This window comes from Oreochromis niloticus, linkage group LG3 (assembly GCF_001858045.2).
Source record: "Oreochromis niloticus isolate F11D_XX linkage group LG3, O_niloticus_UMD_NMBU, whole genome shotgun sequence".
Classification (NCBI taxonomy): domain Eukaryota; kingdom Metazoa; phylum Chordata; class Actinopteri; order Cichliformes; family Cichlidae; genus Oreochromis; species Oreochromis niloticus.
In genome coordinates this window covers 29122652-29265761 of record NC_031967.2, presented here as the reverse complement: position 1 = coordinate 29265761, position 143110 = coordinate 29122652, and the positions used below count along the sequence as shown (strand labels likewise).

The 143110-nt window shown below is 38.7% G+C and overlaps 11 protein-coding genes and 2 long non-coding RNA genes across 25 annotated transcripts in view; 11 read left to right on the top strand and 2 right to left on the bottom strand.

Annotated features, from left to right (window-relative positions):
* The window catches only part of supt16h (SPT16 homolog, facilitates chromatin remodeling subunit), a 15688-nt gene extending 12013 nt beyond the window's left edge, over window positions 1-3675 (top strand). For all 3 annotated transcript variants that reach the window (XM_025900594.1, XM_003459400.5, XM_025900591.1), the window contains 7 exons: window positions 176-414; window positions 509-584; window positions 708-877; window positions 981-1110; window positions 1275-1401; window positions 1547-1621; window positions 2352-3675. In XM_025900594.1, coding sequence (XP_025756379.1) covers window positions 176-414; window positions 509-584; window positions 708-877; window positions 981-1110; window positions 1275-1401; window positions 1547-1621; window positions 2352-2449 — 915 coding nt within the window. In that variant the 3' untranslated portion in view covers window positions 2450-3675. The remainder of the gene's footprint in view (window positions 1-175; window positions 415-508; window positions 585-707; window positions 878-980; window positions 1111-1274; window positions 1402-1546; window positions 1622-2351) is intronic.
* A 3015-nt stretch (window positions 3676-6690) lies between these two features.
* LOC112842936 (Fc receptor-like protein 5) lies at window positions 6691-8388 on the top strand. 2 transcript variants are annotated; one of them, XM_025900561.1, is made up of 4 exons: window positions 6691-6865; window positions 7122-7157; window positions 7354-7620; window positions 8006-8388. In XM_025900561.1, exons 1-4 carry the CDS (start codon window positions 6829-6831, stop codon window positions 8290-8292), a joined length of 627 nt encoding a protein of 208 aa, XP_025756346.1. In that variant the 5' UTR covers window positions 6691-6828; the 3' UTR covers window positions 8293-8388. The 2 variants fall into 2 exon arrangements, with proteins under 2 accessions (XP_025756346.1, XP_025756345.1); XM_025900560.1 differs by having other exon boundaries at window positions 6699-6865; window positions 8003-8388.
* LOC106096460 (low affinity immunoglobulin gamma Fc region receptor II-b) lies at window positions 8388-13608 on the top strand (the record flags this gene model as incomplete). The annotated part of the gene is made up of 10 exons (XM_025900583.1): window positions 8388-8670; window positions 8865-9143; window positions 9545-9655; window positions 9797-9812; window positions 9915-10003; window positions 10886-10945; window positions 11648-11707; window positions 13114-13140; window positions 13237-13296; window positions 13527-13608. Coding segments are annotated over 10 exons (1011 nt in total), but the record flags the coding sequence as incomplete, so codon positions are not given.
* A 10713-nt stretch (window positions 13609-24321) lies between these two features.
* Window positions 24322-29221, top strand: LOC102080208 (macrophage mannose receptor 1). Its single transcript, XM_013267069.2, has 6 exons — window positions 24322-24367; window positions 27004-27348; window positions 27707-28033; window positions 28254-28345; window positions 28834-28927; window positions 29062-29221. The coding sequence occupies exons 2-6, from the start codon at window positions 27102-27104 to the stop codon at window positions 29067-29069; spliced, it is 768 nt and encodes a 255-aa protein (XP_013122523.1). The 5' UTR covers window positions 24322-24367; window positions 27004-27101; the 3' UTR covers window positions 29070-29221.
* A 1777-nt stretch (window positions 29222-30998) lies between these two features.
* Window positions 30999-31761, top strand: LOC102079206 (uncharacterized). Its single transcript, XR_268140.4, has 3 exons — window positions 30999-31131; window positions 31388-31423; window positions 31636-31761. It is a non-coding gene; the product is annotated as an uncharacterized LOC102079206 (long non-coding RNA).
* Window positions 31762-31850: 89 nt separating this feature from the next.
* Window positions 31851-40828, top strand: LOC112845412 (uncharacterized). Its single transcript, XM_025904824.1, has 8 exons — window positions 31851-31902; window positions 32371-32634; window positions 32757-33035; window positions 34286-34585; window positions 39209-39345; window positions 39455-39558; window positions 40106-40256; window positions 40646-40828. Exons 1-8 carry the CDS (start codon window positions 31851-31853, stop codon window positions 40826-40828), a joined length of 1470 nt encoding a protein of 489 aa, XP_025760609.1.
* A 3978-nt stretch (window positions 40829-44806) lies between these two features.
* On the bottom strand, window positions 44807-46774 carry LOC112841699 (snaclec agglucetin subunit beta-1-like). Its single transcript, XM_025900563.1, has 4 exons — window positions 46383-46774; window positions 46071-46162; window positions 45504-45597; window positions 44807-45372 (listed from the first exon to the last, which is right to left on the bottom strand). The coding sequence occupies exons 1-4, from the start codon at window positions 46747-46749 to the stop codon at window positions 45365-45367; spliced, it is 561 nt and encodes a 186-aa protein (XP_025756348.1). The 5' UTR covers window positions 46750-46774; the 3' UTR covers window positions 44807-45364.
* Window positions 46775-58626: 11852 nt separating this feature from the next.
* Window positions 58627-85136, bottom strand: LOC109199747 (macrophage mannose receptor 1-like). Its single transcript, XM_019355063.2, has 8 exons — window positions 85075-85136; window positions 84805-84856; window positions 83924-83992; window positions 82861-83199; window positions 71213-71539; window positions 70983-71074; window positions 59132-59234; window positions 58627-59006 (listed from the first exon to the last, which is right to left on the bottom strand). Exons 2-7 carry the CDS (start codon window positions 84830-84832, stop codon window positions 59154-59156), a joined length of 936 nt encoding a protein of 311 aa, XP_019210608.2. The 5' UTR covers window positions 84833-84856; window positions 85075-85136; the 3' UTR covers window positions 58627-59006; window positions 59132-59153.
* On the top strand, window positions 71270-91620 carry LOC106097219 (uncharacterized). Of its 6 annotated transcripts, none has more exons than XM_025900531.1 (3): window positions 71270-71397; window positions 88740-88833; window positions 90219-91620. In XM_025900531.1, the coding sequence occupies exon 3, from the start codon at window positions 90249-90251 to the stop codon at window positions 91239-91241; it is 993 nt and encodes a 330-aa protein (XP_025756316.1). In that variant the 5' UTR covers window positions 71270-71397; window positions 88740-88833; window positions 90219-90248; the 3' UTR covers window positions 91242-91620. The 6 variants fall into 6 exon arrangements, with proteins under 6 accessions (XP_025756316.1, XP_025756317.1, XP_025756321.1 ...); XM_025900532.1 differs by having other exon boundaries at window positions 71383-71500; XM_025900536.1 differs by lacking the exon at window positions 71270-71397 and adding an exon at window positions 84390-85244.
* Window positions 91621-95474: 3854 nt separating this feature from the next.
* Window positions 95475-100215, top strand: LOC106097218 (uncharacterized). The gene is made up of 2 exons (XR_001223516.3): window positions 95475-98254; window positions 98998-100215. It is a non-coding gene; the product is annotated as an uncharacterized LOC106097218 (long non-coding RNA).
* Window positions 100216-104751: 4536 nt separating this feature from the next.
* On the top strand, window positions 104752-111729 carry LOC109199752 (uncharacterized). Of its 3 annotated transcripts, XM_025900511.1 has the most exons (3): window positions 104752-104794; window positions 105919-106186; window positions 110114-111729. In XM_025900511.1, the coding sequence occupies exon 3, from the start codon at window positions 110144-110146 to the stop codon at window positions 111320-111322; it is 1179 nt and encodes a 392-aa protein (XP_025756296.1). In that variant the 5' UTR covers window positions 104752-104794; window positions 105919-106186; window positions 110114-110143; the 3' UTR covers window positions 111323-111729. The 3 variants fall into 3 exon arrangements, with proteins under 3 accessions (XP_025756296.1, XP_019210616.1, XP_019210617.1); XM_019355071.1 differs by lacking the exons at window positions 104752-104794; window positions 105919-106186 and adding an exon at window positions 109019-109046 and having other exon boundaries at window positions 110111-111729; XM_019355072.1 differs by lacking the exons at window positions 104752-104794; window positions 105919-106186 and adding an exon at window positions 109020-109046.
* A 2382-nt stretch (window positions 111730-114111) lies between these two features.
* LOC109199751 (uncharacterized) lies at window positions 114112-117690 on the top strand. Its single transcript, XM_025904822.1, has 3 exons — window positions 114112-114133; window positions 114446-115473; window positions 117684-117690. The coding sequence occupies exons 2-3, from the start codon at window positions 114476-114478 to the stop codon at window positions 117688-117690; spliced, it is 1005 nt and encodes a 334-aa protein (XP_025760607.1). The 5' UTR covers window positions 114112-114133; window positions 114446-114475.
* Window positions 117691-120060: 2370 nt separating this feature from the next.
* Window positions 120061-122352, top strand: LOC106097220 (uncharacterized). 3 transcript variants are annotated; one of them, XM_025900541.1, is made up of 4 exons: window positions 120061-120184; window positions 120465-120546; window positions 120732-120795; window positions 120944-122352. In XM_025900541.1, the coding sequence occupies exon 4, from the start codon at window positions 120974-120976 to the stop codon at window positions 121958-121960; it is 987 nt and encodes a 328-aa protein (XP_025756326.1). In that variant the 5' UTR covers window positions 120061-120184; window positions 120465-120546; window positions 120732-120795; window positions 120944-120973; the 3' UTR covers window positions 121961-122352. The 3 variants fall into 3 exon arrangements, with proteins under 3 accessions (XP_025756326.1, XP_025756322.1, XP_025756323.1); XM_025900537.1 differs by having other exon boundaries at window positions 120941-122352; XM_025900538.1 differs by lacking the exon at window positions 120061-120184 and having other exon boundaries at window positions 120461-120546; window positions 120941-122352.
* Window positions 122353-143110: the final 20758 nt, after the last annotated feature.

The window sequence follows — 143110 nt, the reverse complement described above, 5'->3', positions numbered from 1 at the left end:
CCCCTTTATAACCTTGAGCGCTCTGCTAGGTGGAGCTTGATGTTAACTCTAATTAAGCGTCTCACTGATCTATAATACTTCAGCATATTCACTCATCGGCTGTCTCTCATTATGTCCAAGCGATTCCCTTTAAATAGTCTGAAAATGGTCTAAAAACCGTTGCGTTTCTCTCCAGAACGCCATCATGTTTGGTAAGAGACGCCACACGGACGTCCAGTTCTACACAGAGGTGGGCGAGATCACCACAGACTTGGGCAAACACCAACACATGCACGACCGAGACGACCTGTACGCCGAGCAGATGGAGCGGGAGATGAGGCACAAGCTCAAGTCGGCCTTCAAGAACTTCATCGAGAAGGTGGAGACGTTGACTAAAGAGGAGCTGGAGTTCGAGGTGCCCTTCAGAGACCTGGGGTGAGTAAACGAAGCCGCCGGGAACCGATGCGAACGTTATAGGACAAAGTGGACACCCCTGTGAGCTCGTGGCCTGTGCCTCTTTTGTTTACAGGTTCCAGGGCGCCCCCTACAGGAGTACCTGCCTGCTACAACCCACGTCCAGTTCTCTTGTCAATGTTACTGAATGGGTGAGTGAGCAGCTGGCACTGAGCTGCAGACGGTTCAAAGGTTTAATTCGTGTCTGTGAAGAAGAAAGCTAAAATGTGTGCCGGCGGTTCAGTCTGTTAAAAATCTTTTTCCTCCGTCTGCAGCCGCCTTTTGTGGTCACTCTAGACGAGGTGGAGCTGGTTCACTTTGAGCGTGTGCAGTTCCACCTGAAGAACTTTGATGTGGTCATCGTTTATAAGGACTACAACAAGAAGGTCACCATGATCAACGCTGTGCCCGTGAACTCCCTCGACCCCATCAAAGAGTGGCTCAAGTAAGGCTGTCGATTTAATCAGTGACTTATTCTTTTAGATGCATTAAAAATGACCTCAGATGGATTATTAATACACCTTTTTTTTTCTCTTCTCCTTTTTTAGCTCTTGTGACATCAAGTACACAGAAGGCGTCCAGTCTCTGAACTGGACCAAGATCATGAAGACCATCGTTGACGACCCAGAGGGGTTCTTCGAGCAGGGAGGCTGGTCTTTCTTGGATCCAGAGAGCGAGGTGAGTTCATGGTTTCATAACCTGAGCAGACATTTACAGTTTTAAAGTGTTCCATGTTTCCAGTTTTTCCTCTCAAGAACTCCACGTCGTAACACAGTGCTGACAGTAAAATTGCGGTTAGTTTTGTGATTGCATGCCTGTCCTTGTGCCGTATTTTGCCTCAGGGAAGCGGTGCCGAGGAAGATTCAGAGTCAGAAATGGAGGATGAGACATTCAACCCGTCTGCAGATGAAGAAGAAGAGGAAGAGGAAGACAGTGATGAGGATTACAGCTCAGAGACGGAGGACTCTGGTATGATTTCCATGGGCCAGTTTGAACCTCTGATGAATGAAATGAACAATAAAAGTTTGAGAAAATGATTCATACCCGAACAGCTCTTTGCCTTGAACTCACACTTGTACACACTGAACCAGATTTGTTTGGGTGTGTGTTGCAGATTACAGCGCGTCACTGGGCAGTGAGGAGGAAAGCGGGAAAGACTGGGATGAGCTGGAGGAAGAAGCCAGAAAAGGTTTGTATTTGTAGACTCTGGTTTTTCAAAACTTGCACTTGAAGAGTGTTCAGGACTCACTGTCAGTCCACAAAATTAAAAATAAGTCTGGCATCAGCCACTAGAGGGCACCAAATGCGCACAAACCCCACAGTACTCATCTAAAAGCAAAGTTTTCACATCTGCAGCACCTAACTGTTATGTGACTAAATACAAACGGTCTCTTCAGGAATCACACATTTAAATATGGCTGTTAACTCACGAGTTGGCCTTTGGCTACTTAAATATTTGTGTTAATCGCATGGCAGCAACTCGATGCAATCAGGCATGAAGACTACCTGCCGAAATTCAGACTGAGCATCAGAATGGGGAAGAAAAGTGATTTAAGTGTTTGTTGTTTCCCACGTAAATGTCTCTGGAGTTGACAGAAAATTATATAAAAACAGAAAATATCCATTGAGCGGCAGTTCTCTGAGAGAAACTGCCTTGTTGATCACAGATTGCTTTAAGGCTGCAGACGTTATGTAGACCAGCGTCTCTGAATGCACATGTTGGGATGTGGTGGAGGAATCTGCAGCTGTGTGATGCTGTCATGTCATTATGAACCAAAATCTCTGAGGAAAACTAAAGAAATGAATACACTTGGTTGAGTGTATTTCTGCACTACACGTCCCTGTAGAAGAACAAGTATCAGCCACGAGGGTTGATCACAGAACAGAGCTGTTTCATGGTTGTTGTTTCTCCCCTGCAGCTGACAGAGAGAGCCACTATGAGGACGAGGACACCTCCAACAGGAAGAGGAAGGTGCGGCCATCAGCCCCGCCGAGCAAGAAGAAGCGACGGCACTAAACGTCCCAAACATCCATTCATACTGCCAAACCTGACCCTCCCTCCCACCACGGCCGGCTCCCCACACTTCACACAGACCCACACCTGCGCTCAGACACACACAGTGTACATAGACGTAGACACCGCCCCCTTTGTTTATTTTTTATTTTTTAGTTGTTGTTGGTATCAGTTCTACCTCTTCTTAAAGTCAATAAAGAGTTCTTTTACTGATGGCATGAAGTTGGCTTTAATGTTAGTTGTAAGGTCTTGGGGTTGTTACAGCTTCACCTTGATCATAAACTACGCCACCGTCGAACTAAAACATAACATAAAATTCAATGAAATAGTAAGACGAGTGAAATGAGCACTTTACAGATACTTTTAAGAAACAACTTTCTCTGAATTAAATTGGCTTCTCTTGGTTCAACTTGCCATGCTCACACATCAACATGGGCGTGCAACTCCCTCAGGTGCACCAGTGGAACCAACATGCAGTACAATAGTTCCTACATGAGAATTTTCACAATAAATGACCTGATTGCATATAAAATATGCATAGTGCAAAACAAAATACATGAACTGAAAGTAAGGCAGTAAAAGTTGAAGTGTCATGTTGAAGAACCAGCAGGACAGCCAGACTTCGTTCATTACCTTCGTTTTCCCACCTTCGTTCATCCATCCATCAGGGTTTATTGTCTGTGTGTGTGCGTGTGTCTGCGTGTGCGCGTGAGTGTGGTTAAATGGGCTTTTATTGCAAGCATTGTTTATTTTCTGTTAAAGAAAGCTGAGTTTCTTAACTAATGGATAATAAATAAAAGGACTTGACATCTCCTCTGCCAAGTGTTTTATATAAACTGAGAAATCTGATTGTTTTTTTCCCTCGGTCGTCTTCCCCACAGTGTCCACTTTGTTTTTGCTTTGTTTTTTTTTCCTTCTTATTTCTGTCAATGTTTGTTAAATTGTGGTAATAAGATGGGGAAAATGTCCTTTATTTTTTAGGGATGGGAGGGGGCAGATGCAAGTTTTCTAATTATTTTACCTTTTTTTTTTTTTTTTCTTTTTAAAGTGGGATTTATAAACTTATTCGGACACAGACACACACATCACCCTCGCACTTATCCTCCTCTCTGTCCCCTCCCCTTTTTTCTTTTTCTTTTTTTTGGGGTCAATCTGAGTAGATATGATGTTGTACTGTTAATTCTGAAAATCTTGTTTTTGTTTTTGTAATAAAATTAAAAGGAACTGTAGTTTGTTTTCACTCGTCTCTCTTTCACACGCTTTCAGTTTTGCAGATTAGTCGTCGTGTGCTTACTGCCGGTGTCGTAGACCACCGCCTCTTTTCAGTCGTGGGCAAAGACCTGTGCTCTTGAGCATTAGTTCTCCAGGGTTTTGGAAGGAGATGGGCTGCTTTTATAAACTCATTTTCCCTCCAGTCATTGTACCCGACCATTTTCAGAGAAATATGTTTCTTAAGCCACTTAAGAAAACGCTGACTTGTGAGTCATTCAAACACAAAAACTAGCCTAACTCAAAGGGTGAACCAGTGTTGGCTACATGAGAGACGACCATTTTTTAATAATTGTATCTTTCGGCATTTTGTTACTAGCAGCCTGTTGCAAATATATGATTTCTTCCCATTTCATGTGTTGTTTTATGTGAAAAATACCAAAGAACAGTTTGATAGACATAAAATAGTTGTTTTTTTTTTTTTACACCAACAAGGCGTAATGCATGAGGCACAGTGTGTTTTTAATAAAATAAGTATTGGAAGTGGTTCTCCCGCTACTGGTTACGAATGTGGAAGTTGAATCTTTGTATAGTGCCTTAAAAAAGTATTTATATTCCTTGAGCTTTTACACATTTTGTCACAGCCACAAACGTAAATGTTTGTTATTGAGATTTTCTGTGATAGACCAACACAAAGTAGCACATGATTGTGAAGAGGTACGGAAATGATACCTGGGTTTTCTAAATTTTAAGCAAATCAAAATCTGAAAAGTCTGCATTTGTATTCAGCCGCCTGTACTCTGATACATCTAAATAAAACCCAGTGCAATCAGCTGCCTTCAGAAGTCACCTAATTAGATAATAGAGTTCACCTGTGTGTAATTTAGTCTCATTATAAATACACCTGCTCTGTGAAGGCCTGAGTGGTTTGTTAGAGAACATTAGTGAACAAACAGTATGATGAAGACCGAGGAAATCACCAGACAGGCCAGAGATAAAGTTGTAGATAAATTTAAAGCAGCGTTAGGTTATAAAAAAAAAAAAAAAAAATCCCGAAGCTTTGAACATCTCAAGGAGCAGTGTTCAAAAGTGTGCGACAACTGCAAACCTACCAGGACTTGGCCGTCCACCTAAACTGACAGACCGAGCAAGGAGAGCACTGGTCAGAGAAGCTTCCATGAGGCCCATAGTCACTCTGGAGGAGGTACAGAAATCCACAGCTCAGGTCCACAGGACAACTGCAAGTCATGCAGTCCACAAATCTGTCATTGTTGACAGAAAAACAGAAAAAGTCCTGTTTGCAGTTTTCCTGGAGCCATGTAGGGCACACAGCAAACATGTGGAAGAAGGTGCTCTGGTCAGACAAGACCAACGTTGAGCATTTTGGCCTTAATGCAAAGCACTATGTGTGATGGTGGTTGTGGCATCATGCTGTGGGGATGCTTTTCTTCAGCAGGGAGAGGGACTCTGGTCAGAGCTGATGGGGAAAATGGATGGAGCTAAATACAAGGCAATCCTGGAAGAAAACCTGTAGGAGGCTGTGAAGGAGATCCACCTAACAGCAAGACGATGATCCTAAAATTACAGCAAGTGCTACAAAGGAACAGTTTAGATCAAAGGATATTCGTGTTAAAGTCCAGACCTAAATCAAGGCCCTGTGTGTGTGTGTGTGTGTGTGTGTGTGTGTGTGTGTGTGTGTGTGTGTGTGTGTATAGATTCATAAAAGAATAAAGTATCAACTGATACTGATAAACAGATATCATACTCAGTGATGGTAAATGTTCACATCTGGTGTGGGAAATCTTTCCTCTTCCCCTGGTTTGGTCTTAAACTCACCTACAGGAAGTGAGCAAGCTTGATCAGGGCAGATCCTGCTCCCTCTCTCAGCTCATCTCTGCTACTTTAAAAGTAGCTGTAATTGCTCTATTCATGAAGGTGTAAGCTGTTCTTTAGCACTCAGCAACCACACAGTGGGCTGGTTCTTGAGGCACAAGGGAAATGTTTTGTGTGTTTTGTTATTATTATTTTTTAAGTCAAACCAAACTACAATGTTCAATCTTTAGCTGACAATCATTTAGTTTCAAATAAAACTAAAGAAATACTTGTGTCAAAGAGATCCCTGTCTTTACCTAAAAGTGGAATAAAAAGACTTGATGTCCAGCCTTTCTATGAGTAAAGTTATACAGTGTTGAAACAGCGTTCTGAAGAAATGAATAGCAAACGAAAGTCAAGGTTGATGCACACAAGCCTTTGATAAAATCATCAAAATACAGATTCATTTACATCTGCATGTTGGGGTATTTTCTAATAGAGGAAAAAAGTGATTGTTGATGCTGCTTCTCCCTATATTTGATATTAATCCAGGAAAACATAAAATACCATCAAACTCACCAGTCATCAGCTGCAATTACAGCATTTGTTAAAAAGGAAGGTAAAAACTGTAGGTTTTTCCATGTTGTGTATGATCATGGGCAATTAAATTATTATATTATTTTAATAATTTAAATGATTGATTTTCTGATCAGAAAAAGATCAGGTCAGTATCATTTAAAATGCATTTAAATTGCTACTGAATCTGGCTGTAAATCACTAACGGTTTGGGTGAAAAGTAAAAATAAAACTAAGAAAATTGACAATGTTACAGGCAAAAGGTTATGCCTGATGGATGATGCATTAAGTGCTACAGGTTGAATGCTGTGAGGAAGCCAGGGACCGCCCCTCTCTCTGCAGTGTGTGCGGAGTAACATGTTTCAGCAGTAGGGCCGTAAACCTTTAAACTATCAAATAAGGGACACTGTCGTGCCAGAAGCCCAGTGCACAACCAGCTCGGTATAGTGTAATTATACACTGAATGTGACATTGCATGTAATGCTCAATATACAGGACATTTAAGGTAGAGTAAGGGATGAACCATTTTGCTTATTAATGCGGGATGTCCGGATAAAACTGGACAGTTGGCAACCCCACTCTGCAGCAACATGAGAGAATAAACATGTGACAGTATGTTGTGGTCAGATCTTGTTGGTATGTCTGTGTAAAAGGAAGGAAGCAGAAGTTAAAAAAAGGTGTTTGTGGTCTTTACAGTTTGTTGGTATCTGCTGTGCTGCTGCTTCACTCGCTGTCTTTACAGAAAGTTGTAGAAGTTTTCAGACGTGTCACTGCTGGATGTGAGGATGGGAGCCACTTTGCTCTGTGAGCCGGGCCTATTCTGTGAGTACATCACTGACTTCTATTGTTTGATTCATACTGATCCATAAACACATTTGATAAGAAGAACAGAGCATCAGTCATTTGTACCATTTCAGGTCATGTGATCAGAGGACTCTCATGTCTGTTACCAACATGGTTGTTTGTAGACTGGATTAGATTTTAGTGCACTGACTCAGATCAGAGTGGAGCTGGTTTAGTTTATCTAACAAAGGATTGTTTAGTTTGATAATGTCTGAAGTTTCTGTCTTTATTGTAGTGCTCTGTACGCTCCTCTGCAGTGGACACGCTCAAGGTGACTGAACAGTTTTCACTTTATTTTATTTATTTCTTTTTATTCATTTAGTAAAGATTCATCTCAACCTACTGCATCAGTTTTAAGCACTTTCTGGTTTTGTTCAATGCATTTATAATTTTATGAAGATGATGTTGTTTCTTGACTAAATAAAAGTGTTTCATATTGTTAACTTTGTGATTGTGTTGGATTCTAGATGCTGTGCTAACTATTGAACCCAAATGGTCCAGTTTTTTCATTGGAGAGTTCATTGTCTTCAAATGTGACATGAATGAAGGAAAAGACACTGACTGGCTTTACAAATTCAATAAGGATGGTCGAGACTTTATCCTCTACAGCGAGTATAAAGAACACGGATCAAACATTACATCTACAGGTGACAGTGGTGAATATCAGTGCGTTGGTGAGATGAAGATCTCACATGATACAAAGAACAGTAATACTGTCTCTGTAACTGTATTAGGTAAGTCCTCAGTGACTGACAACATACATTTATGATCCTATACATGTAAATTTAATTAATGTTGTCATGGAAATGTTTTTTTTCTGATGTTATGAAACAACCATCTTAACCCATCATTGTGTTTCCTTCAGCATTGAGCTATATTAGTTTACATTTAGTGTGACTTCTTCAGGCCAGAGAATAAACGAACAGTTATACTGTGTTTATTTAGAGATCTACAGCCTGAATTACTGCAGCTGTGTCACTATGCTGAGGAAAACAAACAGTAAAAAATATGATGAAGAAGAATTTTGTAGATTTTCCTGCAAGTAGGAGGTTTAATAACATTAACACATACTTTTTAAAAATGTTTGTATCTGTTTTGCCTTCTTTTTCATAACAGCAGATAAACCCAGGGCCACACTGACAGCAGGAACAACAATCATACCAGTAGGGGGCAGTGTGACACTGACCTGCTCTGTGCAGAGCTCTGATGGATGGAAATATGAGTGGTTCAGACGAACCCAAAGAACCTCTGAAGGTAAAATCAGAGATCAAGAAAACAGAGATATCAGAGTATTTCAAGGAGGAATCTACAGCTGCAGAGGAACAAGAGGAAACCCAGTTTACTACACTGATATAAGTGATGATGTCATCATTAAGAAAACTCGTAAGTTCAGTAATTTAGTTTGAAATATACATTCACTCATGATTATCAAACATACAATGTTAAGTTTTCTGTGTTGATTTCATGTTTCTATTTGTATCTCAACTGTTAATATGTGTAAACAGTTTCCAATAAAGTTGTTGTAAAACAACAACCCAACTGGCCTCAGATATTCAGAGGTGAGACGATCACTCTGACATGTGAGGTGCAGGAAGGAGGTGAAACCACTGAGTGGGATTATGGATCGAGCGGACCCAGGACACCCACACAGTGGACACACAATAAAGATTGGACGTTCAGAGTTTCTGAGTCCAGCAGTGGAGACTACATGTGTAAGAGTCGACGCAGAGATGACTCATATTCTTCAACAGAGTGGAGTGAAGCCTTCACATTGTCAGTATCAAGTAAGTCATGTTTGTTGTGTGATCTCCATTTGACAAATGTCATAATGGTCAGCACAGGATGAATTCAATGGTCTACAAAGCATGTTCCATTGTTAGTCAGACACAGAGCTGCAGCTGATAGTAGCCTCATTGTAGACAGTTTGTCACCACTTTAATATATTTATTTTCTTTCCATCTTTCTTTAAACTCAACAGCAGATCAACCAAAGGCCCAAATAACTTGTGATGTGAGAGACATTCCAGTAGGGGGCAGTGTGACCCTGAGCTGCTCAGTGAACTCATCATCATCTGGATGGAAATACTACTGGTACAGAGACGAGAACTCCTCTGAACCTCTGACCACACAAGATGCAGTTTTCCCTTCAGATGGACAAATCAGAGTCTCACAGGAAGGACTCTATAGGTGCAGAGGAGGAAGAGGAAACCCAGTTTATTACACAGAGTACAGCGAGGCAGTCAGCATTGATAAGAATTGTGAGATTTTTTTCTTTCTTTCTTGTATTTTTAATCAGTGAGTTTTCTAGAAATCTGAGACAGATGGAGATCCTGTGTTAAGAAGAGAAAATCTTCTTTCTCAACTGTTTTTCAATAAAAATGACAAACTCATAAAAATTATATGAGAGAGGAAGTGAAATTCAGATAAAAGTTTAAATTTGTCAGTAATGATGAAAAACATCACATGTGTAAAACACGTCTAGTCTTTTTAGTTGTTATTAGGAATATTGGAATTGTAAATAATACATTTTGATGTCAGACAAATGTCCACGTAAATTATGGTGGTGAACATATTTACTCATATATACATTTATCTATACATTTAATACATATAAACATAATTATAGCGTAATATTTTATTATTGTATTATTTATTACAGCAGTGCCCGGGACATTTCTGTCTCCTCTGATCGTTGGACTCATTTGTGGAGTTTCACTGATTTTTCTTCTTCTTCTTCTTCTGCTCGTGTGTCGTTTCAAACAGTCAAAGGGTGAGATCATTTCTGTGTGATATTAGATTGAATATGATCTAATTGTTCAGAATCACAGATGTATCCTGAACACTGCATGTACTATTATAACACTACAACAGTTTGAACATTTTAAAAACATGTAATTATCTTTTTTTTCAGATTCATTCTTTATCAGGTTGGTTCAAATCTCTCCTCTCTCACTTCAACATACTAGAATTGCATCCTGTGTTTCTTATTAAATCTAATGTTTTACTTCATTTTTTAAATGTTCCACCAGGACTCAGAGCACAAATCAGAGCTCTGCTATGAACCACATGATCAATCAGGATGAATCTCAACACAGCCAAAACACTTCTCCTCTCCAAGGTCAGCCCTTGTGTTTGGTTTCATTTTATTCGTTGTTACCTCCACCATGAAGGTGATGTTTTTGGTGGTGTTGGGTGTCTTTCTGTCTGTAAAAACGAAAGCTGGAAACGTTTTGAATGAATTGTGATAAAACTTTGTAGGGGTGTGGAGCAGGGTCATGTTAGCAATCCATTAAAATCTGTCTTACGTCCACCGAGGTCTTCAAGGTGGAAAATTAACAAAAAGCCTCAAAACTCAGAATATATGATTCTTACAAGTGTGTTCTGTAATGTCGACACACAGAAAGTACTTTATGAAGATTTAAAATATATTGTCTTATGATAGCCTGGAGGTTAGCCAGCATCATTTTCCTTCTGTTTCATTTGATATAAAAAAAACTTTATTATTGCCACAGTGACAGATACAAGAAATCAGAATAATAAATACAAGATAATGAACAACATAGTGTGTGTATGATTGGGGTCATTTTATTCTGATAGTGTAAATAATTAGAGATCACAGGTTAAGAGGTCGGGTAAGGACAGCATGAAAGATGATGTAATGAGTTTATTTAATTGAGGAATGACTTCCATATATTGATGTGAGCAGCAGCAGCTTTTTAGTTTTTCCACTGATGTTTGTTCAGTTAATGCGTTTTTCCATAAAATGGTGCTGATCTGGTTCTTTGACTTCCAGTTTTTGAAAATAGTGCTCTTGCTGATAATTAGCGCTGTTTAAAGTATTTTTTCCAAAGGTTTGGTTATTGCTTTGTGACATAAATCTCCAAGTAGGCAGAGTGAAGAGGATAGTGGGATACAGCAATCTAAAAGATAAGAAAGATATAAAAACAATTAAATCATCTCCAGGCTTTTTTATCCTGATCATCTGTCCATCCTCTTTTAGATGACAGTGTGTTGTATGCACAGGTCTCCCACAGTAGATCTAAAGCCAAGAGAGACAAAGGTAAGTACTGGAATAAAACCAGTAACTTATTTATTTTGCTTTTTCATTTATAAAGTCTTACACACCAAGTAATCATCTTTGACTGAATCATGACTTCATCATTTTAAGAGGGTAGTGATGATATGAGCCAGTAGGAATATCCCTCATTGGAGTGTAGAGTTGTTGGCCCTGCTGACCAGGGATGAAGAAGGTTTGAGTTGGGAGTTCGTCTTGTAATCGGAAGGTTGCCGGTTCGAGCCCCGGCTTGGACAGTCTCGGTCGTTGTGTCCTTGGGCAAGACACTTCACCCGTTGCCTACTGGTGGTGGTCAGAGGGCCCGGTGGCGCCAGTGTCCGGCAGCCTCGCCTCTGTCAGTGCGCCCCAGGGTGGCTGTGGCTACAACGTAGCTTGCCATTACCAGTGTGTGAATGTGTGTGTGAATGGGTGGATGACTGGATGTGTAAAGTGCTTTGGGGTCCTTAGGGACTAGTAAAGCGCTATATAAATACAGGCCATTTACCATTTGAACTGATCTGTCACTGAAATGAGAGCTAACAGCAGCTTAGGAGGAAACAGGTTTTTAAACATGACAGCAACAAGTTGTCATAAAATCTCTTCTTTGATTGAGTGAAAACCTCCGTTAGTCAGTTCATGTGAGTTGTTGACTGACAGAAAGATATCATCTTATTTTATCCTGATCATCATCTGTCCATCCTGTTTTAGATGACAGTGTGTTGTATGCACAGGTCTCCCACAGTAGATCTAAAGCCAAGAGAGACAAAGGTAAGTAAATTTAAAAAAAAAAGTTATTTATTTTTGCTGTGTCGTTGACATTTTTTTCGAAACGGAGGTCTCAAAGATACCGAGGGTCACAAATACTTAAAAAAAAAAGTTGGTAAAAGTTGTAAAAGTTGAAGTACTGATTCTACTGTTTTACTCAAGTAAAAGTGAAAAAGTAGAGGCTCTAAAATGTACTCAGAGTAAGAAAGTAATTGTCCTCTTTGGAGGACAATTCTGCCATCTATGTTTGTGCAATGCTAACTGAACCTTGTGCTATATTAATGTAATAATAAAATGTTAATGGAAGTAAAAAAAACTTTCTTTTACTTTGAAAGATTTTTTTTTTCTTTTTTGACTGCTCAGAAAAATGAGTACAGTAAGTTAAAGTGTATTCAGCAGGTTGGGGGAGGAGAGACCTGTTTGTCCTGCACTAACCTGCAGAGTATTTCCATACAACCTATGAATAACACAAAGTTAGTAAATACCTCAGTTTGTTTTGCACAATATGAAAAAGCACAACAATCCAAAATCTGATTTTAAGAAATGAGCACATTACACCTTTTAATTTCCAGTTTGTCAAACACCACTGAGCAGTCTTTACCTTTAAATATAACCTCTCTTCTTCCTCTCCTGTCCTGTCTTTCTTTTGGGTGAAGTTAGCTCTCTTTTCCTTTCTCTCCCTGTTAAATACATCAGCTGGACCAGCTGGATATGACCTGCCACTTTAATGAAAATGTTACTCCCTTTATTCTCGCTCCTCTTCTGTAGCGTTAGCTTGATGCTGAAGTACTCCAACCACAACTTATGAACATCTGCACCAAAAGACTGTTCTGGATTGTTCCGGCCACTTTAACCTCGGTGTATAGCGCAATAGATTAGACAGAAGTGATCTTTTTGCCTCTTTCATCTCTTTTGTATGTGATCAGCACAGGTGGTGAATACATCAGCAGAGCTATCTTTTACGTATGATTGTTCCCTTTATTTAAGCTGAACTCGGTCTGATATTTTAAAAGCACTCAGTGCTGGGAAATAAAAACTTACATGAAGAGCATGAAACCTATAGTAATGAGTCTAAGTTGAAAATGTAAAGAGTAGAAAATACTTATATTTGTCTAAAAATGTAGGGAGCAAAAGTAAAAAGCTGTATGGAGTAAAGTACAGATACCAACTTAAATGCAGTAACAAAGTATTTTTATTTCATGACCTCCCACCTCTGACACCAAACAATGAAAATCTTTAACATTATCATGACATCATTGTTGTTAAAGGGTAGTGATACGTAAAAATATCCCATGTAGGAGTACAGAGTCACTGACCCTGCTGATCAGAGGTGGAGGAGTTTTGAGCTGATGTGACACTGAGATGAGAGCGAACAGCAGCAGTTTGTCATAAAATCTCTTCTTTTACAGAGAAAGAATCTCCTTCAGTGAATTCAAGTGAGTCAGGCACTGACCGACAGAAAGATGTAAATATAAAGAAAATTAAAGCCCTTCACTTTATTTTATGCTGATCATCTGTCCATCCTCTTTCAGATGACAGTGTGTTGTATGCACAGGTCTACTACAATAGATCTAAACACAAGAGAGATGAAGGTAAGTAAAGTAAAAAAGTAAAAAAATTATTTATTTTGTTTTGTGTTTGCACTGTTTAATAAGTCAGGTTATGATTTTGAACTAAGAGGTACAAAAATGTACAGAAATAACAGAGCTTACAGTGATAAACCACAGTATGTAAGTTATTTAAGTCAAATACGTTTTACAGGAAGTAAATTTAATCCTAAATCACCTTTAACCACCAAATAATCCTTTATTGATTCTTTCAGATCAAGAAGAAGATCTGTGTCTGTAAACCAACTGAATGGAGGACAAAACTGAGTTTATTTCATCTGAATTTAACAAAGCATTGAAAACAAAACTTATAATAACCCTATTCCCCTTTTTTATGATAAAAATGTAAAAGGATTGAAGTAGTTTCATTTTCATTAATGGATTAATTATCATTTATTTCTAAAATCCTGTTTTACTTTTCACTCTTTTAAAATAACTGTTTTATGAATTAATAAACATATTTTTGCTTGTTTTACTTCCTGTAAGCATCCAGCTGTTTTAATTGTGTTATCTGATGATCTGCACCATATAAACCATTTGTTTATATAAATTTGAAAATCATTACATTACATTAAAATCCACTGGGATGCTAATGATAGTCTGGCCTCTCTTAGCTTTCTCTAAAGTTTGTTAAATGAGTGCGTTTAAAGGAAAAAAAAAAAGGTGGTTGACAGCAGGCATTTACTGCATTTTAAATTTATGAAACCCTTACATTAAGTAAAACTACTGTTAAGATATCTACATAATACAAGTAATAAATTTATTTATTTATTTATTTAGGACAGTGCATGCTAATGAACATAAATGTAAAAACAAATTACATGAATGTAAACATGCCAGATTATAGCCAAAGGCTAATTTCCATCTGTTGTCCACATAAAAAATAGACATAAAAATTCATCATTCATTCATAATAAAAACTTCATCACCAAACTTACACATACACACCATTCTGTTCCCAAATAAAACATTAAAACTATACAACTCATACATGATCACACACTTGATTTGTCCATAACCAGTTTTTAAGCTTTGCCTTAAACAAATTGAAAGTCGAGCATTCTCTAATGGGTTGAGGAAGACTGTTCCACAGATGGCCACCCTGGACAGAGAGGACATTCTGCCCAAATGCTGTCCGTCTGTGAGGTATAAACAAGTCTCCTCGAGTTGTAGCTCGAGTGGTCCTGTCTGAGCTTTCTTTATGCCTAATGAACTGCTTTAGTGGTGGTGGAGCAAGGGAGTGTAAGACTTTATATATTAAACACACTCTTTTAAGTTTCATTAAGTTATTAAAGTTCAGTAATTTATGTTTTTTTAACACATGACAGTGATGGTGGGAAGTCGGTTTTTTGTCAAGTAGTTTTAAACTTCTTTTATAAATGTTTTCAATAGTTTTAAGTGTTGTTGGACAAGCAAGTGACCAGGATGTCAAAATGGTGTTATTATTTATTTATTTATGCATCATCAGGATTGGGGGTGGCTGGGGTCATATGAAAATGCTTAGAAAATGTATAAAATGGGTATCAGCTTTTAATAATCTCCCAATTGCACTGTCTAAAAATTCGTAGTCTCTGAGGACTGTTTGCATAGTTGCTCATTCCCACTAAACACTGGACATCGGATAGACGTGCAGATCGTGTCTATATTGGGTCAGTTGGTCCATGACAAATTGTGGACATCTGTACAACATCCAAACAAGTTCCACAATTTGAACATCCAACCATGATGGTCAACATTTGAACTTTGGACTGCGTAATTTTTTTTGAACATCTATGAAAGGTGCAGGACATTTACATGATGAATAAATGTAATATTTCTTTTAATTTACAAATCTTTATATTGATGCTTTTAATATGGTACATATGAATACAGATTATGTATTTATTCATTGCATGTGGGTAAGTTTTGGGGGGTTATTTTACATTTTCCTTAATCAACTTTTTGTTTGTAACCAGGTTAAATGTAAATGTGTAAAATGTGGTGAAAATGTTGAAATCCATGTTAAAATGTAAAATAATAATGGTTAAAGTAAATTTCTTAAGAGAGAATTTGAATTATATACGGTTCATTTTTCAAGTATCCTGTGTTCTTGTGAAAAGCTTTGTAAAAGGAAGTGAGTGTGTTTGTGATCGGTATCCTGATCTGAGAGAAGCTGCGTTGGAAAGTACGAGAAGTTTGTGCAAGCATGTATGAACTGGACTGTCTGCTCGACAGTCTTTGACTACTTTCACACTGCAGGCGAAAGCGCATCAAATCTGACTTTTTTGACCCTATGCGACCCATACCCGATCATGGTATAACAGCACAAATCAGATATTTTCAAATCCGACCTGGGTCACTTTCGTATGTGGTACAGAATCCAATACATATTTGATGTTTTAGAAAGCGACTGCTGTTTGAACGGTCATGTCGCATTAAATCCGTCCTTTACGTCACTGACACAAGACAGACGCCAATTATCAGCGCTGTAGAAGACAAACGGGAAGAAAGGTGGAAAAAACTGGAGACGGAGTGAGTTAATGGACAGAAACTGAGGTTTTGGACTTGACTAGCATATGGGGAGACAATTCTATTCAAGCTAAACGACTCCGTGTCCATATATAACTCTGTACGGAGGTAGCAGCCACTGTTACTTCCGTAAACAGAGCGCGTTGTGTGTGACGCCTTCTTAGAGCACGTTTACTGTTACATTTTATTAGTAGTGTGAACAACCAGACAAAAAAAAAATGGAATTGATCAAAAAATCGGAATTGAGCATTAAGACCTGCAGTGTGAGCGTAGCCTTTGTCAATCCACACATTTTGCAAACTGCCTGTGAGAAAATGGAGACACTTCTGCTCGAAATCCACCGAGCAGTTGCTCAGTTTTGTTTTAGCCTCAAGAGCCCATGCCATCTTGGAGATGTCCGCTAATCACTCTGCATTCCTTCACAAATAACTGTTTCTGTACAGAAAACATGCCCTCCAACTGTGGTGGATTTTTGTGTGATATGTATAACTATGTAACTATATACACTATATATCTATGTGCACTGAACATATATATTTTAACTTTCATATAGAGTCTTAAGCACAAGACATTTTTGCTTCATCGAGGTTTATTAAGTTGGTACTGTAACAGGGCAGTTAATGCTGTTGAGAGTTCGCCTGAATAACTCACTCTCCAGCTCTGGTAACTAACCTCCTCCAATACACACTCAACGTCTTTCATGCAGCACAACCAAAACAGTAACATTGTAACAGAGATCCTGAACACATCACAATAAAATATCATACGATATAAACACACACACACACACGCACACAATAAATGTTACATGGTAGCAGAGATACTGAAAACAACATAATGAGATCACTGTCATGTACACACACACACTATAAACCTACACTGGAGTGTTTATTTTTATGTAATGCATTTAACTCATATATTTGATGTAGTTAGGCCAAGTATTATTCACATTAATATCATAAGATTATCATAAAAACTATGCTATTTGCTGTACTAATGTGTGACCTTTGACCATGTTGTGACCTATTGTCAGAGGGTAAAGCAAAGGGTTAACCTAGGGGTGTCACTTTGGACCGGGCCCTCAGCCAGCGCCAGGTGTGAACTCTGGCCGGTATTTGACCCTGCACCTGCTGTTCCTGGGTGCGTAGGAAAGTTACCCAGCAGCAGGGGGCGGGGATACTGGTCCCTATATTAGGGGACCAGAGGACAGCCCCAGGGCTCTTTTCCTCCTGCTGCTGCTACCTGTCCGTCTCTGTGTTGCTCTACTGTCTGTGCTTAAGGCTGTACACCCCGGGGTTTTGCTTTGCTTGCTTTCTGCTTTGTAATTTTCTTGCTAAATGTCTGTATGTATTTTTCCTGCTGTTCATATGATTCAGTGTATTAAACTCTGTTCCAAGAATTCTACTCTTTTACAGAGCATCTTTTTGAGTGTCTTGGTTTTAATTGGATTTGGATCTCCACATCGTTGGTGGAAGAAGGTTATCAGAATGGCTTCAAAATTTGCGACCACACAACTTCTAAAAACATGGGATTACAGAGCCTATACATGTAAAAGCATTGAAAAACAAAATCTAAAATGGCCTTTACATGAAGGCCCTACCAAACACAACACTAAACATTCAGCAGATGTCGGGAAAAAGATGTCGCTGTAAATGGTGTATATCACACCACAATTTATTTGCTGATTTATATTTATATTAATCTAATTCTGCTACATAGGATTAGTTCGTACTTACATAGATGCATTTGTTTAGTCCAGTGGTTCTCAAACTTTTCACAATGAGTATAACCTCATAAAATATATGGCTCTTGAAGTACCACCCTTATGGCCGACATTAAAGTACAGCAGTATAGGCCAATTTAACACCACATACAGTTTACATGAGACAATTTTATTTTTTATATGAATGTTATTTATTTTAACTGTCATAAAAAGGATGTGACGAGTGATAATAATAACAACTGTACTGCATTAAAACATCCACAGCAAGTGGGATATCCAATCTTTGAGTGATGACGTATGAACTAGGGCTGGGTATCGTCACTGATTTCTAGAATCGATTCGTTTCCGATTCACAAGGTCCCGAATCGATTCGATCCACGATTCGATTCAATTCGATTCGATTCAATTAAATTCGATTTGAATCTGGGAAATTTTGACAGTCAGAAATATTATAATTCAGATCAGTACATTGACATATTTTTGTATCAATATAAAGGAAGCTGACACACGCAAGACTTTATCAAAGGTGTGAGCGTCACAGCAGCTGCCTTTGTGTCAAAGTAGCTGAAGATAAAACACAGAAAAACATGAAGGTGGTTTTCCTGGCCTGGGATTTTATAAAAATATTCTGCAGTACATCAAAAACGAAAGAAAACCATTAATCAACATATGAACATTACCTCTGAAGTTACAGAGGTTTTATTAGAGACATGCGTTTTGCATTTTGCATAATTTTAAAAAGTTTAAATTTGTTCAGTATTGAACGGCAGAAATTAGGTTTTCTTTTCAGTATGTAAAACGAAAAAAAAAACCCAGCGGCTGACAGCGCTGTAAACAATGATAGACTTGTGCGTAACAAGCAAGCGAATAATGCAGAAAACAGATTTTTAGACGGGAAACTGTTCTTGAAGTACAGAGAGAGAGAGAGAGAGAGAGAGAGAGAGCTGTGCATGAAGTGTGATTTTATCATGGTGGAAGCAAAACAGTAAAAGTCAGAGTGACGATGTTTATGTGAAGCGTAGTTTGGATCTTCTTTTGCTGCTGGTTCAGTCAATATTGTTTGGAGAGAGATAAAACTAACAGCTTTAGAATCATCGCAAAAAGGGCGTGAACACAAAGCGCGGACCCGCCGACAGATAGCTGTCGGCTTTCAGCCCCGACCGTGTCCGTGCAGTTGTTGTGCCAAAAAGTGATTGTCTGCCAGAAAGTGATTGCTGTCCGCGGGAGCGCGCGCAGCCGCTTAAAGCTGCAGCGCCCGTCGGGTGAGAAAGGCGACATCTCACTGATTCTGATCCACGGGGCCGCGCTGTGTGTTTACGTCCTTGTGCAGAATCCTTGTACCTGCTCTCATTTACTGTCTTAGCTGTTTGGTGGTTGTTGAAATTTTGTGAGGTTTCACCTGAGATTCTGGCGTTTCGGGCAAAATAAATTTATATTAAAAAATCGATTCAGGATTTTAATGAATCGATTTCACGTTATCCAAGCCAGAATCGATTTTAATCGATGAATCGATTATTAAAACCCACCCCTAGTATGAACCCTACTTCCGGGTCCAAATTAGTCTGCATTTATTAAGGCTGTTGTGTTTTTAACATGTTTTAATGCTTTGTATTTTGCTCTATTTAATCTGAACAAGCCCCTAAAAAGCCAGTCATCACTGTCAGCCTCTCTTGGTTTTCATCATCACTATTTATTTTAAAGCTCAGTTTTTAAAACCTTACGATTTAACTACAGCCCAGCCTATGCAGCAGTATATTAATGGCTAACCTTATACTGCATTTGTTCTCCTGACTGAAGTTTGGTCTGTTAACAGCATCCTGCCATGCGGTTACATTTGCTCCCAACCATCGGGAACCCTCATTGAGTGGAAAAAAAGTTAGTGTTCGTCCTCCAGCTTCACTGTGTTTATATTATGCTAACCATAGCTGTGTAGCTAGCCACCACGCAGCACATCACTATATACCAGCTAGCCAAACTTCAGTAACCCTACAAACACCACTGCTGTTTAGTTTTCTGTCTTCATTTATTTCTGAAGTGATAGCAGAGCTGTAGGTTTTAATTTTTTCTGTGGCAGTTAAGCTGCCGGGTTTTTGGCTTCACGACCCTCCTTCATGGTTCATGCATGTCGAAACTCAGTTTGCTCTTCATGGTTTTTCGGCTGATGACACGAAATACCATCATGTGGTGGCGTCGCTGGATCCACTGTCCACCCCCTGTGTGGTGACTCTCCTCCGGGATCCCCCCACCCAAGGGAAATACACCACTCTCAAGGCGCGGCTGCTGCGCTACTCCCTCTCTGATGCAGAGCGGCTGAGAAACTCGTCTCTCTCTCGGGCCTAAGTGATGGTACCACACTTGAGTTCATGGAGAGCATGCTGTTGTTGCTAGTAACGGATGACGGCGGATTCCTCTTCACTCACGTACTCCGACGACAGTTGCCGGTGCGAGCTGGCCTCGCCAACTCCCCGCTGCTGGCTGCGAAGGATTACCACTCACTTGCAGAAGAAGCGGATCACATTCTCCAGCGTCGTGCCACATTTGCAGGTTTAAGGTCCAGGGAAATGAGCCTGCCAGCGCTCCGTAGCGGCCGCTACCGCTGACGATAAGGAAAGGCTGCTCTTCATAGAGGACTCATGCTCTGGGACATGTTTTCTGGTTGACTCCAGCTCCCAGAAGAGCCTGGGGAGGTCTCGAGGTGGGTGTATCTTGTTGCTGTGTCATCTTAAATTGCCCATGTGATTTGGACACGCCAGCACGTCTGTCGACCCCAGAGGGTTGTCTATGAAGGTTCTCAGTCATCCAGGTCATTGTAGTCTAAGCAGCTTAGAAAGAAAAGCGTCCGGACTTCTATAACTTTCCTTAAATGGTAAATGGTAAATGGTCATTTAAGGCTATGGATGTTTCACCTCTCATCCGAGAGGCTTCTTCAGTTCTAAGACCAACTGGTGGAGATTCCCAGATTTTAAGCCCTATGGGAGTGAGTGCTCCCAAGAGAGTCATGGACCCCCTATTAATCATCTATCTAATAACACGAGCCAAGATGTGAAAATGGTTGTGGGTCACAATCACTCAAGGTTTCTAGTGAACCCACTGTGAAACCTAGCCCCACCCTATCATGTTATTCACTAAGGTCAAATGACCCAGGAAGTGAGTGGGCATCAAGGCGTCTGGGGAGGGAACTCAAAACTGGATTATAGATGGCAGACAGTTGGTGTCGTAAGCCCCGCCCTCTGTTCAAAGATGGTCGCTCACAGTGGACATAAATGGCTTCTTTTACTCCTCTTTCAAACCATCTGTCTTCTCTGTCCAAAATGTGAGCATTGGCATCCTCAAAAGAGTGACCTTTGTCCTTTAGATGCAGATGGACAGCCGAGTCTTGTCCCGTGGAGGTGGCTCTTCTATGTTGTGCAATGCGTTTATGAAGTGGCTGTTTGGTCTCTCCAATGTAGAGGTCTGAGCATTCCTCACTAGACTATACAGCATACACTACATTGTTAAATTTGTGTTTAGAAATTCTGTCTTTGGTATATAGTGTCTTTTGTCTGAGTGTGTGGCTGTGTCTGAAGTACACTGGGATATCGTGCTTGGAGAAGACTCTCCGGAGTCTTTCTGACAAATCTCCTACAAAGGGGATGACAATATTGCTGTGCTTGTCTTTCTGACAGTTGGTGTCTGATCTTCTCTTTTTACCCAGTAACCTGAAGGGTCCATCAAAGTGACCAATCACACTGGGACCCTGGCCTTCTTTGGGCTCCGCCTCCAAACTGTCAAAAGACTTCTACCCCTGCGGATTGTTCAATTTACACACAAGGAATTTAATTGCACCCTTAAAAAGAAAGGATGTGTTAAAATTATGTTTTTTTTCTCATGCAGGACTTATGATATAAAGATCAGTCCATACTTGTGGGTTCTGAGGGTTATGTAGTGAAGTATAGATAGGAAAAAGGGCAGAAGAAAGTTGGCACCCTTGTCTTGTTCCCCTGTGAAGTGCAGTGCTTGAAGATGTTAACCCAATGATTGTGACTACAGTCTGTGGTGAGTTTTAGTGTTTTGATCCAAATTTTGTAATGCAGAAGTAATTTACAGCTGACACCATCAAAAACGTTTGCTGCATCCAGTGTAATAGGATTTTGAATTAAATTTTGGATGTAACAGGAAGCCACTGAAGGGAAGCCAAAACAGGAGAAATATGCTCTCTCTTTCTAGTCCCTGTCAGGACTCTTGCTGCAGCATTTTGCATTAACTGAAGGCTTTTCAGGGAGTTTTTAGGACTTCCTGATAATAACGAATTACAGTCGTCCAGCCTGGAAGTAAAAATGCATGAACTGGTTTTTCATCATCACTCTGAGACTGGATATTTCTAATTTTAGAGATGTTGCGCTAATGGAAAGAAAGCAGTCTTACATATTTGTTTAATATGTGCATTGAAGGACATATCCTGGTCAAAAATGACTCCAAGGTTCCTCACAGTGTTACTGGAGGCCAAGGTAAAGCTATCCAGAGTAAGAATCTGGTTAGATACCATATTTCTAGATTTTAAGGGCTGAGTACAATAACCTCAGTTTTATCTGAATTTAGAAGCAGGAAATTAGAGGTCATCCAGGTCTTTATATATTTGAGACATTCCTGCAGTTTAACTAATTTGTGTGTGTTATCTGACTCATCTTGGATAAGCATGTAACACCAACGTGCAGGCTTTAATGCTATAATGTCATGTTAACTGTTTCTGAATCACTTAATGATTTTGCACGAGTGTAATTTTAATGTATAATTGCAGACAGCAAAATATTAAAATGTAATCTTACTTCATTTTCTTAATGTCAGAAGCTCCGGTTAGACTAGCCTAATGACAGTCACTGGCTCTTTAAATCTCTTTTGGCACACCTATAAACAAATAAGTTTCAGTGTCTGCATAATTTCTTTGCATAGTGTGTAAATCAAAAGACCTTCAGATTTACCGGAGGTTTCAGAAGCAAAGCAAATCACTGAACCACATGAGGTACTTGTATATGTCTGAGTATAAATTATTTATAAATCAACCGTTAACTTTCTTTGCTTGTTGGTACTTGTTGCTGTACTGGTTGCAAAATATCCAAATGGTGTATGTGGTGTTGTATGCTGTAGTTGAGAAAACTGAGTATTAAGTTGCTGTTTTGCTTTTGTTTTCTAGACTACTTCTTCTGAACCATGGGTCATAAAACTCTAATTTGTGCAGGTAAATCCAAACAGTAAAAACAATTTTTTTTGTGAATTAATGATGAAAATAAAAAAAGAGTTAACTATGAAATAAATCAAAGCAAACTTTTTAAAAATTTTGCTGCAAATTTAGTCTTATAAACTCATTAAAGAGGGAAAAAAACCCCATAAGATTTCATAAATGAAATTAATTTTTTTGTTTTTTTGGTTATTTAACTGAGAAGAAAAAAATGTTTTCGTGGTAAAGGAGCTGAAAAACTGCATCGAATACCACTAGTGAAAATATTATGACTGAAAGCTTTTTTAAACTAACAATGATATGGGTCTATAAACATGTTGTAAAACCTAGAAACATCTTTTCAGGGTTGGAACAGGTCATTTCTTGCCTGCGTGACAGCTGGTCACAGAGATTTTTATATTCAGTGACTCATTTGTATGGCTTTACATGCAAGTCCACAGTATCATAGAAACTCAATAACAATGGTAAAGTTTAGCTTGGTGATACAATGTAATACGCTACCAAACTTTTGAAACAAACAGTGAGCTTGGTCTATAAACACTGAAATTTTGCAAACTTAGATGCATGTTTTCAGAGTTTTAAGAAGCAATTTCTGTCACGAGTGACAGCCAGTCAGAGAGATCTTTTCATCCAGTGACTCATTTGCATCATTTTACATACAATGCCCACAGTGTCATTGAAACTCCACAAGATTAATAGAGTTTAACTGTGTTATGACCGAGTACAGTGCAATCTAAGGAGTTTGGAAAGAGTCTGGACTTCTTTAAGTTTCTTGACGATGTTTCATCTCTCATCTGAGAAGCTTCTTCCATTCTGAGAAGAATTGGTGGAGTGTCCCAGATTTTAAGCCCTATTGGAAGTGGACCCACTATTGATCATCAGCCAAATCACACGAGCCAAGATGTGAAAACGGTATTTAGAGAACTCTAAACACCGCCCCCCCCCATTAAAAAGACATGCCAAGAGACAAAATGTGATATGATTCTCTGCATTTATAACAAATCTAACACCAAGGTTTTTGCAAGCCTAAATAAAAAAACAGTATAAAACAATTTATAGGAAATGTTAAACTTGCTCAGTTAATTGGTGGCATCGACATCAAAGGGCAGTTACTGTGTTTAATCGTTATAGAAAGGTAATTGATTTAGCCACGCTGCACAAATGGGGAAAAAAGAAGAAGAAGAAAAAAAGGATGGTAAATTATTATATCAAAGTTAGGATTTTTGTAACTTTCCATTTTACAATAAGTTAGATATGAACAATTCTTTTTATTATTCATGTTTACTACCTACTGGATCATTGAATAATGAATTACTGAGGAATTTAGTTAGGTGATTCAAAAACTATATGTCAAGATATGTGTACAATTTTAAATTAATTTATTATCATACATGTGTAAAACAATAGTTACTCTTTTTACTCTTTCTGTAACTTCATAGAAAATAACAAAAAAGATGATATATTTTCAGTATGGATATATCATCAATTGAATATGGCAATATTCAGTAGATGAGTGCTAGTCATTCTTCTTTGGGTTGCAGGAATTTTCATAATGCATTTGATGACCACCACCAGAACTGCACTGCTTTCAGCAGGGTCCAATATAACAGGTAAACAAGCATGCACTGCAGTAGCTCAGTCAGTGTTTTGTTTAGTTTTTTCCATCCATCCATCCATCCATCCATCCATCCATCCATCCATCCATTTTCTTCTGTTTATCCGGGGCCGGGTTGTGGGGGCAGCAGCCCAAGCAGAGAAGCCCAGACCTCCCTCTCCCCAACCACCTCCTCCAGCTTTTCCGGGGGAACACCCAGGCGTTCCCAGGCAAGCCGAGAGATATAATCTCTCCAGCGTATCCTGGGTCTGCCCCGGGGCCGCCTCCCTGTGGGACATGCCCGGAACACCTCACTACTCACAGCTCATGACCATAGGTGAGGGTAGGGAGGTAAATCGACCGGTAAATTGAGAGCTTCATCTTTACACTCAGCCCTCTCTTCACCACAACTGACCGGTACAGTGTCCGGATCACTGAGGCCACAGCACCAATACCTCTGTCGATCTCCCACTCCCTTCTCCCGTCACTTGTGAACAAGACCCAGAGGTACTTAAACTCCTCCACTTGGGACAGGAACTCGTCCCTGACCCGGAGTGGGCACTGGCGGAGCACCCACCAGGAACAAGTCTGGCCTGTTGCTGGCGATGCGGACAAAGCTCTTGCAATGGTTGTGTAAGGACTGAATGGCCCGTAGCAATAGGCCAGACACCCATTACTCCCGGAGCACCCGCCACAGCATCCTCCGAGGGACACGGTCGAATGTCTTCTCCAAGTCCACAAAACACATTTAGACTGGTTGGGCAAACTCCCATGCACCCTCAAGTATCCTTGAGAGGATGAAGAGCTGATCCAGTGTTCCACGACCAGAACAAAAACTGCATTGTTCCTCCTGTATTCGACTAACTAACTCCGCGAATCGCTATCTTATTTCGGTGGAGAGGTTTGTGTTTTCCAGGGATCCCAGGGGACATGTTGTCTGGGGGTTTTTGCCCCCCCGGTAGGGTCCCCTATGGTAAATTGGTCCTGGGTGAGGGACCAGACAAAGAGCGATTCAGAAGTCCCCTATAACAAGACCATTGATGGAACAGTTCACAATGCCTGGGATAGGGTTACTGGGGCCCCACCCCAGAGACAGGCCCGTGGAGGGTGCCCGAGGGTGAGCTTCTGGTGGCCAGGCCTTAGTCCATGGGGCCTGGCCGGGCCCATCACCCGCAGGAGGCACTGTAGGGGTCGGGTGCATTTTGAGCCGGGCGGTGGCCAGGAGTGGAGGTCCTGGCGGACCGATCCCCGGCTACCAACACTGGCAATTAGGACATGGAATGTCACCTCTCTGGTGCGGAAGGAGCCTGAGTTAGTGCGTGAGTTTGAGAGGTACCGGCTAGATATAGTTGGGCTCACCTCAACGCATGGCTTGGGCTCTGGTACCAGCAAATGGTGGACACCAGAGGTGAGAGGAGCCACCAAGCTGAAGAAAGAGTCCTATCAGGCTTGGTTAGCCTGTGGGACTCCGGAGGTAGCTGATAGGTACCGACAGGCCAAGTGGAATGTGGCGCGGGCAGTGGCTGAAGCAAAAACTGGGGTGTGGGAGGAGTTTGGAGAGGCCATGGAAAAAGACTTTTGGACTGCCTCAAAGAGATTCTGGCAAACAGTCAGGCAACTCAGGAGGGGAAAGCGGTGCTCTACCTGCACTGTGTATATTGCAGGTGGAGCGCTGCTTACTTCGACTGAGAAAATTTTCGGGCGCTGGAAGGAATACTTTGAGGACCTCCTTAATCCCACTGACACATCTTCCGTGGAGAAAGCAGAGTCTGGGGATGAAGGGGATGCCCCGCCAATCTCTGGGGGCGAGGTCACTGAAGTAGTTAAGCAACTCCTTGGTTGCAGAGCCCCTGCGGTGGATGAGTTCCGCCCCAAGTTCCTTAATGCTCTGGATGTTGTAGGGCTGTCTTGGTTGACACTCTACAATGTTGCATGGAAATCAGGGGCAGTACCCCAGGATTGGCAGACCGGGTTGGTGGTTCCCATCTTTAAAGGGAACCCCAGCTATTAAGACATGTTTGCGCTAAAATATGTACTGTGCTTTCAATAACACATATGTGGTATTAAAATACGCCAAATGTTTTGCTTTTAAGCACATTTTACATAAAACCGATTTACCAGTAGGCCGCCATTGTGATTTACTTCTCAATGCACTCTGGGTAGTGATGTCATACGGTTGCACAGTTAGCAGCGCACTGGAAATAGTCAACCAGCACTTAGTTTAGATGAAGATGACGATTGGATTTCGAGCCATAGCTGAACTGAATTCTTGGCCAGCATTTATTGCAGATCTGTTTCTGACTGAATATTCCTGAGACCTACTGGATTGACGTGTTTATCAGATTTACCAACCAATGAATATTTTAAAGTTGCAGACTTTTTTCATCTCTTAAAACCAGCTTGTTTCTTAAATTCCTTATTTCATGTTTCTTGATTTCACGAGACAGATAATTGGAACAAACTCACTGAAAAAATATATTTTAGAATAAAACAGTTATGAGATGGGAAACAAAATATATTTTTGGTTGGTAGGTTTAACTTGAGTAATCAGATGTGTATTTATGCATAAGAAAGTTGATACTCTCTGGTGATGCAGTTTGTTGGTTTTTCATTGAAGAAAGAAAGGCTAATCTGCTGTTGTTTTTTTTTTAGTGCTTCAGCAGTATCACTTCATCAATAAATCCCTGACCTGGTATGAGGCTCAGAGCTTCTGCAGATTAAAGTACACCGACTTGGCCACCATAAATAACATGGATGATGAAAACCAGCTGATCAACACACTGGACAGTAACGTGACATCGTCATGGATTGGACTCTACAATGGACAGACCAACAGGTGGCTGTGGTCTGATGGCAGCGGCATAGCGAGCTTCACCCAGTGGAGCTCTGGTGAACCAAGCAACTCTGGAGGGGTTGAGGCATGTGGATTGATGTATGATAACGGCCTCTGGAATGATGCTCAGTGTGGATTAGCCATGGCTTATGTGTGTTATGAAAGTGAGTAAATGACACAGTGATTTTTAAAGCAAATGTAAACTGATGCAATTACATACAGCAAGATAAATATAATTTTTATATTTCTCATATCTAAAACAAAGAAAGAAAAATCATTAGCTGGGTAGCACACAAAATGATAGGCCAGGTGTGATTCTTTTAAATGTGTGCACATATATGAATCAATACACAATTACAATGGTTTAAGGCATTTTTTAAATATTAGTTTTTTGTCACTAGCCACACTATGGCCCTCCTAATTGTAAATCTGGCTCTAAATATCTTAACCTGATTTCTACTTTTCTTGGAAGAAAAAAGATGTCTAACTTCCTTTTATTCCTCTCTCCTTGTATGTTTTTAGTTCAGCAGGATGGCAGCAAGAAGTATGTGGTTTACACACAGGGACAAACCTGGCAGAACAGTCAAGATCTATGCAGGCAGAAGCACACTGACCTGGCATGTGTGCAGACAGTACAGGCAAATTTAGCGATTGCTGCAGTTACAAACGTAGTGTGGTTCGGTCTGTTTAAAGATTCCTGGTACTGGTCAGATGGAACAAAGACCTCCTTCAGGTACTGGAAAAGAGGCGGAACTTATAGTGGAAACTGCGTTTCAGTGGAAGGAACACAGCAGGGACGCTGGATACCAGCTGACTGTAACAAGAAAGCAACATTCATCTGTCAAGGAGGTAAGTTCCTGAAATACAAAAGTAATAAATCAGTTCTTGGAAAAAATGTGATGTCAAAACTTGGATAGAAAACATAATAATATTCATAATAAGTATCGCAATCAACACAACGTTCAGATGAACCAAAACAACTTTCTTCTTCCTTTCCTAGATGTAAGAGCATGCATCAAGACAGTCTAAATAATGGCTGAGATTATATTTCTGTGTTTGTATTCTGCAGGGCTCAAGCTAAAGAAGACGGTCATAAAGATGAAGGTGCAGTCTGATGTGGATCTCACTGACTCTACTACTTCCAGTCTAATCCTACAGAAGGTACAAACATAGCTTCAAGGGTCCACCAGGGGAAACTGGTTATACTGCAAGAGTTCATAAAATTACAGTAAACAGAACATCAACCAAAAACTACCTACAGAAAAAAAATAATACCAGTATGCAAAAAGTCTTGAGTAGAGTCAAAAATATAATAAGAGTAATATTTTCAATGAAGCACATCAGAAGCACTCTGTTATTTATGACCTCATGAACTCATCCCTGAGATCTTGCTGTCTAGCAAGACTGTCAATTCTATTTTTATACATTAATACATTATGTTCTGTGTGCATTTGTTTTTGAAAGTGATAGAAATTAAATATAAATATTTAAATTCAACGCTTAAGTATCTCCTCAAAGTCCAACTGATGATTTAAAAATGGTTTAGTTATTATAGTTATCTGAATGTTACACAGACAGGTATAAAGCTGTGTGCTACATCTGGAGAGTATGTCAAACAATTCTTTTCATTGATCGTGTTTTTCTTTTAGTTGGAGACAATCCTGAGTGAACAAGGGCTGACTGATGTCCAACTTAAATATGAACGTGTATTTCAACCTCAGCTGAAGACCACTGAGAACACGGGTACGAGAGGCTCCCTACAGGGAGCATATATCATGCTAACCTTAATATGAAACATACCAATCATTTTGTACTAAGTAATTTAGTAAAAGAACAAACAAGCAATCAGTGAAAAGGTTTTTTTCCTCTCTTTACAGGATGCTGAGTGCAGAAGTGCCAATGTCGTTTTACTGCAACATTAGTGGTTATAGTGGTTTGTAGAGCTGATGGATGGAAACAGATTATTTAAAGATTGTTGCTTTCCCCAGTAAATTTATTGACCCTATACTTGTGTAGTTCATAACAGCTGATGTATATTCTAACCTACGTTATTAAATAAATTAAACTTTTACTTACTTTAAGAGTGTAATTAAAACACTAGAGCTTGTCCTCATTTCCCCCCTGAGGTTTTTGCTCATAATATTGTAACTATGGGTGGGAAGAAGAACCTATGCAATATAACATTAAATATTGTAATAATATGAACTCAAAATCTAAGTGCTAATAAAAGATGCAAATCACTTTCAAGCTTTGAAAACTGTGCATTACAGTGCTTTGGACATGGCATCTAAGTGCTTTATTTTGAAAAGACTTTCAATTTTAAAAAAAATTGTGTGAAGAAAATTTTTTCTGCTTCTTTCAGTCAGTAGAAAAAAACAAACATATTTATAGCTGCAACCAGACTGCTCCATTACTTTGGTAGTGACTCTTATGTTTTCATTTGGCCACCATATTGTTATATGATAGCCATCTCTCCTAATCCATGTTTATGGAGGCATGTGTTCTGTCTACAATAAAATAACTTTCTGAATGTTGAACCTTCTTATCCAGTGTTTTTCTGTTGTATTTATTCCCCCATGCCTCACAGCACAGGTCTGAGAGAGATCATTTTTAAAACTAACAGTCTGAGACCTCCCAGACAGGTAGAATCTCAGCCATGACAAAACCTTTCCCATAACTCTGGTAAGATGTTCTAGTCTATCCCCCAAAAATACAGTCATCCGCAGTGACTTCATGTGTCTGGCCCGTCGGTGTGTGGGAGCTGAGTCTTCAGTCCTGCTGAGAATACATGCAGGAAGAGGTGGAACTTTATTTTTATGGGTACACCATCGGCCAATCACATGCAAAGACTGAGATCACACCATTATGTGAAAGAAGGAAGAAGGGCAGACGTTCTGAAGACGGTGGTACAGGCCAGGTATGCAGAGAGACGGGGAGCCGCATTTAAATGCAAGCGTGTCAGAAAAAGTAACACGTGAACACATGCAATGAGCAGCATCTGACTGCATTTCACTGATATTGGAGACTGCAAAGCTGAATGCAGGATTTATAAAATTAGGAGATGGATAATGTGATACGCATTTTTATTTTTTCCATTGTGGAGGATAAAAGGTTTCAAACTTTTCCAGGCCTTAAACCTCATGCGTTCTCCCTATTAGCAGTAAATGCATAAAAACAAGGCTTTTATGAAAACACTGAATAAAAAATTTCTTCTTGAAAAAGACTAAATGTACAGTTCAATATTGAATATTACATAAAATAAACTATATACAAAGTGTCTTTAAATGGCAGAGATGCAGAAATGTGTGCATGTAGCACAGAGTCATTGCTCGTGTCTGAGTGCATAAATGAGTCACTGGCCTGAACGTGGTATGAAGCCATTTATAATTCTTACCCAATTTGATCTGCTGCTCACCACAAACAAGCACAAGTAGAAATTTTGGACTTTTATTTATATTTTCATAAGTTTTACACTTTTTCCTACTGATAAAAACCTCCCGTATGATCATTCATACTACACAAAGTAATTATGAAATAAACAATTAACTTGTAGAACCAAAATGTTCCTGGTATTTGAGGCAAGAGGGAGTATGTTATGTTATGTGAAGGTGCAGCCAGAGCTCTGTTCTTGTCGTGTAAAATAAAATAAAGGACTTCACATTTAACTTTAACTTGTGATCTCCTCATAAAAAATCTGCCTAACATGTCTTTGCAGCAGCAGGAGACAATAAACATGTGACAGTATGTTGTGGTCAGATCTTGTTGGTATGTCTGTGTAAAAGGAAGCAGAAGTTAAAAAAAGGTGTTTGTGGTCTTTACAGTTTGTTGGTATCTGCTGTGCTGCTGCTTCACTCTCTCTCTTTACAGAAAGTTGTAGAAGTTTTCAGACGTGTCACTGCTGGATGTGAGGATGGGAGCCACTTTGCTCTGTGAGCTGGGCCTATTCTGTGAGTACATCACTGACTTCTATTGTTTGATTCATACTGATCCATAAACACGTTTGATAAGAAGAACAGAGCATCAGTCATTTGTACCATTTCAGGTCATGTGATCAGAGGACTCTCATGTTTGTTACCAACATGGTTGTTTGTAGACTGGATTAGATTTTAGTGCACTGACTCAGATCAGAGTGGAGCTGGTTTAGTTTATCTAACAAAGGATTGTTTAGTTTGTTAATGTCTGAAGTTTCTGTCTTTATTGTAGTGCTCTGTACGCTCCTCTGCACTGGACACGCTCAAGGTGACTGAACAGTTTTCACTTTATTTTATTTATTTCTTTTTATTCATTTAGTAAAGATTCATCTCAACCTACTGCATCAGTTTTAAGCACTTTCTGGTTTTGCTCATTTTTGCAACACATTTATAATTTTTATGAACATGTTGTTGCTTCTTGACTAAATAAAATGTTTCAGTGTTTCATATTGTTAACTTTGTGGTTGTGTTGGATTCTAGATGCTGTGCTAACTATTGAACCCAACTGGTCCATTTTTTTCATTGGAGAGTTCATTGTCTTCAAATGTGACATGAATGAAGGAAAAGACACTGACTGGAAATATATAATCAAGAAGGATGGTCAAGACTTTATCAACTACAGTGATTCCAAAAACCGCAGATTAAAATGTACAATTACAGGTCACAGTGGTGAATATCAGTGCTCTGGTCACAGGATGAGCAACAGTTATACAAAGAACAGTAATACTGTCTTTATAACTGTATTAGGTAAGTCCGCAGTGACCGACAGCATAAATTTATGATCCTGTACATTTAAATGTTGTCACATGAGAGGTAATGATCGGACCTGAACTCTTCCAAATAAAGACAGTGAGTTTATTTACAGTGATAAATAGTGACAAAATAATGTGCAAATCCCGGTGTTGTGCCAAAAAGTGATTGTTTTTCAAGTATCTTTATAACTCTGTGTTATTGTGCTTACATTATAACCAATCCGGTCCTTTATGTCCACTTTGTCAGGCAGGACAATGGAAAAACAGTTATATTCTGTTTATTTAGAGATCTATAGCCTGCCTCTGTCACCATGTTGAGAAAGAGAGCCGAAAAACAAACAGCAGAAAATACTATGAAGAAGAATTTTGAAGATTTTCCTGCAAGTAGCAGGTTTTATGACATTAACACATGCTTTTTAAAAAAATGTATCGATCTGTTTTTCTTTAATTTTCATTACTGCAGATAAACCCAGGGCCACACTGACAGCAGGAACAACAATCATACCAGTAGGGGGCAGTGTGACACTGACCTGCTCTGTGCAGAGCTCTGATGGATGGAAATATGAGTGGTTCAGACGAACCCAAACAACCTCTGAAGTTCAAATCAAAGATCAAGAAAACAGAGATATCAGAGTATCTCAAGGAGGAATCTACAGCTGCAGAGGAACAAGAGGAAACCCAGTTTACTACACTGATATAAGTGATGATGTCACCATTGAAATAACCTGTGAGTTGAGGAATTTAGTGTGAAATATACATTCACTCATGATTATCAAACATACAATGTGAAGTTTTCTGTGTTGATTTCATGTTTCTATTTGTATCTCAACTGTTAATATGTGTAAACAGTTTCCAATAAAGTTGTTGTAAAACAACAACCCAACTGGCCTCAGATATTCAGAGGTGAGACGATCACTCTGACATGTGAGGTGCAGGAAGGAGGTGAAACCACTGAGTGGGAGTATGAATGGAGAGGACCCAGGACACACACACAGTGGACACACAACAATGATTGGACATTCAGAGTTTCTGAGTTCAGCAGAGGAGACTACATGTGTAAGAGTCGACGCAGAGATGACTCATATTCTTCAACAGAGTGGAGTGAAGCCTTCACATTGTCAGTATCAAGTAAGTCATGTTTGTTTTGTGAGCTCAGGATGAATTCAATGGTCTACAAAGCACGTTACATTGTTACATGTTACATGTTACATTGTTACATTGTGACAAAGAGCTGCAGCTGATAGTAGCCTCATTGTTGGCAGTTTGTCACCACTTTGTCTCCTGAACTTTCAGCTGGTATAGGGACAGCAATGCTGACCTGCTGCTCCATAACCTGAGTACAATAATGATATAAAAAATGATAAAAAATGTTTTTTGTAAGTAAGGAGGCAGATTTGGTTTGTGTGTGCATGTGTGTGTATACATGTTTAGACATCTTTGTAAGGACAAAAAATTGGCATGCTATATTTGTGGGGACCAAGAGTCCATAGTGGGGACAAAATGCTCGTCCCTGCAAGTTTGAAGGCATTTTTAAGACTCAAAATGTGGTTTTAGTGTCAGGGTTACAATTAGGTTATGGTTAGGTTTAGGCTAAGGTTCAGGATTAGGCCTTCATTTTTCAATTAGATGTCCTCACTAAGATATGAAAACGAGTGTGTGTGTGTTCCTGTCTAGCTATCATTGTGAGGACCGAAATCTGCATTCTACTATACTTGTGAGGACCAACAGTCATTTGTGAGGACACACACCGGTCCTGAGGCTGAAAATGTGGTTTTAGTGTCAGGGTTACAATTAGATTATGGTTAGGTTTAGGTTTAGGCTAAGGGTCAAGGTTAGGCATTCACTTTTAATGGTTATGGTTAGGGTAAGGGGATAGGGAAAACATGTCAATGAAGGTCCTCACTAAGATAGCTGAACGAGGGTATGTGTTTGTGTGTCTTGTGTAAATGTTGATACTAAGGTAAAAAAAGTGTAATGTGATTTGCAGGAAGTTACAGCGAGATGAGCGGGATTTTTTTTTCCTCTTACAGGAAAGGATGCAAGTGTTGATTTCTTCTCATGATGCAGGATGAAGTTGTCTAGCCAAAGTAAACTGTCGCAGTCTGTAAATGAAAAGAAGCATCAAAATGAAACTATGTAAAATGCATTACAGCCCTGTATTAGAGGAATGAGTGTGTGAGAGGGAATGACATCAGTGTTAACACAGTTTGGGCCATTGCACTATGTTGCATATACTCACACTGTTACAATTTGGTAATTGGAGGAGGAAGACCAGAAGAAAAATGCAAAATGAAGGCACATAACATCAGGGTAGTGTAATCCTGGCCTGTGTGTGGTGTAATATCTATTTTCTTTCTGTCTTTGTTTAAACTCAACAGCAGATCACCCAAAGGCCCAAATAATTATTGATGTGAGAGACATTCCAGTAGGGGGCAGTGTAACCCTTAGCTGCTCAGTGAACTCATCATCATCTGGATGGAAATACTACTGGTACAGAGATGAGAACTCCTCTGAACCTCTGACCACACAAGATGCAGTTCAGATGCAGTTGCAGATGCAGCTCCCTTCAGATGGACAAATCAGTGTCTCACAGGAAGGACTCTACAGGTGCAGAGGAGGAAGAGGAAACCCAGTTTATTACACAGAGGACAGTGATCCACTCATCATTGATAAAAATGGTAAGCTTTTCATCACTGAGTGTCATAGAAAGACAAAATGTAGAAACGTTTTATATTTTCAGTTTTATGCCTGGATCAGTGATTCACAGTTTTTGAGATTATTGCAACACATTTGGCCTCAAATATACAGACTAGTCAAGATAATAATCAGATATGAGATCCTGGAGAAGACACTGAGCAGGAGTGTGAAGGGAGAACTAGCAAACGTCCAAAGAAAAATGAATTCATAAAGTTAAAAATGTTTTTTAACTCCATGACAGTGACTACAGGTGTAGAGACAGAATGAAAAGTTCTCTACAGTCTTCAACAAACTGGAGTGACATACTTCAGTTTGATATCACACAGGCCAATCTTTATGTTACATTCAGAATCTAGTTCTAGTCCGACTTCTTATCCACTGCATTATATTACTGTAAAATACCATTGTCCTTGTGAACAGAAGCATTTTTAAAGCTGTTATTTTAGTGTTTATAAACACAGTGTAAGTACAGTGTCAGCTTATTTTTGTTCTTTGCAAAACTGACACTAATTTTCTGAGGTTAAGTTTCTAGCTGGTAGCAGTTAATGTTTCTTTTTTACAACAGATGTGCTCAATCCTGAAAGCTCTTCATTTGTTGTTCTGATGATCTTTAGACTGATGCTCATTATCATGTTCTTCCTGTTCTTGTTGTATTGCTGCACAAATTCAAAAGGTGAGAGTTGTTTTTCTTCTGATATTAAATATTTTACTCTTTAAATACAGTACTGTGCACAGGTCATGAGCCATCCCTCATTTCTTAATATTTTATAATAATAATAATAATAATAATAATAATAATAATAATGGATTGCATTTATATAGCGCTTTTCGGGACCCTCAAAGCGCTTTACAATTCCACTATTCATTCACTCTCACATTCACACACTGGTGGAGACAAGCTACAGTTGTAGCCACAGCTGCCCTGGGGCAGACTGACAGAAGTGAGGCTGCCACATCGCGCCATCAGCCCCTCTGGCCATCACCAGTAGGCGGTAGGTGATTTTGCTAAGAAAATTTGAAAAAGTTGCAGTGATCTACTGAAACATGTAAACATAAATGGAAATCTAGCAAATAAAATAAAAACAATGTGGATAAATAACAACTTAGAAGTCAGATGTTTTCCAAATGTTATTTCATGGTGGATCAAACTCTGATGGTACTTTTCTCTGTTCATAATTCATCAATTTTAACAGGATCTCTAACAATGTCAAATTTGTATTCATCGTGTCATCAGAGCCATTCCCACTGATTTTTAGCCTAGTTCTTTTGACATTTTGTGTACCTCAGCCTTTTCTTTGTTTGTCTTCCTTAATTAATTCTTCGCAGCCACCCTTCCACTGAGACCATTTCTGATGAGGCTTCATTGAACAGTAAAAGATTCAGCTGAAGGTTCAGATGCATCATCAGGTGCTGTGTCAGGTCTTTGTTGCATATAAAGAGATGAGGGGTGGCTCAAGACTTTTGCACCACACAGATGTAGTATGTGGCCCAAAAAGTGGAAACAGCAATGTATAACACATAACCATGTAAAAGCAAATGGCTTTTTAAAAGTTTGTAATAAAGGTTTTGCGGATGACCAGAGGGTCAGCCAGGATGAAAACCAGCAGCCAGTGTACTCCTCTTTTCTTCACGGTCAGTCTTTCATCAAGTTTAAAATATTCTGATGCTTTTTGTAACACAACTGTACTGATTACATCTGCTGCAGCTTTGACACTGATGAATTAAACAAAGTCAAGTCAATAACATTTATTTTAAATGTGTTTAAGTTAGTATCACAGACATCAGGTGACTGACTTTCTCTGACCTGCAGGTGATCATTGTGTCTATGAGTCAGAGTTTGTGATACACTTTTATTAATTTAAAGTAGTTGTAGAAGCTTTGTGGTTATCATTAAAATCAATGTTAACATTATTTTTTCAGGTTGACCAGAAGTTAATTATCCCTTCTGGGATTCAGCTCAAAGTCATTAACAAAAAAACGTGAGTACACAAAATAAGTGATAATAAACATGAAAATAATAATTATGATCACTAATAATGACAGAGGGTGTTTATTTTTAAATAGATTCATTTGATCATCTCAACAGCACAACGTGGTGACCCAGAGGAGAGCTCTGACTACAGTAATGTAAATCCAAATTCAGCTAGTTTATCTTCTTTTTATTAAATTAACTTAACAAAATCAGGAGACTTTGAGTGAAAAGGAGAATATTTTTCATTCAAAGCAATGATCCTGATAGCCTGAGCTTATATCACTCATTGTGTTTTGTTAGATCTCTTTTTTTGTATTTTTTATGTGCTGTAAATCTGTTTCAGACTCAGAGATCATTGTACAGATGTTCAGTGTTGCTCATGAATCCAGTGAAAGATGGCATTCATTCATTTGTGCTCATTTTTAAAGCAAAGAACTGAATGTAGCTTTGCTCTTCCACTCTAGTAAGTGGGTGTGATGTAGGTGCAGCGGGTACTTCTTGAGTTGAGCGAGTGATTCTTTCAGTTAAAATTGGCTGAGCTATGAGATGTAACAGTAGTCGGAGCCTCTCCTCATGACTGAAGAGTCACTTTAATTCTTAACCATCAGACCTTTGTCACTTCCCATCCCCATATTTCCCTTCTAACTGACAGCAGTTAGGAGGTGAGTGATTGTTAGGAGGAGGATCTACTATCTCTGAGAGGCTATTAAAAGAAATTAACACGGACTTTGTAAAGTTCGTATTAACTAAAGCTGTGTGGACTAAAATCTGCTTTTTAAAAATAAATTTTCTTACTAAAAGATTTTATTGATTAAATATTTAAAATTAGTTTGTCTAAAAGAAAATAAATACGTTAAACATATCGTGTAGTGTTCCATGTCAGATATCACCTTGTAAAATTCATATGTGTCTGCAGTACTTTGAATCTGTTGAGGAAATATTTAATTGAATACCAGTAGGATAAGTAATGAACCTTTTTTTAAGACTTTTATTGTAATCATAATCATAACAATCACATTATACTGTTTTAGCAAGTACTGAGTTATGACATCATAGCTGAACATCTAAAATATATTAAATATTTTGTTTAATATATAACATATTTAAATAACAATATCAGTAGATATGTTACTGTTATTAATAATTAAATCATCATCATTTGCTGCACAGGGTTATTTTTACACTTTCTGAAATGTTTATTAATTATATTTTCATGCATGGCTTGTGTCAGTGTTTGTTTTCATTCCAAATGTTTGTGATTTGCTTCCTTACTTTGTACAAAGTAGTTTCTTAGAAACTTAGACTACTATTCATGCTCTGTTTAATCAGTTATTTTTTCCTTTCATTGTTTAAACTTTTGTATTAAATTTTAATTGTGTAACACTTCATTCAGCATGATGATGTTGGAAAGATGTGTTCTATTTGATAATGTGGCTTTATATTCAGTTTTTGTGTTGTATGAGGGCAACAATGAATCATTTTACTGTATTCATCTGAAGGTCAAAATAATACTCACTTCTATTGTTACTTCTATTGTTTGTACTAACAACCAGAGATGGGCAGTAACACGTAACTGTAATCTGATTACTTTTTTCAAGTAAGGAGTAAAGTATTGCAAATATTACTATTACAAATAATACTATTGCAAATAAAGTAATTAGATTACTGTTACTTTCCTGTAAACATGCTGCGTTATATCGTTACTAAACTGTGATTTTGTTTGTGAGAGTGTCTCATGACAATGATGTAAGCACGTGTGACCTCTGTGGTAACAGACGTGCAGATCAACAATGGATAGAGTGCGTGGAAGTACTGACCTTACTTTGAGTTTGATTCCTTAAAAAGTGAAAACAACATTAGTGTCCGCTGTTCAGTCTGCGTGGGAACTTCAAATCTGAGCAAGCACCCAGCACACTGCCATGGGAATGTGAAATTCACAGAGAAACCCCCGGATCCCACGCTGACATGACCGCTGAGGCACCGGCAATGCTCCACCTGCATCACTCCTGCTAAACAGATTTAAGAGCAACAGGACTTAGTGCCACTGAATCTTTGATTTTATTTATTTTTTTGCTGTGTTTTACGTGCATCTATTTGAAGGAGTGAGTATAAACACAAAAAATTATTTTATATGCAGAAAATAGGTTTAAATGTTAAAGAAATTTCTTCAAATCAAAGTACAGTTGCATATAATTACATTTTTGTTTGATGCAATGTGCATAAAATTAAAAGATTAAAACTAATAAAACAAGTTTTAAAAAGAGACTTTTCCATTTGATTGAGTTTTATATGATGGATTATGCAGAAAAAATAGAATTGGGCTGAAAGGTCTATTGCTTCATTTCGTATTCAGGTTGTGCATCATGTTTTTAAAAAGAAATAAAGTAATAAAGTAACTAATTACATTTGAAAATAATCAGTAAAGTAATGGGATTACTATTTGGAGAAGTACTTGAGTCCTATTCCCTGTGTGTCGGCCTGCTGGCTGTGACAGATTCAGCAATACAGCGGCTCCGCTCGCTCTCCATTCCCGCAAAACTATAACCTCTGAACTTTGATTAGAGGAAGATCTAATACCAGCAAAGCTTTGCGGTGAAGCTCCTCTCTTAATCGCTTTGAGATGTGTCTCCAGCCCCGCAGAGCTTCCTGGAAATTCGACCCATCACGGCGCCTAACTCCGAGGACACACCGCCGTTCCCACGCTCCGGTGAGATCTCCCGAAGACACCTTCCCATTGAGGATTTCAGACTGGACTGTAGCCCGTCTGCAGCAAGTTTTAAAAGAGATAGGCATTTGCTTTCACCGACAACAAGGCAGAGTTCTTTCAATTTTTTTTGTTTTATTTTGTTAACCGACAACTCGCAGTCTCACCCACCAGCCAGCAACTGCCGCATCCAGCCACGACATCCCGCGCTCCCTCCTCAGCAGCTCATCCACCTCAGTTTCTCTCTACAATACTTCAGCTAACATCCCTACAACCGGGTATCCAACAACACATCCCTCCAACCCAAAGTTTTTTCTTCCTCCTGCTGGGAAGCTTCAAACAGCACATGGCCAAGCTTTTTAGCCCAGGTGCTTTCTTTTCAAACTAACACTGTTCAGTTTTTGCTGGCCTCAGTAATTCCTCCTCCCAATCCACCAGCTCCAAAACCTTCTCCAGTATCCACTCACCTTTGCCAACAAATCATTGCTGGTAAATATATAGATCTAGCAGAGCTCATTCTTCCTCCACTCAAACAGCCCGGGTTTCATGCTCCGACCACTTTTTCCCCTCAGGGTTTCAATGCTACGTTTAAAACGATTGGTAATTTCGTCTTTTACACTTCCCCAGCAGTCATAGTCTGACCAGAGTCATGCTTGCTTACTCAAGTTGTCTGCTGCTAATTGCAGTATATTACCTTTGTGAAAAATTTTAATAGTCTGGTTCAAAAGTTTTGCGCTGTGAAAGGAACACTCAAAATACAGGTACACATCCTGTGAATAAGTGTCCAGCCTGCAGTATTTCTTTCTTTCTTTTCTTTATTGGAAGGCCCGAGGAGCCCGTCCAGTCTCAAGCCACGTCGGCTGGAGGGCCCGAGGAGCCCAGCCAGCCTGAAGTTTCATCAGCTGGGGGTTTGGGAGAACCCAGCCACCTTCAAGTGTCGTCAGCTGGAGGGCCAGAGTCGCCCGTCCACCTTCAAGTGTCGTCAGCTGGAGGGCCAGAGTCGCCCGTCCAGCCTCAAGCCACGTCTGCTGGAGGGCCCCGTCCAGCCTCAAGCCACGTCTGCTGGAGGGCCTGAGGAGCCCGTCCAGCCTCATGCCACGTCTGCTGGGGGTCCTGGAGGACCCAGCCAGCACATCCTCATGTCAGCTGACGGTCCGGGGAAGTCTGTTCAGCCGTCACCTGCTGAACTATCCCCCGCGACTTCTGCATCATCTCCTGCAGCATCATCTCCTGCAGCATCCATATCACCGCCCGCAGCCGTCCCGCTGCCGTCAGGTTCCGCAGCCGTCCCGCTGCCGTCAGGTCCGGCCTCCGTGTCTTCATCCATGCCTGGTCCGGCTTCTGCTCCGCCTTTGTCTGGCCCAGCCTCCGTGTCTTCGTCCACGCCTGGCCCAGCTTCAGCTTCGCCTTTGCCTGGTCCTGCCACGTCTGGTCCTGCCTCGTCCACGTCTGGGCCTGCCTCGTCTGGTCCTGCGGTTGCCACACCGCCATGGCACCCAGCTTGTCTTGTTCCGCCTCGTCTCTGCCGGCCGCTTTCCAGGCCTCTAAGTTGGCATCATGGCCGTCGAGGACGGCCTCCGGACAGAGTTCGTCACCACCGCTGGCATCGCGGCCGACCTCCGGACCTGCGCAGTGGCCGCCACTGCCTTCCAAGTGGTCGGCCTCCTGATTGGTTTTGCCGGCGCTGCCGCTGCTGCCGTGTGCACGGTCGGCCTCCAGAAGTGTTTGCCCGTCGCCGCTGCTGCCGTGTGCACGGTCGGCCCCCTGAACTGTTTGCCCGTTGCACGGCCGGCCCCCTGAACTGTTTTGGCTCTCGTGTTGTCGACCTCCAGGTCGACCTCCTGACCTGTTCATGGACTCTTGTTGAGCTCTAGATTGGTTTTGGTTTTGATCTGTTTTCCTGTGTTCTTGAACTGTTTTCATGTTTTTGGACTCTTGTGCTCCTTGTTTTTTGTTTCGGACCCTCCGTCCTTGACCCCCTCCGCCCGCCCTGGTCTGGTGCTCTGTTTTTGTTGTTTGTTTGGGGCTGTCGGGAGCCCGCCCTTGGGGGGGGGTACTGTCACGGTTCTGGGTCAGTTTGGACCCAGTATTTTGAGTTTATTATATTTTGGTTTACTTTTGTATTATGGATTGTTCTTTATGTTTCTCTGGCACTTTGTGTTTCAGTTATCTTGGTGTTTTGGATTGTTTTCTCATTTTGTGGTGATGGTGATGATTATTGTTATTGGAGTTCCATGTTTCTGTTTATTGGTATTTAGGATTTGTGTTCTCATGTTTTGTGTGGGTTTAGTTCCATGTGTCATTTTCTGTCTCTCTGTGTCAGGTTTGCGTCTTGGTGTAGTGTTCTCGTTTCCTGTTTTATTGTGAAGGTCCGCGTCTCATGTGAGTGTGCTCAGTTTTACCCCTGTCTCGTCTTGTTGATTATTCCCAGCTGTGTTCCCCACCTGTGTGTAATCTCCCTGTGTTTCTGTGTGTATTTAAGTCGCGTCTTCTGTGTTTGTAGTTGCTGGTCCGTCTGCGTATCCACCCTGCTTCATCTGTGTGTCTCCCTGTTGTCTGTCGTCTGCTATCTCCGCTCATCCTCCTTCATGTTCAGGTCCTGGTTTGTGTCAGTAGTTTAGTTGTTCTCAGTTTAGATAAGTTTCGGTCCCGTTTGCTGTTTTGTCCATTTCATTTTGTGTTTAATAAACCACCCTCTCACCTTCATTCTTGCCTGCGATTGGATCCTCCTTTATTATTTTCCACACGGCTCATCTCACTCGCCGTGACAAATAGTATGATTTTTAAAATATGTATCATGTAGATGTCTTAAGAGTAATAACGTATGGATTTCATAATTTTAAAATGCAGTCTAGTCTGAAAGAAGAGTAAAAGAGGCCATCTACATCTACTGTGAACCATCAGCTACAATTACATTCTAGTATTACAAGTAGTAATACAACTTAAACATATTGGTGGACTAACTTTTAGAGAAACATAAAAAATATTAATACTATTAACTTCTTTAAAATCCTAAACAAATTCAAACTTGCATACCCAGTTATTTAAAAAAAATCATTACGGATATCTGCTGTAGAATAGCTCCACCCTGGGATAAGAAAAATAGTTCAGTTAAAATTTAGTTCATTTGGATGTTTGGGAAGAGGAGGGAAGTTTTGGGATCCAATAAAAAACCAAAGTCAGTTTGCAATGTAAATACTGTCTTCAAGTGGAAAACAGGGGGAGTGATTCATATCTTACTTTCAGGCTTTTGATGTGTTCCTCTGTCTTATAGTTGACAAAAGCTATTTTTTGTAGTGGCACAAATAATTTGTGTGGCATCTTATTTGATGCAGAACAACCGATTGCTTGACCATTATGACCATATAATAGTTTTAAATGATCATGTTAAAATGCCTGGCAGCATTTTTAGGTAAGTACAGTGGCTTGCAAAAGTTTTCGCCCCCCTTGAACTTTTCCACATTTTGTCACATTACAGCCACAAACATGAATCAGTTTTATTGGAATTCCACGTGAAAGACCAATACAAAGTGGTGTACACGTGAGAAGTGGAACGAAAATCATACATGATTCCAAACATTTTTTACAAATAACTGAAAAGTGGGGTGTGCGTAATTATTCAGCCCCCTGAGTCAATACTTTGTAGAACCACCTTTTGCTGCAATTACAGCTGCCAGTCTTTTAGGGTATGTCTCTACCAGCTTTGCACATCTAGAGACTGAAATCCTTGCCCAGTCTTCTTTGCAAAACAGCTCCAGCTCAGTCAGATTAGATGGACAGCGTTTGTGAACAGCAGTTTTCAGATCTTGCCACAGATTCTCGATTGGATTTAGATCTGGACTTTGACTGGGCCATTCTAACACACGGATATGTTTTGTTTTAAACCATTCCATTGTTGCCCTGGCTTTATGTTTAGGGTGGTTGTCCTGCTGGAAGGTGAACCTCCGCCCCAGTCTCAAGTCTTTTGCAGACTCCAAGAGGTTTTCTTCCAAGATTGCCCTGTATTTGGCTCCATCCATCTTCCCATCAACTCTGACCAGCTTCCCTGTTCCTGCTGAAGAGAAGCACCCCCAGAGCATGATGCTGCCACCACCATATTTGACAGTGGGGATGGTGTGTTCAGAGTGATGTGCAGTGTTAGTTTTCCGCCACACATAGCGTTTTGCATTTTGGCCAAAAAGTTCCATTTTGGTCTCATCTGACCAGAGCACCTTCTTCCACATGTTTGCTGTGTCCCCCACATGGCTTGTGGCAAACTGCAAACGGGACTTCTTATGGTTTTCTGTTAACAATGGCTTTCTTCTTGCGACTCTTCTATAAAGACCAACTTTGTGCAGTGCACGACTAATAGTTGTCCTATGGACAGATTCCCCCACCTGAGCTGTAGATCTCTGCAGCTCGTCCAGAGTCACCATGGGCCTCTTGGCTGCATTTCTGATCAGCGCTCTCCTTGTTCGGCCTGTGAGTTTAGGTGGACGGCCTTGTCTTGGTAGGTTTACAGTTGTGCCATACTCCTTCCATTTCTGAATGATCTCTTGAACAGTGCTCCGTGGGATGTTCAAGGCTTGGGAAATCTTTTTGTAGCCTAAGCCTGCTTTAAATTTCTCAATAACTTTATCTCTGACCTGTCTGGTGTGTTCTTTGGACTTCATGGTGTTGTTGCTCCCAATATTCTCTGAGACAACCTGTGAGGCCGTCACAGGGCAGTTGTGGAGCTGTTTTGCAAAGAAGAATGGGCAAGGATTTCAGTCTCTAGATGTGCAAAGCTGGTAGAGACATACCCTAAAAGACTGGCAGTTGTAATTGCAGCAAAAGGTGGTTCTACAAAGTATTGACTCAGGGGGCTGAATAATTACGCACACCCCACTTTTCAGTTATTTATTTGTAATAAATGTTTGGAATCATGTATGATTTTCGTTCCACTTCTCACGTGTACACCACTTTGTGTTGGTCTTTCACCTGGAATTCCAATAAAATTGATTCATGTTTGTGGCTGTAATGTGACAAAATGTGGAAAAGTTCAAGGGGGCCGAATACTTTTGCAAGCCACTGTATGTAAGGTAAGCCATTTTAGGAAAAATGGTTTAATGGATTAAAAAATCCATCTTCAACATCAGTTGTCCAAAATATCCACTAACTCTCCTATGTACATGTCTTGCTTCTCTAACTTTGTCTTAAAAATGCTCAACCCTAGCCATCCGTCTGATACAGTCACTCACTTTATAACATGTTATAAAAGATATGACAAATGCAGTATCCAGTGCAAGTTGAGTTTGCATGCTGTGGTTGGATTGACTTCTCAATATTTATCTGCCTGTAAGTGTCATCTAAGACTTGCATCATCAGACAAGTGTGAGAATAACTTTAGATATCTAAAAAAACAAAACAACAAAGAAAACATATACATATATGTTTTTTTGATTTAGATATTGGATCAAAGGTCAAAAAGCAAAACAAGAACTGATGGGGACTGCATGGAAAGAAATATCAAAGAAAAACACTGGATAAGAAGGTTCAGCATTCAGAAAGTTATTTTATTGTAGACAGACCACACGCCTCCATAAACATGATTAGGAGAGGTGGCTGTCTCAATTCACTAGCAAGGTAATAGAGCAGTCTGGTTACAACTATAAATATTTTTTTTTTGACTGACTGGAAGAAGCAAACTTTTTATTATACATTTTTTTTAAAGCTGATCTTTGAAAAATGTGTCTTCCAGTGCTTTGGACATTGCCGTTTAAGTGCTTTATTTCGCAAAGTTTGAAAGTGATTTGAATTTGAATTCAAATTAATGCAATATTTAATATTATATTACATAATAACTATTTCCCATCTATAGTTACAATATTATGACCAAAAATCTTAAGTGGGAAATTGGAGACAAGATCCAGTGTTTGTAAGAAGTTTACTCTGCTTAATAACGTAGGTTAGAATATACATCAGCTGTTATGAACTACACAAGTATAGGGTCAATAAATTTACTGAGGAAAGCAACAATCTTTAAATAATCTGTTTCCATCCATCAGCTCTACAAACCACTATAACCACTAATGTTGCTGTAAAACGACATTGGCACTTCTGCACTCAGCATCCTGTAAAGAGAGGGAAAAAACCTTTTCACTGATTGTTTGTTCTTTTACTAAATTACTTAGCACAAAATGATTGGTATGTTTCATATTAAGGTTAGCATGATATATGCTCCCTGTAGGGAGGCCTCTCGTACCCGTGTTCTCAGTGGTCTTCAACTGAGGTTGAAATACACGTTCATATTTAAGTTGGACATCAGTCAGCCCTTGTTCACTCAGGATTGTCTCCAACTAAAAGAAAAACATGATCAATGAAGAGAATTGTTTGACATACTCTCCAGATGTAGCACACAGCTTTATACCTGTCTGTGTAACATTCAGATAACTATAATAACTAAACCATTTTTAAATCATCAGTTGGACTTTGTGGAGATACTTAAGCATTGAATTTAAATATTTAGTAACAGTCTCTATTGCTTTCAAAAACAAATGCACACAGAACATAATGTATGAATTTCTAAAAATAGAATACAATTCAGACAGGTCATAAATAACAGAGTGCTTCTGATGTGCTTAATGAAAAAAATATTACTCTTATTATATTTCTGACACTACTGAAGACGTTTTGCTTACTGGTATTATTTTTGTTGTTGGTAGTTTTGGTTCATTTTGTGTTTACTGTTATTTTATGAACTCTTGCTGGACAACCAGTTTCCCCTGGTAGAACAAAAATGAAATCATGACCCTTCAATCTACGTTTGTACCTTCTGTAGGATTAGACTGGAAGTAGTGGAGTCAGTGAGATCCACATCAGACTGCACCTTCATCTTTATGACCATCTTCTTTAGCTTGAGACCTGCAGAATACAAACACAGAAATATAATGTGAGCCATTATTAAGACTGTCTTGATGCATGCTCTTACATCCAGGAAAGGAAGAAGAAAGCTGTTGTGTTTGTGTTGATTGCGATACTTATTATGAATATTATTATTTTTCTATCCAAGTTTTGACACCTAATTAAAAAAATCACATTTTTCTAGGAACTCATTTATTACTTTTGTATTTCAGGAACTTACCTCCTTGACAGATGAATGTTGCTTTCTGGTTACAGTCAGCTGGTATCCAGCGTCCCTGCTGTGTTCCTTCCACTGAAACACAGTTTCCACTATAACTTCCGCCTCTTTTCCAGTACCTGAAGGAGGTCTTTGTTCCATCTGACCAGTACCAGGAATCTTTAAACAGACCGATCCACACTGAGTTGGAAAATGCACCAGTCGCTAAATTCTCCTGTTCTGTATGCACACATGCCAGGTCAGTGTGCTTCTGTCTGCATAGATCTTGACTGTTCCGCCAGGTTTGTCCCTGTGTGTAAACCACATACTTCTTGCTGCCATCCTGCTGAACTAAAAACAAATGACAGAGAAGTAAAATGGAATTAGACATCTTTTTTTCTGCCAAGAAAAGTAGAAACCAGGTAAGAGATTTAGAGTCAGATTTATGATCAGCAAGGCCATGACGTTTGTTCATATAAATACTGATGGAAAACTTAGGCTTGCTTTGTTACGTCTAAAAAAATCACATTGGATAACAACCAGAACTTTCCTTATAAATAGGATGAATTGAATATACATAAGCAGGACATTGTCTTATAGACACAGAATTAGAACTTTAATGACTTCTTTTTAAGAAAAGTATCAGTTTTTGCACAATGAGATGTTAAAATAAATACTAGTATTCATTTTGAAGTTAGTAGAATTGGTCTTAAAGTTCTTAAAGACTTTCTCTTCAGTGTGATTTGTTTAATTATTATTATTTGTGTGTGTGTGTGTGTGTGTGTGTGTGTGTGTGTGTGTGAGTGTGTGTGTGTGTGTGTGTGTGTGTGGGGGGGGGTTATATTAAAAAAAGGCCCTCAATTGTTTTGATTGTGTAAAGTACGTATTCATATATATGTATACATTTAAAAGAACCACACCTATGCCATTATTTTGTGTGCTACTCAGATGAAGACTTTTCCTGTCTTGTTTAAGATGTAAGCATTATAAATTCATAATCAAATAATTCATATTAAACTCCTTTAAGTTTTGTTAATTTTGATAACTGTGTGTAATTACATCAGTTTACATTTACAAAAATCAGTGTGTCATTTACTCACTTTCATAACACACATAAGCCATGGCAAATCCACAATAAGCATCATTCCAGAGGCCGTTATCATACATCAATCCACATGACTCAATGCCTCCAGAGTTGTTTGGTTCATCAGGGCTCCATTGGGTGAAGCTCGCTATGCCGCTGCCATCAGACCACAGCCACCTGTTGGTCTGTCCATTGTAGAGTCCAATCCATGACGATGTCACGTTACTGCCCAGTGTGTTGATCAGCCGGTTTTCATCATCCGTGTCATTTATGGTGGCTAAGTCGGTGTACTTTAATCTGCAGAAGCTCTGAGCCTCATACCAGGTCAGGGATTTATTGATGAAGTGATACTGTTGATGTACTAAAAAAAAAAACCCCAACAGGTTAACCTTTCATTCTTCAATGAAAACAGACAAACTGCATCAACAACGAACATCAAGTTTGTCATGCATAACTACAAACCTGACTATTCTAATTAAACTTACCAACAGGAATACACAATAAAGATATGCTTTGTGTCTTGTCCTATAACTGGTTTCATTTCATAATACTGTTTTTTCAGTCTGTTCAAATAACCTTGTCTCAGCATTGTTTCATTCAATTTGTTTGTGTGTGTGTGTTTTTTTTAATGTTTAGAGGGTACCCAGTTTCAAGAGATGAAAATACTGAGTTTTTAATGGTCAAAATTTTAAGCATTTAAAAGTTGGGGTACTGTGTTTGCAAATGCTAACAAATGTTCCTTTAATTAAAAAAAGAATACATGATTTCATTTTATACTTATTACTGGAATTATCTTAAATGCATTTTTCAAAAATATAATTTAAGGCGATTTTTAACATCCTCATATTTCAATGGAAGGGCGGGTTACACTCTGGACAGGTTGCTGCTCCATCACAAAGAGCCAAGAGCCAGTGAGTCGTCCAAATGGGTTCAAATCTGGTACTAGCAAGATGTACCTAATAAAGTCAGCGCATGGCCTGCACAAATATCCCGATCTGTTATTGAGAATTTGTTCTCCAACCTGGATGAGTGCAGTCTAGAATTGTAAAATATTTATTGGTTGTGGCAAATCTGATGAAAATGCTAACCTAGTGTGTCTCAGGAATATTCAGTCAGAAACATATCAGCAAATAATGCTGGCCAATCATTTAGTTCACTGTGTCCTCTTAGCTTGAAATAAAAAAAGAAATTTGGGGGTTTAACTAATCTTACTACTTTTATCCACCTCTAATTTTACTATTTCACTTTTTGATGATTCATAGCTCAGTCATGTTTTACATGCTTTTCATTCTGTGAAGAAAACCCTATCACAATAATTCTCAAAAGTGTAAAAATAAATATAGTAGTAATAAAATAATCACTTGTAAACTCACAGACTTCTTACACATGGAACTAATTTAAATTTATTACAATTTCCATTTAACTATGATAATGTATTGATACAGTGTCATTACAAATCACCCCAAAATCTCCATGATTACATGTGCAATACAATTGTAACGAAATCCAGTTGACTTTATCAATGATCAAAAATGTGCTTTAAAAAAACAAAACACTGATTGGGTTGCTGAGGTGCATGCTTACTTGCCTGTTATACTGGCACCTACTGAAAGCAGTGCAGTTCTGGTGGTTGTCATCAAATGCATTATGAAAATTCCTGCAACAAAAAAACAAGTCGAATGACTAGAACTCATCCACTGAATGTTGCTAAACTAAAAATCTCTGTGACTAGGTGCCACTGCTTGTTTCAACCCAGAACAGATGCTTCCAGGATTGCAGCATTTGAATGCCTATAGGTCCATCTTAGTGTTTGTTTCAAAAATCTCTCAATAATAATATTTTCAGTATAGTATTCAATGCAGTTTTTCAACTCCTTCACCAAATGTTTTTTAAACAAAAACAAAACATCATTAATGTATTAATGCAAATGTTGGGTGTTTTTCTCTTGTAATGAGTTTTTAAGAGTAGAACTGCAACATAGTTAAACATTGTTTACTTTTTAGTTAACTCTCTTATTATCATTCTTTAAATCAATTCACAAAAATGAGTTTTCACTGCTTGGATGTACCTGCACAAATGAGAGTTTTATGACCCATAGCTTAGAAGTCTGGAAAGAAAAGAAGCAAAACAGCAACCTTAAACTCAATTTTCTAAACTACAGCATATCCATTTAAAATTTAAAACTAAATTTTGTAACCAGTAACAACAAGTACCAAGAAGTAAAGAAAGTTAATAATTGATTTATAAAAATAATTTATAATCAGAGACATACCTGAGTACGTACCTGATATAGTCCGCCAATTTGTTTTGTTTCTAAAGCTTCCTGTAAATCTGAAGGTCTTTTTATTTACACACTATGCAAAGCATTTATGAAGACACTGAAACTTATTTGATTACAGGTGTGCCATAAGATATTTAAAGAGCCAGTCAGTCTTCAGGCAAGTCTAACTAGAACTTGTGACATCAAGCAAATCAAGTAAGATCAAATTTTAATATTTTGCTGTTTGTAATTATACATTAAAATCACACTCAGGCAAAACCATTAAGTGATTTATATATATATGTATATATCTATATCTATATCTATCTATCTATCTATCTATCTATCTATGTATATACATATGTGTGTGTGTGTGTGTGTGTGTGCACTAAGTACTTCAAAAGATTCCACAGTGTCCTGTGAGAACTTCATTTTCACAACCCTATTGTTAAAAACATATTCAATTCAATTCAATTCAATTCAATTTTATTTATATAGCGTCAAATCACAACAAAAGTCGCCTCAAGGTGCTTCATAGGTACAGAGAAAAACCCAACAATCATATGACCCCCTACGAGCAAGCACTTTGGCGACAGTGGGAAGGAAAAACCCAAATCCAAACTGGAAGCTGGTTCCACAGAAGAGGGGCCTGAAAACTGAAGGCTCTGCCTCCCATTCTACTTTTAAATACTCTAGGAACAGCAAGTAGGCCTGCAGTGCGAGAGCGAAGTGCTCTAATAGGGTGATATGGCACTACAAGGTCATTAAGATAAGATGGGGCCTGATTATTTAAGACCTTGTATGTGAGGAGCAGGATTTTGAATTCAATTCTTGATTTAACAGGAAGCCAATGAAGGGAAGCCAAAACAGGAGAAATATGCTCTCTCTTTCTAGTCCCTATCAGTACTCTTGCTGCAGCATTTTGGATTAACTGAAGGCTTTTCAGGGAGTTTCAGAATCAGAATCAGAATCAGAATACTTTATTTATCCCTAGGGGAGTATTCTGATTGATGATTTTAAGAAAAGATTTACATAACTGCTGTAATTACAATATAAACGAAATTGGAAATAATAAATTCAGTGTGCATGCACATGGACATGAATATGTACTTCCTCCTCAGCTGTCTTTACCTTCCTTAGATGTTTTTGAGCAAGTAAACACATGAACATTCTAGTGGGGCTGATTCAAGTAATGCACTTGTTTAATCTGTCAAAAATAATATGCAATGATACAATAACATTGAAAACAGACAAAACTCCCACTCTCTCTTCCAGTTATTGCCCCATATATATTAAAAGAAATAACATTTATAAGCAAAACTTAATCCACCTGAACTGAACTCTGGCATTAACTGTAATTTACATCAATCAAACAGCATTTATTAAGGGACAACAAGCTAATAATACACATATAATACGCCAAGAAATGTACAGCAATAAAGAAAAATAGTAGCAACACTGGTTTTTTTGATGCAGAAAATGTTTTTGATGGTTTGAACTGTAAATTACTTTTTCCACGTTACAAAATTTGGATATGGAAAGTCTGTTACCATGGATCAAAACACTACAACTCACCACAGGTTGTAGTCACAAACAATGGGTTAACATTTTCACCTCACAGGAGAACAACACAAGGGTGCTTTCTCCTGCCTCTTTTTTCTATCTATACTAAACCACATGCTCACAGAACCCACAAGCATCAATACCATGAATGTATTAATACCTGTTTGCTGCCTCTGGTGTCCCACTCCGGAGCCACTACGGAGATACATTCTGACAAGTAACATTTGGACTCAGTATCTCCAGTTCTCACTATATCATTGTTAAAGCAGGTTGAGATACCTTCCACAGCTGCTCCCAGTTAGGGATATTTGCTCAGACATCCTGTGCCCATTTCAACTTATAGCCCCAATGGAACACAGATGACGCACTGCCTGACTGACTGGGTCAAATAGCCGATGTGACTTCAAGGAGAAGGTGTCTAAGAAGCTTGGATTAAGTCTCAGCGGCTTACCTCTCACTACATCAGAAAGAGGGTAAAACATCTCAACATCCAGCATTTTATCTTTATAATGATACAAAGTGCTAGAGTTGATCTATATGTGCTTTAGCTAAGCGTAAATCATCTTTAATTATTAATCAGCTTTTGTGCGTGTACACATTATCCTGCATTGACCGTGGTAGGTTAATGTTTGTGTGTCGCTGCAGGAATGTGAAAAGATAAGAAATGCATCTTCAACCCATCATTATACATGATTCTGGTTAAGAGAAATGGTATTAAGTATGCTGTAATTGTTAAACACAAAATCATAATTTATATGTGTTTCTGCTGATAGTTAATCATGCTTAATCGCTTAATTCTGATCAGAATATAAGTTTAATTGATATAACCACTGTAAAAATATAACAATGATCCTAGTGGCAGGGCACTCACTGAGAGTCTGTGTGGAAATGGCCTTTGAGGCTGTGTGTGTGAGTGCATATGTGAGAAGGATGGGAGGGGGGAATAAGGGAAACTCTAAGAAGACACTGATCTCTGACCTTAACATGTTTGATTTGATTAAACAAAAGGTATATTAAGTGTGTTGTGATTAGCAAACATAAAAGTTTGAAGAGAAAAAGTGAGGAGAAAGTATTCCTCTGTAACTGAATTACAAAGAAATGTTGAAATGAATGTTCATGTGAGATTGATCTAATGATAAACCCGGTTAAAGTAAAATGGCATTAACTGAAGGAAACATGAAGTGTGATTAATGTGATTAAATATTCAAATGTTACAAATTAGTTTCATATTTTTTATTTTATTCTCTGCTTATGTTTTTTTTGCTGTGTTAAATTATAAATTAATTATAAATTCATATTAATTTGGATTTCCATTGTTTTCATTCTCGTTTATAACTTCCAAGAATTTTCACTGTTTCTTTATGGATTGTAACTTTATAAAGATTTGGATTTCCACTGTGTTCCTGGGGGAATGTATTTCCAATGCTGCTTTTCTCTTGGACTTTTATTAGCAAAATGGAAGACAGGGATAAACACTCCTCTCAAAGATCAGAACAATTTGTCAATTTGCTAAATTGGAAAAAAAGAAAATTTAATGAAGTGATTCTAAAGTTTAAACTTTCTTTTAAATATTGTGCGAGGAAAAGTCAGATAGAGAGAGGATGATAAGGTGTGGCTGGACATCAGGTGATTAGATGTTAATAGTGTGATTGAAGTCCCCTAGGGCCTCATTACCATTTGCATAACAGAGGATGACTAACAGAGGGCTGAGACACAGGGAAAGATGAACAGAGGTAACGCAGGAGAAACACTGAGGATGACAAACAAATGATCCGACAAGGAACAGAGGAAGACACACACAATATATTTACACACACACAGGGAAACAAGGAAATGGCACAGAGGAGGGAGACACAGCTGAACATAATTAGAGCTGACGAGACAAAGGGGAAACAAAACTGAAAACACTGATACGGGACGGGTACGGGATGTGTCAACGTGAACAGGAAATACACGAACATAGAAACCAGGACACTAGATGTAACACAAGGAACACAAGGTAGGCACAGTGGCAAAACCTATGGGCTGGAAAATCACCAAGGTACTAAAGAAAAATGAGGGGAAACTAGAAATACAAAAGATAAAGCCATGAAAACCACTAAATCACAGAACCATAAGAAAACAAAACATAAAGATGGAGTCACCAGACTCCGGACCATGACACATCCTGTGCTCAGTTTCTCATGTGGAGATGTTTTTTTTGGTCTTAGACTGCAACAGGTCCCCACATTGGAAACAGATCTTTGCCTCCATAACATACTGAACGCCTACACACTCACACACACACTGGGGTCTTTCTCCCTCCAGTGGTGAGCAATGGAACAGCACTGGAGAGAATTATTGTAGTTGATACTGCACTGGTGACATTAAATGTATAACTACTGTGCCAAAAAGTCTATTATATTTTAATATGACATGATAACAATTCATTTCTATGCCAAAACTAACCAAAAGCCCAGAACTTTTGGTTCATAATACCTTTGATTTTTGACATTGTTTTCATCATATCCATTCTTATTTATTATTAGCATAATCAATACCTGCATCATTATTATTTTATATCCTTACACATTGTGAGAAGAATTCAGTTTAGTTCAGTCAGTTCTAAGAAATGCTACACCAGCAGTGCAGTGTATTAAATAGTTAAATAGCGTTGAGCTTAAAGTTCACAGGGCTTGACTTCAGAAAAGTACACATGAATCCCCACAGTTCACTGGTAATTAAAAATAATTAACCCATAGAAGAGTGGAATCTGTAATATGCCTTGGGTTAGATCCAGACTGATGCACATGCACTCTAATCCATGCAGAGTCATCCTGCAAATGTAGACATATGTTACATATTTATATTCAGTGTTTCTGTATAAAAAGAACTCTGAACCCTGAACCGTCGTGTGTACACCAGAGAAGAGAAAACGACAGGCAGGCAACAAACTGCATATAAGCATTTCAGTGATTTACTAATGGCACAGAAGCTTACACTCACAAGGAACCAGAACAAAAGTTTACAAGTTGTACAAGTTTGTATAAGGGGCAAAGGTCACAGGCAGGCTTGACTGTGCAGAAAATTGTAGTTACCATGACCTAAATCACTGGTTTGTGGAGCTGAGACTTCACTTGAGCATTTGTCATTCTTATCTCCTATACTCATTTGCAACTACTCAGTGTGGCTATGAAACAGACCATTATTAACTAAACTTCATTTTGCTTGAGATAAGACAAGAAATAAACCATAAAGACCATAAAATAATGTACAATTTATGTAGGGGGAGAGCAGGGTGCCATGATTTACGAGGTGAATCATAATTGATATGCTATTTTATCAACACTGATCTTCTAAACATGACCAGTAAATGACTGTAAGTTTGGATTTTCATGATAATTGGTTAACAGAACAAAGCATACCTTACACTGCTTTCAAGTGCTTTGTGACTGTTTTTCTTTTTTTGCAGGGGGGGTCTTGGTCGGTTGTTTTAACTGCACTGACATGACAATTAACATAAAACTGTGATGTTCAGACATATATATAATTCATGTTTGAGTTACATGTTTTCAGTTCAAATTAAATAATTTATTTATCATCATTCAGTGGGATGAATATATTATTTGAATGTCTGAATATAATCTATAGCTAATCAGTGTTGTTTGAAAATGATTATTGTGGGGGAGGCTGTGGATTTTATGCCAAGAAAATATCCCCCACACCATCAAACCTGAACCAGTGATACAAGGTAGGATGGATCCATGCTTTCATGTTGTTTAAACCAAATTCTGACTCTGCCATCTGAATGTTGCATTGGAAATCATCTCGTCAGACCTGGCAACATATTTTCCAATCTTATGTCATCCAACTTTGGTGAGCTTGTGTGATTTTCAGTCTCAGGTTCTACACCTTAGCTGAAAGGAGGGACACAGAGTGTGAACGTCTGCTACTGTAGCAAATCTGCCTCAATATTTGTCACATTGCGTGTTCAGCTCAGTTGTGCTGCATACCTTGGTTGTAACTTAAACCAATGTTACTTTGATTTGAGTTACTGTTTCCTGCGTATCCTCTCAAAGCAGTTTGTTCATTCTCCTCTGACCTCTGACATCAAAAAGGCATTTTGAGCCAGAGAACTGCCACTCACTGGATTTTCACTGGAAATTATCCTTAGTTACCTTTTGTATTTGACATTATCACAAATGTTGCAGTCATGGGAGTAGCCATCAAAAGGACAAAGTACATAAACACCATTCACAGAAAGAATTTGAATATGTCTGGAGAAAGTTATAGGAAATTGTTCGAATAGAAAATTGTCCTTATTTGTTTTCTCTGCAACCCCACAAATTAGGGAATTGTGCTCAAACATTCATACATTGTTTACACTAATATAACGTAACTTTATTTTTTGGTTGGTGGTGAACCATGAGTTTTATGCAGATGGTAAGAAAATACTGTATTTACTTATTGTCAACTTTACTGTAAACACAAACTGTAAAATATTTATTTAATGTAAATAAAAATATCAAGACCTTTAGTTAAAAAAGTATTAAGACTAAACTTTCTGTTGATTCAAAGCATCTTCACAAGAAAGAAACAAAACAAAATGAATTTGAAGAAATTACATGAAATTGAAATTGATTTAAAATTTAAATTAATGCTCATATAATATCTAAATAAACTTTTAAATTAGAATTAGACTTTGTTTGGAGTTAGACACTTAAACCATGACTCAGTCATTTTTTTCTGTTTCCTGTTGCAAATCAGGTGTGACATGCATATAGTTTGTTTATCTTAAACATAACAGGAAACCATTTCCATCATTTGAATTTGTTTAAACAAACAAATGCAGGCGTAGTCGGGAAGCATTCAGTGTGGATAGTTTATTCTGCCGGCCTCCCAGGTGCACAAAAGGTTATTTACAAAGAAAATAGAAAACTAACTTAATTCAACACAAAACAAACATCTATAGACAAAACACAGTCTGCATGTTACCCTCTCTGTAACATCTCACCAACTCCTCAGGTAGGCCCTGACAGCCTCTTTTATACCCCATTGCCCCTCCCACTAGGCATAATAGTCATCTCTTTATTATTTCGTTTCCCAAACATTCTTTTTCCCACAGCTTATTTCCTGCTGTATTCCTACAATACATTTATATGTACATACAGACATTTATGGCCAATTCCAGGCATCCTACAGTGTTTCACAATAAAAAAAACAAAAAACAAAAATAATGCAGTTCACGTGACCTTTCAAGCGCGCGCGAACCCACTATTTGAACCCCGGAACACCATACCATCGGCTTGCATAACCACCCGTATAATATGAAAATCCAAAACAGTCATATTCGTTGTGTTCCCACTAGTGCTGTCAGCGTTAATCTCGTTAAAATGACATTAACGCCATAACGCGGCAAATCTCCGTTAACGAGTTACCGCGGATCGCCAAGTGTGTGGGGCTGGACGGCGTCAACACGTTAACGAGCTAACTGCGCTAACGCACTAGTTCCCACCAATTGAGCATTGCATGGCACATCCGACATACTGTTTTACTTTTGTCCATGATGCGCTTACCATCAGGGTCATGCTTCACATGAAAACCGAAATAGTTTCAAACGCCAAATCTGAATGAGGGTGGGGGAGGTTCACTTTCGGGTAGCGTTAAGGCAGTTGCCATGTTGCAATGAGCTTAGTTTCTGTCTTGCTAGCTTGTGCTGCGCTCAGTGGATCTGCACTCGACAGTGCAGCCTAGGTGGAGTAGTCGAACGCAGATCCACTGAGCGCTCAACACAGACAGCATTGTCAGAAGAAAAGTTGATAAAATAAATAAAAAATTTTGTATTGTTCGATACATATGCGTACCAAACTGAAAGCACTGTATCGAACGGTTCAATATCGATACTAGTATTGTTGCACCCCTAATATATACATTTATATATAGCCTATATATGTTTGTTTCAAATTATTCAGGTTAAAAATACCAGCCTGAATTCACTCTAAACTACTCTTTTAGTAGTAGTGAAACTGAGAAAAGTGCATTGCAAACCAGAAACATGAATGTTTGACTTACAAGTAAAAATGTGACCCTTCTGAATATAGTATCCTGGAATCTTCGCAGACAAGTTGGTGTTTTCCCTGTAAAGTAGAGGCAACCACTGTTAGGGACCAACACAGTCATGAGGTGATTTTCGGTGCAGCACAGATTTCTTTTGGCAACAGCTAACAAGTTATTCCCCTAGTTACAAGACGTTGCCAGTGGGTCTCTATGACCTGTGTTACTGAGGCTTTATCTTGATCGGTTTAAAGGGGCAGCAATGTAAGTCGAACTGTGAAGAAATCTTATGTCCAGAAATTATTCATTTTTAGTTTAGCCTGCTTGGTTTCAGCTGCCATCATATCTAATAGAGTCACTAACACATTATAACTGTGAAAGACTTTGTCTTAAAGGCTGAAGGAAATGCCACTATGCCTAGTTATCTGTGTTATGGCTGTAGAACATCCCTGCAATACCCAGAAGGAATTTGCATATGGCTGCAGTCAACTACAGGAAGTTTTTTGAATGGAAAATCATCCTTATTTGTTTTGTCTCAACCCTACAAACTACAACCCCCCCCCCCCCCCCCCATTTATTACATATTACGTTAGTATTACATTACAACAAAACGAAAACAAAAAACAAGCCTTAAAATAGTTATTTGAAAATTAGATATGTAGACCTGTAAATAATATATATAAACCTGTAAAGATCCAAACAAAATATCATTGAATTTGCAAAGTGAAATCCACCTTTCTATTAGAACTTTGTGTGTAATTACAGTCACTTGAAGGATGGCTCAGGCCTTTTGTCACTTGACATTGTACATCGACTTTACATATATGACCTCACAGACGTTTTCCTGTTGCAAATCAGATAATTTCCACTATTTGAATACGTCTACGTCATAATATTTCCTTGCCGCATTGTCCAAATATGATTTAAAAAAAAAAAAAAAACGAGTTTAAGCAACACTCTGTCAAGCTACTAGTTCTATTAAGGAGTGAATACATAATTCTTCTTCTTTGGGTGCAGCTTTCACCCCACCATTTTTTCTTTGAATCAAAGAACAAAAGTAAAACAACCTCGAGTGTGGGGGACACTCGATCTTGGTAAGGACATAGGTAGTCACCAATCAGAAATAAATAGCAAAGGAAAAAGTAATTTGATTGTGGACAGACATCATGCCACCATAAACATGGATTAGGAGAGGTGGCTGTCCCATAGAAACATGTTGGCCACATGTAAGCAAAAGATTCAATAATGGAGGAAACAGTCTGGTGACAACTATAAATGTTTTTATTATTTTTTCATTTGAATTATACTGACAGGTTGAAGCAGAAAAATCAAATCATCATGCATTTTTTTTTAAAGTCTTTGAAAAAATAAAGCACTTAGACGGCATTGATCAAACAATTACTAGACACATTTTTTAAAGCTTCAAACATTATTTGCATCTATTATTAGCATTTGGATTTAAGTTCATGTTATTACATTAGATAATATATTTTAGAAGCACTACTTTCCAGCTATAGTTAAGTTTTTATGACTACACAACTTACGGGCTAAAAGAGATGAGATCCATTGTCCAAGTACTGACTTAGGTTCAGTTATATATCCATTACCTGTTATGATAAACTTCCTGAGGCAAGATACAATCTTTAAATAATCAATTTCCACCACAAACCAATAATTTTGCAGAACGGACACTTCTGCGGTCAGCATCCTGTAAAGAGAGAAAAACATTTTTGTGTGTTTGTTTGCGTCTTATCTAAATTACTTTGCACAGAATGATTGGTATTTTTCAAATGAAAGCTTGCTGAATAATATGTGATCTCTGTAGGAAGCTACCTGTCTTCTCTGTGGTTTTTAGCTAGCGTTGAAAGACATATTTGTCATCTTGCCACTTAAGACTGAAATCAGCCACCTTTCGATCTCTTAGGATTGTCTCCAACTGAAAGAAAAAAATGATAACAGAATACAACTGTTTGTCATTCGATCCAGATTTACCAAATATACACTACCAGTCAAAAGTTTGGACACACCTTCTCATTTAATGGTTCTCCTTTATTTTTACTACTTTCTACATTGTAGATACAAACTGAAGACATCAAATATATGAAGAAAGATCATTTAGCAAAGAAATTGATAAATAACTCTATAAATATGTCTTATAGTTTAGATTGCTGAAAGCAGCCGGCCTTTGCTTTGTTGACAGTGCAGCAAACCCTTTGTCTTCTCTCAATCAGCTTCATGATGTAGTCACCTGAAACGGTTGTAAAGGAATTTCTTTCACTTATGTATTAATCACATTATTTTATTGTAATGCCTTGGTGCCACTGGATTTTAACATGTCTGACACCCATACTGTAAGACAAATGGTGGGGGTCTAGTTAGGAAGTTGGGGGAAGCAGACAACTCCACAGGAAGAGTCTTTTGTCTCTTCCAGGGAGTGGTGAATCTTAAGGTGTGAAACATCTGTGTACTGCCTTTTGTTCCTGGAGAAGGTATTTAAGTGAGAGCCACACTACTCTCAGTGAGACTCTGCTGACCCTGCCCCATGGTCATGCAGGCTCTCCACCAAGCTTGGTTTTCTGTTCTTTGTGTGTTTTGATTAACACTAGAATTACTGGGCCTTTTTTCCCTGGTGCAAGTCCCTACTACTAGATTTACTGGCCTGCGCAGATTTGCGTAAATTCCCCCCGACCTTAACACCTCTTGGCACCCCGCTGAGATTTTCACAGGTCGTCAGCTCCATTGTTCTCCTGCTTTTGTTGTGCAAACACACCCTCCCCCAACCCCTAACCATGAGAGATTCAAGTTTTTCCTTCCCTGCAAGGCTGCTTTCCTTCCTTACCTGCCTGCATGCCTGTCCATAAACATATATACACAGAGTTGTACATATATTTATATAGCCACACCTTATTTAATATGCATAAAGTCTAGTTATACACACAGACACATCTATATTATATATACACACACACACATATATATATATATACATATATATACATATATATATACATATATACGTATATGCAGCTGGATAGCGTAGTGGTTAAACTACACGCCTTTGGAGCAGAAGATCGCAAGTTCGATTCCTGCCTGGGAACTGACCTGAAAGATAGGATCATGGCCAAGCTTGAAACCTGGACCCCCCCTAGCCGGTTACCAAGATTACGTGAAGTACCCTCAGAAGGTCTGCTAGATGATGTTAATGCAGCACTACGGATGATACCTACAACCACGATTACCGACACTAACAAGCTGATCTACACTTGTTATCAGTGATCAGTGAGATGCTTGGCTACAAGTTGAACAGCCACAAGGGGCAGTACCCTCCATGGAGAAGGAGGCTAGAGGGCAAGATCAAAGTAGCACGAAGGGAGGTTAGCCAACTAACGGAGTTGCAGAAAGGCGCGACAAAGAAGGTGCATAAGAAATACAGCAAGCTGTCCATACCTGAGGCCTTGGAAACTACCAAGCAAAGACTCACAGCCTTGGCCAGCCGCTTGAGGAGGTACACCAGAGAGATAGAAGGCAGGAGAATAAACCAGCTGTTCTCCACAGAACCAGCAAAGGTGTACTCTCAGTGGCAAGGGAACAATAACAGAACAGCACCACCAAGGCTGGAGACGGAGCAATACTGGAAGAGCATATGGGAGAAGGACGCAACCCATAACGGCAATGCTCAGTGGCTAGTGGATCTGAGGGCTAAGATGAACAGGCACATGGGTCAATACATGAGCGGGGCACAGAAAAGGGATTGGCAAGAATACCAGAGGCGCAAAACACCAGCTACTGGTAGACAGAACAGTCAGCCGAGACTGCAAGACCAGACTGACCAACCTGTGCACAGCCTGGATTGATTACAAGAAGGCCTATGACTCAATGCCCCACAGCTGGATACTGGAATGCCTAGAATTGTACAAGATCAACAGGACCCTAAGAGCCTTCATCAGGAACTCAATGGGAATGTGGCACACAACACTAGAGGCCAACTCCAAGCCCATAGCACAAGTCACCATCAAGTGCGGGATCTACCAAGGAGATACTCTGTCCCCACTGCTGTTCTGCATAGGCCTGAACCCCCTCAGTGAGATCATTAACAAGACTGGCTACGGATACCGACTACGGAACGGAGCGGTTGTCAGCCACCTCCTGTACATGGATGACATCAAGCTGTATGCCAAGAGTGAACGAGACATCGATTCACTGATACACACTACCAGGCTATACAGCAATGACATTGGAATGTCATTCGGGCTGGAGAAGTGTAGTCGGATGGTAACAAAGAGAGGGAAGGTAGTCAGAACTGAGGGGATTGAACTACCAGAAGGCAACATTGCAGACATAGAGGACAGTTACAAGTACCTGGGGATCCCACAGGCGAATGGGAACGATGAAGAGGCCGCTAGGAAAGCTGCAACCACCAAGTACCTGCAGAGGGTCAGGCAAGTCCTGAGGAGTCAGCTGAACGGTAAGAACAAGATCCGGGCCATCAACACCTACGCCCTGCCCGTGATCAGGTACCCTGCTGGGGTAATAGGCTGGCCAAAGGAGGAGATAGAAGCCACTGACATCAAGACAAGAAAGCTCCTTACCATGCATGGAGGGTTTCACCCCAAGTCTAGCACCCTGAGGTTGTACGCTAAGCGGAAGGAAGGGGGCCGGGGACTGGTGAGTGTCAGCACCACAGTCCAGGATGAGACAAGAAACATCCACGAATACATCACGAAGATGGCCCCAACTGACAGCGTGCTCAGTGAATACCTCAGGCAGCAGAAACCCAAGAAAGAGGAGGAAGGCGAGGAACCATCATGGAAGGACAGGCCCCTGCACGGTATGTACCACCGGCAGATAGAGGAGGTGGCTGATATACAGAAATCCTACCAGTGGCTGGACAAAGCTGGACTGAAAGACAGCACAGAGGCACTAATCATGGCAGCACAAGAACAAGCTCTGAGTACAAGATCCATAGAGGCTGGGGTCTATCACACCAGGCAAGACCCCAGGTGCAGGCTGTGTAAAGATGCCCCAGAGACAATCCAGCACATAACAGCAGGGTGCAAAATGCTAGCAGGCAAGGCATACATGGAGCGCCATAACCAAGTGGCCGGCATAGTGTACAGGAACATCTGTGCCGAGTATAACCTGGAAGTCCCGAGGTCAAAATGGGAGATGCCCCCAAGGGTGGTGGAGAATGACCGAGCTAAGATCCTGTGGGACTTCCAGATGCAGACGGACAAAATGGTGGTGGCTAACCAACCGGACATAGTGGTGGTAGACAAACAGAAGAAGACGGCTGTAGTGATCGATGTAGCGGTTCCGAATGACAGCAATATCAGGAAGAAGGAACACGAGAAGCTGGAGAAATACCAAGGGCTCAGAGAAGAGCTCGAGAGGATGTGGAGGGTGAAGGTGACGGTGGTCCCCGTGGTAATCGGAGCACTAGGTGCGGTGACTCCCAAGCTAGGCGAGTGGCTCCAGCAGATCCCGGGAACAACATCGGAGATCTCTGTCCAGAAGAGCGCAGTCCTGGGAACAGCTAAGATACTGCGCAGGACCCTCAAGCTCCCAGGCCTCTGGTAGAGGACCCGAGCTTGAAGGATAAACCGCCCGCAGGGGCGCGCTGGGTGTATATATACATATATATATATATATATATATATATATATATATATATACATACGTGTGTGTGTGTGTGTGTGTGTGTGTGTATATATATATATATATATATATATATATATATATACACATAAATAAAATGTTTGTATAGTGCACTTTCTATACCTTGCTCTGTCCACTTTTTTGCAATGACAATGCAGATTTTCCACTTGTGGGACAAATAAATGCAGATTTGCTCTGTGTGTGTGTGTGTGTGTGTGTGCAACATTGGCATTTGTTTACTCAGATCCAAGGCAGGCCAAACCTCTGTGTTACAACCTACATACAAAAGACAGACATTCACAATATATGGGTACACAAGTCTGTTTTATTTCAAAGTGTTTCAAACTTTACAGCGTTTGCAGACCCAGTGTCCATCATCCCTGCATTTGGCACAGGTGAATTTCTTACATGTTGCACAGGTAAATCTGCTGCGATTCCTGTTGCAGCTCTCTTGCACCTGGCACTGCGTTGTCTTTACAGTCCCTGGCACAGCAGCTGCAGCAGCCTGCCTCTGTGCTAAGATTTCCTTGTGCTGCATGAATCGGCAACGAAGTTGCTGAGCTAGAAGACGCAGAAACAATCTTCTTTTGCCTGTCCACCCTGTACATGCCTTGTACAAAATGTAGGCATTCACTGCCGCCAGGTCCAGCATATTGTAGAAAACCGCTACTGGTCACCTGCGTGTTGCTGATCTTACAGAATACATCCGTGCCATTTGGTCCAACACGTCTACACCACACTGTAAAAGCAGAGCAAGAGAGTCATGAGTATATGTTTTTTTCTATAGGCCTGTATAGCACACATCAGAAAACATTGTAGCACTGGTGTAAAATTGTACACACATTCACATACCTTCATGTGGTTGTAGTCTGTGATCGTGTTGGGTTTCCTCTTTCTGCCGTCACCGATCGTCACGTCTTGGTGCATGGAACTTAGAACACACACAGTCTTGTTTTTTTTAGGTGCATAAATTGTCAAGGAGACACTGCCACTTCTAAGCACTGAAGTGGAGAATACCTCTCGCTTTGCAGTATCTTTTGCAAGTTGAGGAAGTTCACGCCGGACTTTATTCACCGTGCCCAGTAATGTTGTTTTGCGCTGCAGCAGTCTGTGCGATAGTGACAGTGAAGTAAAGAAATTGTCCGTTGTGACATTTCTTCCATCATCCAAAAACGGCTCCATCAGTTTCATGACCACGTTCTCTACCAGCCTCTCTCCCTTCTGACGACTGGGGTCCTTTCCCAAGTAAGGAGATGCACTGCAGACATATTTGGTGTCCAAATCCGTGGCCATCCAGAACTTGATCCCAAATTTGTCTGGCTTGGTTGCAATATACTGGGTGAATGGACAACGAACCTTGGTAGGGAACAGCTGTTCATCTATGGTCATGTGTTCCCCTGGAGTGAAACTCTTAGCACAGTTCTCGTTGAAGCGTGTCCAGATGTCGGAGATCGCTGCAAATTTGTCTGTTTTCACCCGTTCTGCCCGCATGTCGCTGTCATCAAATCGAAGGTGTTGCATAATTGAAATGAATCTATCTCGGGGCATTGTCTCTTTGATTAGTGGCACCAGAAAACTTTCTGACCAGCAATCCACAATGGCACCAACAGGACACATGATTGCTCTTACAAACAGGATTGAAATGAATGCCATAAGTTCATGAACTTAAAGCATAAAGTCTAGTTATACACACAGACACATCTATATCATATATATATATATATATATATATACACACACACACACACACACACACACACACGTAGATAGATATGTGTGTGTGTGTGTGTGTGTATACATACACCAATATTTTTGAATACACGTGTCCATATTTATGTTTCCAGATTGTTTGTATAGTGCACTTTCTATACTGTGCTCTGTCCACTTTTTTGCAATGACAATGCAGATTTTCCACTTGTGGGACAAATAAATGCAGATTTGCTGTGTGTGTGTGTGTGTGTGTGTGTGTGTGCAACATTGGCATTTGTTTACTTAGATCCAAGGCAGGCCAAACCTCTGTGTTACAACCTACATACAAAAGACAGACATTCACAATATATGGGTACACAAGTCTGTTTTATTTCAAAGTCTTTCAAACTTTGAAACGAACCTTGGTAGGGAACAGCTGTTCCCTACCAAGCATTTCTTGCAGCTGGCAACAACAGTCGTGCATTCAGTATAGTTGTGACTTCCGCAAAAAATGTGGTCAAAATCTCATGAGTAAGTTGAAGCATTTCTACCAGGCATTTCTGAAAGTTGTAACACAGAGGTTTGGCCTGCCTTGGATCTGAGCAACTCTGAGTGAGCAAATGCAAATGTGCCAGGCCTCAAGGACAATGGGTGGTTTGCACAACAAAAGCTGTAGGAGAAACAAGCTGACGACCTGTGAAAATCTCAGCAGGGGTGCTTAACACCTCGGGACTTGCACCAGAAAATAAAAAAGCCAGTAATTCTAGGGGGTGTTGGGTTTAGGGAAGTTACGCAAATTTGCGCAGGATAGTAAACCTAGTGTTAAAGAATGTTAGCTACCGCTCATCTGCAGGCTTTATTTAAGTGGAAAACTTCCACAACAGAATGGCGCTGCGAGCAGGGTGGTCCGTGTGGTCGCTGAACAACGGTTCCGTGGACGGGCTGATCACCCCTGAGGGAAAAGGTACCTTTGTCCTACCGGCTGTTGAAGCAAAGGAAATGGAGGAGTCACGGAGCCGTGTGTTTCAGTGGCCACCGAGACCATCGATTTTGAGGGGACTCCTGCAGATGGGTGAGTGATAGCTAACTTGTAACAAGTCACGAGAGTTTTGTGTCTGGCAAGAAGTGAGCGTGTTGCAGCCTTCGGGGAGCCCAAGAAGGTGTGTTACGACCTTCCAGGGCAAGAGCTCCGAGGGAGTCTTCGTGTAGAATCATGGAGAGTCTTCGTGTAGAATCACGGAGTGACATCTCTAGCGTCTTCTAAAAGATCCTAACTTCTTCAAAGGAGACTGGGGGTGGCGGTGTTCGTTCCTTGGTCCGTAGAAGGCAAGGAACCTCACGGGGACGCCTCGTGTAGTAGGAAGAGAATCTAGATTCCAGGGGCAGTCAGCGGAGCCGGATTAGTGGCTCGAGAGGCGACTGCGGCAGACGTTCCACCAGGCGGCCAGGGACAAAACTCAATGTTTGACTGTATGGTAAGAACTGAGTAAATGTGTGGTGTGAAAGATTGCAGAGAATGGTTGTGTGGGAAAAGTTGATGTGTGTGTAAAAAAAAAAAACCAGTGAAAAATGGGGTTCAAAATGTTGAAAATAGGGAACAAAAACAAGAAAAAAAAAAAAAAAAAGAGAGGAGTGTAGAAATGTGCGCAAAAATTGTTTCCAACTAGCGGGAGAGGGTGGTACTGCAGGCCACCAGCTCCCCTAGTGTGGACACACAAGAAATTTCTTTTTAGCAAAATTGTTGATGAAAATAAGCAAAATAGGAAGAGGGTTTGGTGATTTTCAATGTAGAACAACTACAATCTCTCTGGGTTTTTAAGAAAGGGGACTTCAGAACCAGAGAGGGGAGACGTGTTTCTTTAAGCAGTGATAAGAATGATCAAAATGTCTCAGTGTGTCACTTGCAGGTGAAGAGCAGACCCTGATCAATTTTTCACGTGCAGCAGTCGGAAGAAATTATAGGTTAACATCATTAGAAACACTCAAGCCAAGTTTTGGCTGAATTGTTTTACAGCTTAACTTCCATGTGTTTGTCACCCTGAGAACACAAGCTCCAAGAATCTCTCCCTGAAGACAAGAAATGCAGTTCCAGAACAACGAGATGGATATCAAGAGCTCACAGCAGTGTCCTGAGCAGTGAAGAAAAGTTGCAGCAGCAGCTGTGCAAGACAGCGACAGCAAGGAGAAAAATGGCATCATCATGACTGGATGGATGGATGTGCATTTCCAACGAGCTGCAACTTCACTGTGTGTGAATGGACCTTTGAAAAGACTGTCTGAGTTGGACATTTGCCACTTTTGGAGCAAAATGGCAAGATGAGACAGTGGAAAACACAGGACAAAGCTGAAAGACAACTGACTCTCACTGGACTGCTGCAAGGGGGGAGAGATGAGATGAGACCACAGTGGAAGGAGCAGGGGAGAACATGGCTGTTTTTAGTATGGGAAATGAAATTTGGGTTTAGGAAACTGGGAAGAAAAATGACTGCCTTGCGTGGAGAATTGAAAAGTGTCTGGAGCACCGCAAAGAGGAGAGGTACACAAAAATTACACAAACAGAAAAATGCATTAATCCTACTAACACAAACACACATGCAATGAAGCTCATGAGGACCAAACAGTATTTTAAGCATGCATTGCTGTTACCATCATCTTGTCCGGTTCACTTAGTGGGTTAAGAAGTGATACATAGACTAGTGAACTAGTATTATTTTGGGGAAGGATGATTGAATCATTGCAGGGGTGAACAGAATGATGCAGGGGGGTCAGATGAGTGGAGACTAATAGATTATTGAGTTTCTTGTTTCTGATGTGTGGGGGAGGTCTTATCATAACACACATCTGGGTACATGGGGGAAAACAAAACTCATTATCTAATAGAATATTGCTGTTGTGTGAGGTGTGACTGGTGGATGAAAGTTTTGGGGATTTTGCATTTTCTTTGGTACCACTTTTAACCTACCAATTAGTTTTGTTTTGCTCTATAATTCTAAGAGAGTATGCTTAGACAACTTCTAAAAAGAGGCCTTCATATTTTTTGATTTTTAACAGTGCACTGAGATATTTTTTGTTTGTTTTAGCAATTTCCTCTTTTGAAGCAGGCCTGCAATATCGGGATCGAAAGCGCTACACAACATGTTGAACAATCGCAAGTGAGTTTCTCCAAAAAATTAGAATGGGCTCAGGAGAAAGCCACTTATTTGGGACAATCAGAAAACAAGTCCCTGTCAAAAAGGATTCAGCGAGGTAATCCAGTCTAAATTCTTTTTCTTTTTTGAAATGACGTCATTGCTGGCAGTAGAAACTTATTGCGTCACGAGGTTCTACTGTCAGCAAATAAAAATGGGAACTGACTGGACTGACAAAAGCTTGACTGACTTGACACCAGTATGCAAGATTGCACCTCCACCCAGACAGTGACAAAAGGGTGGATGTATGTATGTTTCTTTTACAGGAGCAGAAAGGTGACAGCAACAGGTTGTAGGGGCTTTTGGGCCGTGCTGACTTAACCTTTTAATTGTCACTTTCTGTGTCTTTGAATTTACCAGCGGTGTGTTATTCATGACCTTGTATTGTTTACAGTGCAGAGGTCACTGTGAGAAAGTGTGCATACAGATGCGCTGCGCTAACATCTATTCTTCCACAGCAGAGGGTTAATCATATGATCCAATCACATGATTTACAGCAGGACACACCGCTGGCTAATGTTTTACCTTTTCTTAAGTCAGGGCCTGGAGTGAAACTACTCCAGAGGAGAATCCCTGGGAATTTTTCAGAGACAATGCACAACTTCATTGTGCATGTCTAATTGTGCTAAGCTGACATAGGGCAAAAGAGGGTTTTCCGTGGAAGCTTTCATTTTTAAATTGCAGAGACCGTGACATGAGGGATATGGAAGGATTGACGCAGATACAGACCACGACCGGGAGAGAACGCTTCAACAGGACCAGCGAGAAGCAAGGACCATCTGCAGGACAGCAGACAAATGACAGTGGGCTGCACCACTGGGCTTCCAAAGGATTGTCACGAGGAGATTTTGAACAGCAAAATCTTAAAATAAAATGAAAGAGTTTCGCTGAAGTTGAGGAAGACAACTAAGGTGTACGACGTGCTCTGCCTTAAATCTACAGCCGCATTGGAACGGAAATCGAGGGATGAAGAGAGCATGCCAAGCTCCAAAAGTGACAGCACAGAGGGAGATCAGCATTGGAATTATGACTCTGTAAATGTAAATGGGACTGGGAATGACCATCTAATGCTTTTTCACTTTGCCATGCAAAGTACTTTGACACTCTGGAGAAGACCTTTCCTCTGTATCATTGTTGTTGCCATTTCCATGTGAGAGCTTAGATTGGGGGGAAGATTAAAGATGAACAAAGGGTGGTGAGAGAACAGTGCAGTGAGGATACACAGTGTGAAACTCCTTTAAGTGTAAAATAATGTTGATGTAATATACAGAATGTTGGGAAAGAAATTCTGGTTTTAATGTGATTCTTGATTTGAGAATCAAAGGGTGGGATTGTAAAGGAATTTCTTTCACTTATGTATTAATCACATTATTTTATTGTAATGCCTTGGTGCCACTGGATTTTAACATGTCTGACACCCATACTGTAAGACAAATGGTGGGGGTCTAGTTAGGAAGTTGGGGGAAGCAGACAACTCCACAGGAAGAGTCTTTTGTCTCTTCCAGGGAGTGGTGAATCTTAAGGTGTGAAACATCCGTGTACTGCCTTTTGTTCCTGGAGAAGGTATTTAAGTGAGAGCCACACTACTCTCAGTGAGACTCTGCTGACCCTGCCCCGTGGTCATGCAGGCTCTCCACCAAGCTTGGTTTTCTGTTCTTTGTGTGTTTTGATTAAAGAATGTTAGCTACCGCTCATCTGCAGGCTTTATTTAAGTGGAAAACTTCCACAACACGGTTTTCACTTCACAGGTGTTTAGTCCTAATGGGAGAACAGTTTGAGAACAGAAAAAAACACCCCAGCACAAAAAGCACATGACTGTCAATACACCGTAGAAACACAAGACAGGCAACAAGGATGGGTAAGGGTAAGAGAGAGCCGGTGTAGACAGCGCATCCGGTCCATGTCTGCGCTGGTCCAGTAGACTCGCCATCTGCCCCGGGAGTGTATGCATGTGTGTGTCCTGAGTCAGCTGATAAAGTGACCTTCGCCCTGCCAGGCTAAGTAAACAGTCTTCCAGCCGACCCAGGTGGCCTTGCGTAGGATAGGAAGGAACAGTCTAAACACCGTCTGTTATCAGCATGAGAATTTGTTTTGTTCAGGTCCAGCCTTGAGACCACAGCTGGCCCTGAAATGGTAGCCGTATGAAATGATGGTGGTTTTTCCTTTAGTGCAAACAACTCATGTGAATTTCAAAGTCGTTCTAGCAATCTGACACTGGTCTCTCAATCTCCAGTTGGAGAGCTGTGAGCTTCTCCGAGATGTTCTCCAATTTTCACTCAGAGGTCTTAGTCAGAGTGTTCACGGCAGCCTCAAGCTTCTCTAAGATCTTATCCGTGCTGCGTTCAATGAGCCCATTTTGAGAAGTCACAACCCGTCCCATCGCTTCAATCACAGCAGGAAGGCTTGTGGGGTTTTGAACAGCCGATTCCGCTTTCTTTAATCTTCGATAAGCCAGGGCCATGGCAGCTCCGATCAGCAAGAAAACCGTTATCATGGTTCCGAACAGGTAGATATCTTCAATGTCCTCAATCGACAGTCCCGCCAGGCACACAACCCTCCAGTTATGCCACCCGTCCATCATGTATCCGGGCAGGGCACGTCCCTCCAGGACACTCAGGCTCACCCGAGCCCAGACTTCTCGTTGAGAAGAGGGTGTCAATTGCATTCAGGGACTAGTTGATCAAATCCATAATTCCTCTTTTAGGTAGAAAACTGTGAGAGAGTGTTCCAGGGCAAGAGTAGAAAATAGACGAGACTAGACAAGGACACAAGAAGCTAACTAAGCAGGGAAGGGAGAGGAGAAAAGTGCGACCGCCTTGGTCAAGAGCCAAAGAGAGATTAATTAACTAAATAGTGTATTAAAGCCTGTAAGATTTTAGGGAGGAGGTAGTTCAACCTTTTGGTCATTAACAGGCTGGTCCTGGGCAGGACTAATGTGAGTTTCTTCATATTCCAAGAATAGGGACAAAAACACTCCATGTCTCTTTTATTCTGAGTGCTATTGATGTGATTAATGGTTGACACTACTCAAGAGTTTTTCCCCTTTTTGCTTACTGGTATTATTTTTCTGTTGGTAGTTTTTGTTTGTTGTGATGTTTTCTGTTGTTTTATGAACAGTTAAGAAACTGTGACCCTTGAATCTATGTTTGTACCTTCTGCAGGAGTAAGTTGCAAGCAGTGAGGTCAGTGAGATCCACATCAGACTGCACCTTTATCCTTATGACCATCTTCTTTAGTTTGACATCTGCAGAACACAAAACAGAAATATGTCAGTCGTTATCATTGTTTTAAACCAAATTTTCATGCCAAAATGTAAAAAATAGAAAACGTCTTTAGATCACAATATCAATGAACATATTAGTTTTGTGTTTTCGGAACTTACCTCCTTGACACATGAATGTTGCTTTCTGGTTACAGTCAGCTGGTATCCAGCGTCCCGTCTGTGATCCTTCCACAGAAACACAGTTTCCACTATAACTTCCGCCTCTTTTCCAGTACCTGAAGGAGGTCTTTGTTCCATCTGACCAGACCCAGGAATCTTTAAACAGACCCATCCACACCCTGTAGGTTAGTGCATTAATCGCTAAATTTTCCTCTTCTGAATGCACACATGCCAGATCAGTGTGCTTCTGTCTGCAGATATCCTGACTGCTTGGCCAGGTTTCTCCCTGTAAGTAATACACATACTTCTTGCTGCCATCCTGCTGACCTAGACACACAAAAAAGACAGGAGTAAAAGGAAATCAGATCTCATATTTCTGCCAAGAAAAGTGTTAGTTATATACAAGCGATTTAGTGCCAGATTTAATAACAGCAGGGTCACAATGTTTCTGGTGATAAACACTTGTGAAAAACATAGGTATGAACTTTATTATTTTGAGGGCACATATATATATATATATATATATATATATATATATATATATATATATATATATGTACAGAGCCGTTTCGTTTGCAACCGACACATCACTACTTCTTTATAAAAATCTGCTTGTTTATGCGCTGCTACTGTGCTCCCCTGCTGTTGGATTATGTTGGTCATTGCTGATCACATGTTAGTTGACAAACTGAACTTTTTATTTCCTTTAGCCGTATGCTAATCTGCTTAGAAATTACGTTACAGCTTATTTCACAAAAGTAAAACTGTATGGATATAATTTTTAGGAGAAAAACGCATCAGTTTTTACACAATGAGAGGCAGATTTATTATTTTTGTGAGTATTCCTGTTCAAGCTAGTAGATATGCTCAAAGTTCCCAGACCCTTTTTCTTGTCCATGAATCGCTTAGTTTTTTTTCTGTTTTGATTTGTAGTTTTGTGTTCTGAACCATTTTACCAATGTTTCAACAACACACTCTGCTACCCTTAAAACTTTGTTTTAAGGGTAGCAACCTCCTGAACTTCCCCACCATTGATTGGCCTATTAGATTATTTCTAATATTAGTTAGCAGATATATCCAGGAATATATCCTTTTGAAAATATTCAGTTTTCATAGTAATCTGTGTGGAATTACAGGGATTATTTTACATAACCATCATCTTATCATTGCATTAATTATCATTTCATCAAAGCGTTTATTGAAGCTGCTGGCATTATGTTATAATTTATATTATAGGGGTTATCATAATCAAATATTAACATGTTTATTACAGGTGCAGTTATAACTACTTTAAAATGATTGAGTTAAATATATATGTATCATAACTCATATGCTGAGTATACTGTTACAGTAAAATAGTAGCTGAGCAAAGGCCTGAATGTATTCAGCTTCTTGTGGTATTTGAGTTTGCCTAGTTACAGGTGACGGAAGGATGTCCAGTCCAGGGTGACCTCAAAGGCCTTAGGTCATCACCATATTCGGAAGAGTATGCCACAAGGAGGAACCTCTATGTTGCATTTAATTCTTAAAATACATGAATGTTCTGTACATGCAAATTATGTGCTTGTAAACGCAAGAAGGGGCGTTACAATACCCTGATGTTATAAAAGCAATCTAGAGTGTATTTTGGGTAGAGATGTACAACTGTTTGGCAGTTTACACCTCTCCACGCTGCGTGCATTAAAATCAATCGTTTGAACGACCTCTTCTGGACTGTCATTGTTTTACTCTCATCCTCAATTTCGAACCCGTAACATTTGGTGCATTGGCCGAGGTTGAGTAGAGAGAGTTGGAGGTTGAGACTGAGAGGGTCCAAGGTGCTCAAACAGGCAGACACGAGTCAGTGGTCGAAGTGAGTGGACATAAGCCGGCTTATTCAAAGGTAAGGCACTACCTGTTGAATTATTTCCAAACAGTGCTGAATTGGTTCTGACAAAATTGAAAGTCTACTCACTGAAAATTACTGGTAAAGGTCTGTTTTGATTTTGGTGAAAATCTCATGAGAATTGAAGTGGAAGTAATGATAATGTAAGGTTAAGTGACAGTACTGATTAAAGGAAATGCAGTTGGACTGCTAAGGAAAGAGAATTTAAAGTAGTTGGACTACTGAATTTAGGATTAGGTAATTTGGAAACTGTATATGGTCATGCAGTTATAATTGAATATAAAGCTGGGCTTGGACATCAATATAGTCGGTTTTGTGGTTTCATAGGATGTCTTTACAACACAATTAAATTTCTGTAGAACGGAACTGTGGGATGTTCTAGGAAGCGCATTGTCGGAAGGTGACGCTTCCAATTTGTCGGTGACGATCGACATCTTCCTCTGGGAGGGATAGTTCACTTGGCAAGTGTGGAGAACAACGACGCTCCTAAATAGCTACTGATTGGATCAGTTTACCGTTTGGAACGGTTTATGCACTTTTTTGGGTAGTAAAGGTTGGACCTTGGGCGTTGGACGCTTTTAAATTGACTTAGGAACTTTAGCAATTAGACCAGACACAGGTTGGACCTGATACTGGGTCATTGATTATCAAAAACTTGGAGTTTGTCCCTTGGAGGGTTAATTCAAATTTTGTCTAAATTATGTAGGTTGTGCAATTTAAGGCCTTGTAAATATTATTTAATTTATCAGACGTCTCTGTGTTATAATTTTTATGTTTGTATATAGGCTCTGTCTGCCACGGGCACTGCAGCAGGCTGTTTATTTTGAGAGTGTGTCTGTGTCTATGTAAATGAGATGCCTGTGACTTATTTAGAGTGACATTTCCTGTTTACTAATGAGTAACTAATGACTGACTGCAGAGACTGGGTTCAGGACGACTTACGTCTGTGTTTTAAGGGAAGAATTGCTTTTATTTCTACTTTGTTGGCATTACGGTTATTAAATATGACGACTACTTTATGATACATGTAGAATTGGAGTATGGGTTTTGCTTTACACGTCCCTGAACGACGTAATACTTGCTGAAAGTAATAGGACTTGTGTTTTATTGACTGTTTGTACTGACACCGTTTTTTAACATTTTATAACAGTTTGCGTAAATACATATGTTGGATTCAGGGTATTGTGTAGTTGAATATACATGGACAGGGGATGTTTATGACGTAACCTGTCGATGTCACGCTGTGGTTTCAGATACTCATTACGGCTTTTTAGTAACTTAAGTAATAAGGCGATCAGAAGAAGCATTATTAGATTTTGCATGTAGTAGTATTGTTATATTTCGGGCCCTGGAATTATACTGTAGGCAGGATAGAAATCTAAATCCCACTGACGCTGATTGAAAACACATAAGTATATGCACTTAGTACACCCACTCAAGAAATTATTGTGTGACTGATGCTACAAAACTGACCTAAAGAATGGTGATGTGTGTGGAGAAGTGTTAGTTGTCCTGATGTGTGAAAGAGCGCTATTAAAATGTGTGTGAGTGAAATGAAGGCATATTGCTTTTAGATAAAGATTTAGTAGAATTACTGATTATTTGTAGACTGTGAAATTAAAAGGAAGTCTCTGCAGAAGCTGTAGAAACAGGAAACCGTGTGTGTGTCTGGGACAGGAAATGCATGCCCATAAAAGGGAAGCTCACGGTGACAAGTGTGCACCCAGAGTAGAGAGAGAGATTTAACTCTGGGCAGATGAAGCAAAAGGGAGGTTTTAAGATAAAAATGAATATAGTACTAATTATATGCTTTAGTGTGCCAATACAGGTGGACTCTCTCAACATTGGAACCTTGAGTTCAGCAGCAGAAAAGTAGATTAAAAGAATTGGGAGAAAATAAGCCAGTCTTTGGCTCGAAATTGTGCAGCTTGAGCTCTCACTTTGTCCTTGACCCCGAGAAGACACGTAAAGGACAGTCAATTTCCTGATGAAGACCGATAGAACATCGTGGACGTGAAGAAGTAACGGAAGCTAAAAGACAGTGCAGGCGAAAGCAGTAACACTGACAACGACTGATGAGTCCAGCAGCATGGAAGAAAGCACGTGATGCAACATGCATGCTGGTGAAGAACAGCGTGATATGTCTGCTTGAAGCCACTGACTGTCATATTTGCCAAGCTTGGAGCAATCTTGGAAGAAAAGACTGAAAAGATGGATGCAGAAGAAAACACAGCAAATGAAAATAAGACTGAAGGAAGAGGAAATACTGAAAGATCAAAACAGAGAAGAAACACACTGTGTTTGCTGGGGCTCTGAAGCCCGAACAGGACACTGTGAATGAAAAAGGACCAGTGAGAGATGAAGCTGGACGAGTTTGACTGCGAGAAGATAGGAGATGATTGGATTGAAATTGAACCCTGAACTCGTGATAGTTTAGGGATGTCCACCATATCACAACAAAGAGGTAAACAATACAAAAGGTAAAGATAATCAAAATAACTGACAATTATATTAATGAATAGAAAACACACATATACAAATTGTTACATGTGAGATTATTTTCGAAACGATTCAGAAGTGAGATTGAATGCTGAGCTCAGCGAAAAGATGCATAAATTAAATATGAATACATGAAAATGCAATGAATACATAAGGATGCAATGAAGAAGCAGCTTACACTCATGCAATCAAGAAACTGCTTACACTTAATTAAGATGATCACCTGGCATGCAATGAAGAAAACAGCTTACACTGCATTTACATGACCACATAACGCAAGGAAGAACACGCTTACATACATGACATAATTGGTATTTTTGACTAGAAAAAGAGAAATGGGTCGTTTAGGCGTCCGTGATAATAATGAAAATGTTTTAGTTTGTTATTTTCAGGAGTAAAGCAGACCCGGACCAATTCTCCAGATGCAGGAGTCTGAAGAAATTACAGGTTAACAGGAATGGATATGTTAAGGCAAGTTTCTGGTTGAATTGTTTACAGTGTCCAGGAACCTGACAGCAAGCCCTAACTGGCGGCGGAAGATCAGGAGGGCTGTGATTTAAGGTGGGGAAGTAAAATTTGGGTTAGTGATTGGGGGACGGAGAAAACTGACTCTTTAACTGGAGAATGGGAAAGTGTCTGTGAGACTGTGAAGCCATATATGCAAAATAGCACACACAAACATACGCAATGAAGATCGGCTTGCTACTTGTATGAGTGATAGAATGGTGTGAATGTTTAATAAAGTGGTTGACATAGTTTAAAAGGGTGACTTAGGAGTGCTCTTGCACTGATTGATCAAAACAAGGGATTAGTATAGAAAGAAAATGAAAATAATTAAATAATGTGATGAAGTGTAATCATGTATTTCGTTTGCCAAGTTAAGTTGTTGAGATGTGACTCAGTATGCAAATTAGTTAGGGAGCTTATGTGACTGATGACAGAGGAGGTTGCTGTGTGTGTGCTTGAGGCCTTAGAGGAGAAGTAGACTGTTACGAGCTGAAAATTTGATTAAGAGGTTTATAAATTAGTGTTGACATATTGTGAGAACGTGCTTATAGGTTAGGTTGAATGTGAGTTTGGTAAAGTGCTTAAAGGGGGATGTTGTGTACGAAACGGTGAAGCTTTTTACGTTTTGGGTGTGTTGGATGGGTGAAATTTAAGATTGTTGAAGATTTTTGAGGTTGTTGTTTTAGTTTTAAAGAGGGAGTTTTAATAAACATGGACATGTTTAAGGGGTTTTGTAACAGTGCACTTATAAAGAAAAAACCTGTCAGGTGATTTTGTTTGGTACTTTGATGAGCTAATACTCAGCTCTCTTTTTTCTCATTTTTGTTGTAAGCAGGCCTGCAAAAGAAAACAATGAATAACAGCGCTGACAATAGTCTCAGGAGAACAAAAAGTAAGGTGACCTTGTCCGAATTACAATGGGTCAGATTGTGGGTCCCTGTCTAAAAGGATTGCAGCGAGCCAATCCAGTCCAAAAGTATAAAGAACTATTTTCCTAGAAAACTTTGAACTAAAAAGAAAATAGATGAGTATATAAATTAACTGAGTTTACTGAAAGTGGAAAATGTGATTATTTGTGCAGACGTCTACCACTACCAGATGTTAATGCGTGTGAGTGAATGTGTGGGAATGGACAGGTGAATGGACGGACCAGGCAGACCATAGGTTGGACCACCTGGACACTGACAAAAGACTGGACTAGGACGTTTCAAGGATGCAGGCTGTGGATGGAGCCAAGAAAGGATTTGACATGATGAGTAATTTGATTTCATTCCTTAAACACAGGTTTAAGCTCCGGAGCATTTATACATAATATGATAGGATTAAACTTTTCTTTTAATTGCCTAACCTGAGTGAAGGATTTTGAGTTTGTAACACATGAGATGTGTCACAAAAAGGGGGGTGTTAATATATGCGATTAGCTACATGAAATGTGCTGTTTTAGGGTTACTAAGCAAATGTCTACGTGACCTTTGCCTAATAACCTTTGTGATGATAAACTTGTTTACTGACTTGCTCTCTTGTAGAACATACAGACTTAGAAAAGGGGAACTTCAGCTCTGAGTTTTGAGAATAACTCTGTTAAGTTGACAGGAAACACGTCGGAACAGCCATATAGGGCAAATGTGTTGGAGCTTGTAATTAAATGTGGGACTTGAAAAGAGGAAGCAAATTTGGTACAGGACGTACTTGAGATGATCAGATGAGAGAAGGAGAAGGTCAGGAATAGTTTAAACTAAGATTGAGAAAGTAAATGGGGTAAAAGGGGGTGTAGCTTCAGGGCAGTTCACAGCCCGGCGTAAACGCAAGGTGCTGTCACACAGCTTAAGTTATTTGGGTGATTTATTTTATGACAAAATAATAAGGAAATATTAAAAATATACAACACGTTGAGAAGATCTCTTATGTTATATTTTAGTGTTTAACATGGAAGATGCCTCTCTGGAGCTTCTCTCATGATGCTACTCCACCAAAAGAAGTTCATTTATAGAGACTATGTCAGCTCCCAAACAGACAACAACAAACCAAGACTAGCAAAAAACAATCTGAATATAAATAATAACAAATAAAGAACAATACAGAATCCAAATCTGAACCAAAGAACAAAATAGTGAAATGTGGATTATTGGGTTTTTCTCTGTATATATGAAGCATTTGTAATGTGTATCGGCTCATTATCTTGTTTTATGTACTTTAATTGTGAAGGCTTGTAGAGGTCAGTTTTTACTCACAAACAAGTGCTCAGCCAGACTGAAAAACAGGAAGTTTTAGTGCACAAGGCATATTAATAAATATAGACACAAAAAGAGGAACTCCCCATATAAACAACGTTGAAAATGTGTGAAGTATAAAGTACCGAAATAACACTATATAAGTCACAGTGGATGATTCTAATGTTAGAGAGCTCTTGCAACTGGCATCTGAGCTGTGCAGAGGTCTCTCTTAAGACAGGTATTTATGTAGGTTAGCATGAGGTTGAGTCCAACAGAAGCAAGGCACCCTAAATGCGCACAGCATGCAGCAGGGGCTGCCAAAATAATATAGGAAACAGCACATGTAGGGAGAGAACACTCACTAAAAGTTCTAACTAACATAGTGTGGTGGCTTATGTGAACTTGCAGGCGTTCACTATGACATCATTAGCACAACAGAGACTGAGTAAAGTTTTAGATGCTCGAAACCTGACATTTACACATGAAGGAATCAATATGGCAGATTTAATGGGATTAGGAGGACCTAATTATTGTACTAAGACAGCAGAACTTGAAGGGAAAGTCAGGGAAGATTTAAAAGCAGGACCTGTTGGGATTGGGGATTTAGAGATTTTTTATTGCTATCATATAATCTGCCTTAGGATGACTGTGTTAATAACGTGTTGTACAGTATTATTTTATGTTTGTCATAACAGTGATGTCTCTATTTACAGGTTGAGTTAATTTTATACACAATGCATAACTGTGCTTGTTTAGAGTTGATGTTCCGTCCAAAAGGGTTCTAAGCTTCACTGGTGAGAGTGTCCAGGTGATACATGTTGAGGGAAGATGAGAACATAGCAGGTTAATTGCATGCACCTTACAAACACACATGATTTATATATAGGCCAGGCCAAAGGCCTGGACTTGATGTAGCTTTCAACTTTACAGCTCCTAATTTGCAGGAATGGCGGGGAGTGTAATGAATGAATGCAAAACATGCTTACAGACACAAACATGACAGGGGTTTATTTTACAGGGTAAAGGTGGACCACAGGTTGCTTTGTTTCTGCTTAGCAACTACTGAGGTAAAAGGTGTTAAAGATAAATATGCAATAAGTGAACAGGAAATGTGTGAAGGTGAGCCGGGTGAAACAAAATGCTGTAGATAATGGAAACTTGTCTAACTGCCATTAACAGTAACTTTTGCATGTTATGTATATGCTTGAAGCCAAAAGAGGCGTAAATCCAGATAGAAAACTTTGAAGTGTGCTTTTTAGCGGAGATTTAGGCTGATAGGGGGAGGGTGCGTATTTTACTCTGTGTTTAATAAAACTACAAGCGTTGCTCACACACATAAAGAGTATTGAGATTGAAGAAAGTTAATATACTGGATAGAGCCCAGAATATGATAATACATAAGTAAAATCAAATGTAACGTTTGATTTCACTTTTATTGGGAAACAATCAGGCTAGAAATGTGAGTAACCTATGTTTAAACTGTGAAAACACCTGGGTTCATTTCCATAGAAAAACTGTAGAAAAAACAAGAACTCATGTCAGGAGGACCAACTTAGAAAATGCACCTGAAGATGGTCTCATGAAGAGATCTGCTGTTGGGGTGTGCTGAGACTGGACGAGTATTTTAAACAAGTGAAGGAGAAATGGTTGAGTGTGTGTTTAAGTGTAGATATGTGCTTGATATTGATATATATATGTATATATGGGGGTTTTCATAGTTATTCTAAATGGCACCTCAATAGTTTAATAATTAGCCAAGAAATGTGTATTGAACTCTCCACATACATTGAAACTGCGCAACTCTCCGTGGGCCATGCAATCAAGCAACTGTTACATATCTGCATTAAACTAGCCAACATAGACTCACCACCACATGATGCAGGATGTTGCCCTGCAGTGGGGGCAGAAAATAATTTGCAAACCAGGGATCTTATGTTGATTATCATATCCTTACTTATGTACACACACACACACAGAAGGGAAAAATTTCAAAACAAAACAAAAAACAACTTCCCTTATCCTGTCAAGCACAGGAGTAAAATAAAAATCTCTTTGGGCTCTGTTAAAAATTTCTTTAGTAAAAGTGTAAAAGGCCAAACCTAAGAGGTTGGGCAACCCGGAAAGTCCCTCCAAAATCAGGAGTTAATAGTCAGGAAACATTTCTCACTTTAACGCCTTATATCTGAAAAATGATTGACTCATAGATGCAGATAGACATACAAGTGCACATACATCCAGATGTGCATTTAGACATTAAAAGTGTAGAGGTATGTACACACAGATTGGCAAACCGGTACAGAGTCTAACTGAAGAGCTTAACAAAGCAGACGTGGCAGTAGGGTTTATCATTTTGCCTGATATGATATTGGGAACCAACTTTGAATAATGACAGGAACCTTAGATGAACACAGTAGGTTAGTAAGGTGTAGCAGAGAGAGGGTCAGAGCGAAGGTAGTGGACATGGGAATGGTGTAGTGACGTCTTTGGAAGACGTCAAAAGAGGGAATTGTGGAATTACAGGGATTATTTTACATAACCATCATCTTATCATTGCATTAATTATCATTTCATCAAAGCGTTTATTGAAGCTGCTGGCATTATGTTATAATTTATATTATAGGGGTTATCATAATCAAATATTAACATGTTTATTACAGGTGCAGTTATAACTACTTTAAAATGATTGAGTTAAATATATATGTATCATAACTCATATGCTGAGTATACTGTTACAGTAAAATAGTAGCTGAGCAAAGGCCTGAATGTATTCAGCTTCTTGTGGTATTTGAGTTTGCCTAGTTACAGGTGACGGAAGGATGTCCAGTCCAGGGTGACCTCAAAGGCCTTAGGTCATCACCATATTCGGAAGAGTATGCCACAAGGAGGAACCTCTATGTTGCATTTAATTCTTAAAATACATGAATGTTCTGTACATGCAAATTATGTGCTTGTAAACGCAAGAAGGGGCGTTACAATACCCTGATGTTATAAAAGCAATCTAGAGTGTATTTTGGGCAGAGATGTACAACTGTTTGGCAGTTTACACCTCTCCACGCTGCGTGCATTAAAATCAATCGTTTGAACGACCTCTTCTGGACTATCATTGTTTTACTCTCATCCTCAATTTCGAACCCGTAACATTTGCCAGATATTTCAGTTATTTTATTGTGGACCAAAAGTGGTGAATCAGACCCTCAGAATGACACCACTAACATGTCTACAAGTCAACTAATGACTTTTTCTTGTCTTTGTTTTTAGATATAAATAACTAATATAAAATTACCTTTATCATTATCCAAAATAATTTATATTAAAATCATTAGACAAATTAAGATCAGATTAAGCAGTAGAAACTCCTAAGTATGGGGCGCCGTTTGTAAAGTGAAACATGCTGAAATTAACGGCAACATGTTTCCACATTTAGCTGAAAACCTTACAAAAACATGTTTTTTTTGTTTTATTTTACAAAAACATTTTTTACAACATTTTGTAAAATATTTGTAACTTTACATATTTAAAACACAATGTTAAATGTCAAGTCTAAATGTTAAATGTTAAATCTAAATGTTAAATCTAAATGTTACAGGAAACTAAATATTCAGCTAACATGCAAATTTATTGTACAGCTCAACGGAAATACCAAAATGAAAGCTTTACGAAAACTTCTGGTGCAAAAGTGTGCCGGTAGTGGTCAGATTGTGTCTGCTCTCCCCTGATAGTCACTTCTCCCTGCCATGAGCTGCTTCACATCTCGCCTATGAGCATGTTCAGCGATTTAACTGAAAACATCGGAAGATCCGTTTTGTCGGCCAAAGATTCAGCAGTAGTGGACTCTCAGCAGCTGCAGTCTCCACTTCATAATTGCTTCAGCACAAGTCCAGCTAAATCGCTGGACATGCTCGTAGGCAAGAAGTGAAGCAGCTCATGGCGGTGAGAAGTGAGGGGGAGAGCAGACACAATCTGACCACTATTGGCACACTTTTGCACTGGAGGTTTTCGTAAAGCTTTTGTTGTGGTAATTCCATTGATCCGTACAATAAATTTGCATGTTCGTTTCCTGTAACATTTAGATTTAACATTTAACATCTAGATTTAACATTTAGATTTAAATATAATATTTACATTTAACATTTAGATTTAGATTTAAATATAATATTTAGATTTAACATTTAGATTTAATTTAAATATAATATTTAGATTTAACATTTAGATTTAATTTAAATATAATATTTAGATTTAACATTTAACATTTAGATTTAACATTTAGATTTAGATTTAATATTTAACATTTAGATTTAACATTTAAAATTGTGTTTTAAATATGAAAAGTTACAAATATTTTACGAAATGTTGTAAAAAATAACTCGAAAAAACATGTTTTTGTAAGGTTTTGAGCTAAATGTGGAAAAATGTTGCCGTTAATTTCAGCATGTTTCACTTTACAAACGGCGCCCCATACCTAAGGTCTCAGAGTTGCTGTTAATATTAATCACTTTGTTTTTAAGGTGTGTTTTCATCTACATTACTCTAATTGCATTACTTACTTTCATAACACACATAAGCTTTGGTTACACCACATGGCACGTCATTCCAGAAGCCATCAGCATACATCTCGCCACATGACTCAATGCCGCCATAGTTGTCTGGTTGATTAAGGCTCCATTTGGTGAAGTCTGCTCTGCCGCTGCCATCAGACCACAGCCACCTGTTGTACTGTCCGTTGTAAAGTCCGATCCATGTGGCAGTCGCGTGACTGTCCAGTGTACTGACCAGGTGGTTTTCTTCATACATGTTATTTATGGTGGCCAGGTCAGAGTACTTCAATCTGCAGAAGCTCTGAGCCTCATACCAGGTCAGGGATTCATTGATGAAGTGGTACTGCACTAAAAAAAGAGATTAGCTTATCCTTTTTATTGAAATATAGAAAAACAATATCAACACAGAGGTTCAATTTGTCAAGGATAATTAGAGCACAGTGGTCATTGATCAGTGGTTGTTGATCAATGGTCATGAGAATTTGCATAATCATGATGAAGGAACTGACCTCACAGCCCATTGTTCCTTCAGTGGGCTGATTTCAGTCATTATGCAAATGTACTGTTTATAAGTTTGGGGAAACCTGCAGTCAGCCGAGACTGAAGTCACTTGGATGAGTGACGAAACGTTTCTCCCACTGAAAACGCTACGTCCAGATGAACAGAATCAACTTTTGGAGATTTACTTACTTGGATGATTGAGAATGCATCAAGACACAGGATGATGAGGGAACAGGCAGTAAGTGGGAACAAGGCTTAAGTACTAACAGATAACTATAAAGAGGAAGTAGAACTAGACATGACACACAAGAGGTTTAAGACCACCAAAATAAAACAGGCAGTAACAAAAGACGGGAAACTCAGACAACACAAAGCCAGAAAAATAAACAACCACCAAGACCAGACTGAGCCGGAAATAGAACCAGAGGGAGGCAGGAAATACCAGAGTTATATAAACCAGACTGAAAGTATGAAATCAATACAGAATGTAATTTTATTTAAAATATTTGCTCATTCATGATCAATTGGTAAAAACAAACAGAAGAGGTTGCTGCTGTGCAATCTTATTTACCTGTTTCTTTGGACCCTGTTAAAAGCAGTGCAGTCGTGATGGTAGTCATCAAATACAACAGGAAAATTCCTGCAACCCAAAGAAGCAGAATATCAAACGTGAATAAATATTTAAATATTTAAATATTTAAATATTACTCACATATCTTGGCACATTCCTTTACAAATGTACAATTTCACCTGTAAATCAACTTACTAGATTACTAAGTACTTAATGATCTAATATGCATTAACCACTACATGAATTATGAAAAGGACTTTTTATATCGAATAAATAACTAAATTGAAAGAGAATTTACAAAAATCACACACATGATCCTACTTTTGGGCTCCATTTTTTTCATTTATATGTGCAGGTTGACTAAATTATTTTAAAAGCAAAATCAATTACCTTTCTGTGTTGATAGTGCACAATTATAATTCTCCTTTAACATTAGTCACATCAATTACTTGAACAATCATAACACTTCCATTGGAAATACAGATGTATAGATGGTATATAATTTTCTATTGTAATGGTTTTAAATCTCGCTAAAACCTCGGCATTAGTAGTATTGTAGTATAGTGGTATGAAAACACAAAAGAACACTTCAAATATGGTCGCACAATGGTTAGCAGTGCTGCCCTACAGTAAGAACATCCTGTGTTCAAATCCGACATTTGACTTGTGCCTTTTTGTGTGGAGTTTGCATCTTCTCTCCATTTTTAGGTATCCACTTAACTACAATCATATCAATTCTGGTGTCTGCTTGCTGGCTTCCCATTTAAAATATTTAATAAAAAATTTGGAAATGTGTATATGCCAATTAATGTTGTCTTTTAATCATCATTCATGAAATTAACTCAGAAAATAGAGATTGTGTTTTCAGTGTTTGGATTTACCTGAACAGACAACAGTTTTAAGACACATCGCTTCAAAAATAGAAGAAGTAGTCTGAAAGCATAACAGCAAAAACCAAAACAGCACCTTTAAGTCATATACATTTTCCCCTACAACAGTATATCCATTTACATCAATAATTTAAAAAAATCAAAACATTTGGTTGTCATTATTATTTTGTTACCCAGCAAAACAAAAAGCATCACAACAGAAGGAATTTAATAATGTAATTAAATTGTGAAAAATAATTTATACAAGCTTTATATAAGTACCTGATATGGTCAGCTGTAGATTTGTGTTGCTTATGAACCTCTCTGTAGTTCTGAAAGTCATTTTATTTACACTATGCAAAGCAATTATGGAGAAACTATAATATATTTGGTTACAGGTGTGCCATAAAAGATTTAAAGGGCCAGTGACAGTCATCTGGTGGAAGCTTGAGGTAGGAAATGAAGATCTTGCAGACCAGTGTCTGATTCTTGCATTGCCCTCCAACTACTGGTTGCATTTGCTGGTCTGTCAAGGATCTTCCCCCACAACCTGATCCAAATCACACAGTTCAATTTATTTTATTTACATCAATTCGAAAATCATAAAAACAATAGTCACCTCAAGGCAATTTATAATGTTAGCCACAGACATTATAACAATACATCTGCCTTTGAGCCCTTGGCAAAAGTGGACGGTAGAAAGTCACTTTTGACAGGAAAAAAACACCAGCTCAACAAGGGGTAGCCATCTGAGTGGGGGTGATGGGAGGACAATGGGAGGAGCCAGGTGGATACAAGTATGCTCACCCCTGCTCACTGCCTCTCACTGAGGGCAACTCAGGAACTGAATGCGGCACCCCTTCCCTTGGTTCCTAAGCACAAGCCATGCATTGAGGCTTGACCACATCTAGCTAGTATTTCTCATACTCACACACTAGATCATGTTCCTTCCCCACCAGAGAGGTGACATTCCAAGTCACAAGAGCTAGTTTCAACAAACACCAGGGCCTCCATCCTTGAATGCCACCACAACACACACTGCACTTCCTGGTGGTGGTGAGCCCACAACAGCTCTTAGATGTTGTGGGCCACGTAAAAGTACACACACACACACACACACACACACACACACACACACTTACTTGTGTCTGACTCCCTCCAGTGATGAACAATGAGACAGCACTGTAGTTGTTAAATATTTTACCACTGTGCCAAAGTCAATTAGATATCAGTATAACATCATATCAGTTCATTTCTGTGCCCAAACTATGCAACAACCCAGAACATCATTTTTTTCATGCCCACTTCATATTTGTTGGTAGTATCATCAGTACCTACATTATTAGTATTGTGTATCCTTACACAACTACAAGAAGAATTTGGTTTTCACTCAGATCTAAGAAATAACACAATAACACTGCAGGGTATTAAATTAATGCAATGCAGAGGTTAAGGTTGAGTGGGGTCATCTTCACAAATGCACAAATTAAATTCCCTTTTTATTCTGATTAAAATTTTTTGTTAATGAAAAACAGCATAGAGACAAATTAATGCAGTGCATTAAGTTTTGCAGTTAAAAGATTTTCTCCCTTCTAAGATTTCTTCCAAATTTCATAACACAGGACAATTACATGCATACCATTTCTTCTGCATTGCACCACTCACTACTGCATATGTACTGTAATTCATTGAGAATCTTCCTGCAGATATACATCTGCAGGAAGATGTATATGTGAAATATGTGAAGATGATAAATGTTGCACATTTATCCACAGTATTTCTGTATAAATCTTCTAGCCACACTGAATAAGCCACAATGAATAAGTGTGGCTGGGGGGGACACTCTCAAAGGGTTTAAAATCTGGGACTCTCTAGCAATTGCTCTTAGAACTGAAGAAGCTTCTGGGATGAGAGGCGAAACATCTTCAAGGAAACTTAAAGAAGTCCTGACGTTTTCATTCCAAGACATATTCCCAGAGAAGTTGATTATCTTGTTAATATGGTTACATCACTGAAAATGGCTATGGAAGTGATGGCTCCTTAGAAAGAGAAAACGGTGGTACTCCTTGGGCTCTCGCACTCTGGGTCCTCTGGATGTCTGGAGCCTGGATCTCCTCCATGCCTGCTTCATGCCCTGGGGGACGGGGCTATGGGCCTCCACACCCTCTAGCAGACCGTTACATGGGAAAACCTTTTGTATACAAGCGCGTTGATCCACACAGGTGTGCACACGGGTGTTCACTGTTCGTAGACATAAACTACACCTTTCTTAGCTGCTACTTCAAAGCACATTGTGCGCTGTCTGTCCTGCGTGCTGCACAACAACTTTCAATATTTAGTATTTACTGCTGTTCACACTCAGCTAGATTAACGTGATGGTGTTGTGTTTAGTATGTTGCTTTGTTTTTGTTTGGTTTTTTTTGCTTGTCTTCTCTTCTTTTTCTCTCAACAGGTGATCCAGGAGATTTTTTTTTTTTCTTTCTCTTTGTCTTTGTAAGAGCCCTTTCTCACTGTCCCTTTTCCCTTCTGTTTTTCTTTTCCTTCCTCTCTTTCTTTCTCCCTTTCCTATCCCCCCGTCATGTCTGTCCCATCTGTAACAACTGAAAATAAAATAAATAATAACAACAAAGTTTGATCAAATGGACCAATACGGCAATGCCATGATGATCCATTTGGCAAAATAAATCCATTTGGTATCCTTGTTGGTCTTCAGACAACAATTCTGACGGCTTAAGAACCAAATGGGACAGACAAAAAAAAAGAAAAAAAAAAGAAAAAAAAAAAAAAAAGAAAGAGAAAACCTCAAGTCAGAATTACTTGACTCCCTGGTATAACTCTCAAACACCTTAGGGCGTAAACTTTAGAGAACATATTATTTCACCATTTTAGAACATCTTGATTTATCCATGAAAAAGAGTTTGTTGTTGTTTGTTGAAGAAAATGAGACCCATCCCAGATTTTCCTTCAGCACTGTAGCAAGGCTAGCAAAGAGCCAGCACTCAGCTGAACTATCTGTTGAGTATCTGTTGAGTATTCCTTTAACCTTAATTGTTAGGGTTAGGGTTAACCCTAACCCTGACTTCATGAATTTCCTAATAAATAAAAGGTTAACAGTTAGATGAAAAAAATACTCACAATCATCTTACAGAATAGAGACAGTATCATTATGTATAGCTTCTTTCAATACTGTTGATATTTATTTAGAGTCCTTCTGTCTTATTGATCCTTCTGAACTTCAATAATCAGCTCAATCAATCAATTTAACTTCCTCCTCCATCTTTTAGTTCCCATGCCTTTACGACTGTTCAAATTATCCTATTATTAATTAACACTTAAACCTCAAATATGATCAATCTATCTCTATTAATAGGCTACATACCGCAGGCCTTTAGGGTGGCAATAATCTGACCGTTTAAAAAGTCACCTTTTGACACAGCTATCCTAGCTACTTATAGGCCAATCTCAAGACTTTTTATCTCAAAAAGTCTTGAAAGACTAGTTTTAAAACAGCTAACTGATCATCTGCAGAGGAATAGTTTACATGAATTTGAGTTTTAGTCAGGTTTCACAGCTCATCACAGTACAGAAAAGGCTTTAGTGAAGGTTACAAATGATCTGGAGCTGGAATCTATCCCAGCAATATGGGTTAAGAAGCAGGGTACTCCCAGGACAGGTCGCCAGTCCAATGCAGTATTAACATAGAGTGATACACAACCGTTCACTTTGGACTGTGGGAAAAGGCTGGAATACCCGGAGAGAACCCATGACCAGTAAGAGCAAGATCATGATTAATGCTCATATACACAGCTGAGTCATGAGCATCAGCTGTGCAAATACAATGATGTTGTGCGCCATGCTTCTCTAATATATTTGTAGCTATTATCAGGCAAAAATACTTTACATTACTAGATAGTTTTTATCACTAAATCTTTATCCTAAAATTGCAGGTGAAACCAGCCAACTGTGTCCACCATGAAAATGACCACCACCCGTTTTTATTTGAGCATTCCACCCCAAAAGTGGCTCAAAAAAGTTTTCCAGGTAAAAGCAATGTTTAATCCTTTAAAGCCTAAGGCATGAAATAATTGTTGTTGTTGTTGTTTTTTTAAATTGAGTGTTTATCAAACCTTTTGTCAAGTTAAAAAAAATCAATTATTAATTTGCATATAGAGTTTTTAATTATCACTGTAGCTGGAAACTACTCTTCGGTGGTGTTGAATGACAGTGAAGATGAAACTTAAACTCAAAAACAAATCTCAAGTACGATGTGTTACGTGTCGTGACTAGGATTACAATCATATTTGCTACATCTGGCATTGTTTTTCACATGATGGATGTTGCATAATGCAAATAGAATGAATGTGGCAAGAAGATTTTATTATCTTATAAAATGTTGGACTATTTTTTTATCTCATATTTTGTCAGCAGATTTCCCCAGGCTTCAATAAAAGTATAAAAAGTGCAAATGTTTTATATCTTTTACATCATATAATCCCTCACAATTAAAATTAAGTAAATTAAGTTTCACTGTAAACAAATGTGACCAAAGTTAGATCACATTTCACCCAAAAGAAACGTGCATTCAGAGTGCTGCCTGCTTTCAAAGCAAATTCATCTTCACTCTGTTTTATTGTAATTCTGGTCACTGGTTAAAAGTGGGTGTGTTTGAAAATCACGTGCCACAGGTTTTACAAGGCACTTCAGAGTCATAAATATACGAAGCAAAGAGACATGTTTGTCACTCAGAAGCTTTTGCTTGGCAACAGATGGTCAGTACCTACAATTAGGAGTACACTGTGAGTGTTTTCTTACTTTTCTAATTCGTTTAATGCTGATAAAAGTATTTGTATCTGTGAAAAAGTAAAAATTCTGCAGTTTTATCAATAATAATTTTCTCTTTACACAATGCAAAAGAAAATTGGTCAATGAACATAATGCATTGTGTGAAGATATAAAAAGAAAAACATGTTGAATGTGTTTTGTTAATTTAAAAAAAAAATATGTGTTGAGGTGATTTTAATATTTTTGCTGTGGATAACTTTTAGTTTTCCTGATTTCAATGAAGTATTAAGCAGATATATTGCAGTCTTAAGTAAGTTGTTTTATAGGCTAATTTGCAAAATATGTCGAATTTAATTATGACAGCAAAAACATTAAAAGTAGCACAACAGGCATTGAGAAATTTTTTTTAGAATTTAACCTTTAAATGGCCACATTGTGTCCAAGTGGCATCATGGATGACCCTTGCTGTATAGTTATATTTACCATTGTTTTATACATAAAATATTTCCTCTTATGACTTTGTCAATCTGCATCGTAACACTTTTAACATAAAATGTTCCACTGGTGTGGAAAAGATTATAGAAAGTTATGTGTGGTCATGTAATGTTTAAAACATTTCTCTTTTACTTTTTCTCCTCCATTAGGTCGATAAAACTAGTTAAGACCAGCACATAATGGGGAAGACCAGAGCAGGTGTTTATGAAGACCGCAATTTGGCTGGAGGAATTCTTCTGTTCACCTCTCTGCTGGGCCTGGTTACCTATATCTGCGTCTTCTTTTATCAGCGCAGGCTCATTAAGCACATCCGCTGTCCTCTTATCTATATGATCTGTGTGGATATTGTAAATTTTTTCATGGGAATAACTGTAGGAAGTGAATATCTTGAGTATAGCTCCAACTGTAGAATCTCTTGCAGTTCTTCATGGCTTTCAGTCGCATGGCTGTTGACCAGATTATATGGAGTGATTTTACATCTTCTGACCTCTGCTTGGTGCCTGATTCATCCAAAAAGTGAATCCAAACAGTGCTATTTTTTTACAGTAATTTCCATTTTGACTTTAGTTTTGTCCCCTGTTTATGCATTTGTAAAAGAGGTGGCCATCTACGTTTTGGGAGTTATCACCATTGGGTTGGCTTTGGGTGTCATTATAAACTTCAGATTGTCAGCTGCATCTCCTGCACCTGCCAAAGAGAAGAAACTGATCACGACACTCGCCATGTATATTTTCTTGGTTGTCTTCCTCCCCAGTTTTATTCTTGAGTGCCTATTCAACATCATTGGCACCTCTGACATTGAAATAATTTATAAGAATGCTCTATTCTTCACAAACCTTCAGCTAATTTTCAATGGCCTCCTGTGTTTCTTAATCATGAAGTTGTCTGCTGGTGCAGAAGAAGAAGAAGAAGAGGAAGAAGAAGAGCAGCAACAACCACAACAACTGTTGCAACTACAACAGCAACAACAGTGGCAACAGTCACTACATGATCAGTCGCAACAACCACAAACTCAATGGCCTCAGTGGCAACAACCTCAAAAACGTCAGTGGCAACAACCACAACATCAGTGGGAGCAACCAGAACAACGTCAATGGCAACCACCGCAACAACAGGGCTGGAGACGTGATGCTTCTGTATTTACTATACATAATGGACGAAACTCACATTAAATTGCTGCACCAGACTACTGTGAGTTCGTAGATGGATATGTTGGACAAACTCATCAACATTGTCTTTGTCTGTGTACATCACTTTCTATTTTAAACTTATTTTGCTTCATTTGTTAAAGAGGGATGGTGGCTTCACTAGAAGTTAATCTCCAGCAGTAATTAGAAGATTGCATTTCTTGTCATATTCATATTGCAGTGAATGTAATGAAGATAAAATCCGAGTTGAAGATCATCATTGTACTCTCACTGTTAATGCTTGATTTTAAATCCAATGTATATCAAAGAAAAGCAAGTAATTTATTTTTATAGAGAAAAACATTATACTTTACACACTTTGCATTCTAAAACTTCCATTCAATAAACAAATGTAAAAACTTTTGTCTTTTTCATAAACATTGGCCATATTTGATGCTCACTTAACAGAGAAAAGAACAATGAAAATAAAGTATAAAACAATTCTTTTTTTCATTTTAACAACTGCATTAAACAAGAGGGCACGGCCTTCGTCTAACACTCTATTCCCACAGGAAAAATAAAGGAAACTTTTTTTAGTGATATCTGTCGAATAAAAGCACAGTCACCACCCTATTAATCTACACAAATGACTTACTTTACTCTGAAACAGTTTTCAACTGTCAGTGGATATTTAAAGGAAATTTTTCTCTTGCTTCACCCTCGATAGAGATAAAAGATCAAGATCAGCCAGATTGAATGCTGAGCTTGTCAAAAATCAAAACCTCAACTCAGGTAATGCATTTGAGAAACATATCTGACTGTAAAGTTCCCATGCATAGGTCACTTTGGGTAAAATGATCATCTTAAACATGGCTCTAGGTTAGACAATTTAGAGGATGTGTAGGTGTGCAGAGGTATGTCTATGATGTCACCTCAGTTTAAGAACAATAACTTCCTTTATGACTTTCTCTGAGCAGTAAAGAGTTGTAAACGTCATGGTCCTTGGTCGTTGACCCAGCATTTTGTGTTTGGACTTTGAAACACATGTTTTTTTAAATCTTCTGAGATCTGAGTCATTAGTTCCAGTTTTATTCATGGTTTGAGTTTTTATTGTCTTCATATTTTGTAGTTATGTGGTTTTTCATAGTTCCAATGTCTTAGTATTGAGCCCTTTGTTCATCATAGGCACCTTGTGTTCCCTGTGCCTTCTTGTCAAGTTTTTTTTAATCTTTTTTTAATCTCTGCTTGTAAATCCACTTAGTTACTTCCTGTTTTATTTTATCCCGTCTTTCATCTTGTGTGTGCTGTGCTTAGTTTTGCTTCCATTGTCTTGTCTAGCATGATTAGTTTCAGCTGTGTATGCTTTCCCCACGTTACCCTCCCTTGTTATTTCAGTACATTGAGCTTCAGTTTTTCTTAGTTCCTTGTTGCAATGTCTGTTTATCATCCTCTGTTTGTTTAGCTGGTCTACCTTTAGTTTAGATTCATTTCACTTTGTTTTCTGTTGTTGAAGGTACCCTATAACGATCACAGCTGTCTGCTGTGTCTTTACTATCATTTGTGGAAAAAAACTTAAACATTTGTACACACTGTATTTTAAATCACTGCACAAACTCTGACTGATGACAGCGATAATGAACTTTTCCGTTGGTGCTGCTGTTTTTGCAGCTGTTAGTCACCAACCAGCTGTTGCTGTTGTTTAGTGGGCTCTTGTCTTGTTTTTCAGGCAGTACCTGCAAACGTGTGTAGATTGATGACAAGTCACAGGCAAATAAAAGAGGCCATGTACATGTTTTATTACCTACTTTACAGCCCCAGATATGCAGCTCAAAGACACAATGCTTGTAAGTCATCCTGGCAACAAATTATCACCAAGGTTAAATTCAGTTCCTTGTTTTGTTTTTGTTCCCATATTCTTGTATTCTGCTGTGTATGATCTACCAAATAGATGATAAGACTTTCAGGTCATTTTCATGTTTAAGGGCATAAGAAGCACAAAGTGATTTAAATTTGTTATTCTTTCTTTCCTGTTCAAAGACATGTTGCATCTTGTCATTCCGGTTCCTGTAGAGGGCGCATATCAGTGTTTGAGAGTTGCTTTTCAAATGTATATAATGTATGCTATATATAAAGGGAAGCAGCCCTGTCAGTGTTGTGTTAGATGTAGGTCAGGCTTCCGAGGTTTCTGCTGCACCACTCAGTTCAGGTAACTGAACTGTGTCTGTTATCTGAACTCAGGTCATAACTAAACTGTGACAACAAGTGTTGTCAGTGGTGTAAATGTTAATATTTACACCACTTTGCATTTAATCAGTAATGATTATGTTCTGTTATTAACCTTCAATACCTGCGTGTCCTAACCTACCACCTCACAGGGTGGTATGGCTGCTTGCCAATCACCAGATGTAGAGAAGAGCCACCTGTATCCTACGTGACCTCATGCACGCTGCACATGAAACGGTTTACTCTCCTGCCCACCAGGAAGAGGCTGTGCTGGATCAAGGTAAAAGATCCAGACTGTTACCCTGGTCTAATCAGATTGCTATACTTTATATGCTTACCCTTAACCCTCAATACTTGTTTCAGATGTTCGCTGCTTACCCTACACTATGCACTACCACATGAAGTAGTTGCTGTTCCCTGCCACACATTTTGCAGTACTGTATTTTTTATTAATCCTTTCATGCATGAATCATGACAACCTCAATCAGGATTTTTTTCTTAAGTATTTTAATTTGTCTTTAGTCATTACATGCTGTTGCTACTATAATAAATAAGGTTGTAATAAATACAGTTTAAAGAGGTAGGAATGTTGGTTGCATTATAGTATAGATAAAAAATACAGTTATAAATAAAGTGTCATGTCCCTGAGTATTGAAGTGAGTATTAGTGAATATAAAATGTCCACTTAGGTGGACAGCATACATTTTGACTTATGAATTTGGTTTGGAGTGACAGATCAGTGTCCAATGTAGTGGTTTATGTGCAAGTATACCATCAACACTGACACAAATACAAGAAAACAGCCTTTGAATAGCTGTCCACTGTAGTGACCACTATGCATGAAAGGGTTCAGGTCCATATTTATCTATATTTATTTTTGTATATTTTAATATTTAGTTTAGTTATTTATACTGTTTTATCTGTTGTTTGGAATTATGTTGCAATACTGAGACCTAAGAAACCGTGTTTCCTTCATACTATGTGAAACAACTGAATGATAATAAAGTTGAGCCTGAGTCTGATCTCTGTCTCTCTTCCACACTGTGCCTTTTTTCCTGTCTTCCTCCCATCACCCCTTACCATTTGCAGTAGATAGCTGCTCCTCCCTCAGCTTGATTGTGCTGGAACTTTCTTCCTGTTAAAAGAGAGTTTCATTCCCACTTTCACCAAGTGCTTGGTGACAGTGCTTTAAGCTTTAAGAGCTTTGTGAGTATTTCACACAATTACCAGTTAAATGATATGCTCTAAATGCTTAAATGCTGTCTGTGTCAGTGTAAATTTGATAAGCATGTAAAGAAGATTTCAAAGACGGTTAAGGCTGATTTGAATTGTTTTAAGTTAATTCAGCATTACATACCTACTTCAGCAGCTCAGTTATTTATGCATTCCATGGTATTCTCTCATGTTTCTGTATGACAGTTTGGACCCAAGCAGCACCATCTAGAGTTCAACATGTGATATTCTTATATATTCAATCTTTAAAAATAATGCAAAAAAAAAAAAAAATCTGTTTGGTGACATCATTGTCACATTTTAAAGAAATATAATTTATTGGTTTTAAGCGTTTCAATCATTTGCGGTTTCTTAAATTAGTTTTCAAATGTATAAATAGCCTGGGCCCAGAGTGTCAAGTGGCCCCATCCAAAGACAAGATAGTAATCGTATTACTAGCAGCATGTTGAATGGCAACTGCAAGATATCGCATTTAAGATCTAAATTTGGACAATCAGAATTTTCAGCTTTCCAAATCAAGATAAACCAGTGACTTTTGTTAATTCATTATGTAATGGAAGGTAAAGGTGAATCCCATTTCATTAAAAGGAAAAGGAATGTTGCTCATGGTAAATGATTTTCTTCCAATTCCTGGTGTCATTATGTTCATTCGAATCAGCTGTTTCCCCAAATGTTTCTACTTCACCGGATCACCTCCTGTGTGTATTTAATCTCTGAGTTCCTGTCATTCCCTGTCCCGTCGTCCTGTTGTGCTCATGCCATGTTTTCTAGGATTTTAATGCACTCATGATAAGACTTCACATTTCAGGTTTTTCATGTCCACGTTCATGTTTTTAAAAAAAAATATTTAGCCTTAGTTCATCCAGTTTAGGTTAATGTGTAGTTTCTCCTTTGCCCTTTGTTTTGTACTGTTAAAACCAGCCTTTAATAAACGGCTCATTTTCTGTTAAGTTTAAGTTTTGTTGTCGCGTGTCTGCACTTGGGTCGTCCTCACTTCAGACCGTCAGCTTCCTCGACTGTGACAATGAAAGGATTTTTTTAAATTAAAAACAGCACCAAACATAGTAAACTTTCTAGTTACAATGTTTTCTCATTGCCAAGACTTCTTTCTTGCCAATGTTTCTTCCAAAGTAAATAAGATAAATGTTTCTTCTGCATTTCATCACTACTGGACGTATACGAAATTCCATTTAGAATCATCGATCATCTTGAACCACCATGTGGTGTGTACACTGTAGAAGGGGAAAGGACAGATACAAACAGGCACATTTGGATGGAAACATTTAAATGATTTATTATTGATACAAAGCTCAAAATCACAAGCAACAGACCAAACTGTAAAAGTTATGAGGTCATAAAAGAGACAAAAGTACGCACATGCAGTCTTTGGTGACAGACTCTACTATGAAAGCTATCTATAGATACAATGACCTAGATCACTGGTAAGTGGACTTCAGCCTTAACCTGAATGTGATCATTCCCCATATCTATTTCCTTGGAAGGTAAATGGGCCTCCCTGTGAAAAGCTTTCAGTCAACTTTGTGTCTGCTTTTCAACGTGTGTCAGCATGTTGCTGAAGTTGTAGTCGTTGCAGTTGATCAGTGTAAGTGGGATTCACCATAGTTTCAATAGGAAAACGGCACCATTTATATTTTACATAATGTCTGTGAAGTAGAATAACAAAAATAACCATTGGTTGTGACCACTGGATGTTTACATACTTGATAATCAACTGATAATTTCAGTTGTGATACTGTATCAACATCTGGGTTAGGTGGTTGGTCAATGAAAAAAACGTCTCGATTTTAGATACCAGGCTTCTGCCTGTGATTCCTTATGTGTTAAAATGATTTTCTAATATAACCTTTGGGAAAGTGATTAGAAAAAATTTCAGTCCAAATTCGACAAATTCTGTGTACTTGAGGGTGCTGTAACTCATAATATGGAAGTGAAATTTTGCATTGTGAAAATAAAAAAAGTTTAGTGTGAGGGGTCAGCTTTGAACTCTGTTTCAGATTAAAACTTTATATAAAGATGAAAATGTTGAATTAGCGGTATAAGCTAACATGTTAAATAAATTCAAATCCTGAATGTGTCTATGAATAGGTGTCAACAAGCAATGAGTTAACGAGCTTAGCCTGCACTAACCTGCCTGGTCTTTTACTGCAACCTGTGAGAAACATACTTTTTCAAGCTCTAAAATGAATGAAGACATTACATGAAAGGTTTAAATTTCACATGCTGAGTAATTCCTACTTATTGAAAACAACCTCTACTCTCCTCTTTTTTTTTTTTTCACATCTTTCTCCATCTCTAATAATGTCACAGTGACATCTGCACCATGATCACAGGGATGAGAAGGAGAAGAGGACAGGAGTAACTGGCCTGTGGATTTTTATGTGTGCGATAATTTTCTAATTATTTTCTTGTTGTTGAGGAATTATCTCCATGTCATCACCCAAAGCAACACTAGGTTGCAGCACGTAAAAAAAAAATCAACAGTAATACGCATTTATCTGCCCGTCAGATTTAATTGCACATTAACTGAAGGGGCTAGTTTTGTGCCAAAGGGATTGGCAGCATTTAAACTACTGTAAATGGCTTTTCAAACATACTTGTCATGAATGAAGTCATCAGTCAAGATATTTTAAGTGACCAAGAAGAACTGATTGACATAATGTATCACGGTAATGAGACATAATAAAAACAGCAACATTTAATCACTATCCAATCAGCATTCCTAAAAAGAGTAATACTTCATGCTTGTTCAGTGAGAAATAGAAATGAGGCTTAAATAAATGTAATAATTTTCAGTAAGTGTAATAAAGTCCAGCCACTCTGTGATTTCAAATTCACTCCCACATACAAAGACCTGGAGAGGGGCACATTCTCAGGTCATATTAGTTTCGGAGACTAAACTAAACTTAGCATCAGAGAATGGTTTAAAGGTTTTGGGGGATTTTGTGGGAAATCACTTGACTGTTCGATCCCTGGATGTGTGAAGCTCTTGTAGAAAGTCTTTGTTGCTTTTGCAGCTTTGCTAGTAAAGGTTCAGATGTGCGTTCCGACTGAGTCCGTCAAGTTCTTGTATTTCTCTGCGTCTTTACTCTCGTACAGGTGATTCAAACTGTATTCCTTAAACTGAGCAACCAGCCTACCTACTACTCTTTTTATTGTGAAGCAGGCCGGTCTGGGATACTGGTGCCATACTAGTGGGTTAATACATAACCTGCAGACAAAGGTCAGAAAAAGATTCCATAAAATGCTGCTCTAGTTTTTTCTCTTATGATAATATTCCTCTTATATCTGAAGATTTCCCAATCTTCTCACTTTTTAAATTACTGACATCATATGAGCCATATCAGTTAAACATTCGACTTAATCCTATTTAACTTAACAGGACTTAACTTAATGTTTTTATGCAATAGATACAAGCACCTGCATAGATTATGACTAGTCTGATGGTTAGATGAAATAAAAGAGGGCATGTGCTTGAATTCTTAGTTTTATGATCTGCTTTATATCCCTAAAGTTGCAGCTGAAAGAGGTAATGTTTCTCACTTGTTACTTTTACTTTGCGGACAGTAACCTCTTTATATCAGGTAAGATGAATTTTAACCTTTTTTTCATGACTTTTATTTTTTTATGGGAACAATGAGTACAAAATGCTTTTAATGATTTAAACACGTTGCTCTTTTCTCTGTTCGAGGTTGTGCCTTCTCATTATTATTCCCTTCAATCCTGAAGGTTATATATAAGTGTTTGATACAAAGATACACTGTTCAAATTATATTTTTCTAATGAAAACAACCTTTTTGTTTCAGTCTCCAGCACTATTAAGAATAGATAATTGAACTCTGTGAGAGTAAAGATTAGGTAGCTGCTTTCTGGTGTTGAAGAAACAGAAATAAAATCACTTCCTTAAGTTAGACTTTCAGGTTAAATGTTGAGTATGGAACAGGTGGTTGATGAACCACAAATAAACAGAACTGGCACTCTACCGCATGTTATTTGTGCCACACTGTAAATAATAAAAAATGATTTCATAAAACTTGAAGCAGTTTTTGGTGTTGAACGTTGGTAGCAACAGCTAGTTAAGGGTAAAGGTCGTTCACTATTAAAACACCTGCAGTGATTCGAAACAGGATGCCCAAAGATTCACTGCATTAGAAATTTCCCATTAGTGTTTTTGGTTCCAGTGCACTTTATGAGAACAGGTAAAAAGATGTTTATCGTCACACTGTAACTGGGAAAACAGATCAGTATTACATGTGAATATTTAATGTCTTTGAGAAAGTGTTGATCTAGATGTTTTTTTTCTTTCTCCTCCTGCATGCTCACAAAGCTAATTAAGCTAATTAAGACTACAAAGCTATGGAGAACATCACAAGTCTTATCAATGATTGGTCCTATGGACGAGACACATCATCCAACAATACTGTGGGTGTTGTGAGAAATCCTGACTTGGGTGCAGGAATTCTTCTGGGTTACACCCTCCTCGGAGTTGCCACCTATACCTGGGCCTTCTGGTATCAACGTGACGGACTTGTTCTTCTTAAAAGAAGCTGGTGGATGCCCTACTCATGCCACCAATTCAACTCCAGAGGTGTTCACAACATCCACGGACCTCTTATCTCTGTGATTTCCATGGATATTATAAATGTAATCACAGCAATAATCTTGGGAGGTCAGATGGCTGCTTCTGCCTGCAACTTGAAATACTGTGTCTACACTGTTCTTATATGTTTTATATCACGATGGTTTGGAGTGATTTTCCATCTCCTAACTGCCTATTTTTCGATTGTTTACCTCTGCAACCCACAACAGGAAACTAAAATACGCTGTACCTTTGCAATTATTTACTTAATCATGTGTACTCTGATCCCATTTTATACGTTCTTCATCCAGTGGGCAGCATACATGATGGCAATTTTTACTTTAGGATTGGTTCTGGGTATTGCTGCAAAATTTAGAGTGCCACCTGAATTACCTTCTGCTGCCACAGAGAAGGACCTGATTGGGATTCTTGCAATGTGCACTTTCTTAGTTGTTTTCTTACCCAGTTTTATTCTTGAATGCTTAATTTATAGCACTGACAACAGGAAGGTGACAGACGAGTACGATGCAATTTATGTGAATGTTTTGTTTTTCACTAACTGTCACCTGATTATGAATGGACTTCTGTGTTGCTTAATCCTGAAGTTGTCTGCTGCTGAAGAAGAGCGACAACAGCAGTGGGAGCTACAACTACAACAACAACCTTAGCAGGAGCAGGAGCAGCGACATTAGGATTTTGAAGGTCAATGGTTTGCTGTTTTTGCAAATGTAATCAGTAATAGGCTCGCAGCTCTTAACTCATGTATCTTTGCTATTCAGGCTTTAACTATCTGTGTCTGTGGACATCATTGTTTTCCTTCTTTAAACTTATTTGACATTATTTGTTAAATAGGAGGCAAGGGCTTAAGCAAAGGTTGATTTGTGTCAGTATTTTGTAGATGGCTGTACTTCCTGTCTTATTCATCTTAACATGAATGTAATAAAGGAATGATCATCACCATTGTAATCTCTGTGACATTTGTTTGATTTTAAATACTGTTTTAAAATAAATAACATAACATTAAATAGGATTTAAATACATGTGTTTGGGATCATTTTCCTGTTGTAACACCCATTAGAGCAGGGCGATATGACCAAAAATATTTATCACGATATACATTTGAAAATTTGCGATAACGATATAACTGACGATATAATTGACACTAGACAAAATACTTTATAACTCCACAACTTTATTAGTGCAAAAAACCCCATCAATGTATTTTCACGTAAACAAGCAGCTGTTTCTTATGTGCATTAAAGTTATATAAAAATGTAACAGTGCAAATTCCTTGCTGACAGTTTAACCAAAAGGCATTTCCAGTGGAAATTGGCCGACATATCCTCAGCATAACCATGTATAATATCCACAAAACTTAAAAAGAGGTTACACACACACAATACGGTAATATTATGTTGAAGCACAATACGTATCACTCCGCGAGGCTGCTGCCTACGATAGCCGTAATGCTCCGACAATCCATCAAGCGGTGCGGCTTCGTAGCTTAGCAAAGTCGTACTGAAACATTTGACAGATTTTCGAGCGCCGTGTACCACATAAAATTGTTTCGAGGTCAGTAAACACAACCATAATTCATACATAAGGCACACGGGATTATATGGGGCACTGTCGATTTTCAGAAAAATCAAAGGATTGATTTTAAGTGTGCCGTATTTGCCAAAAAATACGGTAATAACGACGGCCCGCTATCATGCGCTACCAAACATAGTGCTTTGTTGTGTATCTGACGGATGAAAGCCAAACCAGTTTCGCACCACTGAAGTTGCAGCATTTTTACAAACCAATTCTGGTTCATCCGTTTCATTCAACGATCCACTTTCACCCTTCTCATTCTCAGTCGGCGCCATGCTTTTTCCGCCATGTGCGTATGAAAACAAAGGCACTGCGCATGCGCGTTTTACCCATATTCTATCGCGATATTATATTTTCTTATCGTTGCCCAACATTATACCAGTATTACCGTGAACGGTATGATATGGCCCAGCCCTACACCCAACTGTGTCCAAGTTTCAACCATCTATCTGTTGATTTGAGGTGAAACTTGAGGCCTCCCTCATTTTTCATCCGATGTACCAGCAGTTAACTCAAAGAGGCAATGATTATCCATTGTAATCCTCTTGGGTAGGGCTGGGTTTAAAAAAATCAATTTCCCAATTCAAATTTTAGTTTGAATAATGCGATCAAAATCGAATTGAATTGAATTTAATTGGGACCTTGTGAACCAGAATCAAATGAGTTATAGAAATCAATGACGATACCCACCTCTAATCTTGGGGACAAATCATTAGCAGCCCTTGGAAATAAGCTAAGTTTTCAGTCTTTTTCTTTTGTTTTCATCCCTGAATTCCAGACATTGAATCCTGAATGTCTACATGAAAGTTAAAGTCAGCCACTGCTGCTTCTATTAAAACATTTAAAATGCTTGCAGTGAGTTTGATGACAATGCACAAAACCAAATGCAAGTATTTCTCATGTACTTTATGTGAGCAAAAAGATGTTCATCCTCACACTGCGAATAGGAAAACAGATCATGTATGACTACTGTAGCAGACGTTCTTGTAACTTTTAAACAGGCATTGACACAGTGCTTGCTGAAACACCTTGGCCTGGATGTCTCGTTGTTGTCTACCTCAGACCTCTCTCAAAGCTTCTTTTGTTTCTAAACTTTTGTCGTTTGTAGTGGCCTCACAGCTGCAATGTTTTTTAAACGTTTTACAACTACACCACCCCAACAACATTAGGGTTTTGAATGTGCAAGATTTGATGCTTCTGGAAAAGTAAATAATGCCTTCTTATTCTTTCAGCTGCTCCGTTTGCCACACAGATCAGCTGCCTCCATCTCACTCTATCCAAAGCATCCTCTTCTGTCACACTAACTAACTGCATTCCTTTCTTCACATAGAAGTACACTCCTGAGTCTCACTACAAACCCTACACTTAATGCACTACACAGCCACCAGAGGGTGCTGTTATATTAGGCATTTAAATAAGTTACTAACACAGTGTTTTCAAGAAGATCATTAACCCAGGACATAACTTCAGTCATTGTGCAACCCACCTGTAAGCCATATAAGGCATAAGAAACAGTTCAATGTTGCCAGTAAAATGGATAATATTAAACCAGGACTCACTTCCCTTAATCTCAGCAACAGACACACTGTCCAAGATTTGATGTTTTTGATATCTGATATTGCCTATAGCAGGCAAATTGTCTCACAGTTCTCATCTCATTGGCCTTTGATCTCAACATCCACAGATACTTGATGAATGGACAGCAATTTCCTTTTGGGTGAGGGCTTGGCTAAAGTTTGATTTGCAGCAATGTTAGATTTATTTCTAGGCATTTAAACCTTCATTGCTATATAGGACAGTAAAGCAGACAGGCAAGGAGGAAGACAACATCAAACCACTGGGGCAGAATTGTGGTATACTGGTCATCTACTCTACCTGGTGAGCTGCTGACACCTGATCTGTAGGAATATTATGTAGATGCAATAACACCCCCCCCCCCCCCCCCCCCCCCAAATAAGTATACGTCATTCAGTTTGTCCTATTTCAACCAAAATATTCTTTGATAAACTCCCAATTAGACAATGACTTATTCGTTTTTCAGTTTTGTGGGAGATCACAAAACAACTTTGTTTGAAAACATAGACTTCTAAGTATTTATTTACTGGAGTTAGAGGCAAAGGTGTGCACTTAGATTGTGGAAAGCAGGTTGGTGGATTTAAGGTGTATTGTATTTCAGTTCAGAATTTCCATTACGTGACTAGAGATGCAGAGAAATATGGGACCAGACATGTGCTAGCAAAGCTGCACAAGTAACAGGGAGTTTTTACTAAGCTTTACACATTCAGGAATACAGCAGTCAAGACCAGCTTTGTGATTTTCCACAAAAACCCAAGAAACAGTAACCCATATTCTGATTTGATCAAAATCTAATTTATCAAAGAGTGTTTGGTGGACTCTCCCGTGGCATTATGCACCAAGGGAAAAAGGACGCACTCTCCAAGTGACCTATAACAAGACAGTTTCGGGACCTTGAGGAAAATATCGAGGTTCAGCTGAAAAACCAAGAAAGCAATTTATATATTTTTTTCTCTTTGGCCCTGGATGAAAGCTGTAATGTCCTAACACAGCCCAGTTACTCATCAATTTCCCTCTAATCTTGAATGAGTAAGTAAAAAGGGATCCAAATCTCTTTTGGCTGTATCAGCCTTTTAAGTTAGAGCACCATCAAAATTGACGGAAACAAGAAAATAGCATAATGTTGGAACATAGTAGCAAGCAGTATTGTAATCCAACACAATATTATTGCTACTTCCAGTCCAGTTTAATGTCTGTTTGAGCCATACAATTCAAGCAGTGAACACAAAGTCCACAATCATACAGCAATGAAGCAGTAACCTTTTTATTGACTATAAAAAAAGTCAATCTAGATGCTTCAGTGCCCTTTGACTCTATGTGTGAGACTATCCAGCTATTGTTTCATGTGTGTGCACGTCCTCCAGTGACTACACAATAGACTATATAAAAGATTCCTGTAGCACAATGATGCCACCCACTGGTTAATGAAGTGAAGTTGTTGTATTGAAACCAGACTGAGAGGAGTATGTGACTCTAGAACTGAGGACACGAAATGTCCATTGGTTAATGACTTGTCTGTTACAAAATATTAACCAATAAGCATATTGTAAAAATTGTTTATCCACATCAGGATACTGCATACTAAGATCAGAGGGTGGGAACTAAGGGTTGTTGTCCCAAAGATTTTGACATTATTATATACAGTCTGAAAGTATTTCTGATTGGTAGTCACTGGAAAGAATGCAGGTTTAGAGAACTACTGTCCCTCTTCAGACCTTGAATCTATGTCCATCTTACATACTGACAGAGATCCATGTGCAGGTGCTCTGAAAATAACATCAACTTTGCCTCATGCCATACAGCACAAACAGTACAGTCAAGTCACAATATTAATAATTATGTTTGTATCCAGTTAAATGATGGCAAATCAAAAATAAAGTTTCATACTCTGTGCTTTCTGTAAGACAAAGCCCTTAACTGCTCATCAAAAACATGATGCTACAAAACCTGACTGCTCAGGCTCCATCTGAATCTCTGAATTTCAACAGGTAACAAACTGATGATGGGATAGCATCAGTTTGTTACCTGTTGAAATTCATAAATGGATGAATTTATGGGAAATGAATCATGCTATAAATGAATGCTTTATTAGAGTCTGCTGTACTATTAACACGATAAAAACAAACAAACAAACTGTGTGGTAAGCTTAGGTTTATGCTTTTAATGGGGAATAATGGAAATGAATGCTTTTTATGCACTAGATACAAGCACCTGTGTGGGTTTTATGATGAGGGGGAAACAAAAAAAACACATCATATGCTGAATCCTTGAGTTTACAAGGTACTTTATAGCCCTAAACATGCAATTCAAACACTGAGGATTTGCCATTGAGTAGTTTGCTCCTAGAGACAGGTGATTGCCACCCTCTACAGATCAGGTAATATTCATCTTTTTCTTTTGTTTTCACCCCCAAATTCTAATTTTCTATATTTTATGACTGGCACATTAAAATATAAATATGTGTTCTCAAATTATGGGATACAGAAGAAGAAAACATTTTAAATCTCTTGTTGTTTTTTCCTGTTTGACCAGAGGTTGTGTAATCTTTCCCATTCGTTGTTAAAAGGGTTCAGTCCAAAAATGTAGTTTGAGATTTGTTTTCCTGATGAAAAGTTTAAGGAAACAAACTTGTCCCCAACCAACTAGCTCCTGTAGTTTGTGAGGGTTTTTTCTTTGGTTGCTTCTTTGTTTTTCACTGTATGCAGCACCAGCAACACGATAACCAAACTGTGTTAGGTTAGGTAGCTAACACTGAAGGAAATTACAATGATTTGCTTCCTGAATTTCCCTTAACTTTCAGATAGACATTGACTGTAACTGATATTTATTCCATTACACAGTAGTTGAAATTTAAATTGTAAAAATAGACAGAAAAAAGAGGGTTTGCAAGAAATACAAGATGTTGACTTTCTTTGACATAATTCAAAACTAGATTCAGGCTGTGACTTAAACAGTGATTGATATTATTTGTAGTGTCAGAGAGAGTCATTCTACAGTCGTGGTTAAAAGAAAGTGCACCCTCCCCTCCTCACTTGTAAGGTTCAACATCAGGACATTGTGTCCAAGAGTTTCAGGTTTCTAGTGTTTTGTTTCCTAGTTTAGGTTTCCTATTTAGGTCCTTGTTTCAGTTTGGTTTTCTCGTTCTTGCGTTATTCATCAACCAGCCTTAGTAAATGGCTCACCTTCTGTTAACTCCCATCTCCATGCATTTGGGTCCTCCCTCTGCTCCTCATGATCTGCTGCTGCAGATATGGACAAAGAGACTGGACACTAAATGTGGACAAGCAAAGAAAACCTGTACTCTTCTTAGGAAAACTGTATTATGCTTTGTGTAAACCACTGCCAGCAGCTGGTTAAGGGTAAAGGTGGTTGAATATATTTTAAAAATCCTATACTTTTCTCATTATACTGTAAATATGACATCAGAGCAATATTATTTATGAAAAGGTAATTTCCAGGACAAAAATACTGATACAGATATTGTTCTCCTCTCTCCTTCAGGAAATCCACCACGCTGGTTAAGCTCATCCCCTCATGGAGAACATCACAGATATAATCAGCAAATGGTCCTATGGGCCAAAAATGCCATTCAGCACAACAAGATCGGGGGTTGTAGGAAACCCTAAATTGCAAGCAGGGATTCTCCTATTCACCTCTCTGCTGGGCCTTGTTACCTATATCGGTGTCTTCCGGTACCAACGAAGAGCACTCAGTCTTCTTAAAAGAAGCTTCATTATGTGCTTCTCGTGTGAGCACATGAAGCTTCAAGGTGCTCAAAACATCCACGTCTCTCTTTTCGCTCTGATTTTTATCGATGTTCTAAATGTGATTGGAGCAATGATCTTTGGAGGAGAGCTTGCTGCGTCTGCCTGCTTGTATGGAAATACATGTCAGTACACTTTTGAGCTGTGGGTCTTTTCAAGATGGTTCGAAATGATTGTACACCTCCTAACTGCCTTTATATCCCTCCTTTACCTCTGCCAACCACACCTGGGAGCCAAACTACGCGGTGTTTTCTCTGTGGTTTCTTTACTCCTTTGTGTTTTTTATTATAGTTTTCGTGTCTACAGCAGAGTAGCACTATATATGATAAATGCTGTCACCATTTTATTGGCCATGGGCATCACTGCAACACTTAAAGTGCCACCTGTGTCCCACTCTACTGCCACAAACAAAAAACTGATTGTGATTCTTGCAATGTGCATGTTTTTTGTTGTCTTCTTCCCCGGTTTTGTTTTTGAGTGCCTAATCGACAGTCAAGGCCCCTCTGAGCAGTATAGCATAATTGCGCTAAATTTTTTCTTTTTCACAAACTTCCAAGTCTGTCTCGATGGACTCCTGTGCTGCGTAATTCTGAAACTGTCTGCTGAAGAAGGTGTAGTAGAAGACGAACCACAGCAATGGGAATTACAACAACAAGAGCAGCAGCAACCACCAACAACAGACTTAAATTATTCAAGCAACATATATGCAGTTACTGCATAACAGGAATCAAGTCTCTGCACCATGAAGTTTGCTATGATTCATCATCACAAGGTCACAGTGACTGATTCACAATTTTGAACTGATCTACCTTTAATATTTGTGAACACTTAAATCAGCTTCATGTCATTTGATTTGATTTTGTTTGTTGAAGATGGACTTTTGTAAAAGCCAATTTTAAGCAGTTTTTTAGTAGATGGTCATAAATCTTATAAGTGGATGGAGTACAGATAAAATCAGACATGGCAATCAGCATTACACTCTTGCTGTGATTCTTTTTTTTAAATAAATCTATTGCAACAAGAACAACAAGAAATGTGTAACTGTCCCAATACTAATAAAATGGACTATATATGTTTTAAAAATAGATTTTGTGAGAAACTGTGCTATTTTCAAACTTGATTGTTGGTACTGTGGACCTTTTTTTTCATTATCAACACAGAGCTAACCTCACAATGGTGAAGGGGAATTCATTTTTATTTCATCTTGGAAGGAAAGAAAAGACAAAGAGTGGCCAGACTGAACGCACCATTTGAGCCACAATATCTGGATAAAACAAATCAGAATTCTTCATGAAGGGTTTCCTGCGTCCCCCCTAAAATTTCCAACACATACATGCATATAAAGTGGGTAAAGTGCATGGCTTCAGCACCATCACAAGTTTGTGTGCACACACAGAGACACACCCTCCATCTTGACCTCGGTCTGTGCACTAAAGTTGCACAATAGTCTGTTTTTATCACTTTTCCTGAACAGGGAAAATCCATAAAAGAAGGCGTTTCTGTGCTCATCTAAGTGACAGATTCATGCAGGCATAGTGCAACCTCTTTGCAAGACTCAGAACACTTGTACAAGACAAAAAACAGAGGTATCTCTGTACTACTATATACTGTATACTATACTAATATGCTTTGGATACTATACCTAGATACTACATGATCTTGAGTAACATGGTCATAAGCTTTATGACAACTTATTGCACATCCATAATGTCATTAAAACAGTGCAATGATTTGTAAATCTCTTAAAGACTATGTTTTAAATAAACATAGAAATGCATTACATCAAATGGTAGAACTAAAATAAAAGTAGTATTTTGAAAAACAAAAATGTTGCAAATACCTTTAATTTAATCACTTGTGAACACTTTTCCCAGAATACTCAGTGACTGACTGTGTGTGAGTGTTTTTATTTTATTGATGCATGGAAAAGTACAAAAACCCCCAACAACAAAAACTAGTTTCTAAATACTTTTTTTTATTTGATAGAGGAAAAATAAAAATTGTTGAAGTACTCTGGTGGTGTGACCCTACAGCGTTTACAGGTCGGCATTCGATAAAATGCTCTAGTTTTTTTCTCTTAACCCTTTAAAGCCAAGCGTGTCGTGTTTGATACATGTGTTTTTGTGAGTTTTTGAGAATTCTACATGATCAGTGTGACCTTTTTTTTTTTTACCTCAAAAAATGATATAAATTGCATGGCACATGTTTAATGACTACATTGCAAAAATGTGGCTAATATAGCAAATGTGATACAAATTAAAACTCATATATGCAGATTAAAATTTGATATATTTTTATATATTTTGTCTAAATGTTCAACAAACACTCCATAATCAAAAATTAAAGTTTTCTGGCAGTTATTTCATGGTTTGGGTTTTGAAGGGTTAAAACATGCACAGATATTCCCCCCCCCCTTTTTTTTTTCTGTAAATTAAAATCATCCACATCACATTTTTAATCTCTATTTTATCCGACTCATCCTCAATAGCATTAAACGCCAGGGTGGGCTCGGCCATGCACTCATCAGAATATTCATGCCCCAAAAAGCTGCCTTTTAATGTAATCACATTAAATTGACTTGATTTGTATACTTTTAGATTATACGAAGCACATTTCCCTTAATGTTCCTGATTATTTGAATAGCTAAACCTTTGGTTTCATATTTCAGTTGCATTTCTCTCTAAATGATTGTGTCAAGTTTATGAGGGCAAAGAATCCTGTTTTGAGTGTGTCTGATGATAACAGTAAAGAGGCATGGGCTTGAATAATGAGTTTTACAACATACTTTACTACTATAAATATGCAACTCACAGCAGTTAGTAGTTTTCTCCTGGGCACAAATCATCAGCATAGTCTGTATATCAGGTAAGATTAGATATTTTCTTTCTTTTCACACCCAAAGTCCTGTTGTATAGGATCTAACTGGTACTAATAGTTCGTAGTATTGTATTTTTTCTGAAAAGGGGTTGGTTCAGTGTTTTTTTTTTATATGTTTATTTTTTAAAATCCTGTTCAAAGTTTATGTATTTAAAGAAAAGCTTAAAGGGAAGCAAACCTGTCTCCACTCCACAACCATCGTGCAAAACTTTGTTGTTCTCTATGTATTTAATATTTGTTTCTGAGGTAGTCAGCACTTTAGGACAGATCTACTCTAACTGATTTTTTTAATATGAACAAATGTGGGCTTTTAGGAAATTCTATTAAATCTTCATTTTCTGGCAAAAAAATCTGAACATTTAGACTGAAACCAATAAAAAAGTTGTCTAATTAAATCTGGTCTTGAGCTATGGTTGTATTTTTTTTTATTGACAACTTTTGACTTTTATTCTCTGCATTTTAAGACAAATATCTGCACTTTGTGTCGCTTACATTTTCTTGACTATGTTCCATGAAAATACTACAGTAGTTAATTTGCAATACTGTAGTGAAGTTTAGAGTAATGCACTGTGTTGGACTGTTGCAGAGTATTTTATTTTAAGTTGATGATGATGACTGTGATGCTTCACAGTATCACATCTTGAGGAATTGAAGTCTAAACTTATTTCTGAGCGATTCTTTTCCCCATGCTGCACAAATTTTTCAGTTTAGATGTCGAGTAAAAGTAACACAGCTACAACATAGGTAATAACCTTTAAAACAAATCTCTGTTTTTTCTGCTTGTGTTCTACATACTAGACATGAATTCATTAAAAATTTGAATTTGGCCTGAAATAAAGCTGTGTTTCCCTATTTATTTATTTTATTTTATTATACTTCAACGTTCGGCTACCTTTTCACAAAACATAGGCCATAGAAAAGTACAGTTCTGATAAAAAAAAAAAAAAACATATATTACTGATCACATTGTAATCAGTGTCTTCTTTGAAACAAATAAGGTCAGAACAGCAAAATATTGAATTGAAAATATGTTGTTTTTCTCTCTCCTCCTGCAGGTCCACAAAGCTGGTTAAGACCACCACGTCATGGAGAACATAACACATGTGATGAGCAAATCGCCCTATGGCCAAAAAATGGAATTTGGCACAAATAACTGGGGTGTTGTGGAAGACACCAACTTGGCTGGAGGAATTCTTCTGTCCACCTCTCTGCTGGGCCTGGCTACCTATATCGGTGCCTTCTGGGACCAAAGCAGTGCACTCAGTCTTTTTAAGAGAAGCTTCATCATGTCCTTCTCGTGTGACCATGGGAACCTGAAAGGTGTTCAGAACACCCATGTCTCTCTTTTTGCTCTGATTTTCATCGATGTTCTAAATGTGGTCGGAGCAATGACCTACGGAAGTCACCTGGTTGCAGCTAACTGTCCTGGAAACACATGTTTGTACACCGAAAACCTGTGGATGTTTTCAAGACGGTATTTAGTGATGATACATCTCCTGACAGCCCTCATTTCAGTCCTTTATCTCTGCCACCAAAACCTGGGTTCCAAACTACGTTGTGTTTTCTCTGTGGTGTCTTTATTGATTTGTGTTTTATATTATAGTTCTGTGCTCTACACCATTGAAGTACTATACATGCAAGAAGTTCTCACCTGCGGACTGGCTTTGGCCATAATTGCAAAATCTAAACCCACAGGGAGGAAAAAAGACAAGCTACGAATTGCAACTGTTGCATTGTTCACCTTCTTAGTTGTCTACCTTCCGGTTTTTGTTCTTGATTACATGATCTATAGTCAGACCATCTCTGGGCAGCCAATAGAAGACTATTTTGTAATTTATGTAAATGTGTATTATTTCACAAACTTTCAAGTCTGTCTCGATGGACTCTTGTGCTATTCAATTCTGAAGATGTCTGCAGCAGAAGAAGACAGAGAGCAACCACCACAACAATGGGAGCTACAAGAACAAGGGCTGCAGCAACCACCACAACAACAGCAGCAACAATCACCTCAACCATCACAACCATGGCAGCAACAAACACCACAAACACAACAACAGCAGCAACAAACACCACAACCATCACAACCATGGCAGCAACAATCACAACCATCACAACCATGGCAGCAACAAACACCACAAACACAACAACAGCAGCAACAAACACCACAACAAAAGTGGCAGCAACAACAACAGGTCTTCAATTATCCAAGGGTTCATGTTAATACAAATGCAGTTACTGCATATAACAGGCAAAACTGGAATTAAGTCTTTGTGCTGTGAAGTTTGACTGGATCACAACTCTGAAATCAACTACGTGTAATTTTTGTTTCTCAGCTTTCTGCAACTGTGGGCACTAAAATTGCTTTAAAAAATGACTGGATTTATTAAACAGGGGTAAACTGTAGATGGGTGAGGGCCTAGCTAAAGATTGATTTATAGCACTATTATTCTATTCGGATGGCTGTACTTCATGTCCTTTTAATTTAAATTAAAAATGGATGAAAGAAATTTAAAATTAGAGATTGAGATGAGCATTGTATCCATACTGTGATTTTAAATCCAATGTATAACACAGAACAAGAAGAAATGTGTTTCAGTACACACAGAATGCACTATAAATGTATTTAGAATGATTTTGTGACAAATTAAAGCAACTATGCACTCACTGTAATACAAAATATTGTGATGGAAATTTCTTTTACCTTAGTGGATTGACCATGTGTTTTGAAAGTAGCATACAGTGGGATGCAAAAGTTTGGGCAACCTTGTTAATAGTCATTATTTTCCTGTATAAATCGTTAGTTGTTACAATAACAAATGTCAGTTAAATATATCATATAGGAGACACACACAGTGACATTATTCTCCCTGGTGGCACAATAGTCTGTTTTTATCACTTTTGCTGAACAGGGAAAATCCATAAAAGAAGGCGTTTCTGTGCTCATCTAAGTGACAGATTCATGCAGGCATAGTGCAACCTCTTTGCAAGATTCAGAACACTTGTACAAGACAAAAAAGAGAGGTATCTCTGTACTACTATATACTGTATACTATACTAATATGCTTTGGATACTATACCTAGATACTACATGATCTTGAGTAACATGGTCATAAGCTTTATGACAACTTATTGCACATCCATAATGTCATTAAAACAGTGCAATGATTTGTAAATCTCTTAAAGACTATGTTTTAAATAAACATAGAAATGCATTACATCAAATGGTAGAACTAAAATACAAGTAGTATTTTGAAAAACAAAAATGTTGCAAATACCTTTAATTTAATCACTTGTGAACACTTTTCCCAGAATACTCAGTGACTGACTGTGTGTGAGTGTTTTTATTTTATTGATGCATGGAAAAGTACAAAAAAAACCCAACAACAAAAACTAGTTTCTAAATAGTTTTTTTTGTTTGATAGAGGAAAAATAAAAATTGTTGAAGTACTCTGGTGGTGTGACCCTACAGCGTTTACAGGTCGGCATTCGATAAAATGCTCTAGTTTTTTTCTCTTAACCCTTTAAAGCCAAGCGTGTCGTGTTTGATACATGTGTTTTTGTGAGTTTTTGAGAATTCTACATGATCAGTGTGACCTTTTTTTTTTTTTTTACCTCAAAAAATGATATAAATTGCATGGCACATGTTTAATGACTACAATGCAAAAATGTGGCTAATATAGCAAATGTGATACAAATTAAAACTCATATATGCAGATTAAAATTTGATATATTTTTATATATTTTGTATAAATGTTCAACAAACACTCCATAATCAAAAATTAACGTTTTCTGGCAGTTATTTCATGGTTTAGGTTTTAAAGGGTTAAAACATGCACAGATATCCCCCCCCCCACCCCTTTTTCTGTAAATTAAAATCATCCACATCACATTTTTAATCTCTATTTTATCCGACTCATCCTCAATAGCAGAAAACACCAGGGTGGGCTCTGCCATGCACTCATCAGAATATTCATGTCCCAAAAAGCTGCCTTTTAATGTAATCACATTAAATTGACTTGATTTGTATACTTTTAGATTATACGAAGCACATTTCCCTTAATGTTCCTGATTATTTGAATAGCTAAACCTTTGGTTTCATATTTCAGTTGCATTTCTCTCTAAATGATTGTGTCAAGTTTATGAGGGCAAAGAATCCTGTTTTGAGTGTGTCTGATGATAACAGTAAAGAGGCATGGGCTTGAATAATGAGTTTTACAACATACTTTACTACTATAAATATGCAACTCACAGCAGTTAGTAGTTTTCTCCTGGGCACAAATCATCAGCATAGTCTGTGTATCAGGTAAGATTAGATATTTTCTTTCTTTTCACACCCAAAGTCCTGTTGTATAGGATCTAACTGGTACTAATAGTTCGTAGTATTGTATTTTTTCTGAAAAGGGGTTGGTTCAGTGTTTTTTTTTTATATGTTTATTTTTTAAAATCCTGTTCAAAGTTTATGTATTTAAAGAAAAGCTTAAAGGGAAGCAAACCTGTCTCCACTCCACAACCATCGTGCAAAACTTTGTTGTTCTCTATGTATTTAATATTTGTTTCTGAGGTAGTCAGCACTTTAGGACAGATCTACTCTAACTGATTTTTTTAATATGAACAAATGTGGGCTTTTAGGAAATTCTATTAAATCTTCATTTTCTGGCAAAAAAATCTGAACATTTAGACTGAAACCAATAAAAAAGTTGTATAATTAAATCTGGTCTTGAGCTATGGTTGTATTTTTTTTTATTGACAACTTTTGACTTTTATTCTCTGCATTTTAAGACAAATATCTGCACTTTGTATCGCTTACATTTTCAAAACAGGCTTGTTACTTGACTATGTTCCATGAAAATACTACAGTAGTTAATTTGCAATACTGTAGTGAAGTTTAGAGTAATGCACTGTGTTGGACTGTTGCAGAGTATTTTATTTTAAGTTGATGATGATGACTGTGATGCTTCACAGTATCACATCTTGAGGAATTGAAGTCTAAACTTATTTCTGAGCGATTCTTTTCCCCATGCTGCACACATTTTTCAGTTTAGATGTCGAGTAAAAGTAACACAGCTACAACATAGGTAATAACCTTTAAAACAAATCTCTGTTTTTTCTGCTTGTGTTCTACATACTAGACATGAATTCATTGAAAATTTGAATTTGGCCTGAAATAAAGCTGTGTTTCCCTATTTATTTATTTTATTTTATTATACTTCAACGTTCGGCTACCTTTTCACAAAACATAGGCCACAGAAAAGTACAGTTCTGATAAAAAAAAAAAAAAAACATATATTACTGATCACATTGTAATCAGTGTCTTCTTTGAAACAAATAAGGTCAGAACAGCAAAATATTGAATTGAAAATATGTTGTTTTTCTCTCTCCTCCTGCAGGTCCACAAAGCTGGTTAAGACCACCACGTCATGGAGAACATAACACATGTGATGAGCAAATCGCCCTATGGCCAAAAAATGGAATTCGGCACAAATAACTGGGGTGTTGTGGAAGACACCAACTTGGCTGGAGGAATTCTTCTGTCCACCTCTCTGCTGGGCCTGGCTACCTATATCGGTGCCTTCTGGGACCAAAGCAGTGCACTCAGTCTTTTTAAGAGAAGCTTCATCATGTCCTTCTCGTGTGACCATGGGAACCTGAAAGGTGTTCAGAACACCCATGTCTCTCTTTTTGCTCTGATTTTCATCGATGTTCTAAATGTGGTCGGAGCAATGACCTACGGAAGTCACCTGGTTGCAGCTAACTGTCCTGGAAACACATGTTTGTACACCGAAAACCTGTGGATGTTTTCAAGACGGTATTTAGTGATGATACATCTCCTGACAGCCCTCATTTCAGTCCTTTATCTCTGCCACCAAAACCTGGGTTCCAAACTACGTTGTGTTTTCTCTGTGGTGTCTTTATTGATTTGTGTTTTATACTATAGTTCTGTGCTCTACACCATTGAAGTACTATACATGCAAGAAGTTCTCACCTGCGGACTGGCTTTGGCCATAATTGCAAAATCTAAACCCACAGGGAGGAAAAAAGACAAGCTACGAATTGCAACTGTTGCATTGTTCACCTTCTTAGTTGTCTACCTTCCGGTTTTTGTTCTTGATTACATGATCTATAGTCAGACCATCTCTGGGCAGCCAATAGAAGACTATTTTGTAATTTATGTAAATGTGTATTATTTCACAAACTTTCAAGTCTGTCTCGATGGACTCTTGTGCTATTCAATTCTGAAGATGTCTGCAGCAGAAGAAGACAGAGAGCAACCACCACAACAATGGGAGCTACAAGAACAAGGGCTGCAGCAACCACCACAACAACAGCAGCAACAATCACCTCAACCATCACAACCATGGCAGCAACAAACACCTCAACCATCACAACCATGGCAGCAACAAACACCACAACCATGGCAGCAACAATCACCACAAACACAACAACAGCAGCAACAAACACCACAACAAAAGTGGCAGCAACAACAACAGGTCTTCAATTATCCAAGGGTTCATGTTAATACAAATGCAGTTACTGCATATAACAGGCAAAACTGGAATTAAGTCTTTGTGCTGTGAAGTTTGACTGGATCACAACTCTGAAATCAACTACATGTAATATTTGTTTCTCAGCTTTCTGCAACTGTGGGCACTAAAATCGCTTTAAAAAATGATTGGATTTATTAAACAGGGGTAAACTGTAGATGGGTGAGGGCCTAGCTAAAGATTGATTTATAGCACTATTATTCTATTCGGATGGCTGTACTTCATGTCCTTTTAATTTAAATTAAAAATGGATGAAAGAAATTTAAAATTAGAGATTGAGATGAGCATTGTATCCATACTGTGATTTTAAATCCAATGTATAACACAGAACAAGAAGAAATGTGTTTCAGTACACACAGAATGCACTATAAATGTATTTAGAATGATTTTGTGACAAATTAAAGCAACTATGCACTCACTGTAATACAAAATATTGTGATGGAAATTTCTTTTACCTTAGTGGATTGACCATGTGTTTTGAAAGTAGCATACAGTGGGATGCAAAAGTTTGGGCAACCTTGTTAATAGTCATTATTTTCCTGTATAAATCGTTAGTTGTTACAATAACAAATGTCAGTTAAATATATCATATAGGAGACACACACAGTGACATTATTCTCCCTGGTGGTTCCTCCAGGAAGTTCAGTTGCAGTAGCACAGCATCGACAGGAGTTGCAGAAGTGAAATGAAGTTTATTGGATTTACAGAAAGTGTGCAATAATTATTTAAACAAAATCAGGCAGGTGCATAAATTTGGGCACTGTTGTCATTTTATTGATTCCAAAACCTTTAGAACTAATTATTGGAACTCAAATTGGCTTGGTAAGCTCAGTGACCCCTGACCTACATACACAGGTGAATCCAATAATGAGAAAGAGTATTTGAGGGGGTCAATTGTTAGTTTCCCTCCTCTTTTAATTTTCTCTGAAGAGTAGCAACATGGGGGTCTCTAAACAACTCTCAAATGACCTGAAGACAAAGATTGTTCACCATCATGGTTTAAGGGAAGGATACAGAAAGCTGTCTGAGAGATTTAAGCTGTCTGTTTCCACAGTTAGGAACATATTGAGAAAATGGAAGACCACAGGCTCAGTTCAAGTTAAGGCTCGAAGTGGCAGACCAAGAAAAATCTTGGATAGACAGAAGGGACGAATGGTGAGAACAGTCAGAGTCAACCCACAGACCGGCACCAAAGACCTACAACATCATCTTGCAGCATCGTTCAACCATTCGGAGCACTTTACACAAGGAGATGCTGTATGCGAGAGTGATGCAGAGGAAGCCTTTTCTCCGCCCACAGCACAAACAGAGCTGCATGAGGTCTGCTAAAGCACATTTGGACAAGCCAGCTTCATTCAATGATTGCCAGAATGAATGTCCAATGTGAGCCAGAACAGCAAAAATAACTATTATATAGGAAGGTTTTCCTACTTGAAGTGAACTCCAGCTCTGCCACAAGGATATATAAATACACACTATCATCATATATACCTCAGTCCGTGCACTCAAGTCACACATTAAAAACACACTTTCAAAAACCATAAGCTGCAGTTGTGAATCGTACAATGAATCATGTTTAAAATGAAAGTTAGCTGGCTTTGAAAAGTCTTCCTGAATCCATTTAGTTATTTGCATAACAGAATTTTGCCTGTTTTTAATCCAGTGCTCCCCGAGGGCACAAAGATCATAGGCGTCCAATACTGGGTTTTAACCTTGTCCCTTTCCCCTCCTTATGTTCCGTAATTTCCCCATCCCGTCATGTCTGTGCCCTGCCTCGTGCTTCTCTGATCTCTCTCCCCCTCCAGTCTGCGTCTTTGTGTACTTCCTGTTTTACTTTGATAGTCTCACATCAATGTACGTGATGTTGTTTGTCTCGTTATGATTATTCGTGTCAGCTGTGTTCCCCGTGTGCTTCCACATCCCTCGTTATCTTTCTGTGCATTTATGTCAGCGTCTCCCTCAGTTCCGTGTCGCGTCCTCCCTCATGGCTGCGTACCTCTCCGTGTGTTTCCTTGTGAGTTAGCGTTAGAATTTTCCAGTTTAGTTTTGCATTGTTTTGTATTTCCTTTTTTTCCCCATTCAGCAAATAAGGCTGTATTTTGAGTTTAAGGCCCAGTTTCTGTGAATTTGTGTTTGGGTCCTATTCCTGCCTGTACACAGCCAGTTTATGACAAAGACTAAAAATAAGTTTTAAGGTGTACTTTCCACCTGGAGAGGTAACTCATTCCAAACTTACTCCACAGGTGCTATGGCAGAGAAAGCTCGACGCCCTGTTCTTATGTTCAGTCTAAGGGAAATGGAGGAGCAGCTGGTCAGCAGACCAGTGACCTTGAAGCAACATACTGTATAAAAGCACATAGATGCCCTTTGTGATTCAGATTAGAGATAGAGATTAGATTAGATGAAACTTTATTAAGTAGTAGAACAGCACTGACAGAAGTTGCAGGATGTGAGCAGGAATATACACATATATACACATATATACATATATAAATACAGAGTATATAATAGGCATAAATATGAATAAGAATACCAGGGAATTGCATAATTCAACTATTGTGAGTCTATTTTTTTAAAATATTTTTTATATCCTTTTAAAAAAAAAATATATATCCATTAGATATAAAAATATAAACAAAATATTGCACAGTGACAAACACTACAGACTAGTTGTTGCCGCCCTCCTTTGGCCTCCTGTTTCTCCTCCTTCTCCCCTCCAGCGAGGAGTTAAACAGTTTGTAAAACTCCTTTGTCCCACACGCCATCAGTCTTTGACTTTGGGAGAAGCAACCTGTCACTGAACAGATTCCTCTGGTTGTTTATGGCCGTGTGCAGAGGATGCCCAGCATTGTCCATAATGTCCAGCAGTTTCTTTAGTGTCCTTCTCTCTGCCACTGTCACCAGAGTGTCCAGCTTCGTGCCGACCACAGAGCCAGCCTTCCTGATCAGTTTTTCCAGCCTGGATGAGTCCTTCTTTGCTGTGCTGCTCCCCCAGCACACCACAGCATAGAACAGTACTCCAGCAACCACCGACTGGTAAAACATCCTCAGGAGCTTCCTGCAGATTTTGAAGGACCTCAGCCTCCTGAGGAAGTACAGTCAGCTTTGGCCTTTTTTACACAGGTGCTGTGTGCTGCATGACCAGTCCAGTTTGTTGTCCACCCACAGCCCGAGGTACTTGTACGTGTTGACCACCTGCACATCCTTTTCCTCCATCCAAACTGGCAGGGGACCTGGTCTGGACCTCTCAAACTCCACAACCAGTTCCTTGGTCTTTGAGGTGTTGAGTTGCAGGTGGTTTGTGTGACTCCATGTGACAACAATTTGGTTGGAAAAATTAGGTCTACCATGACTTCAGTCTTGCTCTCATTAAAATAAAATAAAAATTATAGGGTTGATTTCTGTCACTGAAACATTCCAATAAAACTGAATGTTTCATTAAAGTTTGAAACATTACATTTTTAATGTTTTCTTGTAGAAAATCATTTTCCTGTTGGAACTCCAGTTTGGCAGTAGCCTCTCCATCATTCCATCCACTTTGTGCAATGTATGCTGCTGGTATCAAAATAGCTCAGAGCATGACGCTAGCACCACTATGTTTGACTATTCCTACAGTGTTCTTAGGTTTGCCTCACTTTTAGAATCTATTTAGAAGATAAATAGATTCGAATTTATTTATTTGTTTTTATCTTTAATGCTAATGTTCCCTTTTGTTTTATATTTCACAATTACCTCATAGTTTTGATCACGCAGTTATGTTTCATCTGATATCACATATTCAGATCTAATCTTTTAATACACATGTGTATAGTAGAATAGAGTCTTTAAACACAGACATAAACAAGGAGAAGCCCCCTTTCTCTGAGGACCGTGATGGGGATGTTGGAGTGAAAAGTTTGTGCCATGTAGGGTGTAAGATAACCTGAGTGATGGATCAAAATTAAGGGAGGACCAAGTCTAAAAGTCTGGTCACCCTCAAGTTTTTAACCAATCATGTTAACTTTCTGGACACATACTAAAAGTGCTTACTGCCTGGGTGTGGTGCTCTTTTCCTTGTTTTGGGTCTCCTGAGTGAAGGAAGAGACACGGCAGCTGCTTTTAACTTGAAACTTTAACTGCTTAATAACTTTAAGAAAATGCACTTTGAGTATATTTGTCTTCTCTCTTATAAAATGAACCCAACACAGCATAGCTCAACTTTGTCCAATTATACTATGCAACCTTTCTCCAAAAGGCATTTCGATTGTCTGTGTGAGCAGCTGTAAATTTCAGTCAAGCTTGAATGTGTTGATGTTGAAGCAGGAGCTTCTTTCTTGCTCGACTCCCTGAAAGCCCATGGCGACATAAAACTCACTTCACTGTGGACAGCGATGCTAATGTTCCAGCTGCTTCCTGTTCAAAACAGGCCTGAGCCTTGGTGAATTCTGGGTTGTTTTCTAATTATCTGAACTAATATCCATTTTCCAGTTTAGGTCTTCTTCCATCTTTGGGCAGAGCAGTGACTCAAAGGGCAACAAATGCACACTGATAAACTGAATGTGAACTTCCAGTGCCAGCTGAGATAGGCTCTGGCTCCACTACAAGGTGTGTGTGCAGAGAGACATGTACATAATGTACAGCTCGATCTATGCACTAACGCTGTACTATAATCTGTTTCAGGATTTTTTTCTTAACAGCAAAAATCCTTTTTATTTTAAATAATGTTGCATTTTGGCAAAAACATACTGTAAATACTGTCATAGTAGACAATTTAACACACTGTAATAAAGTATTTTTTAAGCAATAGCAGAACACACCCCAAGGAGTCTGATGATAAGAGGAAATAAATTTGCTTGACTAATTATTTTTACAACATAATTTACAGCCATAAATATGCAGCTGAGAGTGGCAGTGTTTGTCAGTAGGTGAATTTACCCTCAGAGACAGGTGAACTCTTTATAAAGAAGGTAAGATTACATTTTCTGTCTTTTTGTTCCCAAATTCTCATATTGTATATTTTGAAAATTAATAGATGAAATAATTTTTAGATTTTCTATAATTATCAGTGGATGGAGAGCAAAATGTTTTAAATGTGTTTTTTTTTTGTTTGGTTTATATCGGGGTATTTCTTTCTTTCTATAATTAATTCTAGAAAAGGGTAAATTCCAGCATTCAAGAGAAACAAGAAAGCCCTCATTGAGTTAGCACATATTTTGGTGAGTGTGCCTTTGTGCCATTAATGTGAACAGGCAGCAACATATTTCTCATTACACTGTAAATGTGACAAAGTAATAATATATATGAAAATGTAATTACCAGAGGAAAATACTGATACAGATATTGGTCTTCTCTCTCCTCCATCAGGTCCACAAAGCTGGTTAAGACCACCACGTCATGGAGAACATCACAGATGCGATCAGCAAATTGCCCTACGGCCCAAAAATGGAATTTGGCACAAAAAACTGGGGTGTTACGGTAAACAACAACTTGGCTGCAGGAATTCTCCTGTCCACCTCTCTGCTGGGCCTGGTTACCTATATCGGTGCCTTCTCGTTCCAACGAGGTGCACTAAGCCTCCTTAAAAATAGCTTCATCACATCCTTTTCATGTGAGCACATGAACCTCAAAGGTGCTCAAAACACCCATGTCTCTCTTTTCGTTCTGCTTTTCATCGATGTTCTAAATGTAATCGGAGCAATGACCTTTGGAAGTCACCTGGCTGCAGCTACCTGTCCTGGAAACACATGTCCGTACACCTATAACCTGTGGATCTTCTCAAGACGGTATTTGGTGATGATACATCTCCTGACAGCCCTCATTTCAATCCTTTACCTCTGCCACCCACACCTGGGTTCCAAACTACGTTGTGTTTTCTCTGTGGTGTCTTTATTGATTTGTGTTTTATACTACAGTTCTGTGCTCTACACCATTGAGGCAGAATACCTACTAGAAATTCTCACCTGTGGATTGGCTGTGGCCATTGTTTTAACAGCTGCTTTGGGCTCTGCTGCCACAGGGGAGGAAAAAGTGAAGATAGGCATCACAGTTATCTCAATGATCACTTTCTTTGCTGTCTACTTTCCCAATTTTGTTCTAAGGTACTTAGTCTACAGCAGGTTGACAGCTGACTACGAGACAATTTATGCAAATGTTTATTATTTCACAAATTTTAACGTCTTTCTTGATGGACTCTTGTGTTGCTTAATCCTGAAATTGTCTGATGGAGAAAAAGAGGATGAAATACAGCAAGGATGGCAGCAGCAACCTTCTCAAAAACAATGGCAGCAACAGCAACCACCACTGCAACGTGGCTTACATTATCCAATGGTTCATGTTAATACAAATGCATTTAATCCATATAACAGACAAACCTGGAATTAAGTCTCTGCACCATGAAGGTTGATGTGATTTGTGTTCATTAGTAGGTGTGATTGGATCACAAATCCAACCTTTGATTTTTGTCTTTCAGTTGTCTGTTGCTGTGGACACTTAAAAAAAAAATGATTTGATTTGGATGACTGAGGATGGGCTTTACTCGAGGTTGATTTGTAACAGTTCTTAGTAGATGGCTATACTTCTCTAAAAGTGCATGGAAGATGAAATCATTCTCCCTGTGATATAAATCATCCAGTATAAAAAGAGCAAGAATAAATGTGCAATCATCTCTATAATCACATAAAGGTCTATAAATGACACGGATGTTGTGAGAAGTAATTGTGAATTTGCACACATTGTAAAGTAAATAATATTGTAAATAAAATCAGATAAAACTATTTAATGGCAATTTTTAAACTTGTTTTTTCCACTTCATTTTAAATTTACATTTTAAAACTATTATACAAATCTCCACAACATATTTTAACTTGACTAATAATAAATAATGTTCTTTTCTGCCTTGATTGTTTTTAGACCGTTTTTGATTATCCACACATAGCTGAGACCTCAAGCATTTGAATCCCACAAAGCGAATAGTAAATCATGAGTTGGGTAGCATTACAGTCACATAGAAATACTTTTATCTGACACTTCCTCTTGTCCTTGGATGTTTAAGGATTTTCCCCTTTATTTTATCCTGGAATTAAGAAAAAGCATACAAATAAGCCTCAGTAGTCATAGTGAACAAGCAAAGCTCTTTCAACTGGTTCATCTAAACAGAAGCCGATTAATATTAATGTCAGTATTTATGACATTTTTAATGCCCTTTAGAATAACTTATTAATCGCTTTTAAATATCTTATCTTTTATTTAGTATTTATTAAGTAAACAATAACCGAAACTACTTTTTCAGAAGTTATTTCAGTATAATTTCTGCTTCCTTCAGCAGAGGCTGTAAACAGTTTTGAGAACATCTCAGGAGATAGCTTGTGATGCAGTTTACAGGAATGGTTTGGAAGCTTTTTACTGCATACTGGGACACGGACATGCAGCACCTGGGGATCATTTACTACTTATGTAATGTCATTAGAAATTTGACAAGCGCTTAATCTTTAAAGACTGATTGTATACTGAGTCATTTATGACATACAACAAGACAAGGGGGCATCAAACTATACTTATCTTTAGACTTTAGACCGTAGCTTTTTGAGAATAAGCAGTACTTTCACCTTAATGCTAACACTAACAATTCTGCTGTGGTGCAAATTTGCTCTTGGTTTGCAGGTGTATTGTTTACTATGCTCACTCTCTGAATTAAGTGTCCAGGAGTGAGAACTGCAAAAAGACACTTGATTTAAATGCAGGTTTGGGACATTTTATGTTTGTGGATGCTATAGATGGGATGCAATTTAGAGAACAATATTGTAATCATTACACTTGTACAGTTCTCTTGTTTCACAGGTCAATTATGCATTCAAGATGAAGAATATTTTTGGTCATGATAAGTCTTGGAATTTATAAGAGATGTTCCTTTTACTTCCAGAATATTGTACCATCTTTTAACAGTGAAGTGCAGATAAACACTGGCCACGCTTTTGTGTGTAGAGTGGTCCCTCCTTTATCACGGGAGTTACATTCTAAAAATAACCCGCGATAGGTAAAGGAAGTAGCCAACTTTATTTTTTACAGTTATTATAAATGTTTTAAGGCTGTAAAACCCCTCACTACACACTTTATACACTTATCTCAGACAAGCATGAACATTTTCACACTTTTTTCTCTTGTTTAAACACTCTCAAAGTTCAAACCTTCGTAGACAAATAAGTCCAATATTATAGAATGAAACCAAAGATCAAACCCTGTTTTTAGGACCAGGACATGGGAATAGAGCAGCTGCGAGTGAATTCAACATTAATGAATCAATGGTGTGGAAGTGGAGAAAGCAAGAAGAATGAGTTGAGTGAAACAGCGAGGTCGCAAAAGGTGAACCGCGTTATAGACCACTGTATTTTAGGAACTATGACTCTATTAATCACCTTCCTCATTAATCAAACCGTGTTTTGAATGCTGCTGGAATACACAGCCCTTTGCGTTGTGTATAACATTGCAAACATACACAGTGTCAGATCAGTTTGCAGACTATGGCTTATGTTAGCAGTGCTAGCAGCACTGGCCTTGCTTACTTCCATGCTAGCATCTTCAATCCAGTGCCAGTATAGCGCTACTTTGCTTTGGTTGCTTGGTCATATTTCAGTTTATTCTCATGCAGCCAACATACAGCAGCACAGTTTTTTACAAAGCACTGTAGAAGTAGGTTTAGAAAAGGGGGTGTAGAATAACAGTTTATTGATGATGAAGCAACCAGCTAGGCCAGAGGCTGCGGTTTGGGGAATGTGCCACTTTAGCGGTTGGCGGCAGCTCCCAGGCCTGGCAGATCCTGAAACAAATGTGAGAAGGCACCAGAGTAAAAGGGTACGGATGGGTAATGCATAAATGTGTGGTGCACGTAGGCATTTATAGATGCACGACTGACAAGGGAGTGTTTTGGGTGTGACCCAGCTCTAAAAATATAGATAACTTATCTCCAGGTGACTTGTCATGCACATCCATGGTCATAGTAGCAACCACTACTGTAGAAGCTAATGAGGTTCCCTATAAATAAATAAATAAATAGATTTGTCTTTTTTTTTCAAACTTCTTTGGAGTTATTTCTGTGAACTCTCTGTGTCACTTGGCCAGAATGAAATTACAAGAGAAAGAGAGAGACTGATTTAAATAATTAATAATTTAAATAATTAAAAGTGTTTTTGTTTCGTTCAAAGCACGAGACAGGACTATCATGAGATAAGTTTCACTACTTAAGAAATCCGCTATAGTTACACATCTTTGTTTCTATTTCTTTACGCATAAAGTACAACAAACCTTGAATAAAAACTAATACTACCTCAGAGCAATAACCCCGATCACTAGCCATATAAACTGAAGTATGCGCTTCATGGAAGGACACACCTTTGGCTGGACTTTGCTGCTCAAATGGCTATTGTCATGTTGATATCCTTGAATTTAATGTGATTCTGATTAATATAACTTCTTCAGTTTTACTTTTACTCTTTTTACATACAATGTATGAATAAATTAAAGTAATATACACATTTATTTATTGAACATTAAATAAATGTGCTCTTTTTTATGTATCAAGAAAACAGGGATACGCAGTGGTAGGGGAGGTACATGTGACAAGCAGCTTGCCTGACCTTTTCAAAACAAGCACACGGTTTTGAATAGACCTGCCACACAAAGCATGCAGTAAGCAAATGTCCTGACTGTGCAGTGCTGTGGTCAGCTGCAAACCAACTATGCAGAAATGTCTCTCTTACTGACCCATGTACAAGTCCAACCCAAATGAAATGGTTTGCAAATTGCATAAACACAGGAAACATATTGAATGTTTAAAATGAGAAAAAAACACCAGTCAAAAAAAGGTTATTTTGAATTTGATGGGGAAGGGTGTGAAATATTGGCAGACCAGTTCAGCACAATACTGTGAAGCCATGCTGCTGTACCAGATGCAGTTTTGTTGAAATATACAATGTTTTTCCTGAGAGAAGTCATCTGAATGGAAGCATAGGTTGCTCTAAAACCTGTATATACCTATCAGCACTGGTGGTGCCTTTCCAGATGTGCAAAGTGCCAGTCATAGGCACTAATGTACCATTATACCATCAGAGATACAGGCTTTTGACTTGTGCTGATAGCAAGTCAGTTCCCTCTTCTTCTATTCTGAAGGATGCAGCATCCATGATTTTGAAAAATAATTTAAAAATTTATTTTCATTAGAATGTAGATTCTACAGATCTACATGTGACCAGATGTTTCGGTTCCTGCATCAATGTGTCCAGAGCAAAGTATTGCATTTGCTTTTGTCCTTCCAGAATGATCTCACATGGTATATCCTCCTGAGAACCAGCCTATTCATTTATGTCCTCTGTAATGGACATTTGTTTTTGGTCTATATCTTTTGACTTTTTTCAGCCACCCTACTAAGTCCTGATATATTAAATAATGTTTAATGGGAACATTCTTTTTTCCTTAGTTCTCAAGAGAATATTTTGGTTCTTTTTGTGTTAGCTTGGAAACCAAATCACAGAAGAAAAGCTAAATGTTTACAAAACTCATTGACTTATTCAGACCAGAGTGAAGAAGCTATATGTGAAAACATCACATATAACCTACACATGCAGTTAATATGTCTCCTAGTTCCGTTTCCTACCATAAACGAAACATGGATAAGGCCTGTTTAAGCTTTAAGTCTTGGGAGCCGCCTCCCTTGGACCCAGCACAATATGGCATTTTTATGTTGCAGTGAACTAACTGACTAAGAAGAGGTTCTGCAATATTTATTTTTCAGTTTCCAAGATACAAGAGCTGACTGGACTCATTAGTTTCCCTTTCATTTATTCCTGTGCACCAATTTGCATGACACCTACTGAATGTGTATGATTTTTTTTTTGTTCCCATACAAACAATAAAATCTGGAATGAGAGCCAATATTACATCAGCGCAATAACTACTGCCAATCATTTCAAACTTTCACTTATAAAAGCAAATCATTATAACCACTAAAACATCTTTGACTTTTGTTTCTGTGTGGCTCTCTTCCCTTTAGCTTCTCTTAGTGCTCTGTGACTGTGACACTAAAAAGCCATAATCTGTGCTTGAAGGAATGATAAAGGTAATATATTTATTGTTGCTTTACTTCCCTCTACCTGTGTCAAATATACAGTAGATATGGTGATCAGGATGATATAAAAATAATTTCTTAATGAAAATTGCAAACAAACAAGCAGCTGACCTGGTGCTCATTCTTTTTTAAACAAACACAGTTTTGAATGATCCTGCAATGCTAAGAAAACTTAACCCTAGAGTACGCAAATGTCCTGACCATAGATCATTCAAGTTGCGGTGAGTTGCAAATCAAATATATCTGAATATCTCTTTTACTCACACATGCAGACGTACCGATGTTTTCAAGAGTGACAAAGTGTCCTGCTAACATTAATCTCTAGGAACTTGCTCACTTTGCCACGGTTCATAGACATGATGTTTTGACAATGGCTCAGTCCACAAGCAAAAAACACAACTCCAAGCTATGGACTATTTATTATACAAAGTTAATGAAGAAGGGGAAGGAGATACACTGGTACAATTTTGTCATAGTGAGGAAACAAAGCCAAGAGGTGAGACTACACTCAGAGAAATACATTATACATTATATATTTACAAATGGAGATGTATTTTTTTTTTTAAAAAAAACCAACATTTTATTCAGGGCGTTGAATTGCAGATCATGGAGGGAAGATTAATGAAACTGCTCATCTTTGGTTTGTACTCTTTTCTTGTATTTCTAGTTGAGAAATAGTGCATATATACAGTATCTATGTTTTGGTTTGCTTATGTATTATTGTAGGGTCTCCCTTACAGCGTAAAGCGCCCTTAGGCGACTGATCTTGTGATTTGGCGCTTTATAAATAAAATTGAACTGAATTGTTTGGGATGAATTTTGATTTCCTTTGTTTTTACAGGGGTGTTTCTTTTTTCTTTTTTCAATGTGCAGACCACACAGCAGATAGGTAAGAAAATATGAATTTATATCTATCTAGTATAACTGATTGTCAGAAATCAGAACATGGTGGTAGCAGCAGGGGTGTACTGCAATAACTAATAATAACAATAATAATGACAGCAACTAAATAACTCACCACTAAATCATCCATGTGCCTAAAAACTGTCTTTAATTGAAATTACTGTGACATGTTTTCATGTTTTATCATACAACCTAAATATTTTTTTATATATAAATATATTTTTATACTTGAATTTTTTTCTATTTTTTTTCTAATTTTCTCCTTAAATTTGTCATCCTGTTTTACAGACTCATTATGGCCAAACCTCTTTAATACAGCTCCAACTCCAACTCCAACAGATACTACCATTGCTACTCCTATTGCTACAACTCCAACCCCAACAGATATTACCATTGCACCTCCTATAGCTACAACTCCAACCCCAACAGATACTACCATTGCTACTCCTATTGCTACAACTCCAACCCCAACAGATATTACCATTGCACCTCCTATAGCTACAACTCCAACCCCAACAGATACTACCATTGCTACTCCTATAGCTACAACTCCAACTCCAACAGATATTACCATTGCACCTCCTATAGCTACAACTCCAACTCCAACAGATACTACCATTGCTACTCCTATTGCTACAACTCCAACCCCAACAGATACTACCATTGTTACTCGTATTGCTACAACTACAACTCCAACAGATACTACCATTGCTACTCCTATTGCTACAACTACAACTCCAACAGATACTACCATTGCTACTCCTATTGCTACAACTCCTCGAACTGACATCAGACTTCCTATGAAAGGTACAATCTGTTGTAACTTTAGGTAGCTCGATAGAATGAAAGAAATTAGAACAGAGTAGCCCTTTATTGTCATGGCTTCCAGGGGTGGCAGAAGGCAGCCAATGATTTCTGGGAAGTGTTAATACCCTCTGCGTAGCCTTCCTGTTCTCAGTTGTGGCGCCTGGTTCCCAAACACCTGGGCAGTGGTAGCAGGCCAGAAGCAGCTTCTGGTCTTATATAAGTCTTATTCTTATCAAGTCCATCAGAGCATTTCCTTTCTGTTTGATACAAAACTGAACAATTTTTTTTACTTTACTTTACTTTGTAAAATAATTATTATAATAATTATAATTAATTATAATGAGCAATTATTAAGGTTCCGATATGATTTTTGGATTTTTGTTACAGTTAACTTTAATGTTCACCTCGTCATTCTTTTTTTGCTCTTTTGAAAACAGACACCATAGGTAGTGACACTGGTACTATTACAGCCCCACTGACTAAAACCACATGTCCCATGCAAAGGAATAGCACATTATATAACAGGTTAAATCTTTAGCCCCATGTGCATATTGCACATACAGCACAATGAATGTACTAAGGTTAAGAGTAAGAATATCAAAGTTTTTGAGCACTTCTTAATGTAGTAATTAAAACTTGAACAATTTGGCTATGCTTTATTACAAAGAATAGCTGATGTGTTTAATGTATAATTAAAGATATTTTAGATTAAACTTAAATAAGTCTTATTGTTATAAAGTGCACCAGTGGATTTCCCCCGGTTTGATACAAAACTGAAGAATTATTTAAAGATGAAAATAATAATAATTATTTCATTCACAATTTCCAGGTGTGCAGAAGAGGACTGTAGTGAGGCTGAGAATGAAACGCAGTGCTGATCTGACAGATCCAAACATCAGGGATCAAGTGCTGCAGCAGGTACAGCAAATAGATATGTTTGCTCTGCTTTAAAACACCTCTACTCCATTTTCTTATCAGCTCTCAGCAACTCAAGCAACAAATGACACCATTTGTTTCTTTTTTTGTATGTTGTGTATTCAGCTGGAGGCTTCTCTTCAAAGTCAGCTGTCTGGTGTTGTGAGTCTGCGCTGGAGGCACATCGGCTGTGAAAAGCAACAAAAGGAAGGTACGGATCCTAAATAACGTACTTACACCATCTCATTACTGACCCATATATGGTTATGTTTTATTTTATCCATATGTTAAATAAAGAAGTTTTCTGAAACTAGAAGAAGCAAAATTTCATGGCTTGTTTTATGTTTGAATTAATTCAGCATCTAATCTAAATTGAGCTACAGATCTGTTTAGAATTCACTAATATCCTATCTGATATTAACAAGTGGTGGATAATCATTGAGGCCAGGGAGAGGGACTTTTTTGTAGGTTTTACAGCACCTGTTTACATAAATAATTTCATAATATCAGGCTCACCAATCTTGTTTTCCAGCGGCAAATACATGTGTGGAGAACAGCGATTTACTCTAAAAGAGGACTGCAGAGAAGATTTGACATCAGGAGCAGGACAGCTATGATGATGTTTGCAAACCTTTAGCTTGCATTCTTAATTATTTAGAGTTGATTTAGATAACATTTAGAAATGTTTAATTACTACAGTGGCTATATTTTATGTTTTAGTTTGATTGATTTGCTGTTTCTCTAAACTGTTAATGCAATACTATAACCAGAAATGAAAAGTTGTTTTGAAAGATTTTAGCATTGATATTTATGTTTCTGTAAGCTATATCTCACTTCATTTACAGAGATCTTTCTATCCTCTGTTATTCCCCTCAGACTTTCCCACAGGCACCAGTCACCACACCAGCACAACCAACCTGCAGTGCAGTGATATCAGCTGCAGATGGGTTGTGATTTAAAAGACTTGCACCAGAACCATAGACTGTATATAAATAAGAACATAGCATCAGCATCTACAAAGTAAAGCAAATGATGTGTTTTACACCTGCATGCTTTCAAATGTCCAGAATTTCAAACTGAGTAGGAAAACGTACATTTGAAGGATAAAGTGTAAGGATCAAGTTGACAAATAATTCTTTTATGATGTGTTACCTGCACCTTTACCCTTATACAACCTGGCCTGGAGGGGTTCATAGATGACTCAATAACTGAAAACAAAACAAGCCCAAATCAGTAAGCTTCAACCACCTTCCTTGACAGTTAGTGATGCTGAGTTCAATGTCACTGGGATTTGAACTCATTCCTCATTTTTAGTAGCTGCACCTATGTGATGAATTTAAAAATACTCATTCTCAAGTTATCGTGTTTACATAATTTTCCGAAAACTTTGTGCTTGACTTTGACTTCAAGGTCACTAGGTTTCAAACTCGTCAGAAACGTTTCATACATGCACCTATGAAATCGGTCTGAAAATCCTATGCGGCATCATTTTCTTTCTTTCTTTCTTTTTTTTTGTATTAATTTTATTTAATGCGGCATCATTTTCAAGTTATCATGTTCAGAAACCTGGGTGTCCACGCTACCAGCCACCCCATCTGCCTGCCTGGTAGGGTGACAACAAAACCTCATCAGCCTTTTACAGCTGAGGGCTAAAGACCTTTCACAAGTAAGAAAAATGGATGCAAAAATTTCATTCTGCATTTAAACTGATACACATTACAGATTCTGTTCTGTGGGGTTTTAATGAATTCAATCTACAATAGACTGAAACGGATTCATTTGTACATTTGTCAACTCGCTTCCACTTAACATTAAACTCATCACTGTACTTATTAATCCCATGCACTGTTGGCTTTTCTCAGATCTGACTGAAACCTGAATTCTTCTCACACTGTGTAATGCATGTGTTGATGATCCTAACAATAAAAATGAAATAGAAAATATTATGGAGCCTGATCTGCTCTGTTGCATGATTTTGACTTAGAAATAAATTAATATAGTGTCATACTGAAATATAATTAATTTGTAGGTTTTTGTGACAGTAATAATCATTGTACAGAAGTGAAAAACAGACTATTATGATTTTCTACACCAGCATTCCATTCTTCTCCACTAGATGGAGTCAGTCACCAGTGTGTGTGTGCGTGCAGTCCTTTTTACATGTATGAAAATGGTGTGTGTGGTTAAACAGGTGTGGCTAAACATGAGCCTCTACTGTATACTGGTTTCAAGATCTCAACTTGACTTTGCAGGGTAACAACATGGGAAAGAAAGGCAGAATAACAAAACACTTCTGACAATCAAGTCATCTTGATAGTCACTTGCAATAAGTCTAAATATGAAATGTTTGCATTTGCAAATAGGGACCTGCATGTAAATAAAACCATTTTCTCAAGCTTGACCACCCTCTTGGTGAACATTAAATCAGGAGATTAAGTTAAATTCAGCATGAGCCTCTAGTTTAAGAAGGGTTCATAAACTCAGTGTGGTCTTTAACAACACACTAGAAACACTTTTGAGAGTCACGTAATCTTAAGCATTTACAAATTTGCATTCGCAAATAAGGATTTACATGTAAATAAGGTCATTTTCTTAGGCTTGATCATTCTCTTACTTAAAGTTAAAAGTAAATTCAACTAAATTCCATTTTATTTAGTGTCAAATCACAGCAGCACTGCAGCATTGGCCTCAGTGCATCTAATGGACCCTTCAATAATAGAGAGAAAACACCAACAAACAAACAACCTCCTATGACCAAGCACTTTACAACAGAAGGAAAAAGTCCCTTTTAACAGGAAGAAGCCTCAGGCAGAAGCAGGGAGGAGCAGCGACTGGTTGGTGCTGAGGGGAGGGAGTAAGGCCAAAAGACACACTGTGCCAGAGGTTAACAATGATTAAATGCAGTGTGTTGTATAAAGAAAATATAGAGTGAGAAAACGTGAGTACATCCCATAATGCACATGAGTGCAATGCAGCTTAATTACGTGAGGTCAGCTGATCCAGCTCAAACTATATGTATTAGTAAGTAATCCTCCAGTCTGAGAGCAAAGTGCTCCATTGGGTTCATATGGTACTATGAGGGGTCAATGATACACTATATTGCCAAAAGGATTCACTCACCCATGCAAATCATTTTATTTAGGTGTCCGAGTAACTTCTATAGCCACAGGTGTAAAAAATAAGGCCTCCTAAAAACATTTGTGAAAGAAGGGCTTGCTCTCAGGAGCTCAGTGGATTCCAGTGTGGTAGCTGTCGAATTTAGTCACTACTAAATATTCCACAGTTCAATGAAATTTAATTAAATGAAATTCAGTTCAGTTTTATTTATATACCACCAACAGTCACCTAAAGCTGCTTTATATTTTAAGGTAAAACCCCTGTAGTTTGTAGTATTATAATGAAGTGGAAGCAATTAGGAATGACAACAACTCGGCCAGGAAGTGGTAACCAAATTCCCTTAACTCTTCTCCGTAATTGTTTTGCATCGCATACGAATACATTGACCTTCAGTTCCACAGAAGGATTCACAAGCAAAACACAGCAGATGTATGGCACCATATCAGGTACTTTTATAACTGTGATTATAAATCATAACTCTTGATGCTTGTTACTGTGCTCATTGACAGAATATTAACAAAAATGAAATATCTGGTTTTGTTTTAAATGGTTACACTGTAGTTTAGCCAATTTTACATGACTTAAAGGATGGGACTGTTAAAGGATGCTGTTTTGTGTTGTCCTGTTTTCAGACTATTTATTCTATATTTAGAAGCCATGGATAATAAAACTGTTGTGCAGGTAAATCCAATTTTGGATTTGTTGGATTGGTCAAAAGTATACATGCAGGTTCAAGTATATACACACACTCACTCAAAATCTTTTAATAAGTGCTGCTCAATGTTCTATGTAAATGCCTTTTAACTTGACATGACAAAGATCTAACTTCTCATTAGTGGTTATGATTGACTACTATCAGTCGTTTCTCTTTGCCATTTTTCCCATAAAAAAGGTTTGTTTGACAGCAATGTTGCACTGAACAACATTGCCATCCTGGTTCTCAGGAGTGGGGTCTGGCCTGTGTACCTGTCTGGGTGGTTTCATGAGGGATAGCATGCTGTTGTATGGTGGGTGTTGGGGTGGCTGTATGGGGGCTCCACCGAACCGACAAGCTGGAGTCAGAAACATATTTTTTTGTGGTCATTATATCAAGGGACTGTAACCCTAATCCTGTTAACATAAATATACAGTGGGATGCAAAAGTTTGGGTAACCTTGTTAATAGTCATTATTTTCCTGTATAAATCATTGGTTGTTACAATAAAAAAAAATGTCAGTTAAATATATCATATAGGAGACACACACAGTGATATTTGAGAAGTGAAATGAAGTTTATTGGATTTACAGAAAGTGTGCAATAATTGTTTAAACAAAATCAGGCAGGTGCATAAATTTGGGCACTGTTGTCATTTTATTGATTCCAAAACCTTTAGAACAAATTATTGGAACTCAAATTGGCTTGGTAAGCTCAGTGACCCCTGACCTACATACACAGGTGAATCCGATAATGAGAAAGAGTATTTAAGGGGGTCAATTGTAAGTTTCCCTCCTCTTTTAATTTTCTCTGAAGAGTAGCAACACGGGGGTCTCTAAACAACTCTCAAATGACCTGAAGACAAAGATTGTTCACCATCATGGTTTAGGGGAAGGATACAGAAAGCTGTCTCAGAGATTTAAGTTGTCTGTTTCCACAGTTAGGAACATACTGAGAAAATGGAAGACCACAGGCTCAGTTCAAGTTAAGGCTCGAAGTGGCAGACCAAGAAAAATCTCGGATAGAAATGGTAAAAAAAACAGTCAGAGTCAACCCACAGACCAGATTTTTTTCACTTATTTCAAGCTAAAATATCTTGTATTAAGTAAAAAAAATCTGCCAATGGAACAAGTGAAAATTGTCTAGTTTTAAGATTTACTGTCTTGAAACAAGTTCCTTTAGCTTACTGAAATGTTGCCCTTTAGCTGATTCTGTCTTATTTTAAGTGTAATGAGATAATTTTGACTAGAAATAAGACAAATACTCTTGGTAAGATTTTGAGTTTTTGCAGTGAGGCGATTGAAAGAGCTCCAAACAACTCTAACATGGCTGACAAGCTCGCACAAGTTTATAAGAAACGCTTGATTGATGCTGGTGAGGATATTTTTAAAAGGGCACGAGAGGCCTTCCAAGCATTTAAAGATGTGGAGAAGAAAGCTGAGAATGAAGCGCTCTCAGAGACGATGGACACGGCTGATGCTGAAAGCAGGTCGGATACCTTCAACAATAGAGGCCTCTTCGGCTGCATTCAAGTGGCAAAGTTTGCTTTTGAGAAACTCAACGGCTGCTCTGCAGATATTTATCCAAAATTAGAAAGAGAAGTTGAAGCCAAGTTTGCCTTCTTTGAATGGTATCAAACCTACTCCAAACCTGACATGAGTACCTTGGAGCCACATTACTTGTGGAGGGATGTTGCACTCTGTTATGAGCACTACACAAACAAAAGAGTAGCAGCCTTTCAGGATACCAGCTTTCAAGGCCTCCTTGATTTGCTGAACCATGGACTTTTCATGTCAAAGGGAAGACGTGCTGAATTTGAGGAACCTGAAAAAACGGTGCCTGATTTAGAGAAAATTCAAGAATTGCTGAAGACTGCATATGACAAAAATAAAAAAGATATCAAACAGCAGAGAGCTACATCCTCTCCAACCTCCTCTTAAGCAACAAGATGCCAGATTCTCCAAAACTCAGCATAGTGAATGAACTCAAAAACATCATTCACACATTCTTGGAAAGAGGAGAAGGGGACCTGAATTTTATCTTTTGGTGCTGATGTTGTTTTGGCCTGAAAATCAGCTTCAGCTGCTGAAAGAAGAGGACGATGAAGAAGTCGGACAAAAGGCCACAGAGGACAGTAAGTCAGCAGACTCAACCTGGGAGGACAAGAACACTGTTGAGGAACAAGACCGAGAACCTGGGAAACCTGCACAGCTTCCTGCTGACCTCAACCCACAACGGTTTGTCACATTTATGGAGCAAGCGTTTGAGAGAGCCGGCTATGCGAAGTACCTTCGAGGGTGTTACTTGTTGCCATTGTTTTTTCTGGGAAAAGGCTCCGGACTGAGCAAATGGATCCACAAAACCAGGCTGGATGCAATAGTGGAGGAGAAGGTGGACACTGAGCTAAATGATCAACAAAATGAAAAGGAGGAGATGATCAATGATCTATGGTGCAGTGGGGAAGTTTGGGACATTGCAGAAATCAGAGATATCCTTCTTCCGGTCCAGATCGAGCCGCGTTCTTCTGCAGAGTCACAGGAGCATGAAGAACACGAAGTGTGTGTTTGTGTAGGAGGCCAGAAAATAAAGGCAAGAACAGAAGCTCAACCACCTGAACCAAGGACACTTTTCTATCTGGGCTTCACCCTTCAGGGTCCTGTTGTCTTTAAAGTGGGAGACCTTAACTTTGACAGTGACCGTCAGTGAACTCTATTTACTTTACTGAGAATAATAGTTAAGGCAAATGGACTGATTCTTATATAGCGCTTTTCTACTCTCCCAGAGTACTCAAAGCACTGTATACAACATGCCTCATTCACACAAGCACTTCTAACATCAAGTGCAATCTAAACAACATTCACACTCTGAACACATCAGAGGGCAACTTGGGGTTAGTATCTTGCCCGAGGGCATTTGGCATGCAGACTGGGGAAGCCAAGAATCAAACCACCAACCTTCCAATCAGTAGCTGATGTGCTCTACCACCTGAGCCACAGCCACCCTGTAAACGCTTTGGCAAAGGCAAGGCTGGAGTCATATCTGCAAAATCTTAGATGTTTTCAGGTATAGATAAAGAAGAAATAGCAGGTAATATGAAAATAATAGTAGTAATGTGCTTTTATTTAATCCCACTGAACCAGAGCTATTGTGTTGTTCTGTCTTTGATTATTTCCTGTTCTTGTTTTGATTTTCAGCTCTAATTTGTAATAAAGTGAAATTTCAGGTAGCATCCAGAAAATATTTTGTTAATTTAGTTTTAATATTTGTTGTTTAAATGTATTACATACTAATAATAATAACAGGGGCACTTTGTCAGGTGGTAGATAAGTATTAGAATGCAAACACTTTCATTCATGTTTTCATCCTTGTCAAAGAGCAAAGCATTTATTTTTGTGTTTTATTGATTTTTTTTGTTAGCATCTTGTTATTTTTTATTTGTTTTTCAGTTAGCTGAAAAGCTTTTTAACACCTAATTTAAGTTTTTATTTAGCCAGTTTTAACATCATGTGAATCTATATTGCCCTACATGTTCTGGTTTTATTAATGCAACATATTTGTCAGTGTACATTCAAAGAAATATATTTTATAAATGTAATAAAAATCTATGCACTTGAACTTTGACTGGGACTATCCCCTTCATATGTCGTTGTATAGATTTCAGCAGCAGATGTGCACAAAGTGATTTTAACCACCTTCACCTTCCTGCCACATGAATACATAATAAGCTTTTATATGCAGCTATATTTTATTGATATTCCCGAAGTTTCAAGTCACTGGCAGCTGGTAAAATGAGGGGTAAAAGTTTAAAAGAAAAAAATACAGTCCACATACATAACAGCACTTCATGAATCTGACTTCTGTGACTATCTGCTACTCCAGAATTGCCTGTATTTAAAATAAAAAAGTAAATATTTATCAAGGATGACATTTAGGAATATTAAGATGTGAATAAAGAGGTTTCATTTGCAGTAAAACAAAAGTCAAAGAGTAGCAGGTTGGGCTGGGTTGTCACAACAGTGAAAGCTGACGGTCAGTTCATTGTCTTTACCTTGTTAGGGATGGAAGATTGTGTCATTGTTGTTGGCACGCCAGCTCACTGTAAGATTTGTCACACCCTGCTCTTCTAGCTGTGAATGAAACTGTGAGCAGAAACGAAACTGAAACGGTTCATCTCACTTTTTATTTGTGTGGAAGTGTTTATGGTACGTGTGTCTCACCTGCTGCAGGAGAGAGTCACTCACTGATGGAAGATTCAGGTTCCTGTCAGAGCTTATTTTCAGTTTCACCACAAATCTCTTGATTTTACGTTCTAAATCCCAAAACAAAAGTAAATAATTAAAATGTGTTTTTAATACATTTTAATACAATCAAAAATAGTACATATGTGCAATGGATGCAAGTTAACGAAACAGTTGGGAAAGTTGGAGGATTGGCAAGTAGTTTCTTTGAATTGGGTTTCAAAATTTTCGCTAATGAAAGTCTCTTATAAAATATTTTCCTTAGTGACTTGAATTCATGCTATTATGCTAGCTAACTCAGTTTCACTGCATAGATATTTGTACTGCACAAAATGTGCAGAGGTGGGAAGCAATGAAGTACAAACACTTTGTTACTGTACTTGTGTAGAATTTTCATTTATCTGTACTTTACGTGAGTATTTTTTTCCTGTTATCCAAGAGGCTTCTTCAATTCTTAAACCAAAAGGTGGAAAGTCCCAGGCATTTAAAGTGGGGATTGTCAGTGATTTATTATTAATTAATGTTAATGTTATTTCACTACTAATCTCAAAATAAATTAAAAGAGTGTTTAACAATTTATGGTATTATGTGTGTTATTAAATGATGCCAATATTTCAGTTTGAAATAATTTTATAAGACGTGGCACTTTACAAAACTAAAGGCCAGACTTGCAAAACTGTTAGGCTGGGCTTTAAACAACTAACTGTTTCAGATGTACTAAATAATCTGCAAACAAATTTTAAATTAATAGTAAATATAATTTTTCAAATATGTCTATGAAATCAGTACCAAATGTGTGTAAATGTGCAATTAAATACTTTATTGAGTAAACTCGAAAATAAAATAAAAAAGCCCTCCTAAACTAGACAAGAACAATAAGTAAAACCAAACCAAACACTGGTTAGAAAGGGGTAAAAACAAAAACAAACAAACAAAAAATTTAATATAAATATATACATCTTATATACAGAGACACAGACAAAGAACAGGGTCAGGTATGAACTTTGTTTCAGATTAAAACTTTATATAAAGATGACAATGTTGAATTAGGGGTATAAGCTAGAATGTTAATTCAATTCAAATCCTGAATGTGTCTATGAATAGGTGTCAACAAGCAATGAGTTAACGAGCTTAGCCTGCACTAACCTGCCTGGTCTTTTACTGCAACCTGTGAGAAACGCATAGTTTTTCAAGCTCTAAAATGAATGAAGACATTACATGAAAGGTTTAAATTTCACATGCTGAGTAATTCCTACTTATTGAAAATAACCTCTCTTCTTCCTCTCCTCTCCTGTCTTGTCTTTTTTTTAACATCTTTCTCCATCTCTAATAATGTCGCAGTGACATCTGCACCATGATCACAGGGATGAGAAGGAGAAGAGGACAGGAGTAACTGGCCTGTGGATTTTTATGTGTGCGATAATTTTCTAATTATTTTCTTGTTGTTGAGGAATTATCTCCATGTCATCACCCAAAGCAACACTAGGTTGCAGTACGTAAAAAAAATTCAACAGTAATATGCATTAATCTGCCCGTCAGATTTAATTGCACATTAACTGAAGTGGCTGGGTTTGTGCCAAAGGGATTGGCAGCATTTAAACTACTGTAAATGGCTTTTCAAACATACTTGTCATGAATGAAGTCATCAGTCAAGATATTTTAAGTGACCAAGAAGAACTGATTGACATAATGTATCACGGTAATGAGACATAATAAAAACAGCAACATTTAATCACTATCCAATCACCATTCCTAAAATGAATGATTGTTCATGCTTGCAATGAGAAATAGAAATGAGGCTTAAATAAATGTAATAATTTTCAGTAAGTGTAATAAAGTCCAGCCACTCTGTGATTTCAAACTCACTCCCACATACAAAGACCTGGAGAGGGGCACATTCTCAGGTCATATTAGTTTTGGAGACTAAACTAAACTTAGCATCAGAGAATGGTTTAAAGGTTTGGAGGGATTTTGTGGGAAATCACTTGACTGCTCGATCCCTGGATGTGTGAAGCTTTGTAGAAAGTCTTTGTTGCTTTTGCAGCTTTGCTAGTAAAGGTTCAGATGTGCGTTCCGACTGAGTCCGTCAAGTTCTGCGTCTTTACTCCCGTGCAGGTGATTCAAACAGCAATCCTTAAACTCAGCAGTGTATTACTCTTTTTGTTGAGAAGCAGGCCGGTCTGGGATAAACAACGGGCTGGATTAGGCACATACGCCCTACTAGTGGTGTGGTGTATTCGACAGAAGAACGGAGACGGAGCTTGGTTTATAGTGGAACGTGTATTCAGCAGTAGTTAGCCATCCATTACATACCACAATGCTTTCTCTCTTCCTCTCATTATTCTATCTCTATCAGTCACAGAGCCCCCTACTGGTAAATGAGTATATGTTCATATTCAGTCCCCCTGTAAAACAACCCCTCACCATCTTAGCAGTGTATGTAAACATAACATCTCTCCTCATTCTCACAGAATTCTACTACCTCAGTATTAACTTTCTTAGCATGGTAACATCAACTATTTGCACATAACATTATCAGTAGTAGATTTTGCAACCAGACAGCATTTTTAATAATGCTTGCTGAACCTATTTCACTTATCAATCAATCAATCAATCAATCAATCAATCAATCAATCAATCAATCAATCTTTATTTATAAAGCACTTTTCATACAAAAAAACTGTAGCACAAAGTGCTTTACATGGTTAAAAGCAGCCCACCCCACCCTCCCACCTCCCACTCATTCCCCACACTCTCATTAACAGAAACGGTCATGGATACACACATTAATAATACATTTTATTTGAAAACGCCTTTCAAAACACTCAAGGCCGCTGTACACAGTAGAGTAAAAAGCAACATAAAAGCAAGGAGTTTACACAATCATAAAACATAAACAAATTTAAAATAGCAGAGTGGAGAGGTTATGTGGGATAAGCTATTTTGAACAAGTGGGTTTTGAGTTGGGACTTAAAGAGAGAGAAGGTAGAGATATTTCTTAAATCAGGAGGTAGGGAATTCCAGAGTTGAGGAGCAGAGCAGCTGAAAGCCCTGCTCCCCATGGTGACAAGACGGGGGGAGGGGACGGAGAGTGAAAGGGAAGAAGAAGATCTGAGACAACGAGATGGAGCAGTGTCTGTAGCAGCTGATGAAGTAAGGGCTACTTCTGGCCACTTGCTGAAGTAATCGACCAGTGTAATAGCAAACCTGCAGTCCTGTGGCCCATGGTCAAAAGGTCCAACAAAGTCAACGGCCACATGCTGAAAAGGACCATCTGGAAACTGAACCGGCTGTAGGGGAGCAGGAGCAGTTTTGGCCGTTTTGTCACACGCTTGACAGACTGAGCACGATGACAGAATCGCATGGACTTGAGTATTCATGGATGGCCACCAGTAAAGCTCTCTGAGTTGCTGCTTTGTGCGAACTATGACCTTCGTGTGTGAGGCGTATCACCTTTTCTCGCAGGGACTTTGGGACCACCAGACGTGTCCCGGACGATTGAACAGCAAGTTCATGTTGCACCAGGAAATACGGCTGCATCTCAGCTGGGAGAGACTTTTTCACCTTAGGCCAGCCTGAGCGTATAACCTGTCGCAGCAGAGAAAGGTCAGGGCAGTCCTCACATTCAGCTTTAAAATCCGTCAACAGTGTCGCTGACAAAAGAGGAGAAACCTCAGCTAACTCCAGGAGAAGGTCTTTTTCAGCATCAACGTCAGTGCTGGAGTACGTCAGGGGAACCAGTGAGACGCAGTCTGCCATGACATTCTGAACACCAGGACGGTACTGCACATCATACTGAAAACACATCAACCTTGCAGACCGTGCGATTCTCATGCCCGCTCTGTTCATACCTTTGGTGCTGAGAAGGGTAGTCAGAGCTTGGTGGTCAGTACGAAGTGTGAATCTGCGGCCCCATACATATGTACGCCATCTTTCCACTGCCCAGACACAGGGTAATGCCTCCTTTTCTGTGGTGGAGTACTTTCTTTCTGCAGGAGACAGAGTTCGGGAGGCGAACGCCACAACCCGCTCCACTTGATCTGGATGCAGCTGTGTCAACACAGCTCCTAGCCCGTAGTCTGATGCGTCTGTGGTGATAAAAGCAGGTAAGTCAGGGTCATAGACTGCAAGTGCAGGAGTTTTCAGAAGGAGTTTTTTCAGGTTACTGAAGCTCTCATGTGCTGCCTCATTCCACTGGAGTTCAACCTTCATGTCTGTCTTCAGCAACTGTCGCAGTGGCTCCACCAGTGTAGCATAATCTGGAATAAATTTACTGAACCAGGATGTCAAACCCAGGAACGAGCGCAATGCAGCCATATCCTCTGGAGCAGGAGCCTCAGCAATAGCAGTAAGGTGATGTTGGCTTGGACGTAGGCCTTCCTTTGAGATTACATGGCCCAGGAATGTAATGTGTGACTGGCAGAAGGAACTTTTCCCAGAGTTAATCTGCAGGCCGACGTCTCTGAGACGTTGGAGAACAGCTTGCAGGTGTGTATCCTTTGATGTTCCATAGACGATGATCTCATCCAAGTAGTTGCGAACACCAGGCAGATCTTTCAGGACTGTTTGCATCATTTTCTGGAAAGCCGACGGTGCTGATGCTAGGCCAAATGGAGCACGTGTGAACTGGAACAGTCCCTCATGAGTGATGAAAGCAGTCAGCTTGCGGCTCTCCGGATGCAAAGGTAATTGGTGGTATGCTGAGCTCAGGTCAATCTGGCTGTAGTGAGTGGCACCCGCCAACTCAGAAAACAGATCCTCCATATGAGGAAGAGGATGGCAGTCAGCGATGATACTCTTATTGGGTTCACGAAGGTCAACACACAGTCTCAACTCCCTTTTGCACTTCCGTGCCACGACCAGAGGACTCACCCACTCAGCTGCATCGATCCTTTCAATTATGCCTGCTTTGAGCAAGCGAGAGAGTTCCGCTGATACCTCTGTACGTACACTTAATGGCAGGCGTCACAGCTTTTGACGCACAGGCTGCACGTTGTTGTTTACCTGTACTTTATGGATGAACCCTTTAACACATCCAAGTTGAGCTGGTGGAATAGGATCAACATTGTATACAGCAGACTTCCGATTAGTAGAATCAGGCTCATCCACAGTTTCATCCTGAATGCGGTCCACTTTGCCTCCGACGATGCAGACATTCAGTGCTCTAATGAGGTCGAGGCCTAATAGCGGGGAACCAGCTTTGACAATGTAGAAGGAAGCAGGAGCTTTTTCATTCTGTGCATGCAGCGCAACTGATGCAGGCAGACAACCCATCACAGCTAACTCATCTTTAGCATAAGTAACTAGCTTAACTTTAGGTCGCACCAGTGAACAGTCTGCAAAATACTGTCTGTAGATAGTTTCTGGCAGAATAGACACAGAAGCTCCAGTGTCTACTATCAGCTCTACCGTCTGAGAACCACCTTGTACAGTTTCAATGTCAACAGTGCAGGTAAGCTTATCTTGAATAGCTGCCATCATTTTAGCATCTTGCACGCACAATACTGCCAATTCTGGAACCACTACTTCTCTTACTTCACTGACTGATGACTTACATACCTTGGCAAAATTTCCCTTTTTCCCGCAGTTGTTGCATTTTGAAGAAGCAGCCGGATAGTTTTTATCATTAGCTAAGTGCTTGTGAGAACCACACCTGAAGCACTTCTGCTGCTGCTGCTTTGAACCTCCCCGTTTGCGCTGGTCTGGAGTGCAGCCTTTAGCAGGGCGAGGTCCTCTCTTCTG

Excerpts from the sequence above, each read along its gene's own strand:
- LOC109199747 (XM_019355063.2), bottom strand. The coding sequence starts at position 84,832 with ATGTGTCTTAAAACTGTTGTCTGTTCAG. Across the intron at positions 83,993-84,804 it reads TAAAACTGTTGTCTGTTCAG|GAATTTTCCTGTTGTATTTG; the intron begins GTAAATCCAAAC and ends TTTGGGTTGCAG. Across the intron at positions 71,540-82,860 it reads AGCTTATGTGTGTTATGAAA|GTCAGCAGGATGGCAGCAAG; the intron begins GTAAGTAATGCA and ends TTGTGTGTCTAG.
- LOC109199751 (XM_025904822.1), top strand. The coding sequence starts at position 114,476 with ATGGAGAACATAACACATGTGATGAGCAAATCGCCCTATGGCCAAAAA.
- LOC112845412 (XM_025904824.1), top strand. The coding sequence starts at position 31,851 with ATGAGCAACAGTTATACAAAGAACAGTAATACTGTCTTTATAACTGTA. Across the intron at positions 34,586-39,208 it reads ACTCATCATTGATAAAAATG|CCCCGCAGAGCTTCCTGGAA; the intron begins GTAAGCTTTTCA and ends ATGTGTCTCCAG. Across the intron at positions 40,257-40,645 it reads AGTCGCCCGTCCACCTTCAA|CCTCCGTGTCTTCGTCCACG; the intron begins GTGTCGTCAGCT and ends TGTCTGGCCCAG.
- LOC106097219 (XM_025900531.1), top strand. The coding sequence starts at position 90,249 with ATGGGGAAGACCAGAGCAGGTGTTTATGAAGACCGCAATTTGGCTGGA.
- LOC106097220 (XM_025900541.1), top strand. The coding sequence starts at position 120,974 with ATGGAGAACATCACAGATGCGATCAGCAAATTGCCCTACGGCCCAAAA.
- LOC112842936 (XM_025900560.1), top strand. The coding sequence starts at position 6,829 with ATGGGAGCCACTTTGCTCTGTGAGCCGGGCCTATTCT. Across the intron at positions 6,866-7,121 it reads CTGTGAGCCGGGCCTATTCT|TGCTCTGTACGCTCCTCTGC; the intron begins GTGAGTACATCA and ends TCTTTATTGTAG. Across the intron at positions 7,621-8,002 it reads TGTCTCTGTAACTGTATTAG|CAGATAAACCCAGGGCCACA; the intron begins GTAAGTCCTCAG and ends TTTTCATAACAG.
- LOC102080208 (XM_013267069.2), top strand. The coding sequence starts at position 27,102 with ATGGATGATGAAAACCAGCTGATCAACACACTGGACAGTAACGTGACA. Across the intron at positions 27,349-27,706 it reads GGCTTATGTGTGTTATGAAA|TTCAGCAGGATGGCAGCAAG; the intron begins GTGAGTAAATGA and ends GTATGTTTTTAG. Across the intron at positions 28,346-28,833 it reads CCAGTCTAATCCTACAGAAG|TTGGAGACAATCCTGAGTGA; the intron begins GTACAAACATAG and ends TTTTTCTTTTAG.
- LOC109199752 (XM_025900511.1), top strand. The coding sequence starts at position 110,144 with ATGGAGAACATAACACATGTGATGAGCAAATCGCCCTATGGCCAAAAA.
- LOC112841699 (XM_025900563.1), bottom strand. The coding sequence starts at position 46,749 with ATGTCTAATTCCATTTTACTTCTCTGTCATTTGTTTTTAGTTCAGCAG. Across the intron at positions 46,163-46,382 it reads AACATTCATCTGTCAAGGAG|GTCTCAAGCTAAAGAAGATG; the intron begins GTAAGTTCCTGA and ends TGTATTCTGCAG. Across the intron at positions 45,598-46,070 it reads CCAGTCTAATCCTACAGAAG|TTGGAGACAATCCTGAGTGA; the intron begins GTACAAACGTAG and ends TTTTTCTTTTAG.